The 138,362-nt window shown below is 41.3% G+C and overlaps 3 protein-coding genes, 1 non-coding gene and 1 pseudogene across 6 annotated transcripts; 3 read left to right on the top strand and 2 right to left on the bottom strand.

The window, feature by feature from the left end:
* The first annotated feature begins 1,001 nt into the window (after positions 1–1,001).
* On the top strand, positions 1,002–45,501 carry GSR (glutathione-disulfide reductase). 2 transcript variants are annotated; one of them, XM_048226261.2, is made up of 13 exons: positions 1,002–1,386; positions 16,734–16,760; positions 18,818–18,906; positions 20,176–20,245; positions 22,555–22,702; positions 25,617–25,671; positions 29,380–29,479; positions 32,728–32,814; positions 33,866–34,024; positions 36,021–36,132; positions 37,893–38,024; positions 39,915–40,048; positions 44,633–45,501. In XM_048226261.2, exons 1-13 carry the CDS (start codon positions 1,090–1,092, stop codon positions 44,780–44,782), a joined length of 1,560 nt encoding a protein of 519 aa, XP_048082218.1. In that variant the 5' UTR covers positions 1,002–1,089; the 3' UTR covers positions 44,783–45,501. The 2 variants fall into 2 exon arrangements, with proteins under 2 accessions (XP_048082218.1, XP_048082219.1); XM_048226262.2 differs by lacking the exon at positions 1,002–1,386 and adding an exon at positions 9,457–10,185.
* On the bottom strand, positions 36,533–36,605 carry TRNAG-CCC (transfer RNA glycine (anticodon CCC)). Its single transcript has one exon. It is a non-coding gene; the product is annotated as a tRNA-Gly (tRNA).
* Positions 45,502–64,938: 19,437 nt separating the features above from the next.
* Positions 64,939–128,063, top strand: GTF2E2 (general transcription factor IIE subunit 2). Of its 2 annotated transcripts, XM_026508375.4 has the most exons (8): positions 64,943–65,183; positions 72,615–72,784; positions 88,327–88,418; positions 91,961–92,068; positions 93,838–94,020; positions 104,082–104,175; positions 120,430–120,545; positions 121,807–128,063. In XM_026508375.4, the coding sequence occupies exons 2-8, from the start codon at positions 72,619–72,621 to the stop codon at positions 121,921–121,923; spliced, it is 876 nt and encodes a 291-aa protein (XP_026364160.1). In that variant the 5' UTR covers positions 64,943–65,183; positions 72,615–72,618; the 3' UTR covers positions 121,924–128,063. The 2 variants fall into 2 exon arrangements, with proteins under 2 accessions (XP_048082171.1, XP_026364160.1); XM_048226214.2 differs by lacking the exons at positions 120,430–120,545; positions 121,807–128,063 and adding an exon at positions 107,293–109,957 and having other exon boundaries at positions 64,939–65,183.
* On the bottom strand, positions 79,370–79,831 carry SMIM18 (small integral membrane protein 18). Its single transcript, XM_044387506.3, has one exon. The coding sequence runs from the start codon at positions 79,796–79,798 to the stop codon at positions 79,502–79,504; it is 297 nt and encodes a 98-aa protein (XP_044243441.1). The 5' UTR covers positions 79,799–79,831; the 3' UTR covers positions 79,370–79,501.
* On the top strand, positions 113,456–119,359 carry LOC113262213 (tetraspanin-17-like; annotated as a pseudogene).
* Positions 128,064–138,362: the final 10,299 nt, after the last annotated feature.

Genomic DNA, 138,362 nt, shown 5'->3' with positions numbered 1-138,362 from the left:
CACCCAAGTGGTTTTCACATTTACTGATGTTTAATGACACAAGAATTATCACTGATAGTTGCAAAATGTTGATTTTCCCAACTCTGTTGCTCCTCTACATTACATGGCCTTGTACTGGAAGAACTTCCTCTTCTTTGCTTATATTACTTTCTAACCAGGACAAAAGAAAAAGCTTTAAAAAAAAAAAAAAGAGAAGTGGATACCATTTTAACTGGAGTGTGGTTAGTTCCCATTCCCCTTTAGTGTGCTGGGTCCAGCTTCTCTGTGACCTGGACCTTCATTTCTGGGGCTACAGCGACGGCGGCCTATCACCACACAAATTCAAAGCCCACTTACTCCTTTGTTGTGCAGTTGGTAGTTGCAGATATTCTAAAATGACACTCCAGTCTCTCTTGTTTGGGAGTAAAATACTATTGTGTTTCCATCCCTACCCTACCTTTATGCTTAACTTGTGGATCACAAAAATATTTATTCTAATGTTTCCCAAACTAAATGTGCTTTAGATTCACCTGAAAGCTAGAGAATTGTTTAAAGCAGAGGTGGCTGGGGTCCGGCCCCCAGAGAATCCGATTTAGTATATCTGGATTAAAGCCCAGGAATCAGCAAATCCGCAATCCAGGTAGTCTGCGGATCAAACTTGGAGAAACATCACCCTCCAAAATAATGAAGGGCAAACCTCCCTTCCTCGAGAAGTTGGAGCCACTGGCAATTCCCAAGGCGCCCGCTCAGGAAAAGGCGGGTGAAACAAAAGAGGGCGTTCATCCTTCCTCGCCCCACCGGCCTTCGGAAACCTACTACATCCGGTTGATGCCACTCGGGTGCGGGGTCCCAGGTGCTGGGGTGAAGGCGAAGAGAGCCCCCTAACCCTGTCGCTTTGGGCGGAGCCGGCTGGCGGGCGCGCAGGGGGGCGGGTCCCCCTCGGCGCCCGCGGGGCTGCGGCCAGGGAGCCCCACCCCTCCTGGCACCCCCTCCCCCCGCGCCCAGGCCGGGTGCTTAGTCACGGTGAGGCTGCGCTTGCCCGGGGCCGGCCCCGCTCCTTCCCCGGGAGTGCCCGCGCCCCCCCTCCCTTTCGCGCGCACTTCCGCGTGCATGGCCCTGCTGCTCCGGGCCCTGAGCGCCAGCGCCGGGCCGAACTGGCGGCGAGCGGCGCGCGCCTTCCCCCGCTTCCCGCTGCCTCTGCCGCCGTCCGCCCGCGCCCTCTCCCGCGCCATGGAGTGCAGGCAGGAGCCGCAGCCGCAGCCCCCGCCGCCCGCCGCCGGCGTCGTGGCCTCTTACGACTACCTGGTGATCGGGGGCGGCTCGGGCGGGCTGGCCAGCGCGCGCAGGGCGGCCGAGCTAGGCGCTAGGGCCGCCGTGGTGGAGAGCCACAAGCTGGGCGGCACATGCGTGAGTACCGGGTCCCTGGCGGCGCGTCCCGCAGCGCGGCTTTCTCTTCGCTCTGCAGGGGCAGCCTGTCCTCGTCGCTAGGGCGGGCCGTCCGTCCGGGGAAGGGCCCCCAGCGCCGCGCTCTCCGCTTTCCCACCCGCGTCTGAGGTCAGGGTCCCAGCAGGTTTAGAGGAGACAAGTGTAAAGGGCTTCCCTGCGGCTCCCAAAGCTAAGCCTTCGCCTGTTCCAGCCCAGGTGCATGCGGTGTGAACCGTGGGTGGTGAAATCTAACAACTTGACTGCATCCTCCCTCCTCAAGGTGGAAGAGTATGGTATTCCATGGTTGATCTCATCTGCAGATCCGTGGAACAGAACTGCCCGTGGAAAAACTGCAGCTGGCGTCGGGGGTCGGGGAGCGGGTTTGGGTACAGGCCCTTGAGAAATGCGGATCCAGATCCTCTCCTTTCAGTTCCTGGGGCAGAATGATTTACCGCAGTGGTTCTCACCCTTGACGGCACATTCGAATCACCTGAGGAGTTGGAAAAATTCTGCTGTGGGTTCCACTCCCGTGGCTTCTGATGTCACTCGTCTGAGGTGCAGCCTGGGCTTTGGGAGGGTTTCGAAGCTCCACAGGTGATTCTAATCGCAGCTGATGTTGACAACCACTGACTACAGGTTACCTCGATGTAGGATTTACTCTTAATTGCATTCTCAGACCTTTTCCTTTTGTTTTGTCTCTTTTGGGGGGGGGGATTTTAAAACTGCCTCCAAAAAAGAGGGTCGTAAATCTTACGATTGAGAATCTTCATCATTAAAAAAAAATTGTTCCCATGTTATTGGTGTGGCCTTTTCTGTTACAAGACTTGGGTGAGATACTTGCTGTTAATATTAAAATTCTGTATCCAAGAGTAACCTGGGGTTGGGAAGGTTCTCCAAATTCTTTTGGAGACTTATTTAAATTATACCAAATTGGGAACTCCTTAAGGGCAGGGATGGGCTCATGTGTTTATGCGCCGCTTATCACTTTGACAAAATATCTTGCTCAGTAACCCTACGTGTGATGAATCAAATACAAAACTGACAGTTTGTGAAAGGGCTGACTCCAGGGTCCAGTACTCATTTTTCAAGTTCAAAATGAAAGTGGGAATGGAGGAAAGGAAGAAGCCCTGGTAATGATCAACTTGCACCTTGACATCTTAGTGCAGACTCCATTAGAAGTCTGTCTCTGCAGAAAGCAGATTGAGGGGTGCCACCAGGAGGCCCCCTGGACAGCTGGTGAGAGCACTTGATGATTTCTCATTTTTGTACCTCTTTTCTTTTTTTTTTTAAGATTTTGTTTTTAAGTAATCTCTACACCCAACGTGGGGCTCGAATTCACAACCCAGAGATCAAGAGTGTCACGCTCTACTGACTGAACCAGCCAGGCACTCATGTACCTCTTTACTTTTCTCAGTTTCTCAGTTTCCCTCCCGCGTTTCGTCATAATCAGTTTGTGGCATCCTTCATCCTTGCCTGGCTCCACTGATATTAATCAAGAAGGGGCTGGCCTCATTTTTAGGTTCTTGTTAGGAATATGAATACACTAAGAGGTAAATTACTTCTGAGATCGAGAGAAGAATAGCTCTGGACAGTCAGCCATTTACTGCTGCCTTATAGAATGCCTGGCCTTGCCTGTATCATTCTGCTATGGCAACATTTCTTTTCCAGTAAGCTTTGGTATCTTGGGGGAAATCCTCTATTTCACATTATCATGACATTAATTTGGGTTCTTCTCAAACTGACTTTTGGTTTTGAATTACAAGGAATGGTGTAATAAAATCTTTTTAAAAAGGCGGGGGGGAGCACCTGGGTGGCTCAGTCGTTAAGTGTCTGCCTTCGGCTCAGATCATGATCCCGGGGTCCTGGGATGAGCTCTGCATCGGGCTCCCTGCTCAGCGGGAAGCCTGCTTCTCCCTCTCCCACTCCCCCTGCTTGTGTTCCCTCTCTCGCTGTCTCTCTCTCTCTGTCAAATAAATAAATAAAATCTTAAAAAAAAAAAAACAGCAACAAGGAATGGTGTAGGTATGTGTTGGATATCAGATAATATATAACAATCGATAAGACAAGAGTTTAAATTGAAGAATTCTGGTTATCTAGCCTAGCCATAGTTGCAGTAATAAACTTCTGATGTCCAGTGATTTCCAAGCAGGTGCAGGGAAAAGGGAGGCCCTCTGAAGTAACACCATTTCATTTGTTCATGTCTTCATTTCCTGTATTCTTAGTGCTAAGTACTTGGATTGAGGCTGGCAGAGAGAATAGGGCAGATACAAATATTTGTAAAGCAGAGGTCCCTTCCCACAGGGAATTTGCAAATAGTGGGGAAGCAGCATGTAGACAGTCAACTCCAAAGTGAGTTGGTCTGTGTTAAATGCTGCCAATAGTAAAAAATTACAGGAGAGTTGGACTCATCACTTCTGCCTGGGTACCATGGGATGGATGGTTTTGTGAAGGGGTGAGTATCTCTCTGGACTTGAGCAAGATGAGTACCATTGTTTGATAGGGTAGGGTCAGAGATAAAAGCCGAGAGACAGGTTATGTTGGGTAATTGAGTTTGGAGCAGAGGGTGTCTCATAGACATGGGAAGCTGATGGGTAGGTTGTGGTGAAAAAAAAAAATACAGTTTCTGGGGGCTCTTGGCTGGCTCAGTCCATAGAACATGTGACTCTCAGTCTTGGGGTGGTGAGTTCAAGCCCCATATTGGGTGTAGAGCTTACTTGAATGAAGTGAACTGTGTGAAAGGGTTTTTGAGTGGGGAAGTGACTCAATAAAAGTGACTCAATAAAAGGCAGCCACTTAACCGACTGAGCCACCCAGGCTCCCCAGTGGAATTGTGTTTTGTTTTTAATTGTTTTATTCTTGTTTGCTCATTTATTAATTCATATGCCAGGTATACAGGTACTTTTTTAGATGCTGGGGTCATAGCAGCAAAGAAAGTAGATAAAAATCCCTGTCCTTGTGGAGCTTACATTGTAGTTGTTATCTGCAGTTTCTTAATTTTCCATGCAATATTTTTGTAATAATTGTTTTAAAGATTTTATTTATTTATTTGAGAGAGAGCAAAAGCTAGAGAGAGAGCACACACAGGGAGAGGGAGAGAGAGAAGCAGGGAGTCTGATGAGGGGCTCAATTACTCTGGGATCATGACCCAAGCCAAAGGCAGAGGCTTAATCAACTGAGCCACCCAGGCGCCCCAATACTTTTAGCTTTATGAAACACTATGTGGACCTTGTTATTTTCATTTCATTTAGGATTGGACTCACACAGATCCTTGTAGGAATTTGGGAAGCATTGTTCTGGTTTATTACCCTTACTTTACTGAAGAGCAGAGTGAGTGTCAGCTAGAATGTGGTTGGAAACAAACCAAGCATACTATAACCTATGGAACTGGCGGCCCGGCTGTCAGAAACTATAGCTTTGGTGTATTAGTATGGAGTAAACTGTGACTTGATGAACCTTTTAAGCATTATTCTTTACTACAGGGGAGGAACCTTCTTACCGCTCCTTCTTGGGAACCAGACATCATTTACTCCAAAAACAGTTAAGGGTCTACCACACTGGTCTTCACTCTGTAGGTCCTGATTTAGTAGGTGTGGTGTGAAGCAAAGCAGATGTATTTTTAATTTTTTTTTTTTTAAGATTTTATTTTATTTATTTATTCGACAGAGATAGAGACAGCCAGCGAGAGAGGGAACACAAGCAGGGGGAGTGGGAGAGGAAGAAGCAGGCTCATAGCAGAAGAGCCCGATGTGGGGTTCGATCCCACAATGCCGGGATCACGTCCTGAGCCGAAGGCAGACGCTTAACCACTGTGCCACCCAGGCACCCCAAAGCAGATGTGTTTTTAAAGAGCAGCATTCTGATTTTGGTGTAACATGAGCCGGACACAGTGGCAGGGTCTTATAGGAAGAAGGGACAGTACGAAGCATTAGGAGGCATCTGGTGAATTCTGCATAACTATGCAGGTCAGATGACAATGAATTTGGTCCTAGAGTCATTCATTTCCTAGTTTCATAATTTTATGCCTTCCAACGTTGTCTACATAGTATGACTCTTTGCCTTGATTTTCTGACTCTTCCTCAATCTTCCTTTTCTAGGAGGCTTTTTTTTTTTTTTAATTTCTGTGATCTGATAGAGTAGGCCCCTTTTAGGAAAACATGCATTTTTCTTTTTCTTTCTTTTTTTTAAAGATTTTATTTATTTATTGGTCAGAGAGACAGCACAAGCAGGAGGAGCGGGGGAGGGAGAAGCAGGCTCCCCACTAAGCAGGGAGCCCGACAACGACGCAGGGCTTGATCCCAGGACCCCGGGATCATGACCTGAGCCAAAGGCAGATGCTTAACCGACTGAGCCACGCAGGCACATGCATTTTCAAGATGAGTGACGCATATTGGTGTAGTTAAGAGCTCACCTTTTTTTCTGATAGAATTTTTTAAGCTGTTAAGTTCAGGTATGAGATGACTTTGCCCCATATTGTGTTCTGTAGAGGAGGAAAATCTTTTCCTCTACCCTGTTAGTTTCAGTAGCTGGAGCCTGCAAATTAGACCAATAGCAGATTTATAGGAGTTTATTTCACATGCACATGGACTGTCACAGAGAAGTTGGTGTTGGGGGGGAAGCACTTAGGACTGGGAGCTTAATACCAATATAACAAATGGTGATAAATTGTGGAGAAGTGACTAACAAAGGAAAGGGGGTTTGGGCTTTTAGTGGCAGTAAATTGTGGAAAGGTAAATATATGAGGGAAACTAATGGAAGATAAAGGTTACTTTTTTTTTTTTTTAAGATTTTATTTATTTATTTGAGAGAGCATGAGTGGGATGGGGGGTGCAGAGAGGAAGAACAAGAGGGAGAAGCAGACTCCCCACTTAGCAGGGACCCAGATGTGGGGTCGATCCCAGGACCCTGGGATCATGACCTGAGCTGAAGGCAGACGCTTAACCGACTGAGCCACCCAGGCGCCCCGATAAGGTTTTTTGGTGTAGATTCTGCTCAGTGCTCTCTTTCCCTTTTGAGTGATAAGGGTTGTTCTCCTCCTCCTGGTACAGGAGAGGGGTGAGGGATACCTTCACAAAGGGAAATTTATGCCCTGCTCTTAGGCAGAAAGGGGGAGGGCAGAGAGGTCCTCCTTTGCTCTTTCTTAATTATCTTTAGCTCAAAATAATCTATATGTCAAAGTAGAATAGTCTGGAGTGGCATATTCCGATTTCCTGTGGTTCAAAGTGAAAGAAGCAACAAGGGCCAGAATTGCTACTCAACTTCTAATGGATGAACCAGGTCAAGAGGCATGGGTAGCTCCCATAACACGATTCCACCCTTACACTGGTCTTTATTTTTCTCCATCGGGCAAAAAGTTATAGGGTAGGAAGTTGGACGCTTAAAGTGGGAAACTGAAAGAAATCATCTATTTTCCCCTAGAATTCAATGAAAGATAGTAAACTCTTGTTGCCTATTGCAATTAAGTCATTTCTGAGGGCAGAAAAAGAAATGAGATGATCTTTGAATTCAGTTTTTGGCATCTCCAAAACGCAAAGCCGAGGTGAATGAGAGCCTTCTGGGAGCTTTGTCTCTGTGGTTCGGTTCTCTACCTACGCACACGTGGGAAGAGTCAGCTTGAAGAACAGTTCTTTCTGATTTACTGCTCCCTTTGCCCCAGGGCCTGTGGGAGCACACGTTCCAGTGTTCTTGCTGAGCGTACTGATTCTGTGATAAAGAGCAACCGAGTTCTTGTGGTATCGCGTGCAGTTCTCACCGAGAGTTGGTACTAAGGGTTCATTACTGGGCCAAAAGCCTTCTCTTCTCTCCTCCCTTCTCCCTCTCTCCTCTCTCTTCTCTTTTCTCTTCTCCCCTCCCTTCTCCCTCTCCCTCTCTCCTCTCTTCTCTTCTCTTCTCTTCTCTTCTCTTCTCTTCTCCCCTCTCTTCTCCCTCTCTCCTCTCCTCTCCTCTCCTCTCTTCTCTTCTCTTCTCCCCTCCCTTCTCCCTCTCTCCTCTCTTCTCTTCTCTTCTCTTCTCCCCTCCCTTCTCCCTCTCTCCTCTCTTCTCCTCTCTTCTCTTCTCTTCTCTTCTCTTCTCCCCTCTCTTCTCCCTCTCTCCTCTCCTCTCTTCTCTTCTCTTCTCCCCTCCCTTCTCCCTCTCTCCTCTCTTCTCTTCTCTTCTCTTCTCTCCTCTTCTCTTCTCTTCTCTCCTCCCTTCTCCCTTCTCCCTCTCTCCTCTCCCTTCTCTCTTCTCTCTTCTTCTCCTTTCTTTTTTAATTGAGGTATAATGACATATAACATTGTGTTAGTTTAGGTGCACAGCATAATGACTCCATATTTGTATATACTGCGGAATGACCACCACCAGAAGTCGAGTTGAACTTGTCCCCATACATAGTTACAAATCTTTTTTTTTTCTTGTGGTAAAAACTTTTAAGATCGACTCTCTTAGCAACTTCCAAATATGCAATATAGTATTATTAACCATGCTGTACGTTACATCCCCATGACTTGCTGATTGCATAGCTGGAAGTTTGTACCTAGTAGAAGCCTTCTTGATTAGTAATGCCACTGTGAACGGTGCTGCACAGTGCCAGTGGGGGAGGCCAGCAGGATAGGCAAGGTTTTGTTTTTTTTTTTTTTTTAAGATTTTATTTATTTATTTGACAGAGAGACAGCCAGCGAGAGAGGGAACACAGCAGGGGGAGTGGGAGAGGAAGAAGCAGGCTCTTAGCAGAGGAGCCTGATGTGGGGCTCGATCCCAGAACGCTGGGATCACTCCCTGAGCCCAAGGCAGACGCTTAACGACTGCGCTACCCAGGCGCCCAGCAAGGGTTTTTAAAAGATGCCTGAGAAACAGGTTGTTCAGTAAGTAGACTGTTGTGTGTATGATTTATCCAGGCTGAAAACAATGACTTAGCAACATGTAAATCAGCCGACCTTGGAGGTGATAGCATGTACTTTGATACTATGATGCCTATATCTCCACATAAGGCTGAACATACTTTTTAAAAAATTTAATGGTAAGAACACTTAACATGAGATCTACCCTCTTAACAGATTTTTAAGCATCCAGTACAGTATTGTTGACGATAGGTACAATGTGGTACAGCAGGATACCTAGAACTTACTCATCCTGCTTAACTGAAATTTTGTGCCTGCTGATTAGTAACTTCCCATTCCTCTCCCACCCCTGCCCAGACCCTGGCAACCACCCTTCCATTCTTTGGTTCTATGAATTTGACTATTTTAGATATCTCATGTTAAGTGGAATCCTGCAGTATTTGACTTAGTTCCCTTATCTTAGTATAATGTTCCAAGGTTGAATATGCCTTTTTAAATGAGCTTTTACAAAAGGAGATCACACCTTCAGTATTTTTTTTTTAAGATTTTATTTATTTGAGAGAGAGAGAGTGTGTGTGCATGCACAAGCCTGGTGGGGGGAGGGGCAGAGGGAGAAGCAGACTCCCCACTGAGCAGGGAGCCCTACCCTGGGCTGGGATCATAACCTGGGCTAAGGCAGACGCTTAACCGACTGAGCCACCCCCAACATACCTTCAGTATTGACAGGTAGCCCTCAAAAGCAGAAAGTTACCCTAATTTGTTTTGCGGGTTTAGAGTTTCATGAAGTGTGGCACACAGAAATTCGTAAGTGTCAAAGGAGTGATCAGAAAGGGTGGGGTTAGTTGAATTAGGCAAATCCTAATGTTGAAATTGGTCTTTTGATTTACCCTGTGGATTGTTTAATTTTTTTGTAGTAGGATTGGTGTAATATTGCTTTGTCATCTGCCTGAGAACCCACTAAATCTGCAGGGCCAGAAAAGAAAGGCTGCCTCGGAACCCCTCAGAGGTCCTATTTCTTTGTAAAAGTACTTTGAACATGTCATAACAGAGAATGTTTCTTGTAGAGTGGGATTGAAGGAATTTTGTGGAAAGACTAATGACCTTATAATTTAATAACCATTTTATTCACTCAGTGTTACAACATTAGATATGGAATGAGGATGTAGGATCCTAGGTCCTTTTCTTGTGGGGGGGGGGAGCAGGAGATGTGGGGCCAGACATCACTGTTGTGGGCATCAGGGGGTAGAGAACTGACGGTCCAGAAGAAGTTTTGTCTCGTGTAGCTATTTGTGGGTTCCCCCTGGATGCCTCAGAGTAACAGGGCACTTGGGTGGCTCAGTTGGTTAAGCATACAACTCTTGATTTTGGCTCAAGCCCTTTGTCGGGCTCCATGCTCAAGGGGGAGTCTGCTTGAGATTCTTTTTCTCCCTCTCCTTCCACCCCTCCCCCAGCTTGTGCTCGCTCGCTCTCTCTAAAATAAATAAATAAGTCTTAAAAAATAAAATAAAATAAATTTGACACCTGGGATTGAGAGGTCCACATTAATCTCATGTTCTGCTTAGCTAAGTTTTGAGCCAAACGATTTTATTTTATTTTAAAGATTTTATTTATTTATTTGAGAGAGAAAGAGAACACAGAGGGAGAGTGAGAGGGAGAAGCAGACTCCCCGCTGAGCAGAGAATCCGATGCAGGGCTCGATCCCAGGACCCTGAGATCACCACCCGAGCCAAAGGCAGATGCTTAACCGACTGAGCCACCCAGGCACCCCAAGCCAAAATGATTTTAATTCCAGCCATTGTTGATATCTCTTGTATCATTTCATTTTCTTGCTTTATATTCTGCTTTACACGGAATACTTTTTTCTTTCTTTCTAAAGCTAGATGCCTCCCAGTCCTAATCTTTAATTGAAATCTGAAATTGGAAGGTAAAGACATGGATGGATATTGGATGTTTAATATGTGTCAAGGTATGATTATGATTTATGATTAAAAAATGTATATTTGGTCTTGGTCCCCATTCATGGCACAGAGCTCCTAAAACCCTTTGGTGGATGATAAGAGTAATAAAGGTATCTTGATATTTATAACAAATGAATATTTCATTTGTTTTTAACCACACCTGAGTTTATGTTAATGAGGTGACTTTTGGAAAGAACCTAAGGATGAGACCTGGTTGGCTAGAGAACCAACCTTGTGATTTGAGGGTTGGGATTTCATCCCCCTACCCCACCCTGGCCTCTAGGGAGGAGAGAAGGAAGAGAAGCTGGAGGTTGAATCAGTCACCAGTGGCCAATGACTTAATCTATCATGCCTATGTAAAAGAAGGTTCATTAAAAACCCAAAAGGGAGCGCCTGGGTGGCTCACTTGGTTGAGTGTCTGAGTCTTGGTTTCAGTTGGGGTCATGATCTCAGGCTCCACGTTCGGTGGGGAGTCTGCTTCAGATTCTCTCCCTCTCCCTCTGCCCCTCTTGCTCACACACACTGTCTCTCTAAAATGAATAAGCAAATCTTTGAAAAGAGAAAAAAACCCAAAAGGTTGGGGTTCAGAGAGCTTCTGGGTTTGGCAAACATGTGGAGGTTGGGGGAGAGTGGTGTATCCCTGGAAGCCCCTAGCCTTCCCACACACCTTTCCCTGTGCTTCTCTTCCACCTGCCTGTGCCTGGGTTACATCCTTTTATAGTAAGTTGGTAATCTAGTAGATAAAATGTTCCTCTGATTTCCGTGAGCCACTCTAGCAATTAATCCAACCCGAGAGGGGCGTTGTTGGAACCTCCGAGAGTTGGTTTGGGGCATAGGTGACAACTGGACTTGTGATTGGCATTGCCGTAGGGACGGCCAGCAGGCTTGAAGGACCAAACCCCCAGTCTGTGGGATCTGATGCTATCTCTAGGTAGATAGTGTCAGAATTGAGTTAATTGCATGATGGTGTGCAAAAAAATACAGACTTTGGAACTGGCATCAGAGTCGTAAAGGCACAGGGCCAAGTTGTCTCTTTCAATCACTGTTGGTGTGAAGCAGATGAAACTTGACAAAGACAGGGATCTTTCTTCTGGTCTCCTTACCTAATCCAACCGCCAGGACGGTCAGGCATGCACTAAGTAGGTGTTCAGGATACAGTTGCTGAAAGAATCTGTTGATGAGTTGATAGGGTTTTGCTTAGTGTTTGATGACTGGCCCAGCCTATTCTAAGTGCTCTGTCCTCATACCAGTTTTGAACTAGATGGTAGGTTGCAAAAAAAAGAAAACAGGAAACTGTCAAACTCTGATAGGAGACAAAAGCAGGGAACCCAAAAAGGAAGTTTGCTGTTAAGCTCAGGTGGCATTCTTGACAGGTGCAATTGTCAATGGACCAAATCCTCATTTTACCATCGACATGGGCAATGTGAAGTTTTTACCTATCTAGGCAGAACTGAAGGGGAGAGGGCCTGGCCTAGAAACATGGTGAAGCCCCTGAATTTTGCCACATGTATCATCAGACTCTCCCCATGTTCTGTCCTTCTTGGGAGAGGCCCCTGTCTTCCCTGTGAGCCAATGCTGGCAGGCCAACTGAACCAGGTCGGGACAGGGAGTTCTTAGAGATGGATTGTCAGATTGCAAAGGAGGCAAAGCTTCTGGAGTGTCTCTGGCGTGGGGTGTACTTAGGAATGGGAGAAACTTGTCTCTAAGGCTTATCATTGGTTAATGCCCCCCCCCCCCCGCCCCGGGGAATGAGGGCTCTGCAGGGAAATTTGCCAGGTGGAAAGTGTTGTATGTGTTAGGTCTTTTTTTTTTTTTTTTTAAGATTTTATTTATTTATTTGACAGAGAGAGACAGCCAGCGAGAGAGGGAACACAAGCAGGGGGAGTGGGAGAGGAAGAAGCAGGCTCATAGCAGAGCAGTGAGCCCAGTGCGCGGCTCGATCCCAGGATCCAGGGATCACGCCCTGAGCCGAAGGTAGACGCTTAACGACTGAGCCACCCAGGCGCCCCTGTGTGTGTTAGGTCTTATCGGTTACGTGGACCCCTGGGAAGTCAGAGCCGTCAGAACCCATTACGCTGGTGTCCCAGCCTGGGAGGCAGGCTTCCTGCCGTCAGTTGACTCATTCCTGAAAGGGAGCCAGCCACCAAGGGAGTGTGTCTCCTCCCTTTTCAGTAAGCCTTTTGTGAGCTTGGGGATCCAGCCGACTGCAGAAATAATTCAGGGGAGTCCATGTCATCATCAGGCCTATCATAAATTAGAAAAGAGGTGCTTTATTCACATTCTCTCTCACCTTCTCAAATCCTCTGTAGTACCATTCCCATTTTATGGAATAAGAAACTGAGCTCAGAGGTTTAGAAACTTACCCACCAACAGCCAGTAAGGGGGAGGGAAGGTTGGGATTCACACTCGTGTCTGTCTGACTCTATGCTTACGTTCTTTCTGACAACCTACTGCACTTGTCATCTAGAGAGGAAGAAGGGTTGAGCGTGACTGTGCAGAGCTTTCCACCCCTGGCTTCCCCAGCTCTGTTGATAATATGGCTGTTTTCTTCCCTTCCAAGTCAGAGGCATCTGGTCATCAGTTGTGTTGTGCTGAAGTGTAACCAGGCTTCTAAAATCAATGGAGGGGCGCCTGGGTGGCTCAGTCATTAAGCGTCTGCCTTCGGCTCAGGGCGTGATCCTGGCGTTCTGGGATCGAGCCCCACATCAGGCTCCTCTGCTGAGAGCCTGCTTCTTCCTCTCCCACTCCCCCTGCTTGTGTTCCCTCTCTCGCTGGCTGTCTCTCTGCCAAATAAATAAATAAAATCTTTAAAAAAAATAAAATAAAATAAAATCAATGGAAAGGCCTGGAGGCCTATTACTAGGATCTGTCAAAATAGGGCAAGCTGTATTTCCTTCTTTCTTTTATTTTATTTTTTTTTAAGATTAATTGAAAGAGAGAGAGAGAGACAGAGGGAGCAGGGGGAGAGGGAGAAAAGCATACGAGCGGGGAGCCTGACACAGGGCTGCATCCCAGGACCCCGAGATCATGACCTGAGCAGAAATCAAGTCAGCAGCTTAATCATCTGAGCCACCCAGGCGCCCCAGGGTGAGTTGTTTTTCAAGGTCATGGGCTTCTTTTCAGTTATAGCCCAATCCCAGACCCAAAGTGTACTGTGCTGGAATATAGACTCTTTGGCCCAAAAAGGTCACAGTTTTCCACCCTCCTCTTCCTCTGATTTCTAGCCCAAGGCTTCAGGGAATGGAGTGATTATGTTAGGGAATGGAGTGATTCTGCTGCCGACCCTTGAGTCCGCATCTTGGATAGGCTGAGACTCTGGTTGGAACTGGAAGCTCCATGAGAATAAGGACTAACTATAACTATTTAGGGCTTTGTTTTGCATAATGCCTGACACAAGTGAATGAATCCTTAATCAGTACTTCTGAATGAATGAATGGTTGCAAGTTAAAACACTTTGGAAGGGAAAAAAGGCAAAAACTTCTAAAAAGCAAACCAAAGTTAGTCATAACACTTGGCAGGAGTAAAAGGCCATCTTGGCCCTTAGAAGAAGCATGCCCCCAACTTTTTAAAAAATTGCCTTAAATAACTTTCAGATAACATCAAATGCACATGAGGAATAAATTGATGATGTCTGAGAGTGGTTCAGAACATTTAGTGCCTTATGACCATTTAAATTGCTTTTAAAGGTTCCTGGGAAGCTGGAGAAGGTTGACTGTAGGACAAATGGAGTGTATTTATTTAGTGTATTGAAATCATCTGTGCTTTTGGAGAAATTGGTTTTGGAGTCTGTCTTCATTGAAGCCTCTTGGTGAACTTAAGCTGCGAACTGCAGGGTATAGAGTTGTGCATAGAAGGGACCGGGAAGCCCTCTGCCAGCCGGATGAACTGGGAAAAGCAGGTCTGATGATAAAATCATTGCCACCAAGGGGCTGAGATTCAGCTGCCTTCCTCTCTTCTACCACATAGGAAACACCTGTCTTCCTCCTTCCTTAGAATTTGCTCATTCCTTCTATTTCCATAACTCCAATACTTGGGAGTTGAGAAATAGCATATCCTCTGCTTAGACAGATGGCAGGGCAGCGTAGGGAGAAAGCCATACATTATTCTAATTGCTAATATAAAGTGCTTTCTGAATAGCCTGCTTGTAATGCTAGTGTAGGTGATTCCTTTATTTTATGAGGCTTGAATTCTTCATCGTTCTCTCAATCCTATGAGTTCCCACTTCTGTTGCCTTCTGAATCCTTATTGTAGCAAAATCTCATAAAAGATCCAAGATACAACTAGATAGTATATGACCTGTCTCTTTCTAGGAGAAAAACCTCCAAATGACAGATAGCTTGAAACTGTAGAGAAACATAACTCACTCCTTTATAATTCCTGAGTGCAGAATAATGGGAAATAATAGGATTATAATGAAATTGCAGGAGGTATGCTGCAAGTAAAAGAATAGCAGGTGACTATTCCTAAGACCTTCTTTTTCAAATCTTGGAGATCTCAATGAGATTTGGGCAGGTTTCTTTTACTCTAGCATTTCATATAAAATCCCTTGGTAAGTGCATACGTATGTAGTTCAGATTTCTCTGCAGGATGCCCAGAAAGCATTCTGTAAGAAGTAGGCCTGTATTCTTTGGGCTTATGGGGAGCCAACCTAGTTCCGTATGGTCATGATCAGCAGAGCTATAAGCGCCTGATATAAATTATGTCCAGAAGCCACCAGTATTTAAATATTCAGTCTTTAGTCCATGCCAACAGGCATGAGTGAACATACTGATTTTTTTAAGGATACACATTTGAGACCTCATCTTGATTTCGGCTCAGGTCATGATCTCAGGTTCATGAGATCAAGCCCCACATCAGGCTCTGCTCTAGGCATGGAGCCTGCTTAAGATTCTCTCTCTCCCCCTGATCTTCACACCAGCCCTCCACCCCCACTCATGCTCTCTCTCTCTCCAAAAAAAATTTTTTTTAAATCTCATAACTTCATTGTAATGGCCAAGATGTCACCCAATACCTCCCAGTCAGCATTTATAAGATTAAAGGGTATCAGGAATACACATTACATGACAGGTTTCCAGAGCTGAGTGGGTCTCTAATTTGCCCTTCAAAAGAGTGAGGTCATTCTAGTTTTCCTTCTGCAGCCAGCTCCTCTGCTAAGGCACACTGAGGGTTTACCCAGTCAGCCAAGTACAAATTTCTTCACCCTCAGGGCAGTTTTAATCAGTCTTACTCTTTTAATTTTTTTATTGAATTCATTTGACATATGTGTCAACACTTGCATAAGTTTAGGGTGTACAGCGTGTTACCTTGATACATTTATATAACATGACTGTCCATGTAAGTATCACGTTACATAATTATAGTACAATATTATGGTCTATAGTCTAATTAATCTTACTCTTAACCCAACTTTTTTTTTAAGATTTTATTTATTTGACAGAGACACAGCGAGAGAGGGAACACAAGCAGAGGGAGAGGGAGAAGCAGGCTTCCTGCTGAGCAGGGAGCCCAACGTGGGGCTCGATCCCAGAACCCCAGGATCATGACCTGAGCCAAAGGCAGACGCTTAATGACTGAGCCACCCAGGCACCCCTTTTTTCCGTGTTACAAATTTTAGCATGTGATCAAAAGGAAATAAACAGATGGAAACAAAAATTTGCATGTAAATATATACCACAGCTTGTTTACGGGGACTGTTGGGAAGAATTTCTCTCTAGTCTGAGGGATATGAATAGTTGTTTTCTTAAACAACGGGTTAGTTTTTATGTGACATCTTACAATTGTTTGTGTTTTGACGGCTAGAAGGCTCAGAATCAAATTTGTAGTCTGTCTCTAGCAAGTATATAAGCACGGATATGTATAAGCATGTATATATATATACACATATATACACGTACACATATATGCACATACACATATATACACACATATACATAGATAAATATATGTGTGTGTATATACATATATATATGTGTGTGTGTGTATATATGTATAAAAACAGCACCGTTGAACCTTACTGCTTGATTCTTCATCGTCCTATGGTCCTGAAAAGTAATGTCGATTTCTGCCAGAGAATTTTTCAAAGGGGCATCCTGAGGGTTTTACCTAGCAGATGCCACAGTAAGTTTTCCAGAAATCCTCTACACCAGCTGCTCACATGTTTCAATTACCCTTATTCAGCTAGTGGGTCCTCTTACCTCATGCTGCTGTTTCTCTTCTGCTTCGGACTTCTGGGTTCTGGGCAAGTTCAGGCGTGGGCCACCTCCTGACCTATACCATCCCTGCATTGCGTAGCCCCCTGGACGTGGAATTATTTCCTCTGTCTTTCTCAGTGACTTTTTCTTGAGAAAATGCTGACAAATAAAATTCTCTGCCTCATCATATAAGGAAAAGAACATTCATATCTTTAACAACGCCATAATAGAAAAAAGGTAGTAACTGTAGAACGGGATGTAGAATTTATGGAAGTCTCCGGGGTTGATGCTTGGGGTTCGTTTCTTGCAGGTTTGTGTGATGATTGGAGTTTAATATTCCTAAAATTTGTCCTTTTTTTCCCTAGGTGAATGTTGGATGTGTACCCAAAAAGGTAGAATTTTTATTTCTTCTTCCTTCCACACTCCTTTTACATCTTTGATAAAGCAATGCATTGATTTATTAGCTTGGAGTGCGTGAGTGAGATTATATCTAGGTCCGGTACTTAGGACCGGTCCATCTGCACAGGATGGCTCTTTCTCAATCTAAATTACTGAATGGAATCTTCTTAAGGATTCCCATTTAATTCTGTAGCCTCATGGATTCTCTTAACAACTGCGGTGGTTTTCGTTCCTAGTATCTGTGGTGTAGGGTGCGTGGAATGAACTTGTCCTTCACCTGTGACAAAGAGGGAAAAACATGGCAGCTCTTTTTCCAAAGCTGCATCTTGCTTATACCGGCAAATAATTTTACTCCACATTTGAATGTGCTTTCAAACCATGTTATAATCCTAAACTTAAAGCCTTTTGTTCCTGAGATTACATTCTAAACTGGAATTTTTTTTGGTAACGAGTAAGCAAATATTCCTAATCTCTTCAGTGACACATATCTGAGTATAATGCCAGGAGGGTTTTTTTATAATCTGTTCCCTAGTATAGGTAGGTGGGTTTGGGTTTTGGGGTGTGTTTTGTTTTGTTAATCATAGGAAAATTTCTTTTATTCTGTGGGACACTTTTCCTCCATTATTTTCGTTCCCTTTGGTCTGATTTTGGAATCTGTGCTAATTGGAGTCGAGCAATTATGATGTATGAATTATGTGAATCAGTGATAAGGTGATTTTATGTACTTTAAACCAGTTATGGTAGTAAATCCTTTGATTGGTGCTACCTCATTATTTAAAAATATTATCTGGGCCCAGTAGCCTGAATTTGTAATATTTTGTTCCCATATATTATGTTTCATTTATTCCTTCTCTTCTAATCACACGTGCAAGACATTTACCTTATATTTTCATAGGGCTCTACTGACTTCAAAGAGCTTTTGCCTTCTTGAAGATCAGTTGGTAATTGGGTGAACAGACCGAAGCCTGGAGTAACTGCCCTCCAGAAGGGTGGAGTGGGGCAGCAGTAGAGAAGGAATCAGATGGATGGGGCTGCTACTACCTTAATTAGGATGAGCCTAGAAATCCAATGTGGTTCATATAGAGCTTCTCCAGAGGGTGTCTGATGCTATGGCATCATATATAATATGAATCGAAAGTCAATAAATATGGTACCTCATGATGGGATGACGTGTAGTGGTGTTTCTTAAAATAGCCTATTTTATTTTGTAGTATTGACAAACCTTTTAGATGCATTATTTAAGAAAAACAATCTAGCAGATAAAATGGTTAATTCCGTATTATATGAATTTCACCTCAATTTAAAAAAATGAGCAGAATCCAGCAGGGTCATCAGTGACTCATCTTTAGGCCTAAAGGGAGAGCGGTACAAGGAAGGAATCTAAGGCTTGTCAAGAATGGAGTCTCAGGCTTGTCTGATAAAGAAAAGTGATAGTTTGTCTGTCATCTAGAGTTCCGGATGCCGACTTGAATTCAGTCGTCTTGATGATCACTTGGCATAAAAGCCCTTTACGGGTTTTAGGCTGCATTCCACAGAGATGCAGCACACCTGTGAGTCCCCGATGTCTGATTACACACGTCCTTAACAGGGACATGTTCAGAGGTGCTGAGTTTGTAATAGGGACTGATTCTCTTAAGGTTTTCAGTCCTCGACTTGATCTCATAGCTTCTTCTAAATCACTTTACTTTGAAGGTACAGGTGCAGTAACATTCCCTAGAACGAATCACAGAAGACAGGGCTTCAACGAATCTGAACCTTAGAGGATGTAAGCAATACTAAATTTTACCGGAAGGACTGGGAGTCTTATAGCATCCTGCTTCTATAGTTTATAAAGTAAGGAATTTAATAGAAATAATTTCCCGCAACATTTCAGCAGCTTCCTTACAATATCTGTCTGGTCATATTGCCGAACTTTTAGAATGTTTAGTTTTATTTTTAGTTGAAAGTTCGTTATTTTTATCTGCTATTATGTAGATACCTTTCATGCGTGGTTTCTTTCTTTCCTCAGGACTTATGTATTACTGTTGTGGCTATTTTTACTTGTTTGCAGGTAATGTGGAACACAGCTGTCCACTCTGAATTCATGCACGATCACGCTGATTACGGCTTCCAGAGTTGTGAGAGTAAATTCAATTGGCGGTAAGCATTAATGCTCAGAGGGTTCTATTTACAAATGTAAATATTTCTTCTTTCATAATTAAATGAGCCATAAACTTTTTTGGGAGGGTGTTACTGTGGTAAAACATATGTAACATAAAGTTTGGGAGGTGATGGCTCTATCTGTGGCCTAATGATTGTGATGCTGTTTTTACAGGTGTATATGTCTCTCTAAACTCGGTTGTATACAGTAAATTTGTACAGTTTTTTGTATGTCAGTCTTACCTCAATAAAATGGCTTTCAAAGACACACAAAGGCCATATTAGCTATTTTTAAGTTGTCAATACAGGGCCATTAAGTATATTCACAGTGTTGTGCAACCATTGCCACCATCCATCTCGAGGACTTTTCCACCATCCAGAACAGAAACAAGCTGCTCATTAGACAGTAACTCATCTCCCCTCCTCCCAGCCCCTGGTATCACTATCCTATTTTCTGTCTCTATGAATTTGCCTATTTTAGGTGCTTCATATGATACTCGTCCTTTTAAGCCTGGCTTATTTCACTTATCATAATGTTTTCAGAATTCATCCATGTTGTGGCATCTGTCAGAATTTCATTCCTTTTTAAGGCTGAAAAGTATTCCCTCGTGTTCGTACCACATTTTGTTTATCCATTCATCCTTCAGTGGACTCCGAGGTTGTTTCCACCTTTTGTCCACTGTGAGTAATGCTGCTGTGGACATTGATCTACTAGTCCCTGCTTTCAGTTCTCTTGGGTCTATACCTACAAGTGAAATTGCTCGGTCAAATGGCAATTTTATTTATTAATTTATTTATTCATTTTTTAAAATTTTTATTTTTTTCCCCACTCTGCCCCCCTCAAATGGCCATTTTATGTTTAACTTTTTAAGGAACAGCCATAAACTTTTAGAAGCCATCAAATTTCCGAAATTTTCAAAATTTTCGGAAATTCATTCATTTATTCAACAAATAGTTATTGAGGGGCCACTAAGTACTAGGCACTATTGCCAAAGCAGCTCTCCCTGTCTTCTCTGCAGAGGGAAATTGACATACTATGGATGCCCCCTGAACATCCTCCCTGGAGTAGAATAAGGCTTCTTACGTATGGCAGAGCGGATGGACATGGGGGAGGGGGCAACTGCCTTCAGAGACACTCATGGGGTTCCTGTTGACTGTTCTGTGTGTGTGTGATTCTCTGCTGATAGGGGTGCTCAGGGACAGATGCCCCAATCGCTAACTGAAAGAAGAGAATCCTGTTTCTCAGTACTGACTCCAGTTTCATTACAGCGTAATAAAAGAAAAGCGTGATGCCTATGTGAGCCGCCTGAATACCATCTATCAAAATAATCTAACCAAGGTGAGTGTGCTGGGCTTGGAGCTTGGAGAAGGAGCTGTTCTCTGCTGGAGTGTGCTCCCACTCTGGCCAGACAAAAACATAGCCTTTGCACATATCTCTTGTTGTTTCTTTTATTTCTTTTGCAGTTAATGATTTTCAGGTTGACCTGCCGGAGCGAGTCTCTGACTCAGGAGGCCAGTCTTTTTTCTACAGAGTGGGCAGCACGTGCCATGATTGGTAGACCAGGTCTCCCATGATGGCCGTCCCCTGAGTAGGTCTGGCCCTCCAGTTAGTTCCAGAAACCAATAACATAAGTGACTGATTTATACGACAATGCACAAGCTTATTAATCCAAATCAGAAGTACTGCCTCGCTGGAAAGCTGCTATTGTTCATTTGCTCACAGCAGCCTCGTCCTTGGTGGCTAGATGTGCTCGGGAGAGCAAACGATGGTTCAGAAGGTTGTTTTTATGAAGGAAGTGTGATCAAGAGCATTGGGCAAAGTGTTTACCTTCAGCAAATATATATATATATTTGCTAGTCTGAGGCTTTTTCTGCCTTGGTGCTTAAATGTCATGCTTCTTCCCTGGGGGCTGCTGGAGACTGACAAATGGTGCACCATGCAGCTGTCCCTTTTCTTTTCTTTTTTTCTCTAAGAGAGGGAGAGAGAACGAGCTGGGGGAGGGGCAGAGGGAGAAGCAGACTCCCCGCCAAGCAGGGAGCCTGTCGTGAGGCTCAGTTCCAGGACCCTGGGATCATGACCTGAGCTGAAGGCAGGCACTTAACTGACTGAGCCACCCAGGCGTCCCCAGCTGTCCTTTTCTTGGCAGTATATATCCCACCACCTTTCATTTGCCTTTATGGTTTCACTTTGCAGTTTCTAAGATTTCTGCATAGCTTAGATTGTATTTAGATCAATAGATTGTTGGCGATCTTTGGGCCACCATAATCTCATTGGCAACATGTTTATAAGCCAAATCTTAGGGTTGAGTTACTTCTATAAATGGCTAACCTCATATATTTTTATAGTAATTCTTATTCATTGGGTTTATTTTTTTGGAGGGTGATATTTTCCGACTTTAATCCCCAATTCAAGGGGGAAGTATTTGGGGCCTTCAGGCCCCTCTACATTGATGACAAGAGATTTTAAGACCGTTAGACATAAGCATAGAGGTACCACTTGCTATACTAAAACACCCACGTCAATTTTTTTTTTTAAATGGAGTGAGCTAAAATACTTTTGCAGAAGAGCTAGGAAGATCACTCCGGGAACAGCTTTTTTTTTTTTTTTTTTTAAATATTCGCAAATCTAGGTGTGTAGTCGAACTTACTGTGTGTGACCTTATGGGAAAGGAATTACTTGAATTACCAGAAACTGCGAATAGGAAGGGAAACTTTCTGTCAAGTATCTTAGGAAATGAAAATAAAAATTATATCCGTTCCTCCCCGACATGATTATTATTGCCAGTTGACCCCTACCCCTCTTTGTCTGGCACCCTGTGGGAAACCATTCTCTCCTGAGGAAGGTTTTTCTTGCGGCTTCTGGCACTCATCTTGATTCAGCATGGTTAAGCAGGGCATCTGAAGAGCAGGCCTGGAGGGCTGTTTGGGAAGGAGGAAATAACTTAATTCAGAACCGAGCATGTTCTGAAATGTTGAAATACACCCTTTGGGATTAAGCTCCCACGATTCCATTGTCCTGGTAAGTTGCCCACATTTGCTTGCCGATACACGTATCATGACTTCAGAAGCCAGCCTGCTGGTCCCGAACAGAGGCCCCAGCACACAGGACATCAGAGTCTGAATTCTCAACATCTCCAGCGTAGAACTTCATTGTGGTGGCATTTTGTGGTATTCTTCCATTTTGTTTGAGGAAACAGAAGCATTGCATTTCCCTCTGTTTTTGCCTCTATTTCCTTCACCGTTATCCTTTTGTCTTTCTGAGCCTTCTGTCCCTCCTGCAGACACACCATTCTTCAGTGTGCTTTCATTGCAAGTGAGGAGGACTTCCTCGCTCAACTCCTGGGGACAGAGATGGAGGGTTTCTCCCTGTGGAGGTGACTGGCACATATTTTTTTGGTCCCTGGATTTTGGCCCAGATAGCATCTTTATTTCTTCTTACGGCACACTTCCAGCGTCACATGGCAAGCCCCTTACCTGAGTGTCAGTGAACGGATGTTCTGCAGAAACTCAGACATTATTAAGTTGTCTTGGCATCAGCCAACCTCAAATCCAGATATCCTCCGTGGAGAAATGGAAAGAGCTGATACGTTGCCCCAGGTGTTTTTCTTGTATCTTGAGCACAGGCTAATGTCACGGTCCCTTCTCCAGTCCCATATAGAAATCATCCATGGCCACGCAGCATTCACGTGCGATCCCGAGCCCACAATAGAGGTCAATGGGAAAAAATACACTGCTCCTCACATCCTGATTGCCACAGGTGGCGTGCCCTCACGTCCTCAGGAGAGCCAGATCCCCGGTGAGTCTTCTCAAGGCAAATACTTGTTGTTAACAGTCAAGCGGAGTATACTGTTGTCTTCAGCCTTATACACCGTGCCAGGGGATCTGCCAGTTCCAGGTCTTTCTCTTGGACAAGGCCACATGGCCATGAGAGAAGGTCTCTGCAGAACCTAAATGTAATTGGCTTCACTGGTGCCTAGTACTGGGGCAGAGAAAGATATTTCTTCCAGCTCCAAGCTCACACATCCTACAGGTAACACAGGGAGAAAGATCAGCAAAGGATCTCATCCTTTCCTTCTCAGCATGACAGAGATGGTGACCCACCTGGATTTGTCACATGGGTGGTTATTTATAAGATACGTTCTATAGTTACTGTTTTGTTCAAGGAAGTGAAATCTTGTACGGATGTAACTTAATGACCTGTTAAGCCTTCTTGGTATGTGTAGTTTTCTCTCTCACATAGAGAATTACAGAATTAAAGCAGTAAGGAATTTCAGATAGTCCTATTCACTCTTGTATTTTATACACCACAAGGATAAGCCATGAACATACTGCCTTATTCTCACATAAGAAACATGGTTCGTGTCTTTCTCCCCAGCTAGATTATAAGATCTTTTTGGGCGGTGATCATAGCTTATACGTATTTTGTATTCTCCCTGGATTGGCCTCCTAAGATCCATGACTAACCTGAATTTAGATGGGAAATTTTGAATATATATGCATTTATGTATTTTGTTCTCTCTGCGGAGAGGATCCAAAACTTTTCACCAATTTTTAAAGGGGGGTTCATGACCCCTCAAAGGTCAAGAGCAACTACTGTAAAAGATAGTAAGATACTGTTCTCAAGGACCTTAAAATTTAGTTGAAAGATTGGACAGAAGCATCCTAATATGAAATAGTCTCCAAGATTGATTGATAAATGAAAAAAAAGCAAGGTGTGGAACGGCGTGTATAGTATGCTGCAATTCGTGTCTTTTTCAAAAGGCAGGGAGACTGTCTGTATGCACTGGCATATCTCTGGGAAGATACTCAAAGCCGTGTCATGCTGACTCCCTCTAAGGAGAGGACTAGAGGCTGGGGGTGGGAAAGACTTCTGCTTTTCACTAGATGCTCTGCTGTGCTTTTTGAAAATTTAAAATATATACATTTATTAATTTAAAACATAATAAAAACAAGTGCAAAGAAATAGAATAAAAGGTCAGTGTTCCAAGATTATTTCTAGACAGTGAGGCTTGGGGTGCTCACAGGTGGGACAGATTACTGTGGGATGGCATCAACCAAAAAGACTTCCCAGGAAAGGTGGCTCACCAATTGAGTGGTACGTGCCGAGGAAGAGGAAGACCGAAAGAACCAGTGGGTGATAAAGATGTCTTCAAAAGATATTCAGCCAATTTTACCAGTTTTTCCAGTACTAAGTTCTGGGGGCACATTGATTAAGCTGGGGCCGGATGGTGGAGACTTAGAAAGTCAAATGAAGGAATTTCTACAATTCCCGACAACTGGGTCAGATAACTGTTAGCTTATAAATAGGGTTGTGACAAGATCTAGGCGATAATTTTAGAAAACTAATCTGACAGTGACTCACAGAGGAGGGAGATCAGTATAGAAAGCTGTCGCAGTAGAATGTATGGGAGGTGACAATATGGTTCTGAATGCCAGCATTAGCATCTGACCTGTAAAGGAGCAGCTCAGTTCTGCGATGGTTACTGAGCCGCTGCTGTGGGCCAGGCATGAGAGAGGAGGACAGGCCTAACAGCCTCAGAAGGAAAAATCAGCTACCGTATTTCATTGATTCCAGGACATATTTTTAAAAAGTATATTCATCACATCTGAAATCAGGATGTGTCCTTCATTTTTTTTTTAAGATTTATTTATTTTTTTTAAAGAATGAATTTATCAGAGAGAGCAAGAGTGCACAAGCAGGGGGAGCAGCAGGCAGAGGGAGAAGCAGACTCCCCGCTGAGCAAGGAGACCAATGCAGGACTTGATCCCAGGACCCTGGGATTATGACCTGAGCCAAAGGCAGACGCTTAACTGACTGAGCCACCCAGGCGTCCCTATTTATTTATTTTAGAGAGAGAGAGCATAAGCAGGAGGGGCTGGGAGAGGGAGAGAGAGAATCTCAAGCAGACTCCACGCTGAAGGTGGAGCCTGATGTGGGGCTTGATCTCACGACCCTGAGACCATGACCTGAGCTGAAATCAAGAGTTGGACACTTAATCAGTTGTGTCACCCAGGCACCCCTGGATGTGTCCTTTAATCATGGTACCTTGAATTTGGCAAAGTGCAATATTTTTATTAATTGATGAAATATTGTGTGGGGGGCATTGAGAGAAGGAATCCTAGATTGACAACTCAGGATTTCCTTTAGATTATTGGTGGAAGATGGTCCATTTAACTGAAGTGGTAAACTTGAGAGAGGGATACGGTTGGGACATCAAGTTAAGGTTCAGTTCTAAACATACTGAGTTTGAAGCAAAGTAGAATTATATAGCAGGGCAGTTAGAAATATGGGACTGGAACTTGGGGAGAAGGTCAAAACTGGCATATTTGGAAGGCCTCCACAGTGAGGGGTGAGTTGGTGGAAACCTTTGAAGAAAAACACAGAGCCAAGGCTGAGCCGAGGGGCTCAGGCCTGCATTTGGGGACAGGAGAATGAAACAGCCAGCAGAATCTCTTCACGAGAGCCGAGAAGATCTTCGTTCCTCAGAGAAATGTGATAGGTGGTCGTCACTGCTCTTATTTCTAGAGAGAAAACGAAAGTGTGCACTCAGGGAAGACTGGGTTGGCAGCTTCCCAAGTGGAGACTTTGACAAAACTTGTCAAAACAGTGCACGATGGCAGAGAAGGCATCTGGGTCCTCTACGAAATGTTGATATTGTTTTACGAGAGGAAGCTCAGTGTGTGTGATCTGCATGCATTTTTCTCCGTAGGTGCCAGCCTAGGAATAACCAGTGATGGATTTTTCCAACTGGAAGAATTGCCTGGGTAAGCTGTTCATTCTTCCTCAGTCTCTCCAGCTAACATTTCTTCTACCTCCCACTTCCAGCCGTTAAATGCAGGCATTGCTTGAATTTTCTTCACCTGCTTCTCTTTTTTATGATCTTGGGTATCTCACCCACTAATACCCCAGTGAACAACTCAGTTTTTTTGTTTTTTGTTTTTTAAGATTTATTTATTTATTCGAGTGAGAAAGAGAACAGGGAAGGGCAGGGGGAGAGGCAGAGAAGCAGGCTCCCCGCCAAGTGCAGAGCCGACGTGGGGCTCAGTCTCACAACCCTGAGATCACGACCTGAGCCGAGATCAAGAGCCAAATGCTTAACCCACTGAGCCACGCAGGCGCCCCCTGACTCAGATCTTTCTTGACAGTTTTTAGGACCAGAATCAAATACAGGGTGGTTTTGAAGTAGAAATAGTGGGGTCCTAAGACCATCATCTTTCTTCAGCTTTAATACAGCCTCAGCTGCCGATATGTCTCCGGTAACTGATTCTGGCTTCCAGAGCAGCGAGTGCAGAGGGAACCCCCATAAATAAAGGCTCTGTCACTGTCACAAAAGAGGTTTTCTGAGTTTGTCCTCGAGGTGTGTTTGGGCAAACACCCTTAGTAAACGTCCGTTACGGATTTAGATACGCAGAAAAAAAATCCACTGAGGAAGATTGCTTCTCTGATTGGAAGAAGCTGCCAGTGGCGGGCTTTCTAGGTTGGAGGGAGCCTCCGTGTGCTCACGAGATACCTCGGAGCTGGAGGAGGGACCGTTTGGTTCAGGACTGGCCTTTATCTCCGTCTGAGTAGCACTGACTCTGGAATCAGTATTGCTCAACGCTGCCGCTCCCTCGCAGCACTGCCAATCCTGTTTGGGGCCTTCATCCTCTGTTTTGGTAAAGGCCTTCATGGAGGGTGACGAATACTCCATGTCCGTACCTTAGTTCACCTGGAGCCGCAGACGGTGAAGCAGGAGCAAGAGGGCTTCTTTGAGTTTCGTAACTGCCGCGGAAACTTCCCGTGAAGACACTGGGAGCTGGCACTCTTCTGATTCCGAGGGACGCACAGTCTGTTTAGATTTGCCGTCTGCAGGGCACGCAGCTGCGTCCGAGAGCAGCCTTTCATTCCTCATGATCCACCATGTCCTGTTTGGTTTTTGGGTTGAATGATGACACATGGGAGAATGTTTCCAGAAATGTGGTCAGGACTTGTCATGTTTGGATGATACAAGTCAATCGAGACTCACCCTCGTAGAAGCTTCTTTATAGATACCTGTCCATTAAGTATTTTAAAATAAATGATTTAAAACTCAGATCATTTGTTTTAATATATTTAAAATGCTAGCCATACAAGTTTAGTAAGTGACTTTATGTATGTTAGGAACAAAAGACTCTGGGGACGTAGGAATGAACGAACAACTTTTTGCTTTCTTCTTTTTTTTTTAAGTCTCTATGTATTTTAGAGAGAGACGGGCACGCACATGTGCGTAAGCGGGGAAGGGCAGAGGGGGAGGGAGAGGGAAAAAGAATTCAAAGCAGATTCCACACTGAGGGTAGAGCCTGACGCTGGGCTCGATCTCACAACCACAAGATCATGACTTGAGCCAAAACCAAGAGTCAGATGCTTAACCGAATGAGCCACCCGGGCATCCCTTCTTCTTCCTTTAAGATTCCTTTATCATTGTTACGTTAGTAAATAAGTAAATAATTGGGGAATAGAGCAGATTCTGTAGTCAAGGTACCCTGTGCTGTGGGCTATAGGATTCAGTTTTTGACCTCACTGGGCTTATGGTTGGGTAGAGGGCAGAGTATCGACCCTGTGAAATGCTGGGGTCCAAATAGTTCCGAGGGCCCTAAACGATGAGAAGCGCTTTTGGGACTTGGAGGTGTAAGATCATGTCCAGTGAATGCTTCTGTAATAAGAAGTGGAAGAAAGGTGCCTCTGGGAGCTGAGAACAAACGCTGAGCTTACAGTTCTCTAAGAAGCCAACTTGTTTTACACCTCTTTCTTCTGTGTTCCCCTTTGCTTGGAAAGGATCCATCAATCCCTATGAGAGCTACTCATCTTTCAGGAACCCAGAGCCTTTTTTGAGCCCTCTGCCCTGCATGGACTGTTCATCTCTGTGTTTGGGCCCACCCCAGGGCAGGGACCGCCACCCACCCCGCGTAAGGTGATGCTTCACCAAAGTATTAACAGTAAATGTTTGCGGAAGAGAGAGAAGATGGATAAAGGAAAGAAGAAAAGGAGGGAAGACCCAAAGAAAGGAGAAGCGGTCAAATATAATAGGAAAGACGGAGGTCGAGATGGAAGAGCTATTTCATAGTTCTAGACTATGTAAACATTTCTCTTTTCAAATCCTGGGTTGTAAGAGAAGCTGACTTGCAGCTGTTTGGGTTCACACTTTGTCCTCTGTCTAGACCAGACCCCTCTGATGGCACAGACTCACCACATGGATACCTTACCTTTGGAAGGTAGTAAAGAAAGGTTTCCTTTGTTCTTCCCGGATTGCTTGCTTCTTGTCCAAGCACTGTAACGATGGTAGAGGACCCCAGCCCTGAACTGGGGGGCTCCGGCTAAGGGGCATTAATGCTCCAGGCTGCATGGAAGTAATCCTTATTGCCCTAGGGCCAGGCTTGGCTTCTCCATCACTGATCCAGACCTTCGTCAGCATTTATCTAGTGCTTAAGATGCCTTCTTAGACCAAAATTTATGCAGGGAGTCTACTTTTAATTCAGATCTATCCTATAACTCAAATGGCTTGTTTTCATTGGCCTTTAACCTACTGCAAAGGTTGGTAGAAAGCAATAGTGATCAAGGAGAAGTTCTGAGCAGGGAAGAGTCATGGTGAGTGTTGCCAGTTTTAGTTTTAGATGAAAAGATCACTCACAAGGAATCATCTCTAGGGGCGCTTGGGTGGCTCAGTCAGTTCCGTGTCTGCCTTTGGCTCAGGTAGGTCATGATCTCTGAGTCCTGGGATCGAGCCCCGCATCGGGCTTCCTGCTCAGCAGGGAGTCTGCTTCTCTCTGCCCCTCCCCGATGATCCTTCTCTCTCTTTCCCGCCTCAAATAAGTATAATCTTTAAAAAAAAAAATCATCTCTAGTTTCAAAGGTTTTTTTGTTTCCTCTCCAAAGAAATGAGGCTAAAGAACTTTTTTTTTTTTTTTTAAGATTTATTTATTTGAGAGAGTGAGTGTGGAGGAGGGGGCAGAAGGAGAGGGAGAGAGAATCATATAAGCAGACTGCGCTGAGCATGGAGCCCGACACAGGCTTCATCTCACGACCCCGAGATCACCACCCTGAGGTCACGCCTGAGCCGAAACCAAGAGTCAGACATTCAACCAACTGCACCACCCAGGCGCCCTGAGGCTGAAGAACTTTTAATGACTAAAAATGTATTTCTCTTCTACAAAGGAATATTTTCTACATAAAAGTGCAGTGTGGCATCCAGGATTGAACCTCGGAGCAGCTAAAGGAAATAAATGGAAAAGCTGGTGAAGTCTGAATAGAGTCTGGAATTTAGTCAGTAGCAATGTGCCAACGCCCATTTCTTAGTTTTGACCAGTGTGCCGTGGTTTTGCAAGATGTTAACTTGCAGAAAAGCTGGACAGAGTGGATACAGGACACCTCTGTACTGTCTTTTCAACCTTTCCATAAATCTAAACTTATTCCAAAAAAAGTGTATTTGAGCATATTAACCCTCTCTCTCATTTTAGCCGCAGTGTCATTGTTGGTGCAGGGTACATTGCTGTAGAGATAGCCGGGATTCTCTCCGCTCTGGGTTCAAAGACCTCACTGATGATACGGCACGATAAGGTAAATTCTTTCCTTTTCCCTTCCCTTTGCTTGATGTTAATCTTTTAAAAAATCTACCCTGAGACTATTCTCTTATGTGGTCATTAAAGACTAGGGTGTAAGGCCTGTAGAGGTCAGCTGGTCTGTTCTGCATGGAACTGCATAGAAGCTATGTGATTTGGGCTGTATGTCCTTACCAGCTGCCACTGGATAATGATTTTGATTTGATCGGACTGGCTGGTATTTTCATCATGAAGTGGTAGATGGTATCAGGTGCCTTAAAAGGAAACATGCAGGCTTAAATATAAATATTAATTAAATTGAAAAGGCGGTCAGGTTAATTTCTTGTTCTGGAAATCAATTTCACATGATCAGAAGGTGGTGTTGGATTAATAACACTCAGTCAAAAAAATTTACTAAGTTGTTTGCATTAAAAGAAAACGTATCAAAGATATTTGCACACCTATGTTCATGGCAGCATTATTCACAAAAGCCCAGAGAGTGAAGCAACCCAAGTGTCCGTTGACAGATGAATGAATAAACAAAATGTGTTTATCTGTGCAATGGGATATTATTCAACCTTAAAAGGAAGGACGTTCTGACACAGGCTACAACATGCATGAACTTTGAGGACATTATGCCAAATGAAATAAACCAGTCACAAAAAGAAAAATATTATGATTCCCCTAATATGTGGTATCTAGCGTAGTCAAACTTATAAAAACAGAAAGTAGAATGGTGGTTGCTAGGGTTGAGGGCAGAAGGAAGTGGGAGTTGTTTAATGATTATAGAGTTTCAGTTTTGCAAGAAGTAAAGTTCTGGAGATAGACGGCACAACAGTGTGAATAGACGGAACACTATGGAATTGTATCCTTAGAAATGGTTGAGTTGGTAAACTTAATGTTATGTATTTTTTATCACAAAAAAACAATAACAATAATAAAGGAAGCTTACAGATCATCTTACTGAATGTCATTTTATAGATGAAGAAATTAAGGCCAAGCAAAGTTCTACGGCTGCAAATTAGCATCATAACTGAGAGTCAGCTAAGGTCTTAGAAAGCCCAGGACAGTACAGTTGACCCTTGAACAACTTGGGGGTTGGGGTGGTGACCCCCTGTGTAGTGGAAAATCCAAGTGCAACTTGTAACTCCCTAAAAACTACTAATAACCTACTGTTGACCTTGACCCGAAGCCTTACCAATACCATAAACAGTTAACATGTATTTCGTATATGTGTTATATATAAAATTTTTACAGTAAAGTATGCTGGAGAAAAGAAAATGTTATTAAGAAAATCATAAGAGGGGCACCTGGGTGGCTCTGTTGGTTAAGCATCTGACTCTTGATTTTTTTTTTTTTTTAAGATTTTATTTATTTATTTATTCGACAGAGATAGAGACAGCCAGTCAGAGAGGGAACACAAGCAGGGGGAGTGGAAGAGGAAGAAGCAGGCTCATAGTGGAGGAGCCTGACGTGGGGCTCGATCCCATAACGCCGGGATCACGTCCTGAGCCGAAGGCAGACGCTTAACCGCTGTGCCACCCAGGCGCCCCCTGACTCTTGATTTTAGCTTACGTCATGATCTCAGGGTTGTGAGATCGAGCCCCACATCGGGCTCCATGCTGGGCATGGAGCCTGCTTAAGATTTTCTCTCCCTCTCTCAAAAAAAAAAAAATCATAGGAGAGGGGTGCCTGGCTGGCTCAATGAGTAGACCACGTGATTCTTGATCTCAGGGTTGTGAGTTCAAGTCCCACATTGAGTGTAGCGCTTACTTAAAGAAAAAGAAAATCGTAAGAGAAAACACAATTACGATATCGTACTGTAAAAAAAAAAAATCCATGTATAGTATAGTTGGACACATGCAGTTCAAATGTGTTCAAGGGTCAGCTGTTTCTTTCTGCTAAAATGCAGCCTCCATGTGATTACCTGGAGAAGTGTTACTTTATATGTTTTTTTTTAAGATTTTATTTATTTATTTGATAGAGAGCATGAGCAGGGGGAGCGGCAGGCAGAGGGAGAAGGAGAAGCAGGCTCCCCGCCAAACAGGGAGCCCGATGCAGGGCTCGATCCCAAGGACCCCAGGGTTATGACCTGAGCTGAAGGCAGATGCTTAACTGAATGAGCCACCCAGGCACCCCTGTTTTTTGTTTTGTTTTTTGTTTTGAATAATCATGATAGTACCACCGGGTTTTGGTACAATTTTGGCACTTTCAGGGACATGGTTCCAGGCAATAACAAGGGTGCTGGCCTAAGAATCTGGCTGACCTTAACAAGCATGTGGTTTGGTCAGTCATTTAATGCTTTAGGGACAGGATTTATCAGATCCCTGACCATTCAAATGCTATGGTTCCTAATTCTTGATTATTTGAGCAAATAGAGGGAGACAATGTAAATTGATAACCCCAGTCAACATGTAGTTGAAAGAGCTTTCTCTTTACTTGGAGATTTGTCAAATCATTCACCCGCAGGAGATTTATATCCTGAATAATGTTTCCCCTAGGTAAGTGGTGTGTTATTTTGCATTGCAGGAATATACTCAGCAAACAGGAAGGAAGGAGAGAGGCAGAGGGATAGGTAGCCTTAATTTAATGTGTAAATAAGTATATCAGCTGCAGCAGGTAATCAGTGGAGTGGGTAATTCCTGCATTTGGAAAATCAGCTCGTTCACACCCGTATTTGGGTTTCCTGCCCTCGCCAACGCCCCATGCATCAGGCTAATTCTCCTCCTCTTCCCTGTCCTGGTGTAAGTCCATTCTAGAACTGTCCTGTGAACTCATGACCTCCCATCTTCACCCTGCCTGGGGGTTTGTTGCATTTGGATTATCACAAAGAACTCTCCAAGGCCATGGTCTTGACTTTGTTGCGTAGATACGGAGATTTTGCTAGCGAGATCTTCCTTTGAATCATACCAGAGTGGAAGCTGCCTTGGAAATACTGAAAGGGGAAGGAGGATTTCTGGTCCCAAGACATAATTAAGGAAAAAAGAATCAAGCTTGGGAGGAGAGGGACGTGACGAAGAGAGTAGAAGCCTGGAGGTTGCCTGTCTGTTTAACTCTAAAATGGGAGTTGGTGAAATCAGACATAAGACAGACATCAGTGGTGATGTAGGAAAATAGATTAAAACTCCACTTACAATATGGCCGTGAATGAAGGAGGAGCTAGGAGAGAGGATGATGATACTTGGCTCCCAAGTTTGTAATGTATCTTTAATCAAGGTTTATTCCTTTCCTATCACCCATACCTCTGGTGCCTCTGTTTGTATACAGGTACTTAGAAATTTTGATTCGATTATCAGTTCAAACTGCACTGAAGAGCTGGAGAATTCCGGCATAGAGGTCCTGAAGTACTCACAGGTACGGCCGATCCCGGGGCACACTCACAGCCCTTCTTCCTCTGTGTGTCGTGAATCACACTTTCTGCTTTGGTTCCAACCGACTGTTTAAGAAACACAAACTCTATGTCTCCCCCAGTCAATGTATTCCTTTCTAGAGTACTACCAATTCTTTTCTTTTTCCTAAGAAGCTATATTTCTCAATGTGTGAGTAAAGTCAACGTATAAAAGATTAGAAATCTGCTAGTTGAATTTACTTAGAACTACCACTCATTTTTTTTGTGCTCAAATGCCTTATTGAACATGCTTATTTTTGAGGTTTATATTTATATTTCAGGAAATAATATTATGGAATCTTTTTAAAGCATACCCTTTTGAGTTCTGCAAGTGGACAGAATTACAGAGTACTTTACTTCTTGGAGAATCACTGAATTTCAGTTTTCCTGGAGCATTAGGCTTGCAAAGCAATTTTGTCCCTAGAGCTGTTCCCTCTCAGCAACGGCCCCATCAAGTAAAATAATAATTGTGAAGTTGCTTTGTGAATGTAAAAGTGATAACCTGGTAGTGGGGTCAGAACCCTTTGGGGTCTTCACTAAACCGTGTGCACCCAGCTCTTCTGACCCGATTCTCACCCCCTCCCTGTTCTGATTAAGACCATCCAGAAGAAGTATCAACTGTGAGGTGTGAGCAAGATTCTTAGCGATGCTGCTGCGGCCCGTTTCCTCCCCACCCTCTGATCGCCAATCACTGTGCTTAGATTTGTGACTTAAAATTTGATCAGGGTTTTTAAGAAGCACAGTTTAAAAACCTTGTGTTTAGGGTGAAGCATTAGGGTGTTGACACAAGCAGACATTTCTGGCCATTGGCTGGGTAATCCGGGCCAACCTAGGAAACAGTCTTGGCTCCCAGGAGTGGCGGTGTTGGCGTCGTTTGGGCAAAAGTGAATGTGTTAGCATGAAGGATCCACATGTGGGATTTGGTGGAAATTTTTTGAATGTTAAGAATTCTAATTTCCTCTTTGTTTTCCGTCTTCTCTCCCTCTCCCCAATTTTACACATTTTATTTGCCAATAGGTCAAGGAAGTTAAACAGACTTCCTCAGGCTTGGAACTGTGCATGATAACTTCAGTTCCTGGTAGGAAACCCACCTTGACCACAATTCCAGATGTTGACTGCCTGCTATGGGCCATTGGGCGGGACCCAAACTCCAGTGGCCTGAGTTTAAACAAAGTGGTAAGCTGACTGAGTCTAACCAAAACAGTCTTGGATCTGTTAGCAGTCCTGTGTTCCCCACCCCCTTGGCCCCCTAAACTTTGGTGGATTCCGTTTGGTTTTTTTCTCTTTATTCCATATATCCGTTTGTCATCAAATCCCACTGCTTCTTTGAAATTGAAAAAAAAATATTTTCCCTTTTTAGTGTGATCACCCTAGATCAGGTCTCTGCCACCTCAAATCACAGTTGTCCAGCAGTGCCCTGAGGAGCCTCTTCCTTACACATTTCCTTTTTACAATGATACTTGGCCCTTTTAAAGCCCTGTAATTAATCCTTATCATCTGCAGCCTCATCTCGATTGCCGGGTGCGTCAATCATCCTGGACATTTTGGGCGCTTGGGGATGGAAGTGGATGTGAAGCCAATCTGCCAGTGTTAAAATTAGCATTCTCAGTTGTTCTTTCCAATTTTGAAGGCGAGTCTACTGTAGTAGCTTGGGGTCTGAGTCCCAGAGTTTGACCCAATTTTGAATCTTAGTTCTGTTACTTACCAGTTGCATAGCCTTAAGCAAGCAGCTTAATTACTCTTAAGTTTCAATTGCTTCATATTAACGTAGGAATAAAAATAGTCCTGGTCTCCCTGGGTTATAGAGAAAAGTAGATGATGAGAAAGTGCATGCAAAGTATTTATTTATTTACAGATTTTATTTATTCGAGAGAGAGAAAGTGAGAGAGAGCACCAGCAGGGGGAAGGGAGAGAGGGAGCAGCAGACTCCACGCTGAGCAGAGAGCCCGATGCGGGACTCGATTCCAAGACCCTGGGAGCATGACTTGAGCCAAAGGCAGACGCTTAACCCACTGAGCCACCCAGACCACCACATAGTAATTAGTTTAGATGCTGGCTTGTAGTATGAACTCAGCCCGTGTTAACCAGCTGCTGTCGTTGATGATGATGATTTTCCTGATATGGACACTACAAGTAATAATAGGATTATTTTATATTTGTGGTTTTTATATTTGATGGAACCTCTTGAGCAGTGTGTAACATTTTGATTTATGTTCTAATAGTAATATACTTTATCATGTGGATTTTTTTTTTCATTTCATAAAAGGTGTTTTTCAGCATTTTAAAAAGTAAAATATGCAGGGGCGTCGGGGTGGCTCAGTGGGTTAAAGCATCTGCCTTTGGCTCAGGTCATGATCCCAGGACTCTGGGATCGAGCCCCACGTCCAGCTCCCTGCTCAGTAAGAGGCCTGCTTCTCCCTCTTCCTCTGCCTGCCACTCTCCCTGCTTGTGCTCTCTCTCTCTGTGTCAAATAAATAAAATCTTAAAAAAAAAAAAAAAAAAGTAAAATATCCAGAGTGAGGTTTATCTTGTTTTTAATCTTACTATTTGGTGAAATTTAGTAAAACTGTCTATTTTCATATTAAAAAACTAGTCATCCGGGGTGCCTGGGTGGCTCAGTCAGTCGGGTGTCTGCCTTTGGCTCGGGTCAGGGTCCTAAGGTCCTGGGATTGAGCCCCACATTGGGCTCCCTGCTTGGTGGGAAGTCTGCTTCTCCCTCTCCTTTGCCCCTCCCCCCTGCTCGTGCACTCACTCTCTCTCTCTCTCTCTCTCCCTCAAATAAATAAAAATCTTTAAAAAAAAAAAAGAAAAAGGATGTTTTTCACCTTGTGGTTGAGTGTTGTGGTTTTTTTAAAAATTCAGGCTGAAGAGGTGCTTGAAATGAAGATCCAGAGATTTGGTTTGCCTTTTTTTTTTTTTTAAAGATTATTTATTTATTTATTTGACAGAGAGAGAGACAGCCAGCGAGAGAGGGAACACAAGCAGGGGGAGTGGGAGAGGAAGAAGCAGGCTCCCAGCAGAGGAGCCCGATGTGGGGCTCGATCCCAGATCTCCGGGATCACGCCCTGAGCCGAAGGCAGACGCTTAACCGCTGTGCCACCCAGACGCCCCATGGTTTGCCTTTTTTGGTAGATAGACCAAAGAGTGACATGATTGCCTTTCACCTTTTTAGGGGATTCAAACTGATGACAAAGGCCATATCCTAGTAGATGAATTCCAGAATACCAACGTAAAAGGCATCTATGCAGTTGGGGACGTGTGTGGAAAAGCTCTTCTTACTCCAGGTACTGTTTCCTCGTTTTTTGGGTGAGGGAAGCTCTGTGGGTTGTATAAAACCGTTCAGCTCGTCGCAGTCCAGTCCAGGGTGTCTGAATGTTGTCAAAATAATAATGTATTGAAATAGTTTGGTACCTGATGTTTTCTGAATAATACTCATTTTTCCTTAGAAGACTTTAACAGGGCTTTAGTGAAGGCTGAAATGGTTATAGAGATGATATGGTTACCTTCTGAAGAAGCCCTAAGTTAGAATCCGAGTTACATGTGGTGACTTTGGAAGGAAGTGGCTTTGGGAAGAAGCAATTTAGAGAGGCATTCTTATATGATTATCTAGTCTTTTTTTTTTTTAAGGTTTTTATTTTTATTTGTGTATACCTATTTTTTAATGTATTTTTTAAGTAGGCTCCATGCCCAACGTGAGTCTTGAACTCATGATCCTGAGATTGGGAGTCGCATGCTCTACCCACTGAGCCAGCCAGGCGCCCTGATTATTTAGCCTTGGTAACGACCAAGAGTGACCCAACTCCCTTCCTCCCATACCTCAACCTGCTTTCTGAGTTAACTGGCACCATTTCAACCTCTTTGTCTCACTTTTATTAGCGACATCACTCACTCCATCTGCTTTCACTCTGTGCCTCACCAGCCTTTGTAAAATGGCCCTGGGTCTTTCCTCGGAATGGAAAGTTGCCCCAGTGAGACACCCAAAGCCTTTTACCTCCTTCAGGAAGTTCTTTTAACAAAAGCAAAATAATAAGCAAAATTTCAAAAACTTGACAATATAATCTAATCGTTGAAAATTATAACAACGAAAATTTCTAATGTATCCTTCTGATACCTTATTTTGGGAAAAAACTGTCACTTTGTAATCAACAAAATTAATAACTGATGTTTTTACTGAATGTAGGCATTTTTTCCAAATACGAGACAAAAACAGGCTAAGGAGAATAAACTGTAAAAAAATAAGAAGTAAAAATAATTTTAAAAATAAACTTAAAAAAAAAATCTTATGGGGGCGCCTGGATGGCTCAGTTGGTTAAGCATCCGACTCCTGATCTCAGCTCAGGTCATGATCTCAGGGTCATGAGTTCAAGCCCTGCGTTGGGCTCCAGCTTAAAAAAAAACTTTGTCAAGTCAGTAATGATACGACTAAGTGTGTAACTGCTGATTGTCTGAGACCATGGTCATCAGAACCAAATGGGCCCAGAAGTCCCCTTGGACAGCAGGGGAGAGTGTGGGGTCATTCACCATCCAGGATCGTGGTCTTTATCCTTGCCAACCAGAGCCCTAATGCATCAGGACCAGCCAGGGGGGAGGAGCCACTATGTATGTACCCGATAGAGAGGTGGAGGCTGGGAAGGCCTTCTAGGGAATTAAAGAAAAGAAAAACACCTTACTGTGAAATGAATAAGGTTATAAAGTAGGACTGAAGCTGCTCAAAACCAATATAGTTTGCTTCATTAATATTGTATGAAAAACCTAATATCCCAATTAAGTAGGTAACCGCCAGATTATTGGGAACTAGTAAATATGCCCCCCCTTTTTTTGCCCTAATAGAATGTACAGAATTCACATAAGCTGATAGTTTTGAATTGTTAACTAAGGCGTTGGTATGTCTTCATTATAGTGACCTAGATATTATAATGAGCATTGGCATAAAACTTTGTCAGAAGTAGTACATTAAGCCAGATGAGAAAATGGTTAGTAGAACAATTCTGCAGTTTTAAAGTGAACAATAAACTGAAACCTGACTTAAAAAATATCTTTGTAGTTGCCATAGCTGCTGGCCGAAAACTTGCCCATAGGCTTTTTGAATGCAAAGAAGATTCCAAATTAGACTATGACAACATCCCCACTGTCGTCTTCAGCCACCCCCCAATTGGGACAGTGGGACTCACGGAAGGTAGGTATTTAAAAACACAGGTGAGGGGCACCTGGGTGGCTCAGTCAGTTAAGTGTCTGCCTTTGGCCCAGGTCGTGATCCCAGGGTCCTGGGATCGAGCCCCACATAGCTGCTCAGCAGGGAGCCTACTTCTCCCTCTCCCTCTCTCTGCCACTCCTGCTTGTGCTCTCTCACTCTGTCAAATAAATAAATAAAATCTTAAAAAAAAAAAATCAAAATCTCTTTAAAGAATAAAAAAATAAAAACACGGGCGATTTATAGTTTCCCTCTTCCCCCTAATTCCAGGGGGAAATTGCCGACTAACTCTATCTTCACTCCCTAAGTTGCACTCCTTTCTGGTTGGCCTCTGCTCACAATCCCAGTTTCCTCCCTGACTACTAACACTGGGAGAGTAGAATTCCTTTTCCCCACGCCACTGTGTGTCTTTTTGCCATTTTTAGCTTTTTTATTTGAACTAATTTCAAATTTAAGGAAAAGTTGCAAAAATACAGTAGTTCTCCTTATCATCGGTTTCACTTTCCGTGGTTTGTTACCCGTGGCCAGCTGTGGTCTGGAAAGAGATGATCCTCCCGAGTTATTGTCAGAGGTCAGGAGTAGCCTCACGCTAGGTCACTGCCTATGTCACTCACCTCACTTCATTCCTCACAGAGGCATTTTATCACCTCACATCATCACAAGAAGAAGGGGAAACATAGTATGACAGGGCATTTTGAGAGGGACCACATTCGTGTAACTTTTATTACAAGTGTATTGTAGTTCTGTTTTTAATATCAGTTATTGTTAATCTACTGTGCCTAACTTATAAATTAAACTTTATCATAGGTATGCATGTGTAGGAAAAAAATAGTATACATAGGCTTTGGTCTTATCCAGAGTTTCAGGCATCCACTGGGGGTCTTGGAACGTTTTCCCTGTGGATAATAGGAGACTACTGTAGTACAAAGGATTCCTGTATACCTATAACGTTTTTGCTTTACCATAGTTTTTCTCTACACACACACATACACACACACACACACTTCAGTATCTATTTCCTAGAAACAAGTCCATTCCTTTATATAGGCAAGCTACAATTTTCAAATGACAGCATTTAAATTGATATAATATTGGGTTCAGGGTTAGGCAAAATAGGTAAAGGGGATTAAGAGGTACAGACCTCGAGTTATAAAATAAATAAGTCACGGGAATGAAAAGCACAACATAAGGAATACAGTTATTAATATTATAATAATTTTGTATGGTGACTACACTTAATCATGGTGAGCATTTTGTAATGTTTATAATTGTCAAATCAGTGTGTTGCATGCCTGAAACTAACAATATTATGTCAACTGTACATCAGTTTACAAAAAAGGTATTAAAAAAGAAATAAATTCATACAGTATTATCTAAATTTTGTCTTAACCACATTTTGCTAGTTATCTCAAATAATGTCTTCAAATATATATATATATATATATATATATATATATATATATATATATATTTTTTTTTTTTTTTTTTAAGTAATCTCTATGCCCAACTTGGAGCTCAAACTCAGAACCCCCAGATCAAGAGTCACATGCCCCACCAACTGAGCCAGCCAGGTGCCCCTCAAATAATGTCATTTTGAACACTTTTTCCCTCAAGGCCAGGATTCAGTCCAGGATGATGTGTTGTATTTCATTTTCATACCTCTTTGGTCTCCTTTATTTGAGAGACAAAATTCCTTATCTTTCCTTTGTCTTTCATGACATCGGCATTTATGTTACAGAATGTCCCTCATTGTAGTTTTGTTGATATTTTCTCATGATTTGACTCTGATTATATGTTTCTGGCCATCTCTCTCTTCAATAGCTCAGTGGAATTATTTGGGTTTTTGAGAGATTTTTTTTTCCCTGTGCATTATAGATGAGGCCATTTATAAATATGGAAAAGAAAATGTGAAGACCTATTCAACCACCTTTACCCCAATGTATCATGCGGTTACCAAAAGGAAAACAAAATGTGTGATGAAAATGGTTTGTGCCACCGCAGAAGAAAAGGTATGGGGAAAATGTAGTAAGCTAAAGAATGTTTTCAGACTTGGCAGGGATGGGGGTATTTTGGTGGAGTGGGGAGACCAAGTAAAGAGTTAATAAGCCTTTTCTGTTTCAGCTGGTGCAGTCCCACTTTTATCTGCCTACACGTACTGGGGTTCTTTGTAGTATTTCATTAAGAAAGAAGGTCCCAGGGGCACCTGGGTGGCTCAGTCGGTTAAGCATCTGAGCCTTTGGTTCAGGTCATGATCCCAGGGTCCTGGGATTGAAACCGAGCTCGGGCTCCTGGCTCAGCGGGGAGTCTGCTTCTCCGTCCCCCTCTGTCTCTTCCCCCCCACCCACTTGTGCACTCTCTCTCACTTCGTTTTCTCTCTCAAATAGATAAAATCTTTTTAAAAAGAAAGAAAGAGGGGCACCTGGGTGGCTCAGATGGTTAAGTGTCTGCTTTGGCTTGGGTTGTGATCTCCAGGTCCTGGGATCGAGCCCCACGTCGGGCTCCTGGCTCAGTGGGGAGTCTGCTTCTCCCTCCCCCTCTGCCTCTCCCCCTGCTTGTGCTTTGTCTCTCTGAAATGAATAAATAAAACAATCTTAAAAAAAAAAAAAAAGAAAGAAGGTTCCATATGTTTATGCTTTTAAAACATAAGAGGGAAAGGTAGAAAAGCTCACTGTCATTGACCCATAGGCAAGAATAGATAGGCTCCTCAGAAATATGGATATCTGTAAGACCTTAATGGAAGATAAATTTAGATTTAACATAACCAATCAGTGAAGAAGAGAGCGCTTATTCAATAAAATTTTCTGGGATATCACTTATCTACTTTGGTTTAATATTTTGAGGAACTGCCTGTTTTCCAGAGTGGCTGCATGCTTTTCACATGCCCCTCAGCCCTGCGTGAGGGTTCCAGTGCCCCCACCCCCTCGCCAACACTTGTTACTGTCTTTTATTATAATCGTCCCAGTGGATGTGAAGTGGTGTCTCCTTGCGATTTAAATTTTGAGCAGGTGTGAATTTGAACAGGTTTTTTAAAAAATAATTTTTTAAATAGATTTCTTTGGGTATTAGGTCAACCTATAGGGCTTTTCTACAAATTGAATTAAACGTTACAGTGGGACATAGCAATATGCTCTGGGAACGTGGCTCTGTGAAGGGACAGTGGATTAGTTGAAGATTCAGGAGTAGTTTCTAGTTTCTCTTGTCAAAAAGAGCCTAGTCTGTATCTGATTCAGTGACCTTGTAGACCAAAAGCCACAAGACATAGTCCCTGGATTACAGAAATCCACGTCACTGAGGATTGACAGAAGCAGAGAGTCAGAGCAAAGAAAGTAAGTGGGTTGGCAGCAGAACAAAAGTTGCTGTTTTTTGGCCCTCAATGTTCCTGATTAGTCTAAGATGTCCAGATACTGAATCGGTATGGTCTCTGCTTATCTCTTATCAGTTACTTCTTCATGCCCTTTGTCATTCATTCATTCATTCATTCATTCATTACCGGACAGACTCCCAAGGACTAAGAATGGGGATATGGAGAGGAATCCTATGAAGTTCCTACCATCCCCAAAAGCTCTTTGTAAATTCAGTTTGTTTGTTTGTTTGTTTGTTTATTTGTTTATTTTAAAAGATTTTATTTATTTATTTGACAGAGAGACAGCCAGCGAGAAAGGGAACACAAGCAGGGGGAGTGGGAGAGGAAGAAGCAGGCTCCCATGGAACAGGGAGCCCTACACGGGGCTGGATCCCAGGACCCTGGGATCATGCCCTGAGCCGGAGGCAGATGCTTAACGACTGAGCCACCCAGGCACCCCTGTAAATTTAGATCACAATATCTAAAAATCTGGCTGTGTTATATATGTATGGTTTGGGACTTTTTGGGTTGTAAATTGAGATATACTTTTTTAATTGTAAAAAAACAGAACATCAAATTGACCATCCTAATCATCGTAAGTGTAGAATTCAGTAATATATTCTTGTTTTTTTGTAAAATTTTTTATTTATTTATTTGAGAGACAGAGGGAGCGAGAGAGAGGGCTCAAGCTGGAGGAGGGGCAGAGGGAGAGGGAGACGCAGGCCTCCCACTGAGCAGGGAAACCAATGCAGGGCTCGATCCCAGAACCCTGGGATCATGACCTGAGCCAAAGGCAGTTGCCTAACTGACTGAGCCACTCAGGCACCCCGCTTGATTTATTTTTAAACAAAATATTTTTGTGGCTAAATTTTATACTTTCTTACTTTGCTAAGAATATTTGTTAGAGGTGAACATTAATACAGTTTTTTTTTTATTATTTTTTTAAATGATTTTTTATTATATTATGTTAGTCACCATACAGTACATCCCCGGTTTCCGATGTAAAGTTCGATGATTCATTAGTTGCGTACAGCACCCAGTGCACCATGCAATACGTGCCCTCCTTACCACCCATCACCAGTCTATCCCATTCCCCCACCCCCCTCCCCTCTGAGGCCCTCAGTTTGTTTCTCAGAGTCCATAATCTCTCATGTTTCATTCCCCCTTCTGATTACCCCCCCTTTCTCTATCCCTTTCTACCCCTACCAATCATCCTATTTCTTTGTTCCATAGATGAGAGAAATCATATGATATTTGTCTTTCTCTGCTTGACTTATTTCGCTTAGCATTATCTCCTCCAATGCCGTCCATGTTGCAGCAAATGTTGAGAACTCGTTCTTTCTGATAGCTGAGTAATATTCCATTGTATACATGGACGACAACTTCTTAATCCAGTCATCTGTTGAAGGGCATCTCGGCTCCTTCCACGATTTAGATATTGTGGACAATGCTGCTATGAACATTGGGGTGCATATGGCCCTTCTCTTCACTACGTCTGTATCTTTGGGGTAGATACCTAGTAGTGCAATGGCTGGGTCATAGGGTAGCTCAATTTTTAACTTTTTAAGGGACCTCCACACTGTTTTCCAGAGTGGTTGTACCAACTTGCATTCCCACCAACAATGTAGGAGGGATCCCCTTTCTCCACATCCTGTCCAACAATTGTTGTTTCTTGCCTTGTCTATTTTTGCCATTCTAACTGGCGTAAGGTGGTATCTCAGTGTGATTTTGATTTGAATTTCCCTGATGGCTAATGATTTTGAACACTTTTTCATGTGTCTGTTAGCCATTTGTATGTCTTCATTGGAAAAGTGTCTGTTCATATCTTCTGCCCATTTTTTGATTTGTTTGTTTCTCGTGTACTGAGTTTGAGAAGTTCTTTGTAGATCTTGGATACCAGTTATTTATCTGTAGTGTCATTTGCAAATATATTCTCCCATTCCATGGGCTGCCTCTTAGTTTTTTATTTTTTTTTATTTTTTTTAAGATTTTATTTATTTATTCTACAGAGATAGAGACAGTCAGCGAGAGAGGGAACACAAGCAGGGGGAGTGGGAGAGGAAGAAGCAGGCTCATAGCGGAGGAGCCTGATGTGGGGCTTGATCCCGTAACGCCGGGATCACGCCCTGAGCCGAAGGCAGACGCCTAACCGCTGTGCCACCCAGGTGCCCCTCTTAGTTTTTTTGACTGTTTCCTTGGCTGTGCAGAAGCCTTTTATCTTGATGAAGTCTCATAAGTTCATTTTATCTTTTGTTTCTCTTGCCTTTGGAGATGTGTCATGAAAAAGGTTGCTTTGGCCAATGTCGTAGAGGTTGCAGCCTATGTTCTCCTCTAGAATTTTGATGGATTCCTGTCTCACATCGAGGTCTTTCATCCATTTGGAGTTTATTTTTGTGTATGGTGTGAGAGAGTGGTCAAGTTTCATTCTTTTGCATGTAGCTGTCCAATTTTCCCAGCACCATTTATTGAAGAGGCTGTCTTTTTTCCACTGGATGTTTTTTCCTGCTTTGTCAAAGATTAGTTGCCCAAAGAGCCGAGGGTCCATTTCTGGGTTCTCTATTCTGTTCCATTAATACAGTTTTAAAATGATTGAGAAACAACTGGAAAATGTGATATGAAACAAATGTCTCTTAATGGTCCTTCGTGCGGTCATCCAGTGTGTATGGACTGAGGGCCTCCTGAGGACCATCTTTTGCTTGGTCATATGGAGACAGCAGGAAGCAAATGTAGGCAGGTCCCCTCTGTGTAGAGATTAAAATCTGCAAGGAAGGTGCACTGGAATTTTCTAGTCCCCAAATAAATAGAACACTGGAGTTGTGATAGAGTCATGAAAGAGAGGTACTGGTACTGAGAGATCACATGACAGACAATTTCGCTTGGTTGGGAAGCCAAGGGTAGCTATTGGAAGAACAAATGGGCTTTAACTCAAAAGGGGAGGAAAAATTGTCCACATAGAGGGAACAGCTTGTGCAAAGGAGAGAGCAGGTGAATACTCAGGCCCAGAAGAAATGCCAGAGGGGCCTGAGCGGGGAGCGCCTGAGCGGGGAGGGCTGCGTGGGGCTGGCTGGGGAGGAACGTGGACACAGGACTGTAGCAGCTTGTAGGCTGTGCTATTGCCATGTCCAGAGAAGAGACTCAAGTGTTTTAGAAGTTTTAAAATACCACGTATCTCCCATGACAAATACAAAATGTATTAGTCTACCTAATAAGAACTTTTACTTTAAGAATTTTTCTCCCCCCCCCCCCACAGGTTGTTGGAATCCACATGCAAGGAATCGGGTGTGACGAAATGTTGCAGGGTTTTGCTGTTGCAGTTAAAATGGGAGCAACGAAAGCTGACTTTGACAACACAGTTGCTATTCACCCTACCTCCTCAGAAGAACTGGTCACGCTTCGTTGAAAACCCAGAGACTCATATGGCGGGCAGCTGGACCAGTAGACCTGAAATGAACCAAATCGCCACGTTTACTTACTGTTCCTGTTTTACGTATTCCTTTATTGTAATCAGGATATTCCGACAGTGGAAATTTTCAGTGAAATAGGACTTATTTATGTAATTAGAGATTTGTTTTGTCGTCCAGGGTTAATTTTCATTTGATTGCATCTCACAGTAATCAATCGTTCAAAGTTGTGTGTTGTTGTTTTATTAACAGCTCTGTTCTGGTTTTTTTGTTCTGTTATGTTTTGTTTTTGTTTGAGCCTCATCCCGGCCATAAAACTATATGAAGTACAGTTAACCAAGGCACTTGAATGAATATAGCTTGCTAATTTTTATAGATGAAGAGGACAGCAGCATCAAAGCTGTGACCTTTCTCTAAAAGCATATAATACGAGAGACCCGCCCTCCCTATTTTATTACTTTTGCTTTAAATGATTAAAAATCATGTTCCTTTTATGAGGTGAAGTACGTCAAACTTGGGAAAGATTTACACGAGTGAGGGACATCTTGGAAGTGATTTCTGCTTCCAGAAGGAGAGAAATTCAAAGTCTCTTCTCTGCTAAGAGTTCATAGTTCAATGAATGATTTCAAGTTTTTTATGTGTTCTTGTCATTTTTTTTTTCCTGAAAATGATTTCCAAAAATCTGAAAATAAAATCATAGCCTTTTCTTCTTACAAAATTTGTTATTAGGAATTTATAGCTAACAGTTCATTTTCTAAGAATATTTCACATTGGATATTATGTGCTAACAGTGAGCTCCCTTAAGTAGGCTTAAGGCCTTATGGGGGGGATTTTTTATAGATTAAGAGCAGAGGTATAAAAGAAACATTTAGCAAAGTTAGTGGTTGAGTTGGAAGAACAGTCTAGAAATCACTTAGGTTTTTAGCATTTTATCTCCATTAGCTTTCACCAACTAGGTAAGTTAGTTAAATTTTGCCATGGTTTTCATTAGTGACATAGTGGTACTGACTTCTTTCTTGAAGCTTTTACTGAATGTCTTTCTGGTTAGCCATGACCAGGTTGCCACTCTGACTTACTGAGTAGGTCCAGTGTCAATAGAAGAAAAATACTACAGTAGTAACTAGGTTATGTGACTGTTGGAGCAAGAAAATAAGGTCTAAAAACCCGGACATGGACTGACATAACCACTCCCCACCTCTTTGTCAACTGCTTAAAGGTAGTGGCCCATGGTTCTGGGCTCTGCCGACGTGGTTTGTGTCTTACTCTGTAAAGGGCCCCGATTTCGGGTGTGACTTTGTAAGGAACAGGGGGGACTCTACTAGTTAGAGCCACTCTAACATCATGTATTTTTTATCTTGGGTGTCCTTTGCCCTGCTTTTTTTCTGGGTCTGTAGTAAAACAACATGCAAGTAACCTTTTCCAAGTTGCAGTCTTCGTCTCATCAGTTCCCAAATGGGTCTAGGCTGGGAGGTGATCTGGCCGCACAGCCTCTGTTACACAAAGCACGGGGCAATGTAAAGATATACAAGGCAGCACGTTGTGTACTATCTGGCACATTGTAGGTCCCCTCAGTAGAGTGGTGGTTGGAGGAAAGACATGGCACGGTTGACCCTTGAACAACACGGGTTTGAATTGTGTGGGTCCATTTATATGTGGATATTTTATGGTCCTATAAATGTATTTTCCTTTTTTTTTTTTTTAAAGATTATTTACTTATTTATTTGAGAAAGAGCGAGCGAGCACAAGGAGAGGGGGGTAGCAGAGGGAGAGGGAGAAGCAGACTGAGCAGGGAACCTGACACGGGGCTCGATCCCAGGACCCTGGGGTCATGACCTGAGCCGAAGGCAGACCCTTAACCAACTGATACCCAGGCGCCCCCCCTTCCAGATTTTCTTAATAACATTTTCTTTTCTCTAGATTATTTTATTGTGGTTTTTTTGTTTTTTAGTGAGCTCTATGCCCAGTGTGGGGCTTGAATTCATGACTCCCAAGATCAAGAGTCACAGGGTCTCCTACTGTACCGACTGAGCCAGTCAGGTGCCCCTCTAGCTTATTTTATTGTAATAAGGCAGAGTATAATACATATAACACACAAAATAATGTGCTAATTGACCGTTCATGTTACCAGTAAGGCTTCCAGCCAACCACAGGCTATTAGCTGTTAAGTTTTTGGGGAGTCAAAAGTTATACAGGTGTTTTACTGCATGAAGGGTTGGTGCCCGTAACTCCCACATTGTTCCCAGATCAACCATACTTGCTTTCAAGTAATCATGTAGTCTAGAGTAAGAGAGAAAATTCTATACAAATGACTCATTCAAAGCAGCGTGTTCATCACATGGTGACCATATGATTTGTTGCCTAGAATGGGACACTGTTGGGAGTGAAAGGGGCACTGTTAATTAATTGGGGACAATCAGCACTAATTTGTACTGTTGTAGGAAAATGGGACAGTGCCACCCTAAGTAAGCATTATTGGAAGAGGTGGAAGTATGCAAGTTAAGAGACAGAAAGTGCCATTTTGCTGGGAAAACTGAAGGGCATGAGAAAGAGATCACATAGGGTGTGGAATTTGGGGTTGTGGAGGAGGTCAGAACATGTGGAAGGTACAGTGAGGCAGAATCATCAAAGTACATATGAGAAATGATAGAGTTCAGTTGGACTGGAGCATTAGAGAGGATGTTGGTTTTGTGTAGAGTGTTCTTACCCACTTGTTTACCTGATGGTCTGGTTATGTGTTGCTGTGTTACAAACTTCCTAAAAGCTTAGTACCTTAAAATAGCAACTTTTTTTTTTTTTTAATGTGTCACAATTTTGTGGGTCAGGAATTGGAGCAAGACTCAGCTCGCAAGGATGACTCTTCTGTTGATATTGACAAAGATCATTTGTTGGTATTCAAATGGTAGATGTGCTGGTCTAGACACTCTGAAACCATCATTCATATGTCTGGGGCTTAGACAAGGATGACGGACTGGAAGGCTGGCCTCAGCTGGGACTGTGAACCCCAAACCGAGTGCGCACATGTAGATTTTCCAGCATCGCAGTCTAAGAGTTGATGGACTTATATGGAAACTCCGGGCTCTCAGAGATTGTTCCAAGATTCCCAGACAGATGCTGCAAGCCTTATGATCTAACCTTGGAAGTTCTAGAACATCCCTCTGCCACATGCTATTGGTCAAGCAAATCACTTAAGGCCAGCCCAGATTTATGAGGAAGTGGACTGGACTTCACCTGTCGGTGGGAGGAGAGGTAAAGAGTTTGTGTCCATCTTTAATTACACACCTGTCAGCCTGCTCAGTTGACAAGCTTGCCTTAACACATCTTCGTGAAGATTTCTTTAGTAGTGTAAAGTATTAATCGTTCCTATAACACCCTGCCTCATAGTAGGTCTGTGGTCACATAGTAGGTCAGCAGCATGTGTTCACCCGGGCATTTTACACTTAACATCAATCAGTTTTATATTCTCAGTGTTGAGTTTCACAGTACTGTTCCTGGTATATCATGTAGCAACTTTCGCTGCAAGAAGACAAAGCCTGTGTTACTGTGTGATTTTTGGTACTGAAGTAGTAGGAAAGGGCAACATTTTCATCCTTTTTGAAAAATTAGTAAGCAGGATGTTCAGGTCTTCAACAGATTTTTCCCTTACCATGAATCTGACCTCCTTGACGTAGACGAAGGGCTATTAGAGGTCGGTATGGAGGGTGGTTTCCATTGTGCCTGACTCTGAGAGATACTTCTATTGCCATTCCCTTTGGTACAATATTTTAGCATGTTGATTCTTAAATGAAGATCAGAATCAGTGTTTCAAAGGTAAGTGATTATATCCAATCATTTCTATATTCTGTGTAGTATGTTTTAAGGACTATTTAATGTGTCGGGGCAGTATTAAAAGGTAAAGTGTGAGACGCTAGGGCCGGGTTGTATCTAGACGTTAAATTTTTATGGAAACAGTTCCCCTTTCGAGTTCTTTTTTTGTTTGTTTGTTTTAAATATTTTATTGACAAAGAGAGGGAGAGTACGTGCACACCAGAGGGGGGCGGGCAGAGGGAGAAGGAAAAGCAGACTCTCCGCTGAGCAGGGAGCCCAACATGGGGCTCGATCCCAGGACCCCGGGATCATGACCTGAGCCGAAGGCAGGTGCTTAAGTGACTGAGCCACCCAGATGCTACGCCCCACCCCCGTCTTGAGTTCTTTATAAGTTGTAGTAGCAGACATTTGTCCTTTATGGCAGTTCAGCATCTAGATTCCTTAAGTCTGGGGAATCCCAACCTTAATTAGTCTCAGAGACAAAGCCCATCTCTCCACATAAACCTGGAAATGCCAGGTTTCTCAGGCTCCCTTGCCGCTAGGGAGAAGGCACATGCCACAGGCTTGACCAATCAGATGTACCCGCCCCTGACTACTCAGAAACCAGTGATGCAAAGAAATAGGGATAGGAGAATCCATTCTAGTAGTAGGTGATGGCGGCCGTGGCAGCAACATCAAGGGGCAGCCTGACAGCAGTACTGGTTCCTACCGTGTCCATTTCTAGCGATGGGGGCTGGAACCCCGTGGCAGCAATAGTGAGCTTCTTGGCCCAATTCCGAGTCATGATTCTGGCCACCGTGGCTCTAGCTGCCTGGCATCTGACCTGGATCACCAGCCCTCTTAAGATTCTGTGAGCTACCCTACATAGGACATATTTCATTCTACTTAAATTGGGCTGTATGAGTTTCCAGTGTTTAAAGACTGTGATGGTAGTTTTATTTCCTAAAACAATCTTGAATTACAAGAACACTTATCTATGAACTCCTATTGCATTGCCATTAAGTGTTGTCCATGTGTCTTTTCCTTTGCTCCTTTCAAAGACAAGGACCATGCTCCACACATCTTTGTATTTTCACTGCTTACTGCAATGCCCAATACTATTGAATGAATGAGAGTGGTGGGAGATGACAGTAGAAAATCAGAATGCACTGTTTGGAGAGGACCTTGATAAATGGATGAAAAGATTAGCAATAAGGAATCATTAAAGATTGTGAAAGGAAATGCTATCAAAGCGGGATTAGAAGATTAAAGTGGAAACAGGGAAAAAGTGGAGAGTAGGGGGGAGATCAGAAGGGAGGCTGAGACTGTCTGTGTGAGGTAACAAAGGGCCTGGATTGGGATGGTGGCAGTGGGAAAGGGAAGGGACACATACAAGAAAAGTTGCAACAGAAGAATCAACAGGATTCGTGAACTAATTGAATTTAGGCCTTGAGAGATAGGGAAGAATCAAAACTAGCCCTGAAGTTTACCGCATGAGGAACTGGAAGAAATATACCATCAATAGATCATTCATAAAATCTTTTTTTTTTTTAAGATTTTATTTATTTATTTGACAGAGACAGAGACAGCCAGTGAGAGAGGGAACACAAGCAGGGGGAGTGGGAGAGGAAGAAGCAGGCTCATAGCAGAGGAGCCTGATGTGGGGCTCGATCCCATAACACCGGGATCACACCCTGAGCTGAAGGCAGACGCTCAACCACTGTGCCACCCAGGCGCCCCAATCGTTCATAAAATCTTAACAGGTGGAGAAAGTTGTTTTAAGGGAGCAGATGCTATGTTTTGGACATGTTGAATTTGTGGTCCCAGTATTTATCTGGATATGAAAAAGATGGGCGTTTAGGAGAAACGTCAACGTCAGGACTAGAGAGACAGATTTGTGAATTCCAGACCTGGAGGTCGTAGTTAAAGCCGCCAGTGTGGATGGATGGATGGATGTACATATACGTATGGACACATACAAACCTTAGGGCAAGAAGGTGTGTTAGGAGAGAGCGGAGGCTAGAGTGTCAATAATGCCCGCACTAAGAGGCTAAGGAGCCAAGGCCTCAGAGGAAAGCTCAAAGGAGAGGGGAATGGTACACAGGCTGTTGAGCCTAAAGACTAAAGAAGCTACAGGAGTTCGCAGGAGCATCAATGTTCTTCAGCCAAGGACCAAAGGAACCCTTCGTTGAATAAGTTGGGTTTGTTACTTGTTGCAGTAACAGTAACATATGGGGATATAGGGTGACATGGTAAGAGTTCTTTCTTTTTTTCTCTTTTTTTAAAGATTTCATTTATTTGAGAGAGAGCGCACACAAATGAAAGAGCATGAGCCAGGGGAGGAGCAGAGGAACAAGCAGACTCCCCACGGAGAAGGGAGCCCAATGCGCGGCTCAATCCCAGGACCCTGGGATCATGACTTCAGCCAAAGTCAGATGCTTAACCAACTGAGCCACTTGGGCACCCCAGTAAGAGTTCTCTCTGACAAAGAACCCGTTATAGGTTATGGACTTTCATTGGGTAACTTTGGGGAAGGAAAAGGAAGCAGAGGTTGATTCTAGATTGAAATTGTCAGAAATCAGGGGGCAATCTTCTGATTTGATATTACAATAAATGTTTGTGGGGAGGCAGCTACACACACACACACTAATTACTAGTAATTGGTAAAGAAGAATAATTCATTCAGCAAGAGAGAGGTTGTGTGGTATTTTGTGCTGCTTAGTGATCTTGACTAAAGTAAGCATTCTATGGAATTTTATGTCCCAACAGGAGAAAGATGACTTAGAGTCATTCTCAGATGTCACAGGCTGTTCCTTTCTTTCTTAGGATGTTATTGGTGACTTTGAGATTCCAAGTTAAATAAAAATGTAGAATGAAAATAAAATAAAAATGGCTAAAAGGAGATTCCATAGTGAGGAAAACTTTAAACTCTTCCCTCACCGATTCCAAAGAATTCATTGTCTGCCTGTTAAGACTCAGCTCTGAAGATAAGGGGATTGCTGGGTAGGGCAGGAGGAAGCTAATCTGAACCTGGAAAAATATCTGCATATTTTTACCTGAGGGGATGGAGGCAGTAAGTAAGGGAAATGGGAGATTGATAATGCTGGCACAAGAGGTGATCACAGAAGGGATAGGTTCTTTCAGGGCAAACAAAGAACATCGTTTAGTGCTTTTAAAAATGTCTTTTGTTTTTCATTTTATGTGGGCAAAAACATGTTTGCTTCAAGATTAGGGATAATGACATGTTTATCCGCATCAGTGCCAAGCCAGTCTCCCAAAGAGATCCATGATTCCTCAGATTAGCAACCCCCAACTTGAAAACTGACCCCAGCCTACCTTTCCAACCTTATCTCTCTTCTCAGACTCCACATTCTGGCTAGACCGGAAGGACAGCTCTTCCGTTCCAGCCAACAGCCTCTGTCCCGCACCATCTCTGGCCATTTGCCTGTGGTATCCTGCACATCCTGTGAATTTGACCTCCCTTTCACAGAGCAGCACTCCTCTCCCCAGTCAAAGCGAGTTCTCTGCCCTTGTCCCACAGCCTTTGGTGATCTCTCCGAGAACACCTGGCAGAGTCTGACTTGCACTCTGGATCTTTGTTAAATTCTTGAAGACAGGAAGCAGGTATTAGTCACTCCGGAATTTGTGTATTCTTTCTCACACTCAGACATAATGATAAATGTTTACTTGTTTAAGCAAAGTTCACTGGGGGCAAGTGAGTCAAATTATCCCAAACATTAAAGTACTTCTTGTTTATAAAGTTAACACTTCTGGACAGGTCTATGTAGACCTGTCTGTCTGTCTATCTAACTAGAGATAACTTCAATATAATGGCATTCACTATAATATGTATTATATAGAGAGAGATAGAGATATATCTATATGGATACAGATAGATAAAGGTAGACATCTCTGTAGCTAGATCTCTGTATATATATCCTATAAATTAATGAGAAACAATTCATTTAAAATGGCAAACGATGGGGGGCCTGGCTGGCTCAGTCAATAGAACATGTGACTCTTGATCTTGGTGTAGTGAGTTAGAGCCCCATGTTGGGAGTAGAGTTTACTTAATTTTTTTTTTTTTTTAATTTAGAAAGGAAATGATGAGGGGCACCTGGGTGTCTCGGTTGAGTGTCTGCCTTCGACTTGGGTCATGATCCTGGGGTCCTGGGATCAAGTCCTGCATCGGGCTCTGCAGGGAGCCTGCTTCTCCCTCTCCCTCTGCCTGCCACTCCCCCTGCTTGTGCTTGCTCTCTCTCTCTCTCTGTCAAACAACTAAATAAAATCTTTAAAAAAATAAAGGAAATGATCAGACCATTCACATAAATGAAAACTTAATGACCAGCATGAGAAAACATTCAACATCACTAGCAATCAGGCAAATACAAATGGATACAGAGAAATACCCACTAGATTTAAAATATATAGATATTTGATGATCTATTCTACATACCCGGGGCAGACCATGATGGTTGTCTACTCAGTAATCACCCCTCTTCTCCACCTTTCTGTTTGCGAAGCCTCAATTTTGTTCTGATTTCACTCCATGTGCTCAGAGAAGGCTCCTCCTTTCCCACCCACAGAAAGGTGAGCCATGGTTGTCTGAGGTTATCACAGTGGTTTCTTTCCCTTTAATAGTGATTGATTGGTTTAGGCGGTGGCATGTGGCTTTATTCCGGCCAATAGCTACCTAGGAGGAAGTCTGTGTGTATAGGGTAGGGGATCAGAGCTCTGATAGAGGTTTTCTTTATCCTTTAAAAGTGATGCAGACCCCAATGTTCACAGCACCATTGTCCACAAAGCTAAATCATGGAAGGAGCCGAGATGCCCTTCAGCAGATGACTGGATTAAGAAGATGTGGTCCGTATATACAATGGAATATTAGCCATCAGAAAGAACAATTACCCAACATTTGCAGCAACATGGACGGCACTGGAGGAGATTATGCTAAGTGAAATAAGTCAATCAGAGAAGGACAATTATCATACGGTTTCACTCATTTATGGAACATAATAGGAAGATCGGTAGGAGAAGGAAGGGAAGAATGAAGGGGGGGTAAACAGAAGGGGGAATGAAGCATGAGAGACTATGGACTCTGGGAAACAAACCGAGGGCTTCAGAGGGGAGGGCGGTGGGGGAATGGGATAGGCCAGTGATGGGTATTAAGGAGGGCACGTATTGCATGGAGCACTGGGTGTTATACGCAAACAATGAATCATGGAACACTACATCAAAAACTAAGGATGTACTGTATGGTGACTAACATAATAAAAAATTTTTTAAAAAGCGATGCAGAGTACAAGAAACAACATCAACTATAGACAAATGGGGATACGTCAACCTTCAAAACTTCTATGTGTCAAAGGAAACAACAGTGAAAAGGCAACCTACAGAATGGGAGAAACTAATTGCTAGTCATATATCTGAGAAGGAACAAATGTCCAGAATATATAAGAAACTTCTAAAACTAATAACAAAAACCAACCTGATTTTAGAATGGGCAAAGGACTTGAATTGACATTTCTCCAAAGAAGATACCAAATGGCCAATAAGCACATGAAAGGATACTCAACATCAGGAATCATCAGAGAAATGCAAATCAAAACCACAATAAGGTATCACCTCATGCCCATCAGTATGGCTACTCTCAAAAGAACAGAAAACACGTGTTGGTGACAACATGGAGAAATGGAACCCTTGTGCACTATTGGTAGGAATGTAGCATGCTACAGCCACTGTGGAAAACGGCATGGCGGTTCCTCAAAAAATTAAACATGGAATTATATGATTCATCAATTCCACTTCTTGGTATACATCCAAAATAACTGAATGTAGGAACTCAGATACTTATACACCAATGTTCATAGCAGCATTATTCACAATAGCCCAAAGTAGGAAGCAACCTAAGTGTCCATTAATAGATGAATACATAAGGAAAATGTGGGTCTCCATGGAGTGGAATACTATGCAGCCTTAAAAAGAAGGAATTCCTGTCACACGCTGTAACAAGGATGAGTTTTGAGGACGTGATGCTAAGCCAGTCACATAAGGACAAATACTGTATGATTCCACTCATAGGAAGTATCTGAAGTGGTCAAAATCCTAGAAACAGAAACTAGGATAGTGTTTACCAAGAATAGGAAGGGAAAATTAGTGTTCAGTGGGCGCAGAGTTTTCGTATTAAGAGATAAAAAACTGCTAGAGATCTGTTGCCCAACATACACTTACAATAATATACTTAACACTTTTGAAATGTGCAATTAAAAATGGTTAAGATGGTAAATCTTATGTTTTTTTTATTACAATTAAAAAGTGACGAAGGAGAGTTTCCACAACTCAACAATAAAAAGACAATGGTGAAGTAGGTGAGGTGGTATCTCATTATAGAGTTCTATACTTACAATGGGATATTATTCTGCCTCAGAAAGGAAATGTTCTGACACATACTGCAATATGGATGAACCTTGGAGACATTATGCTGAGTAAAGTAAGTCCATCACAAAAAGCAAATATTGTATGACTCTACTTACATAAGATGCCTAGAATAGGCAAACTTATAGACACAAAGTAGAATAGAGATTGTTAGGGGCTAAGGGATGGAGGGCATGGGGAATTCATGTTCAGTGGGTACTGTTCTGGATGATGAAAAATTATGGAAGTGGATACTGGTGATGGTTACATAGCATTGTGAACGTACATCATTTTCTGTCACTGAAGTATAGACTTAAAAATTGTACATTTTATGTTACTTCTATTTTACCACAATTTAAAAATTTTTTTTAAATGATGCCGGTGAGAAAATGCCCTCTCTCCTTGTCTGCACCTAACAGCTGGAACTGCTGCAGCCGTCTTGTGGGCTGAGGGCAAACCATGCTGAGGTTAGTAGACTAGAAGATGGGTTTGTGATGACGCTGTTGTGTTCAATTTATGAGACCTAGAAATACCATCTCTGCATTTGTTCTGTGAGAAAAAAGAAAAAGAAACTACTTATTATTTAAGCTGTATTTACCCAGGACTATTCTTTTTGTCAGGCCAGGGAAATCTTCACGCATGAATGTCTCATTGGAACATGTCTTTGAAGGGTGAATGGGGTTATGCTAGAGACCAGAGAAAGGGGAAGTTAAGTGAACAGTGGGACAGGTTTAGCATTCTCAAAATATTTGCTGTGCTCCTTCTATAAGCCAGGCCCCAAAGCAGATAGAAGCGTTGCATCAGGAAAGAAGCAGAGACCTTGTACTCAAAGCAGGAAGCTCCAGCTGAGGGGTGGGAAGAAAGGGGAAGGAGGCACAAGGTGCTTTGAAGTTGACAGGTTCTGTGCCTTTGGCCTTTGGTCTCTGGCTCTGTGTCAGGCCATCTGATACCAGGGAGGCCCATCTGATATGGGGCAAAGGCCCTACTGTGTTAAGGGAAAGGAGGGAAAGGAAGAGGAAGAGCTTAAAATTAACTCAATTTTAAATTGTCATTTTAAAAGTGCACACATCCTCTTTGTAGCCCTCAGACAAATGTAGCCCTATCCAATCACCAAATTGTGTATTATGGGGAGGGAAAGCTGACAAGTGAACAAGTGTAGTGAGAGCTGTGTTGGGGAAACACCCAAGAGCTATGGAGCAAACCAGGGTCATGAACAACCCACACTGAGGGGTCTAAGGAGGCTTTGGACTTGAGGACTTTCCTTTTCTGTCTGCATCATAAATTTCTCTTTCTTTATTGGATCAGAACCATTAACATACATAATTTTGTAATTAGCTCCCATTGAACCCAAATCTTTCCTTGACCTTGTATCCTCTCTTGCTTCATTACTTTGCCATCTGTTTCTAGCAGAACCCTTAAAAGAATTGTCTAGACATTCTGTCTACTTCCTCAATTCTCAGGCATTCTTCCCCACCACATTATGCCCTAGTGAAGGTCATTAATGACTACATGATATGAAGTTGTTAATTCTCCTAATGGTTAATTCTCAAGCTTCATCTTGCATGACCTCCCATTGGTATTTATTTATCATTTGGTCAACCTTTTCTTTCTTCAAATTTCTTTATTTATCATTTGGTCAACCTTTTCTTTCTTCAAATTTCTTCACCTGCCTTCTGGGGTACCCCCGCCCTCCAACTTAGTTCTTTTTCTCCTTCAATGACACCTTCTTCTCAGTGTCCTTGGTGGTCTTCATTCCTTGGCCTCCTTTTCTTCTCTATCTGCATTTGCTTGGTAGATGAGCTGATCCAGTTCTGTGGCTTTAAACACTATCTCTAAGTTGACTCCTACAGCCAACTGCCTACCCAACAACTCCACCTAGATCTCTGATAGGCATTGTGAGCTTAATGTTGCCAAACAGAACACTATCCTCCTCCAAATTTCCTTCTTCCCCAGCACAGCCGTCTCATTAAATGGATCACCATTCACTGTTACTCAAAGCCAAGATTTGTAGTCATCCTTGACTTCACTCTTCATTTTATTTTTTATTTTTATTTTTTTGTTGACTTCACTCTTTAAGTCAAAGTCCTTATAATGGCTTGCAAAGCTTTATAAGATTTGCTCTGTACCACACTGGCCTCCTCTCAGTTCCTCAAGAAAAGTATCAGTTCCCTCTACCTAAAAAAGCTCTCCCAGCACCTCCCCCACCCCCTTGCATGGTTCACCTTTCCTCTTACCTCAGCTCTCTGCTCAGTTCTCACTTTATCAGAGGTCTCTTCTCTGATCCTGTCACTCCCTATCCTCTGGTACTACTATATTCTTCTTCATATTACTATCAAACATTATGTCATGTTTTTCATATATATGAATATATAAAGTAACAAATATATAGCTTATATATTTATATATACAAATACACATTTTATATGTCTACATATAGATACAGGTATATAGATATATCTGTGAGCGTGTGTGTGTCTATCATCCCCCCTAAAATAGATCCACTAGGATAGGAACTTTGTATCGTTCCTCTGTGTGTCCAAACAGCACAAGGGTAGAACCTAGATCATAGCATTTGTTGAATAAGGAGAACATGGTGTGGGGTGATGGGCATGATGATTGGAGCACTGCATTAAAGGGATTGGAGATGATATTGGAAAGCAGGCCAGGGACGCCTGGGTGGTTCAGTCGGTTGGATGTCTGCCTTCAGCTCAGGTCATGGTCCCGGGTTCCTGGGATCGAGCCCCGCATCGGGCTCCCTGCTCTGTGGGGAGCCTGCCTCTCCCTCTCCCTCTGCCTGCTGCTGCCCATACTTGCGCGTGCACTCTCTCTCTCTCTGTCAAATAAATAAATAAATAAAATCTTAAAAAAAAAAAAGAAAGAAAGAAAAGAAAAGGAAAGCAGGCCAGGTTGGGACCTGGGTCCTTCAAAGGAGACAGGATTCTATAATAGAGACGTATGCCTGGGCAAAGTGTGATTTTTGTGTAAGAAAGGTACCTGGAGAGAGTGGTGGCTCAACACCCAGCTTTGTGGATGGGTTTCAAGGACACTAGCCTGAATCTCAGGTGAAGAGGAAGGGACTGGATGAAAAGGGGCTGTAAGGGATCTGTGGATGGGATTTTTGGGTAGGGCTAAGCACCCTTGTAGGTAGGAAACTCCTTCCCAACGGCAGAAGTGGAAGGGGTTAATCGGACTCAGAGGTCAGTACCTTAACTCCAAAGGGATTAGACCCAACAGATTGTTCCAGAAGAAGGGGTTAATTCAAAGGATGAGAATGAGTCCAGAAGTCTACCTTGTCAAAAGCCAGGCAAAGGTTGGCATTGGATAGATCTGATGGAAGCACTGTTGTACATGTTCTTATCAGAAAGACAGTGAGGACACTGTCAGGTAAGGGGTTATTGGGATAGCTGACTTGCCTATTAAGAGGCCCTTGGTGAGAAAAGGATGGTGTTGAAAGTAGAGAGAGACTAACTATAGACGTTATATTAGGAGACCAGTTGACCACTTAGGAGGAGTCTTAATGAAGTCAGTAGGACACAGGTTGGTACTTAGCTTTAAAGGAGCAAAAACTAAACAGTGTCAGTGCACGCACACTGTATCAGGCTGGGATGAACTCAATGGCTATCAACCATGAAGTTTATTTCTCACACATGCTACATGGTTATTGTGGATGGGCCACACCTATGCTTCGTATCTTCTTCACTCCGGGATCAGGTTGACAAAGTGCCCCAATCTGAAATATGGCAGGGTCTTACGGCAGAGGGAAAAGCAAGACAGTGCTTTTTTAAAAATAGCTCTTAAGTGAAATATTCTTCTTGGAAGTCACACTTGTCATTCTGTTCACATTCCATTTGCCAAAGCAAGTCACATGCCACTCCTATGTTCAACAGGGTGGGCAGTATAATCCTTCTTCAGGAAGAGGACGTGAATAATTATGAACAATTATACAATCTAACACAGATGCCATTGGATTTGGCAATGGGGAAAGCATTGGTGACCTTTGAAAAGAATTTAACTGGAAAGTTGGGTAATAATAATAATAATAATGGCTCTAATTTACTGATTACTTGCTATAGTTTACATACTGTGGTGAGTGCTTTATATTTATTATCTCACTTTAATCCTTGTTAGGGGCTCCTCCTCAAATTTGTATGTTGAAATATAACCCCCAATGGGATGGTATTACGAGGTGGAGCTTTTGGGAGGTAATTAGGTTGAGAGGATGGAGCACTTAGGATGGGATTAGTGCTTTAAAGAAAGAAACAGGAGAGAGCTTGCTTGCTTCTTTCCTTTCTGTCTCTCTCTCTCACCCTCTCACCCCCCTCTCTCTGCCCTCTGCCATGGGAGGACATAGCAAGAAGACAGCCATCAGCAAACCAAGAAGCAGGCTCTCACCAGATACCAAATCTGCCAGTCCCTTGATCTCGGACTTTCCAGCCTCCAGAACTTTGAGAAATAAATGTTTGTTGCTTAAGCCAAGTCACCCCGTCTATGGTAATTTGTTATAGTGGCCCAAACTGACTAAGACAATCCTTTCCATTACAAATGAGGATTAGAGAGATCAAGTGCTGTCTCAAGGTCATAGGACTAGTAGGTGGTGGAGCAGAGATTCGGCCCAGTCCTACCTGGCTCCAAGGCCAGTATTTGAACCCCTGAAGAGTAAAAGTTACTAGATGGATGGCAATAGCAAATGTTTTCTTTTCGGAGAAAGTTTGTGAGAGTGAGCATTGTAGAGTAGTGGAATACGCCACCACAAAATATTCCACTTTGGCATAAAGATTATTTTGAACTGAAGATAATTGAGAAGCAGATATAAGAAAGCTTTCTGCCCTCCCCTCCCCTCTTTTTACCTAAAAGTAGGACAAAGATTGTAAAGGTGTTCTCCCTACTCTCTCTCTACCAGAAAGGACAAATTTAGTTACTGGAGCCATATCTATCATCTATCTATCTATCTATCTATCTATCTATCTATCTATCTATCTAAAATATTTCATTTTTAAGTAATCTCTATACCCAATATGGGGCTCAAACTCTACAACCCCAAGATCAAGGGACACGTGCTCTACCGACTGAGCCAGCCAGGCACCCCTTGTTGGTTTTTTTTTTTTTTTGGTTAAGATGCTAAATAATGGGGCACCTGGCAGGTTCAGTTCATGGAGCTTGGGACTCTTGATCTCTGGGTTGTAAGTTCAAGGTCCACGTTGGATGCAGCCACTACTTAAAAATCAAATCATAAAAAAACAAAAACAAAACAAACTAAACTAAACTAAACTAAATAAGCTCGAGTTCTACCCACCCCCTTGAATGACTCATCTCCAGGTACTCCCAAGTGTATGTGTGACGCTCACTAATAAATTTCTGCTTGTTTTTCTTTTGTTTTTGTTTTGTTTTTTTTTTTAAAAGATTTTCTTTATTTATCCGACAGAGATAGAGACAGTCAGCGAGAGAGGGAACACAAGCAGGGGGAGTGGGAGAGGAAGAAGCAGGCTCATAGCAGAGGAGCCTGATGTGGGGCTCGATCCCAGAAAGCCGGGATCACGCCCTGAGCCGAAGGCAGATGCTTAACCGCTTAACCGCTGTGCCACCCAGGCGCCCCTGTTTTTCTTTTGTTAATCTCTCTTTTGTTAGTCTAATGATGGGGCCCCTGCCTGAGAACTTCGATGGTAGAGGGGGGAGAAAAAGACTTTTCCTTCTTTATGGGATGAATGCTTGGGAAGGAAGCAGTGCCCTGGAAAGATATTTACAGGTTTGGGTAGGCTACCTAGGAAGGCTGGGGAAAGTCTTTAAGGGAGCAGAGACCATCAGTGCTAGGGAAATTCAGGACAGGTGATGAGGGAAATACTTACTTTCGCTCTTGATTTGTGAGTTAATTTGCTTTTTTGAGCCGATTTGCTAATTTGGCTATTTTGAGAATTTAGGTATCTATTTCATGTGTTCAGACAGATGAGCAGGTGAGGGGAGTTGAAAGGCAGTTATTATTCCTAAAAAAAAAAGGCAGTTATTATTTGATGGCAGAATGAAGTAAATTAATTTGCCTTACTGTAGTTTTCCTCTTCCAAGCAATTACATAGTATAAAAAATTAAAATGTAAAATTAAACTACTACATAAGAAAGAATGAAGTTCTGATACGTGCTACAACATGGACGTATCTTGAAAACATTGTATCAAGGGGCGCTAGATGGCTCAGTCAATTGAGTGAGCATCCAGCTCTGGATTTCCACTCAGGTCATGATCTCAGGGGCTCAGTGGGGAGTCTGCTTGTCTCCCTCTCCCTCTGCTCCTCCCCCACCATGTGTACGCTCTTCCTCTCTCAAATAAATAAATAAATCTTAAAAAAAAAAAAAAGGAATACATTTTATCAAGTGGAATAAGCCAGACACTAAAAGACAAATATTGTATTATTCTACTTAAATAAAATAGCTAGAATTAGGACAAATTCATAGAGATAGAAAGTAGATTAGAAATTACTGAGCTGGGGAGAGGAGGGTGTGGGGAGTTACTGCTTAATGAGAAAGAGTTTCTGTTTGGAGTGATGAAAATTTTTGGAAATAGTGATGATGGTTGTACTATATTGTGAGTGTAATTAATGCTACCAAGTTAGATGCTTTAAAATGGTTGAAATGGCAAATTTTATGTTATATACCACAAATAAAATCGTAAAATAAATCAACTCACTATATTGGAATCCTGTGGTTATATTGAGTTGGGGTAGGAGGGCTTGGGTAGGTCAGGACAGAGAGTGTTTCATAAAATATACAAATTATATTTCCCTTAAGAAGTCACCATACTTTTCACCAAAGAGTATCCAGGGTATTATAATCACTTATGAGATAAGACATAAATTGCTATTGTATTAGTGGCTTGGATCATTCTTCATATAATTTGACACTAGATTTACCCTTCTGATCTGGAAGGGCATATGTAGGTGGTTTGACTTATTATAAAGATTTATTTAAGCATCCATTGTGGAGACTTCAAGTATATTACACAAATAGCCATGTCTCTATAAATAGTCTCTCATTGCATTATGGGATACTTTTTCCATGTCTTCACGAAGCCCTGGCTAGAGGCTGCCTCAGAAGTAATCCAGATGGTGTCTACATAGTGTAACAAGGATGAGAAGGTAGAATAAAAATCCATATGTTTATCCCCAAATCTTGAATTCTCTGAACTCAAGCTAATTTGGGTAGATGCTGTTTGGAAACGGTTAAGTTGGTCATCGTCATAGTCAATATTACCAGCAAACAAATGGAATCCTTTTTTAGTTCATTTGTAGTGTGGTGTCCACGTGTAAGTACTTCCAACACAAAAACGGTGTAATTATGAGTCATATATGGAGCCGATTTTTGTCTTAAGGAATACTGTCAGAGTACAGTATATCAAGCAGAAGTGCCTTGAATGAACGCAGTCACTGTTCTCAGTGGTATGACCTAGTCACAGGCAACAGGCGGTACAAACAGTGGTAATACCGCGGGTTGACCAGATTCAACATTTATATATATTAACGATATCCTGGGATGTGTATGGGAGGGTTTCAAGTGGGGCAATGATAATAACAGGTAATATCTGGGTAAAGAAGGGGCAATTGAGACTTGAGCGTTTGGATTGTAAATAACATATTCTAATATTGGCGTTAGAAAGCTTACCTGTCCAGTATCTGTCTCAGTTGGCTGAAATGAGAGAAGACGTTGAAATAAAGTAATAATTGTGGGCATTTTGTTAAAGTAATTAAACAAGGAGGCTGTTAGACTAAGGAGGCTCTAATGCCTTGGTAACCTACATAAGCAAACTGAAACCTAAGGCAGAGTCAATGAACTTGAACCTGAGATAATGAAACTTAATAACTACTAATCACAAACCAAGTAGGCTTTCCCAAGTAGAGTGCTGATTCAAATACCTCTTTTGATAAGTGGAACATTCCTAATCATTTTCTGTTTGGGGCTGTCTGACTTGAATCAATGCTTGCTCAAATAAACTCTTCAAGATTTTAATGTACTTCAGTTTATCTTTTAACAGTTCACTGAGTGCTTTCCATGTGGTAGTTCTAGTTCTGTAAAAGCATGATTCTCTAATTTTAAACTCATAATTCTCAAGTGACCGGGAAGTGAGCAGGTATCAAAGTTTTATTTAACACAAGTGGAAATAAACACAGGCCACTTCAATGAGAAAGGCTACAGAGTGTACTATATAGCAAGGGAGTTAGCCATTATCACTTGTGTTTGGTAGAGATTCAAAGGCAGTTAGGGAGAGGGGAAGCTTCATAATGAGAAAAAGGGGGGATGCTTCTGGTTGGCTCTTGTTTTTTAAGATTTATTTATTTATTTAAGAGAGCACGTGAGAGAGCACATGCACATGCAGGAGAGGGCAGAAGGAGAGGGAGAGTCTCAAGCAGACTCCCTGCTGGGGGTGGAGCCTGACGTGGGGCTCCATCTCACCATCTCATGACCCCGAGATCATGATCTGAGCTGAAATCAAGAGTGGGATGCTTAACTGAGCCACCCAGTTGCCCCATGGTTCTGATGAAAGGTTGTCAGCAGGGGAAACTGGAGGTGGAACCACTAGAAGTGGGGCCATCAATGTGATTGATTTGGGGACCATATGTATTTGGTTTTCTGTAGTTGGTCCTGATACTTGCGAGTGTATTCATGTGTGCTGGGTGGGGGCAGTTGGCAGCCTCTGAGCAAATCTTGACCATCTTGAGCTGATTATTGCGGAGGTTGGTTTCTTATGTGGGTCAGAGTTTTATTATTACATATGGTCTAGCCATTGGCCTATTTGTATATTAAATCTCTCACTCATTAATAAAAGAGCCAGCAGAATGATGGACTGGTTCCAAGAGGATATGAGAAACTAGGCTTTATATAATAATCGGGGAAAGGAACGATGATATAAAAATTAATGAATTGATACAAAATGGGTTCATGTTTCTCAGGACAAGGTAATTTTAACTTTTGGGATATATTTTTTTTTTCACTTGCTGCCTGCTCCTTCTCTCCATTACACCTCAACAGTTTTTGCTTCTGTTTTTACCAAACTCTGAGTTACTGGGTTGTGATATTCCAGTAAAGTTACATTTCCTGAGGGTGTCAGGTGAACATCAAGTGAGTTTATTAGAAAATCCTCTGGAATGAAACTAATTTCAAAAAGCCACACCTTAACCATCTTTTGGCTTTATTTCCAAGTTTTGAATAAAAATTTATCTATTATTTAATCTTCACAACAGTTCTATGCAAGTACCCTATTTTGGTAGTACAATTATTATTCCCATTTCTCAGATGCGAAAACTGAGGCACGGGTTAAGTATCTTGACTAACCAGTACTAAGTAATTAAACAAAGGTACAGAATAGTTGAGCACTGGCTTTTGCTGCCACCTCAGGTTATAAGAGCGAGGAAAGGACAGCCACAGGAAATTGACACACTCCAATACCTTGAAGGCTGTGGGCAACGCCAATTATCTTTGTCGCCAATTATCCCTATGTCTTTATGTTGCTTCTGAATTCTAAATCCTTGTCTAAGGGAGGTCACAGATGTGGTGGTTGGGAATTTAAGCTGGGCTCCACGTCCGTATTTGCCTTTGCTAGCTGTGCTGTCTTGAGCAAGTCATTTAGCTGCACTGGGCCTGTTGTTTCCTGATTTGTAAAAGAGAAAGCTGGAACAATGTTCTTTGAAGTTCAGGTGCTAGTGAGTAGCATTTGAAGTAAAGTACCAAACACCTGGAGGAGGATCTGGTAGCTTTAAACTTCTGCAAAGGAAAGATTTTTTTCCATCTTAGCAACGGCTACTCTGTTCCTACCTAAGTCTCATTCTCCGCCCTTCCTCCCCCTCCCCCGCCCGCCGTTGTCATAGAAATCCCGGACGCCCCAGCAGGCTGATTCCCCTCCCGCGGTACTCCTGGCGGGGCACGTGACGACGCACGCGCGTTCTCGGCGGCGGAGGCGCCGCGGTGCCTGCCGGGACTGAGCTCCTAGTAGTCTGATCAGGAAGTGGCGGGCGGAGCCCCCGGCCGAGTCGCGCCGCCTTAGCCGCCGCCGCCGCCGCCGGTGCCGAGACCCCGACCTGGCGGGGCTGCGCTGGGCGTGCGTGCGGGCAGGCGGGGGCGCTGACGAGGAGCAGGAAGCGGTGGCCACGCGGGCGTGGGCGGCTGGTCGAGGTGGAGGCGCTGGGAGGCGGCGGCCGGTCGCGTGGGGCGGCCCTCCTCGCTCAGGTAGGGGCTGCGGCCGCCTGGTGAGGGGAGCGGAGCCCCGGCCTGTTGTTCCTCGGGACCGCCTCCTCCCGAGGGGCGAGCTTGTCTTCCAGCTCTCGGGAGGCTGGGGCTGCGGTTCTCTGCGCGAAACACTAAACACAGTAACAACTTCTTGGGAGCATTGTCTTTTAGGCCGGAGGTCCACTGAGCAAACTTTTGGGTTGGAAAGGGGAAATTCGCAGAGAGCCGATTGTGTCTCTTCCTAGCCCCCGACTTTACTTTAGCGGTAGGCGAGCGAAACGTGTGTGGAGTTTAGGGAATCACGGTGTTCAACTAAAGGCTGTGATTTAGATGCACCTTCACGGGCTGTTTTTTTAAGCTGCCTTTTGGAGACTGGGTTTGTAATGATTCCTAAAGTTTAGTTATAGTCGTTTCGTCTGCAAAGTCTAGAGACATGTTTCACATCAAAACACTACGGTACCTCTTCGTCCACCTCTCCATTCCTGTGATTTAAGGGGTAAGCAGTCTGGTTTCTTACCTTGCTGGCTGTTCTTGGTAGTGTTCTTAGGTGCTGGTGGCAGTTCTGAGGCTTACGCAGGGATAGAAGCGAAAGAGAAGAAAAGTAGAGAGGTTGAAAAAAGCCGTATGGTAGAGTGGAAAGAACGTGTGCTTTGGAGCCAGAAGATTTTGATTTAATTTTTGGCTTCTTAGTGACCATCCGTGGAGGAACACGTTAACTCCCTGAGTTGTGATTTTTTTTTTTTTAATGGAAAATGGGCATGGGAATGTATCCTGTCTACTACACTGGCCAGTATATGTAAAACTCTACAGATTTTTTGAGTGGTCTGAAAAAAGGGGAAAGTTTGGCGGAACATGTGATAGTGGGGGGGAGAGAGAGAGAGAGATTAAGTCTTCTCGAGGTGCCATTGAACGTTATCCGTAGCACACAGGTCGCCTTTGTTTCAGAGGCCTTGACCAGCATTTCAGGTCTGGAGTAGGGAAGCGTTTGATTTAGGAGGCAGGGTATTCGTGTCCCGGCCTAGGTACTTAAAATGTGTGACCTTAACTGTACCTCTTCAGATTTCACATATTAAAATAAGGAATAAAACTAATACCTATTGTCTCATAGAATTGTGAGGCTCAAGTGCTGTAAGCATTTAGGTTTTTGTAACCTCTAAGGCTTTTGTTTAAGTCTGTGTTAAAATCATGATTAAAAGCCTGGTTTAATTACCTGTCTTTACAAGGTGAAATAAATAGCTACATATGTTTCCTGTTTTTGGTTTGTTGCCCCCACTTTATCACTTGTGATCCCCCCAGACTCTCTCCTTCGTTCCTCACCCTAGCATAATCATTTTTTCTTTTCAGATCCAACTCAAAATAGTAGCAGTGAAATAACATATTTGTATAGCTTTATTATGTAAAAAAACTGCTTTTCACAAACATTGTCTCATTTTAAAGTTGGGCTAGATGTAGACAGCATTGGTAGTATTTTCATTTTGCTTATGATAAAACTGGATTTAGAGAGGTCTAGTGGATTGCGTAGGGTCATGCTGCAGTTAGAGATTAGTACTGAGGGTTCCAGAAGTCAGGTCTTTGATACCAGTGCCTCTTATTCAAGTAAAGTTTACTCTGATTATTTCTTATCAGTGCTTATATTTTTAACTTTTTGCACTCTAAGTCACATTTTATTCATTGCTTTTTAAGCACAGTGCTCAATTCTTTAATCTCAAATGTAAGCTGCTTGAAGGCAAGGGTTTATCTTCTAGAACTCTTCAGAGCTTGGAGTACATAAACTCGACAAGTACACAAGCTTTGAGTCACAAACACAAGACATTTAATAAAGGCTTGTGAAACCTATAACAAGGTTAAAGCAATTTAAAGATGTTTTTGTGTTCATTATTCATTTAAGAAATATTTATTGAGCTACACTGTGCGTGAAGGCTTTCACAGTTAAGATGGGGCACCTGGGTGGCTCCGTTGGTTAAGTGTCCGGCCCTTGAGCTCAGCTGAGGTCTTGATCTCAGGGTGGTGAGTTCCAGCCCCGCGTTGGGAACCTATTGGAAACAAAGCAAAATAAAATAAAGTTAAAAAAAAAAAAAAAGTTAGAGCCTTTTTCCTCCCAGACCTTCCTTCCCTACTGGTGAAAAATGCAAAAAATCATTTACATGATCAACTTGTTGCACTTCCTAGACTTTCCGTGGTATTCTAGGAGAGTTCCAACTTGAGAGGAATTGTTTTTTCTTTTTTAAAGATTTTATTTATTCATTTGGGGGGGGGAGAGAGCGCGTGCGAGGGAGTGCGAGCAGGAGGAGGGTGGGGAGAGGCAGAGGGAGAAGGAGAAACAGACTCCCTACTGAGCAGAGACCCCAACGTGGGGCTTGTGGAGCTTGATTGCGGGACCCTGGGATCATGACTGAGCCGAAGGCAGACGCTTAACGACTGAGCCACTCAGTTGCCTCCAAAATAGTGATTTTACAACTCTGTACCGTATGCTATACTTACCAGAAGTGTAGCTACCATTCGTCACCATACAACGCTATTACAGTACCATTGACTATATTCGCTGTGCTAAACCTTTCATCCCCATGACTTGTTCATTCCTTAACTGGAGGCCTGTATATCCCACTCCCTTTCACCCATTTTGCCCATCCCCCAAACCCTCTCATCCCCCTCTCCTCTGGCAACCATCAGTTTATTCTGTGCTTATGGGTCTCAAGGAAGGAACTTTTTACATTTTAATTCCAGTGTAGTTAACATACAGTGTTATATTAGTTTCACGTGTATAAAATAGTGACTTACCAGTTCCGTATATTACTCATTGCTCATCAAGATAAGTGTACTCTTAATCCCCATCACTTGTTTCACCCATCTCTCCCACCCGCCTCCCCTCTGGTAACCATTCGTTTATTCTCTATAGCTAAGAGTCTGTTTTTTGGTTTGTCTTTTTCCCCCCTCCCCTTTGTTTTGTTTCTTAAATTCCACATATGAGTGAAATTATATGGTATTTGTCTTTCTTTGACTGTCTTATTGTGCTTAGCATTATACTCTCTAGATTCAGCCATGTTGTTGCAAATGGCAAAATTTCGTTCTTTTTTATGGCTAAATAATATCCCATGTATATATATACACGACATCTTATTTATCCATTCATCTATTAGTGGACACTTGGGCTGTTTCCATAATTTGACTATTGTAAATAATGCTGCAGTAAACTTGGGGGTGAATATCTTTTTGAATTAAAGTTTTTGTATTCTTTGGGTGAATACCCAGTAGTGTGATTATTGGATCATAAGAGAGGAACACCTTAAGTACTTGTCGAAGGGCACTTGGGTGGCTCGGTAGGTTAAGTGTCTGACTCTTGATCTCAGCTCAAGTCTCAATATCATGGTCCTGAGTTCAAGCCCCTACTTAAAAACAAATAAAATAAAATACTTTTTGAATGATCTGTGGCTTCCCTGGTTGTACTGAAGTTGCTTAGAACTGTGGAGTTTTAGAACTGGGAAAAAACCGAAAAAGGTCTAGTCCCACCTCCTCCTAAATCAGGAATTTTCTGTAGATATTTCTAACAAATTTTAATCCAGCCTTTTTATTGCTTAAAGAGTTCACCAGTTTTATTTTTATTTTTAAAAAATATTTTATTTATTTATTTGAGATTGAGTAAGAGAGCACAAGCAGGGGGAAGTGGCAGAGGGAGAGGCAGGGAGCCTGTGTGGGACTCGATGCCAGGACTCCAGGATCATGACCCAAGCTGAAGGTGGACGCCTAACCAACTGAGCCATGCAGGTGCCCTGAGAGTTCACCTGTTTTAAAGCACAGCTTTTCATTTGTAAGTGATTCTGATGGTTCTCTCTCTCTCTCTTTTTACTTATTTTTTTTTTTTTTTTTGCAGCGAGCCTACATCTGCCTCCTAATTTCTGCCTAGTAGTTCTGATGTTATTTCTAGAGCAGCATTGTCCAATAGAAATACATTGTGAGCAGCAAATGTGAGCCACACATGGAATTCAAAGTTTTCTAGTAGCCATATTTTTTTAAAAACTAGAAAAAATTAGGGCAAATTAATTTTTAAATGTTTTAATATTTATTTATTTATTTATTTATTTATTTATTTAATTAAAAGATTTTATTTATTTATTTGACAGAGATAGAGCTAGCCAGCGAGAGAGGGAACACAAGCAAGGTGAGTGGGAGAGGAAGAAGCAGGCTGCCAGCGGAGGAGCCTGATGTGGGGCTCGATCCCACAACGCTGGGATCACGCCCTGAGCCGAAGGCAGACGCTTAACCGCTGTGCCACCCAGGTGCCCCAAAATGTTTTAATATTTAAAATTTTATTTTTAATTTTTCATTATTGAAGTATAATTGGCAGGGGTGCCTGGGTGGCTCAGTTGGTTAAGCGTCGGACTCGATCTCAGCTCAGGTCTTGATCTCAGGGTCATGGGTTCAAGCCCTGTTGGATTCCATGCTGGGTGTGGAGCCTACATTTAAAAAAAAGGAGAAAGAGAAAGTGTAATTGACATACAGTGTTATATTAATTTTAGGTGTACAACATATTGATTCAACAACTGTACATTACTCAGTGTTCACCATAAGTATAGTCCCCATTTGTCACCATGCAACTTTATATAATTATTATTGAGTATATTCTGTAATGCTGTATTTTTCGTCTCCATGACTTATGTATTTTATAACTGGAAGTTTATACCTCTTAATCCCCTTTTCCTATTTTTTCCCATCTCCCCATCAACCTCCCCCTTGGCAACTATGAGTATGTTCTCTGTATTTATGAATCTGTTCGTTTTTTTTTTTAAATTATACATATAAATGATAATAGTATTTGTATCTGCTTATTTCACTTAGCATGATATCCTCTGGGTTCACGAATGTTGTCTCAAACGGCAAGATCTCTTTTTTTTTATGGTTAATATTCCATTGTGTGTGTGTATATCACATTTTCTTTATTTGTTGATGGACACTTGGATTGCTTTCATAGCTTGGCTATTGTAAATAATGCTGCAGTAAACATAGGGCTGCGTATATCTCTTTGAATTAGTGTTTTTTGTTTTCTTTGGGTAAATGCCAGTAGTGGAATTATTGGATCATATGGTATTTCTATTTTTAATTTTTTGGAACCTGCATCGTGTTTTCACGGTGGCCGCACCAGTTTGCATTCCCATCAACAGTGCATGAGGGTTGCCTTTTCTCCACATCCTTGTCAACACTTGTTAGTTCTTGTCTTTTTGATACCAGCCATTCTAATGAGTTGATATCTTATTGTGGTTTTGATTTTCATTTCCCTAATGATTAGGAACGTTAAGCATCTTTTCATGTATCTGTTGGCCATTTGTACGTCTTGTTTGGAAAAATGTGTGTTCAGGTCCTCTACCCATTTTTTAATCTGAGTGGTTGTTTTTTTGGTACTAAATTATGTAAATTCTTTATATTTTGGATATTAACCCCTTATCAGGTATATCATTTACAAATATCTTTTCCCATTCAATAGGTTATTTTTTTGTTTTGTTGATGGTTTCCTTTGCTCTGCACAAGCTTTTTATTTTGATGAACTCCCAATAGTTTATTTTTGCTTTTGTTTCCTTGCCTGAGGAGACATATCTAGAAAAATGTTGCTAAGGCCAGTGTCCAAGAGCTAACTGTCTTATATTTTCTTTTAGGTGTTTCAAGGTTTCAGGTCTCATATTTCGTCTTGGATCCATTTTGAGTTTATATTTGTGTGTGGTGTAAGAAAGTGGTCAAGTTTCATTTGTTTTTTGTGTGTAGCTGTCTGGTTTTCCCAGCACCATTTGTTGAAGAGACTGTCTTTTCCCCCATTGTATATGTTCTTGCTTCCTTTGTCATGGATTCATTTTCCACTTAGGTGTGAGTTTATTTCTGGGCTCTCTGTTGTGTTGATCTATGTGTCTCTTTTTGTTCCAGAGCTATGCTGTTCTGTTACTATAGCTTTGTAGTGTGTCTTGAAATCTGGGATAGTGATACCTCTAGCTTTGTGCTGCTTTTTCAAGATTACTTTGGCTATTCAGAGTCTTGTGGTTTCATACAAATGTTAGGATTATGTGTTCTAGTTCTGTGAAAAATGCTGTTGGTATTTTGATTGGGATTGCATTGAATCTGAAGATTCTTTTGAGGGGTGAGGACATTTTAATGATATTCTTTTAATCCATGAGCATGGAATATCTTTCCATTTGTTTGTGTCATCTTCCATTTCTTTCATCAGTGTCTTACAGTTTTTAGAGTGTAGGTCTTTGACCTCCTTGGTTAAATTTATTCCCGGGTATTTTATTCTTTCTGGTGCAGTTGTAAATGGCGTTGTTTTCTTAACTCCTCTTTCTGCTACTTTGTTATTAGTGATTAGGAACAGGACGCATTCCTGTGTATTAATTTTGTATCCAGCAATTCAGTGATTTCATTTATTAATTTTTTTGGTGGAGTCTTTAGGGGTTTCTGTATGTATATCATGTCTTCTGCAAATAGTGACAGTTTCATGTGTTCATTACAAGTTTGGATGCTTATTTTTTTATAATCTTTTAAAAAAATCTTTATAATCTTCTTTGAGAGAGTGAGTGTGTGCATGAGCAGGGGGAGGGGCAGAGGGAGATGGACAGACTCCCTGCTAAGTGGGGAGCCCCATGTGGGGCTCAATCCCATGACCCTGAGATCATGACCTGAGCTGAAGTCAGACACTTAACCGACTGAGCCACCCAGGCACCCAACAAGTTTGGGTGCTTTTTTTTCTTGTCTGATTGCTGCATCTAGTACTTCCACTACTGTGGTGAATAAAAGTGGGGAGAGTGGATATCTTTGTCTTATTTCTGATCTTAGAGGACAAGTTTTCACATTTTAACCATTGTGTATGATGTTAGCTTTGAGTTTTTCATATTTGGTCTTTATTATGTTGAGGTATGTTCCCTCTAAACCCACTTTGTTGAGAGTTTTTATCCTGAACAGATTTTTGTCACATACTTTTTCTGTATTTCTTAAAATGCTCATATTGTTGGGGGAAATTAATTTTAGTATTTTATTTAACCTAGTGTATCCTAAAATATCATATCAACATGTAATCAATCTAAAACATCAGTAATTGTAAAAGTTCTTTATACTGTGTCTCTTAAATCTGGTGTGTAAAGTACATCTCAATTCTAGCCCCATTTCAGGTGTTCCATAGGCACATGTGATCAGTGACTATCATATTGGACAGTACAGTTCTAGGGCTTTAGAGAATAATTGTTTCTCTTTACTAGTGCCTAGCATGGTGCCTAGCACACGATAGGTACTAATTAAAGATTTTTAAGTGAATGACTAAGTGAATAAATACCAGTGCTGGAGAGCTAATAGTAAAAGGTAATTTTGTTTAGAAGTAATTCTCCTTGGGACCTATGGATTTGGCCTATAGGTTTGAATGATTAAAATCTGTATTAAAAATACTTACTTATATCTTTGCAGAATTATGGATCCAAGCCTGTTGAGAGAAAGGGAGTTGTTCAAAAAACGAGCTCTCTCCACTCCTGTAGTAGAAAAACGTTCAGTATCTTCTGAATCATCATCATCATCATCAAAGAAGAAGAAAGCAAAGCTAGAACATGGAGGATCATCAGGCTCTAAACAAAATTCTGGTTAGTAAAATTGACTTTAGGACTGTTCAGTTTTTATTTTTCAGGAAACCTTTTAGTTATGGCAAATTCATTTTTTATTTATTGTTAGACATTAAGTATAAGGGAATGTAATAAGAGAGAATAGATGGTTCTTAAGATGTTAATAGTCTTGTGTTATAGTTAGAATTTAGATTATCTTTTCAGAAAATACCTTTGTTGAAGCTTAATTTATATACCATGTATTTCAATCTTTTTAAGTGTACAGTTCAAAGATTTTTGGCAAATTTACAGAATTGTGCACCTTTTAATAGAACTGAATTTTAGAACATTTCCATTATCCCCAAAAGATCCTTTGTTCCCATTTACAGTCACTTCTTGTTCCCGCCCCAGCCCCAGATAACCAATAGTCTACTTTCTGTCTCTATATATTTGCTTTTTCCAGACATTTCGTATGAATGAAATTGTACAATATGTAGTGTGTGGCTTCTTTTACTTAGTATTTATTGAGAGGATCTTTTTGTTGATTATGCTTTTAACATGGTATATTACATTAGTTGATTTTTCAGATGTTAAACCAGCCCTTTCATTCTTGGAATAGGTCCTACTTGGTTGTGGGGTATAATTCTTTTTATTTGTTGTGGGATTCAGTTTGCTTTGTGTTTTGTCCAGGATTCATCTATGTGTAGCATGCGTCAGTACTTCATTGTGCTTTATTGCTGAAGAGTAATCCAGTGTATGGGTATATTACAATTTGTTTATCCATTCGTTGGTTAATGGACATTTAGATTATTTCTACCTTTTGCCTATTATGAATAGTGCTGCTTTGAGCATTAATGTACAGGCTTTTTGTGTGGACCAAAATGACTATAACATTTTACATTCTCAGTACATGAGGGTTCTATTTTTTTTTTCACTCTTGTTAAGACTTGTCATTTCTTGCATTTCTTGTGTTTTTGATTATAGCTATTCTAGTGGTTGTAAAGTGGTACCGTGTGTGTGTGTGTGTGTGTGTGTGTGTGTGTTGTTTTTTTTTAAGATATTTACTTGAGAAAGAGCATGCAGGAGCAGCGGGTGGGAAGGGGGGAGAGGGACAGAGGGAGAAGCCGACTCCCTGCTGAGCAGGGAGCCTGAGGTGGAGCTTGATTCCAGGACCCTGGGATCATGACCTGAGCCAAAGGCAGGCAGACGTTTAACTGACTGAGCCACTCAGGCGCCCCTCATTGTGGTTTTAACATGCAGTTCTGTAATGATTAATGATGTTGAGCATCATTTCATTTGCTTATTAGCTGTTCGTGTGCCGTCTTCGGTCAAATGTTTATTCAGATTTTTTTGCCCACTTAAAGTTTCATTGTTTTCTCCCTATTGATTTATAAGAGTTCTTTATATATTCTGGCTGCAATTTCTTTTCTTTTCTTTCTTTCTTTCTTTCTTTCTTTCTTTTTTTTTTTTTTTTTTTAAGATTTTATTTATTAGAGAGAATGGGCAGAGGTAGGAGCAGACTCCCCACTGAACGCAGAGCCCCACATGGGGCTTGATCCCAGGACCCGAGATCAAGACTGGAGCCAAAGTCCGACACTTAACTGACTGCGCCAACCAGGCACCCCAGATACAATTTATTGATCCAATATCACTTGCATTCTAGGTGTGTCGTATCTAAGAAATCTTTGCCTAACCCAGGGTCATGAAAATTTACTTCTACTTTTTTTTTGTTTTTTTTAGGTTTTTAATTTCTTTTGACAATGTTTTATTGTTTTAAATATACAAGTCTTTCATTAAATTTATTCCTAAGTATTTTATTCTTTTTGATATTGTGAATGAAATTGTTTTCTTAATTTGATTTTTGGATTGTTCATTGCTAGTATATAAAAATACAATAGATTTTTTTTTTTTTTTTTGAGGTAAATTGAGAGCGAGAGGGCACACATGGGGGGGGAGGGCAGAGGAGGAGGGAGAAGCAGACTCCCCGCTGAGCAGGGAGCCTGGTGGGGTTCAGTCCCAGGACCTTGGGATCATGACCTGAGCTGAAGGCAGACGCTTAACCAACTGAGTGCCCCAGGTGCCCCAGAAATACAATAGTTTTTGTACATTGATCTTGTATTCTACAACCTTGTGGAACTTGTTCATTCTTTCTAGTTGTGTGTGTGTGCATGTGTGTGAATTGCATAGGGTTTTTTCACATACAAGATTGTGTCATATGCGAGTAAGGACAGATTTACTTTGTCCTTTCCAATGTGAATGCCTTTCCTTCTTTCTTTCCTTTTTTTCTGCCCAGGACTGGCTAATAGAATGTTAGATACAGGTGATGAGGGTGAACGTCTTTGCCTTGTTCTTGATCTCAGGGGAAAGGCATTCCATCTTCCACGTGTATGTATGATCTTAGCTGCATGGATTTTGTAGATGCCCATTATCAGGGCAAACTGCTTCTAGTTTGTTGAGAGTTTTTAATCTTAAGTGGGTATTGGATGTTGTCAAATGCTTTTTCTGCATCTTTTGTGAAGATAATATTCTTGTTCTTTATTAATATTACATAAATTGATTTTTCAGATGTTAAACCAGTCTGGCATTCTTAGAATAAATTCTGCTTGGTCATGATGTATAATCCTTTTTATTTGTGGTGGAATTTCAGATTGCTGGTATTTAGTACAGGAGTTTTGTGTTTGTATTCATGAGGGTATGGTTTGTAGTTTTCTTGTGATGCCTGTCAGAATATTTCTGGCCTCATAAAATGATTGGTGAAGTGTTCTCTTTTCCACTGTTTTCTGGAAGAGTGTGAAGGCAGTTTTTAAATTTTTGGTAGAGTTTGCTAGTGAAGCCATGTGGGAAGCTCTTGTAGAAATTCTTACAGGTCTGTTCAGATAACTCGTTATCTTCTTGAGTTAATTTTGGTGCTTTGTATCTTTTTAGGAGTTTGTCCATTCCATTATCCACACTGTCTAAAGTTTTTCAGAGTATTTCCTTGGAATCCTTTGATATCTGTAAGGTCAGTAGTGATAACCCTCCTCCTTTCATTTCTAATTTTTAAGACTTTGTGTTTTATTTTGTTGATCTTTTCAAAAAATCAACTTTTGATTTCATTAATTTTTCTCTTATGTTTTTCTGTTTTTTTATTTGTTTCTATTTCACCATTATTTTTCCTTTCTTCTACTTATTTTGGGTTTAGTTTAGTCTTTGACTATTACCTTTTAAACAAGGTCAGTCCAGTGTAATTGACAACAAATTATTTACCTACCTAAAAATGTAGCGATAGTAATCTTCACGGATGTCATTTTGTTAGATGTTTTGCAAGCTGTTTTACTAATTGATGTTAAAGCAGAAGTAATCTTTTTATGAAGTAGGGCTGTCGGTCTTATTAGTACATACGTAAAGTTGATTTTTCCTCATTCCAATGAAATGTACATTGAATTAATTCGTAGTACACTGTTTTAAACATTAGCACAGACCCACTCTTAGACATAGTCACTTTGATCTGCTTAAGAATATCTTTGCTCCTGCTAAATAACAGAATTCAACCAAGTAATTGAAGATCTAATTGGCTTTATGAAATGATTTATGAATCAGGCAGCATCCCATCTAGCAAGTAGAGAGGCATTCCAAGGAATTGTACAAAATGGAAGCTTTTTATAGAAGGAGGGTGGATTCAGGAAAGTTATTGGCAAAAGAAAAGGACTGTTCTAGGCCAGGCCCTCTCTAGGGGGAAGAGCCCCCGGGTCTGATGCGGATGACCTCATCTTCCTTTGGGGAATGGAAAAGGGTCCATGTGGCATACTCAGGCATTGATTGAAAAATTCCTGACTGACCAGTTAAGACTACGTTTCTGAGGGAGTTTGAAACTGCGGTTAGATTATGTATTAAACACCAGTTTTGGAGCTTGGTTAAAGAGATGCTAATTTGGGCCTGTGGGTTTCTTTCTTTCTTTCTTTTATTTTTTAACAGTACAAAATCTCAGTGTCTTAAAAACAGCAAAGATTTGTTGTTTCTCTTTCATACCACATGTTTATCATGTGTTGGCAAAGGGTCTTAGCTCCTTATAATCACTCAGAGGACCCAGGCTGATAGAGGAGCTGATCTTTCAAGTGTTGGTCTCAGTGCCGGAGGGAGAAAGAACTCTGGAATATCTTGCCTGGTAGTTAAAATCCTCTTGCCTGGTGGTGAGACATCACTTTCTCTTACAATTTATTGTCTAGAGCTAGTCACAGGGCTGTACCCAGACGCAGGGGGTTCCAAGTGCTCTAAAAGGGGAAAGCAGGAAATACTGGGTGTAAACACTGAGGACTACCATACCACCCTCGATTGGGTCACTATAAGTGGATTGTCTGATTAGGTGCTTACAAGGTTTCCTGGCTTAACTTTTTTATGTCTACTCTGTACAGTAGTCAGTGATTTTTCTAATCATCAGTCTGATCAAGTCACTGTTTTTAGGCTGATCATCATTGCTTTTCAGATGAAGCCCATCTTTTCCTGATGTCTACATGCCCTACCTGACCTAGTCTCCGTTACCTTTTATACCAATATGTCACTGTTTTTCTTATACTTTGTCCTGTGATACTGTCCTGTAGCTCCTTTAACACGCTTTACTCGCTTTTGACTCTTGACCCTTGCCCACATTATGTCCTCTTCCTGGAATATTCTTTCTTAGGTCCTTCCCTCTTTCCTTTGGCTACCTCCTATTCCTCTTTTAGGTTGCAGCCTAAAAGTCATATTATTTCTACTTTCCTATTTGAATTCAGCGCTTAGCCTTTGATTCCCATAGCACTCATTATTTCTGACAAAGCTATTGTGTGTCCTTGTAATTGCGTGATTACTTGTTTGCCATTGTAACCTAATCTCTCACACATAGAGGCACTCAATACATGTTTGTTGAATGGTTAAATAAATTACAGTGTAAGGTAGGGAAAAGTTAGTATTGTCCATTATCAAGAAATTTAGTAATTAAATGATCTGTATGCTTCCCATTTATGGCAAGGACTCGAGAGTTTACCATTTATGAAAATGTGGTTTTATTAGTGCTCAGAATATCTCCTGGTACCAAAGTATTTTGTGTACAGGTTTCACAAGTCCTTTGAAAGTTGGTTACATTATTTGTGTTTATTTCTAATGTTAGAAAAAACATTTGTGGAGAAGTGATTCCAAACTGATGGTTAGGGTTCTCTAAGTTGAAAATGACAGATACGTATTTTTCTTTTTAAGATTTATTTATCTGAGAGAGAAAGGAGAGCTGGGGGAGGGGCAGAGGGAGAGAATCTTTCAAGCAGACTCCCCTCTGAGCCCCACTGGGGCTCCATCCCACAACCCATGAGATCACGACCTGAGCGGAAACAGAAGAGTCGGACACCTAACCGACTAAGCCACCCATGCGTGCCTAGATGTGTATTTTTCACTTCATATATCAAATATTTTCTATTGTGACTTAATTTTCAGTAGCTTCTAAATAAGCTAAGTTGATATGTCGTATTTAAAGGCTGCTACTTCCATTTTTTTGTTGTTATTTTGAGTAATGCTTTTAGAAATCTCTTTGTATCTTGAGGTTTTTTTCTTTTGAACTAATTTCTCAGGGTAAATTCCACGAATGATGTTTCTGGTTAAGGGCAGTTTTGGTGGTTAAGAGCAGGCTTATGTTTGTTCATGGGTGGTAGCAAAGTAGTATTAGGGTTATAAAATACAATATTTGTACAGCCCTTGTAATTCCAAAAGATAAAACTGCAGTATTTCTTTTTTTTTTTTTTTTAAAGATTTTATGTATTTATTCGACAGATAGAGACAGCCAGCGAGAGAGGGAACACAAGCAGGGGGAGTGGGAGAGGAAGAAGCAGGCTCATAGCGGAAGAGCCTGATGTGGGGCTCGATCCCATAACGCTGGGATCACGCCCTGAGCCGAAGGCAGACGCTTAACCGCTGTGCCACCCAGGCGCCCCAAAACTGCAGTATTTCTTAACAGGTGTTATGTGGTCCTATCTTTCACCTTTTTTTGGGGGGGGGGTAGTCTTTTCAGCATTGGGTATCTTAGTCCTTGAGAATATGAATATGAGCAGCAAAATGAAAGAATAAGCTCAGGAAATACAATTTAGGAGGTATACTAGTAAGTTTTAGTTTGAAAATAGTCTGGCCCTTCTTACACCATGTGTTTCTTATTAAACAGTAAATCAGTTTTATGAAAATTTTGTGCAGGTATACTTCTGATCATTCTATTTTGAGACTTTTTTCCACACTAATCCCTACATAAAACTTAAGTCTTTATAAAATGTATAAGTTGTCCTCAGTAACCTAGAATATACTTCTTTTTAATAAGTAGAGATTTTATATGTAAATGGATTATTTACTTTGGATTTAGGTAAGCATTTTAAATAGTGTTTTTATTACCAAAACACATGGAGGGTAGTTTATTTTTTAGTCCACATGGTTTGTTTAGGTCAGAGTTGCAAGTTGCAAGCAAGTTGATCTTGCTTATGTTTTCTGTCTTACGTTTTATTGCTTAATATTGAGATCTAGGAATCTTTTATCCAGTTTTTGAATTGTCATTTTAAGTAGATTTGTAACTTACATATGTGAAACTTTACTGTATATTTAATGAAAGGGATACACACACAAAAAGTGCATATTTGACTTGTTTTTCTCTTCTTTTAGAAATCTTTTAATCATTCAGAGTCAATTTTCATAATAACAGTTGGCCTCAGAAAATTATCCTTTTTTCTCAGTAGTTGAAGGCTGTTTTCAGAAATTTTGTTCATCTTAGGTAGAATGCTAGACCACTTCAATTTCACGTTTTCTGATGTTGTCCATCATACTTCTAAGAGGGTTAGGTTCACTTTTCAAGTCTTTAACAGTTTTGTTTTTTACACAGCAGCAACAGTCAAGCACTTCATAAAGGAAAGCCAGCACCACTAAAGATACCACTGTAAATATAAATAAAAGCAGAATGACAAAGCAGGCAGTGTTCCAGTTATCATGAAAAGGGTAAATTTTTTGAACTTGAAAACCAAGGTACTGATAAACAGATGTAGTGGTTTCATTCCAGAGGCTGGAGCTCAGGGAGGCCATTCTTAGGGATTGTACTTCTTGTATTGCTCTTGTGAATCTGTAAAAAGGTAGAAAATGAATATATGTAACCAAATTCTAAAGATTTGTCAATTCAAGTCTTAGTTCTAATATTTGTTAGTAAAATTTTTATAGGTAACACGAGTTGTCTTATTTTCTGCCAGAATTAATGCCCAAATGACATTTTTGAGTTTTTCTGTATTTTATGTACTATATATTTTTTATGTGTATCGTTTGCTAGACAAATATATAATATGTTTAAGATTTCTGTACAGAAGTTAACTGCTAATAGAAGTGGGAAAAGAGAAGCTGAATTGGTTTAAAATTTGACTAAAGTAGTGGTCAGTGATCTGTTAACTACAAAAAAAATTTTAGTGTTTTAAGGTGGTGGTCTTCAGTCTGCCTCCTGACCGCCCCCCCCCCCCCCCGCCCCGAAAGCTTTTCTCATTACCTTTGTGGATCCTTCTCACCTTTTGGCTCAGTGTATTTCTGTCTCCTATTTCCAGTCCTTTTAAACTTCGAGGACAGGTGACCTGAATCAGGAAATAGTGGCTGAGTGAAAAATACTAGAGAAAAGCAAAGCTAAATAATGACCATTTTCAGAATAAGGATAATAAAATTTTAGGTTCAAGTTGCCTATGAAGAGATCTTAATCCTAGGATTTTTTTTTTTTTATGTATATGATAGTATTAACTGTTTCATATAACTGTGGACATGAGTATTTCAAACAGACAATCAGCATCCCAGGTGTATTGATTATTAAATTATTATTCCATTTCACAAAATTAACCAGTGAATTAAAGTTTTAGTATTCTTTTTTTTTTTTTTTTAAAGATTTTATTTATTTATTTGACAGAAAGACAACCAGCGAGAGAGGGATCACAAGCAGGGGGTGTGGGAGAGGAAGAAGCAGGCTTCCAGCGGAGGAGCCCGATGTGGGGCTCGATCCCAGACCGCCAGGATCACTCCCTGAGCTGAAGGCAGACGCCCAATGACTGAGCCACCCAGGCGCCCCTGTATTGACTTTAAAACTGAGGAGAAGTGGGGTATCTGGGTGGCTCAGCCAGTTAAGCGTCTGCCTTTGGCTCTGGTCATGATGCCAGGGTCCTGGGATTGAGCCCCATGTCGGGCTCTCTGCTTAGCAGGTGCCTCCTTCTCCCTCCCTCTCTGCATGCTGCTCCCCCTGCTTGTGTGTTTGCTCTCTTTGTGTCAAATAAATAAAATCTTAAAAAAAAAAACCTTAAAAAAATAAAACTGAGGAGAAATTGTAAAGACTAATAATGTAAGTTTCTATTTCAAAATGAAATTTTAGAATTACTGGAAAGTTGGTATAAAGGAACTTTATAATCTGTTTATTTTTGAGGTACAAGTGAATTGCTTAAAATTTTAACTTTATAGTCTATTTTTTAAAGAAGATTTATTTAAGAGAGAGAAGGAGCACCTGCATGTGAATGAGCATCAGGTACGGGAGGTACAGAGGGAGTGGGGGGAGAATCCCAAGCAGACTCCCTACTGACCATGGAGCCAACTCTGGGCTCAATCCCATGACTCTGAGATCACCACCACCTGAGCTGAAACCAGGAGTAGATGTTCAACCCACCGAGCCACCTAAGTGTCCCAATATTCTGTTTATTTTTGAGGTACAAGTGAACTGTTTAAAATTTTTTCAAGCCCTCTCGTGCCCGCTCCCCCTAAATGGAGGGAGGGAAGGGAAGGGAGAAGGTGGGTCAGGCAGACAGACACAAACTAAATTCAGTTATTTGAAGTTAACTTGTACCCATCAATGAACTATTCTTGTTAAAATCAATATATCCGTACAATTGATTATTGTGTGTGGATGAGGTAACTGTGTGGTGAGAAATATTTTCAGGATCTGTAAAGTGAAAAGACCAAGATGCAGGACAGTATGTATAGGAAAGGGGGAAATAATATGCATTTTTATTTGCTTGTATCTGCACAAAAGTTTTGGAAGGAGTTATATAAGAAATTAATAACAATGATTACTTGTGTGGTTGGTTGGAGAGTAGAGCTGGGAAACAGGGATCTGTGTGAGATTGCTCAAGGTGTATCTCGTTATATTTAGTTTTTGAACCATTTGAATATAGTACTTACCTAAAACCCAAACTAATATATTTTAAAAGTATTTTTTGCCTTCGGTTTTATGTATCTATTGTGTTACATTGTGTTATATATCTATTTAATACATTTTTTGAGTTTTCTGGATTCTAAAAAAACTAGAATCAGTAAACACTGTCATTTTGATTAGAAGTGTCTAAGCAGTTTAAGGAAGAGTATACACATGTCGCAAATGATGACAGTTTATGTTGTAAATGATGACAGGTTGCCTCTTATGTGAGTGTATTGATAACTGATGAGCAATTCAAAACATTCACTCGTTAGTTAGCTTCTGGGCATATCTGAAAAAAGTAAACCGTGATATATGGAGTCATTTTGTACCTTAAATTTAATGTGGTTTATTCTTTTTAAGTACAGTAGAGCTCTAGCAATTTTTTGTGCTAAATTTAGGGTAAAATCTCAAACTTACTTTAATGGAGTAGACATAATTAGACATGCAGAAAGATGATACTAGAATTTTCTCATATTCTAAGACTGTTTTTGAAATTAAGATGTAAATTTGTATCAAATAGCTGCTATAAACATGCTTTATGAAAAAAAAGACTAAATGGTTAAAAAAAATTACTTTTTTGAATCCCCATCCCTTTAAAATTTCGTTACAGAGATGGGGAGTGTTAAAGTAAATACTATATATATATATATAAATTTTTTTTTTAGTTTATTTTTGATATATTCTCTTCACTTATTTTTCCTCCCATTTCAGAAGGGCTTATGGGGCTAGGATTTCAAACTGTTCTGGAACCTTGAATTGTCAGATCAGAATAAGATTATGCTTTTGCTCTAATTATGGTGAAAGCCCTTGAGTTGAACTCTCTAGTGTCTTTAAACATATCACTTTGAAACATGATCAGTTAATCATATTGGCCTTTAAATATAGAGAAGCTCACCCAGCCCTGGAACTCTCTGAGATAGGCCATGCGTCTAGTCAGTTTGGTGAAAGAGCAATAAACCTGCATCTGTGCTAACTATAAATATATCACCAGTAAGATGTAGGCTGATTATAGTGCTAATAATGGGGGTGGTAGGGCTTTTTCTGTTTACAGTTTACCTGAAATTTCAGTAACAAGTTAACTGTTTTATTTGACAAGGTTGTTTTTATTTATCTGAGCCTTTTTTTGGCTCCCATACTTTGTACAGCAAGCAGGAATATTTTCTAGGTAATTAACCCCATTGTTCTGAACCTGGGGAGATCTAGTATCCTCTTACAGCAACCTTTAGGCTTTGTGAAGGATGCTTTGCTTATGCTGGCTGAATGCTGAATAAGAAATAGAAGGAATAAAAATTACAAAAATAGTCTTTTACAATTTAAATAGATTTATCAGCAAAGAAAAAGTCAGAAGTTGGATCTTTAGGTCAGTATGTGTGGGTAATATCCTGGAACTTCGGCATCTACTAAATGATATTTTCATGCTCGACTATTATAAAATTAGAAATTTGGATAGTAGTTGATACTAATTTTTAGTAGACATGAATAGTTACTCTGAGCCATGAAAGTGATCTTATTACCTACCTTGAAAGGTACCATATCTTCCTCCTTTAACCAGTTCTTCTTAAAACATATTTTTATTTTAAAATGTAGTTTATCAAAAAGACTCGCTCTCTTTTTTTTTTTTGAGGAATCAGTTGAAGAATAATTTTAACATATTGAAATATGGTTATGAATATTTTGTGGCATATGAAAAATGAAAGGCTATTAAAGAGGGTTATCATTTAATAATAGAATGGCTTGTATATTATAGTAATATAGATTTTAAAATTTAACCATAAGGAATTATTTTAGTTAAAATGTTAGGAAAGTCTGAAGCTCTACTGATAACCTCTTTGGCTATAGTATAATGCAGCCTATTTAATGATACCTTTATGGTCTTATTTTTATGTAAAAATCACAGTTGTTACAATTTCTTGGCATTCTCTGCATCTATACTCAAAGTCAAACAGTTTTGAACTATTTTCTCATTTGTTAAAATATAACAAACTTTCCTGTAAGTAACTGCTTTTTACCAGCCAATATAATTTGCACATATAATCAGAAAGCTTTAGTCCAGGATTTGCTTTTAGTCTAGATTTTTCTTTAAGAAAAATCCTTTGTTAAGGCAGTCCAAACTGCTGAAATGAAATAGCTCGGAAAAAAATAAATTAGCAAATAACCACTTAATATTAAATGCTTATGGTTTACTCTAAGGTCTGGATATAGATCAGGTTCATAGAAAATCTCATGAATTTTCCATAAGGCACAGATGGTAAGGGTGCTTATCAAATAGCACAAGGCAGTCTTCACATTTTCATAATAAAATCCTACCAAGCAGTGAAATGAATACATTGTTTTTTTTTTTGGTCTTTCGTAGGAACAAAGCTTTCTGCTTTTTATGGTAAAATATTTTTATATTACATTATAAGGACATGTATTACTAAATGAAAGAGATCGTATAAACCTACCTCTTGTCTGAAGGCTGCTGTTGAAGCGATGGTATCGTCTGTTTGTAATGCAGTCCAGTGCACATCCAAGATGGAGCTGTGCTTCTATTGGTTGAACCACAATGCAGCTGACAGTTTCCTCTTCGTTCATTTGCATTAAGTCCTGCCACCCTTAAGTGTAAATCATTCATAAACTTGAATAGAGCTGTCTAGGATATCAACTGTCACCTCTTTTTCTTGCCTTATTTTTTTGTCCTTAAGCTAAATTTCTGCAAAGGAATTTGAATTAGTAACAAACTGATGATTCCTTAGTGTTTAACCATAAAATTTCAGATCCTTCAGTGAGTATTTCCCTGCTAGGGCTAAAAGGTAATGTCGAGAGATGTAGTAACCTAGGAAACAAACAGCCCAGGTTTACCAGCTTGATATTTCCTCTAGGAAGTGGGCATAAAATCTCACAGATGATATTTTCTTTCCATACTTGTGTTATATGTAAATCTTGTCCTCTGGTAGTGATTATTTCCATGTGGTGGTTTGATTTAGGAGAAATTCTAAGGGAGAAGAAAGGTTTTCAGCTCTACTAGTTGGGAGAGGGTTAGTTTTGGTAGGTATACCACTGACATTAAAAAGCAATCTGTGACATTTAAATGGTAACAAAGGAATCAAAGGTACAGCATAGAGAATATAGTTAATGGTATTGTAATAGTGTTGTATGGTGATAGATAGCAGCTACACTTGTGAGATAGCATAATGTATAGAGAAGTTGAATGACTGTTGTACACCTGAAACTAGTGTAACATTGTGTGTCAACTGTACTCAAAAGAAAATTTTTTAAAATTTCTTTCAAAATTTATTTTAGAGCACGAGTGGGAGGAATGGAGGGAGAGATGATGTCAGGTAGACTCCACATGGAGCCTGAGGCAGGGCTCGATCCCTGACCCCGAGATCATAATCTGAGCCCAAACCAAGAATCAGCACTCAACTGACTGTGCAACTCAGGTGCCCCTCAGAAATTTTTTTAAAAAATGGAAAAAGAATCCTCAACTGAATGTTTGAAGATAGAATATTTTTATTTATGGATTATTATTTAGAGTTGTGTGTGGTCCAAGCATAACAATCAAGGTTTTAAATTATGGAGCGGGAGGGGGGGGCGGGGCGGCGCCTGGGTGGCTCAGTTGTTAAGCGTCTGCCTTCGCCTCAGGGCGTGATCCCAGCATTCTGGGATCGAGCCCCACATCAGGCTCCTCTGCTGGGAGCCTGCTTCATCCTCTCCCACTCCCCCTGCTTGTGTTCCCTCTCTTGCGGGCTATCTCTCTGTCAAATAAATAAAATCTTAAAAAAAAAAAAATTATGGAGTGGCTATTACAGCAGCAGCAGACTGGGTAAATGCTTGCTGTGCAGACTTTATAGTTTACATTTTTTAAAAAAAGATTTTATTTATTAAAGGGAGAGAGAGTGCGAGTGGGTGGAGGAGCAGAGGGAGTAGGGAGAGGGAGGGGGAAAGAATCTCAAGCAGACTCTGCACTGAGAGCAGAGCCCAATGCAGGACTTGATCCCTTGACCCTGAGATCATGACCTGAGCCAAAATCAAGAGTCGGACACTCAACTGACTGAGCCACCCAGGTGCCACCACACTATTTTTAAAAATTATAGATAAACTAGCATATTAGTTTTTGGACCATAAAGGGGTACATAGAAATACTGTTACTATCTTTGTTCATTCAGCTAATACTTACTTAGTGTTTACTCTGCCTGGCATTGAGCTAAATGTTCAAGACTCCATGATAGATAAAACTGCATGTAGTTCATGATTGAGTGTTATATAGTGCCTATCCTTAACATAGTGTCATCTGCTTTTCATAATGTTCCCAGTTAGTTGTTTATATAGGCATATAGGATAAATTTAATATTTTACTAAAGTTAAACAAGAAAACATTATATCTGCATTTATGAATTTTTATACTCCGACAAAATAATAGCCAATTTCAGATGGAATAGTCTGTACTAAAGACTAGTTTATGATTCTTTTTTAAAAAGATTTTATTTATTTGACAGAAAGAGCACAGGCGGGGGAGCGGCAGGCAGAGGGGGAAGGAGAAGCAGGCTCTCTGCTGAGCAGGGAGCCTGATGTGGGGCTCGAACCCAGGACCCTGGGATTATGACCTGAGCCGAAAGGCAGACGCTTAACTGACTGAGCCACCCAGGCGCCCCTAGTTAATGATTCTTATACAAGGCCGTATCAGTGTTCACAACTGAATTTGAATCTGTATTCTTCTACTTAGTACTCTCACTTTTCTTATGTTTTAAAGGGGACAATGTTACCTCTTAAATAGGGTTTTTCAGAGGGAATAAATGAGAAAATATTTAGCATGGCACATGGCAAATAATAAGCATTCAGTAAATGTTACTTTTATTGTTAAAGTGTGCTGAACACCTTGGGAAAATGAACCACAGGTAGTGTTTCATAATTGAAATAATGTGAAAGCATACCTGTAAGGTATCCATGAGATTACTTTTGGAAACATAGTAGGCTATAATGTGCCGATTAGGTTGCTGTCAAAATTATAACTGATTCTTAAAGGAAAACTGCCTATTAAGTCTCATTTTATTTTTTCTGTAATTATTTTTTAAAGATTTTATCCATTTATTTGACAGAAAGAGACACAGCGAGAGAGGGAACACAAGCAAGGGAAGTGGGAGAGGGAGAAGCAGGCCCCCCGCTGAGCTCGATCCCAGGACTGTGGGATCACTACCGAGCTGAAGGCAGATACTTAATAACTGAGCCACCCAGGCACCCCTCAAGTCTCATTTTAGTCTCAAAACAACAAAACAGAAACAAAAACCAAAAAGCATATTTAGTAGTCTTTTCATAAACTAATCTGGAAGAAGTATTATGTTGCCATCTGAAAGCTATTCTTTTGGATCTCTGACAGTTGTTACATTTGACTTGCATTGTTCTAATGCATTCTTTTGTTTCAATTATTATTACCAAGCTAGTGCCAGAGATAACCTCCCCACCGTTTATTTTTAACCTCTTCCATTGTGGATCAGCAGCCACAGGGGAACTTAATATATCTGAGTTGATGATTTGTTAATAGAATGTGTACTTCTGGAATGTTTTTCTAGTATTTATGAATTGTTTTTTTTAACTGTTCCTCCTTATGACTAATGGAATGCACTTGTGATTCATGATAGCATTAGGATTTCTGCCTATAAAATGCAACAAAATGATACAAGTTCTGAAACAAATTGTCTTCTATACAGATTTCTCCTTGTTTCGAACTGTCATCCTTTTTTAAGCAGCCATGTTTATGCAGTGGCAGTGGCTATGAATTTTTTCCTTTTTTAAAATAATTTTTTTCCCTAATTAATCTCTAAAGTTTAACTAGTTATGGTATCATTTCTTTTATTAATTCCTATTCCCATTTAAGTTGAGAGGCAGAAATTGATGTAATAGGTGATAAATGGGACTTTTTATCTCTTGGAAATAATTGACTCCTTTCTCATGGTTTTAAGTCTGTTAGAAAAGCTCTATGGATCAGTTTGAGACTTGTATTGTCCTCTTGCTTAAAAAGCCATGCTTCTAATCTTGGGGATAAATCTAATAATAATTAAGGGAACAGTGAGACAAAGGTACTTACAGAAGAAATGTATTTTACTTTTTTTTTTAAGTAGGCTCCTGCCCAATGTGGGGCTTGAACTCACAACCCTGAGATCGAGTCAGATGCTTCACTGGCTGAGCCACCCAGGCGCCCCCAGAAGAAATGTATTTTAATGCTTTTGAATTATTTATACTTTGTTTCTATCCTTGGTGGGAAAATTGATAAGTTTATTATATACTCAAAGACTTGAAGTTTCACCAAAATTTTACAGGGTAGACTTAGTATTTTACTAGAGTTAAAAATCATCTTAGCTGCCTTAAAGTCATAATCAGATCTAATATGACAATGTTATAATTGTTTTTTGAACCTCATTTCCAGATCATAGCAATGGATCATTTAACTTGAAAGCTCTGTCAGGAAGCTCTGGATATAAGTTTGGCGTTCTTGCTAAGATTGTGAATTACATGAAGGTAAGTACTTTTCTTAAATAACACACATCCGATTTAGCTTTTTTTTTTTTTTTTAAGATTTTATTTATGTATTCATGAGAGACGGGCAGAGGCAGAGAGAGAAGCAGGCTCCCTGCGTGCAGAGCAGGGAGCCTGTTGCGGGACTTGATCCCAGGACCCTGGAATCACGACCCGAGCCAAAGGCAGACGCTTAACCCACTGAGCCACCCAGGCGCCCATCCTGTTTAACTTTTTGGCAGAGGAAAAGAGTTGGAGTTTCAGAAATAAATTTGTATATACAGATCACAGTTTATCAAATCGTATGTTTCAGTATGTGCAGTCTGTTGTATCCCTATTACATCTCAATAAAACTAAAAAAATACGTAATGCTTCAAGCCTTTTACATTATATCAAATTAGCACTGCAGTGAGTCACTTAAGTATATTTAATTTCCATTAATTCAAGTATACAATTTAAGCCCACCATTTTACTTATAAATTATGCCCAGGCAGTAGGTACAGTAACTTCTTAATGACTCAATACTTGCTGGCAAAACTAGTGGGAAGAGGTGAGTGATTTGCAGGTTGTTACTTCCGCTGATGTGAAAAGTAAAAACTACAGAGTTGAGGCATATGGTGGTGATAGTTTTTTTTGCATCTTTGGAGGAGAAAACTAGAGAATTACTGAAGGTCTTAGGAAAACATTGACTCACAAAAGACTTAGAATTTAAGATTTGATGGAAGATATATTATTTTTTGAAGTAAGTTTTGAAATTTTGATGATATGGCGTTTGGCTTTACTGAAGACTCTGAATCCTAACTTATTAAAGTGAAATTTCATTTATAGCTAAATGGCTAAATAATTTCAGATTTGCCCCCTTCTGCCAAACTCATTCCTGTTTAGTTACTAGTTGTATCTCTTGAAAAAAGTCAGAGTGCTGTATTTGTTATTTCAGATTTCAGCTACATACTGCTTAAAATGTAAATCAAGTTTTTATGTTAGGGCTTTTGTAATATAAGAGGCTTAGTGTCTGGCTGTTTCTCAAATCTTTAGTTTGTATTTGATTTGTAGTAGAAATCTGTTAGTTTATAATTTCCCATTATCAAGTAATACACTTTGACACATATTCCCTGTTCATTCATCCATCCACCCATTCCCCCATATGGTAAGCAATTATTAAACCCTACTATATGCTAGTTATAGCACTGTTGGTGGGACTGCCCAGAAAAAAGTATGCCTTCACGGCTGTTAGTCTCTTGAAGATTGACATTCAAATGTCATGTTTGTTTGTTTGTTTTGGCTTGTTTTTTTTTAAAGATTTTATTTATTTGACAGAGAAAGAGGCAGCGAGAGAAGGAACACAAGCAGGGGGAGTGGGAGACGGAGAAGCAGGCTTCCCGTTGAGCAGGGAGCCCAATGCGGGGCTCGATCCCAGGACCCTGGGATCATGACCTGAGCCGAAGGCAGATGCTTAATGACTGAGCCACCCAGGCGCTCCCAAATGCCATGTTTTTGCTACTCTGTTAATTCAGTCTTCACTAATCTAGATGATCCTTACTTTCAGAACTTTCTTTAGGCCTGTGATCTTCAAATTTGTGCTCAATTATTTCCTGGAACAGTTTTGAGAAATTGTGTATCACTTTGCACATATTTAAATTTGACAGTTTTTCAGCAAGAGTTGAGATAGTGACAAAGGTTGGAATTTCTGGCATATTGTAATATTTCAACAAAATACCTCTTTTGCATTTATCTAAGGGGATCTAAATCCCATTATTTATTAAAAATATAAAAACTGCTTCTGGGTGGCACAGGCGGTTGGGTGACTGACTCTTGGCATTGTTCAGGTCGTGATCTCAAGGTGTGAGATCGAGCTCCACATTGGGCTCTGTGCTCAGTGCGGAGCCTGCTTTAGACCCCCCCCCCACGTGTGTGCGCACTCTCTCTAGAACAAATAAATCTTAAAAAAAATTATAAAAAACATGATTGGAAATTTTAATTATTTTCCTTTTGAGTTTGTAAGTCTGTTCTGTTACTTCCACTGCATTTTAGCCTAATGTTATGTACTTTTATGTCCGAAAATATGTTTTTAAAGATTTTATTTATTTGAGAGAGAGAGAGCACAGTGTGGGAGGGCAGAGGAAGATCAGGACCCTGAGATCATGACCTGAGCCAAAGGCAGCCACTTAACCGACTGAACCACCCAGGCACCCCATGCTTGAAAATATTTTAATCATCATCTATCAGACATTTTTGCCACATTAATATATATATATGTTAGAAATGTTTTTCTTGGGGCGCCTGAGTGGCGCAGTCGTTAAGTGTCTGCCTTTGGCTCAGGGCGTGATCCGGGGGTCCTGGGATTGAGCCCCGCATTGGGCTCCCTGCTCAACGGGAAGCCTGTTTCTTCCTCTCCCACTCCCCCTGCTTCTGCTCCCTCTCTCGCTGGCTGTCTCTCTCTCTGTCAAATAAATAAAATCTTAAACATTTTTTCTTTTTTTTTTTTTTTCTTGTGACTCTAAAGTTCTAAGTACTATCACAATTATTAGCACACAGTTGATTAGAAAAACTCATGTATATTAAAATTTTGATAAAATTTACTTTGTATAATTACTCAACAGAGGTCCATTTTTCATTTTTTAAAAAAGAGTATTTTAAAGAGTGCATGAGCAGAGAGAGGGGCAGAGGTGGAGGATCTTCAAGCAGACTCCCTACTGAGCACAGAGCCCCACATGGGGCTGATCCCACGACCCATGAGATCATGACTTGAGCCGAAAGCAAGAGTTGAACACTTAAATTGACAGTGCCACTGAGGCGCCCCTCTGTGATTTTTTTTTTTTAAAGATTTATTCGTTTTAGAGAGTGCGTGCGCAGGGGGGAGGGGCAGAGAGGGAGAGAGAATCTCAGGCAGACTCCTGCTGAGTGCGGAGACTGATGTGGGGCTTGATCTCAAGACTTTGAGACCATGACCTGAACTGCAATCAAGAGTTGGAAGCTTAACTGACTGAGCCACCCAGGCACCTCTTCCTTTTCTATGACTTATGTGTTCCTGTCTTTAGGTCATTTTCCTCTTAGGTTTTTGGGGCTGTTAAAATATTAGGAAGAGGGGCGTCTGAGTGGCTCAGTTGGTTAAGCTTCTGCCTTCAGCTCAGGTCATGATCCCAGAGTCCTGGGATCGAGCCCCACATAGGGGCTCTTTGCTCAGTTGGGTGTCTGCTTCTCCCTGTGCCTGCCGCTCCCCCTTCTTGTACTTGCTCACTCTCTCTCTCAAATAAAGTCTTAGAAAAAAATTTATTAGGAAGATTAGCTGTTTGTGATATGAGTTGAAGATATTTTTTCTCTGTTTATCATTTGATTTTATAGAGCTACGAGTTTGAACTTGGTTCTGATTCTCTTCATCCATTCTCTTCATCACTATAATTGTATTGCCTCAAATAATACATGTTCTACATTCCTGAAAGATTCACTTGCTTGTATCTGTTACTTAATACTTGCTTGTATACTTATTACTTAATGCATCTAGCATTTTAAAACTGTCTCCTAATAACAACTTCTTCCCTCAATAGACACGGCATCAGCGAGGAGATACACATCCTCTCACTTTAGAAGAAATTTTGGATGAAACACAACATTTAGATATAGGACTTAAGCAGAAACAATGGCTAATGACAGAGGTAAGAATAGGTTTAAAATGGAGTTAAAAAACTAGTTACCATGAAATATTTGCTATAACTAAGGTTTTTAATATACTGAAATCTGGTAATTATTTTTTATTTTTTCTTAAAAGAATTGGTATAGGGTCTTTGTTTTTGTTTATTAAACATACACATTTTTTAAGGTGGTTTGATTTGTTGACTTTCTTAACTTATGTATCTATTTAAAATGTCAAAGACTTAGCATAAAAAACTATAAAGAAAATCAGTCATTGTACTAGTTCCATTTAAGAATAATTGATACTTTTTTAATTGCTTAATTTAGAGTTGTATTGTTTTTATTTTTAGAATATTTATTTATTTATTTATTAAAGATTTTATTTACTTATTTGACAGAGAGAGAGGCAGCCAGCGAGAGAGGGAACACAAGCAGGGGGAGTGGGAGAGGAAGAAGCAGGCTCCCAGCAGAGGAGCCTGATGTGGGGCTCGATCCCAGAATGCTAGGATCATGCCCTGAGCCGAAGGCAGACGCTTAACGACTGAGCCACCCAGGCGCCCCTGTTTTAGAACATTTAAACCATGAGGTAGTGTAGAGGTAGTGAGATATTTACTAGACTCCTACTGCTATTATGACTTGATGGTGATGTTACTGCTTCTGACAGATTACTTGGAAAACTTATCCTTACAGTGTGTGTGTACACACATCATTGGAAGAAAAGAAGCCCCACAATAATCACTGACTCTGCTAATTTGGAAATGAACAGCATTTTAAATTCACATATTTCCATCTTTTCTATTTAAATATGAAATGACGGTTAAGAAGTATATTTTCTGTGACCATTGTTGTAGTCTAAGATCAAATGTAAAACTCCTAAAATGTAATTCAATAATTTTACTGAGCAAAATATTGTTCTTGATTTTTGTAATACAAAATCAACAGTTAATATTATAGTTCATCGTATTAGTAATATACAAATAGTTGTAATCCACATTGAGATTCTGTTGCTTTACTTAATCCTCAAATTTCATAGACTACCAACATTAGTTAAAAATTATTTTTATTACTATTCTGTTCTCCCTCCTTTCTTCTATGTTTCTTCTCTTTCTCCTTTCCAGGGTCAGGCTGGCAGCTGCAGAAGAAAATAAATAGGGTAGCTCTTCCTTGAAGAGCTTTCCTTCTGGTAGTAGCTGTACAGCAGAACTGACTAGGAATAGATTTATATTCAGTAATTCCTGCATTCCTACTCAGTTTCATTCTCAAGCTGCCATTATAGGTAAATTTCTTATATGCACTAGTTTGGTGCTTTTCAGTTCCTTCCACACCTGTAGGTGCCATTTGTTACCAGGCGGGGCAGACTTGGTATATTTATCCCAGGGTTATGTTTCACACATAATGCCAGTATGTGATAAACTATACTCTGAGGGTGGGGTAGGCAATACCCAGTTCACTTTGTCTATTAATATTAATTGGCATTTATTCTTTTTTATCTTTTATTTTCAAAAGAATATGGGTACAGTTTCTTCAAATCAGTCGTGATAAAATGGTTTTTCTCATCTAAAGAATTTAATAATAAAAAGTTTCTTTTATAAAATGTGAGCAACATGCTGATCTCTACTTACTGATTTTTGGATCCTGATGTCCAGTATTTTAGTTCTGTTAGTTGGTATTCACGAAATACTTTTAATTTACAATTGTATTGGGTATCGATATTTTAAAAATAATTAGTAGAATTTAAGGTGTGTATGGGGTTTCCTTTTGTTAATATATCCAAATTGTGTCACTGTTACAGGCATTAGTCAATAACCCCAAAATTGAAGTAATAGATGGGAAGTATGCCTTCAAGCCCAAATACAACTTGAAAGATAAGAAAGCCCTGCTTAGGCTGTTAGATAAGCATGACCAGCGAGGCTTAGGAGGAATTCTTTTAGAAGACATAGAGGAAGGACTCCCCAATTCCCAGAAAGCGGTCAAGGTAACCTCTCTTTTCTTTCTATGCCTTAGTATAATTTGAATTAATAATGTCTTGTTTTAAGAAAACAGCAAGTGTTTTTAAATTTTTATTTTTAAAGTTTCCATTATATATACTTGGGGTTGTGGTGAGTCAGTTGAAGATTTCAAATTTGGGTCCTGTGCTACAGAGCAGGACAGAGCGCAGCCATTTTTGTGTAACTTCGACAGCTCCCTTTTGTGTTGTTTTTGGTAAGATCGCGTCTTCAGAATATTTCTGGAAAGTTTTTCTCAAAGTCATTAGTCTTTCTCAGAAGTTGTTAGGTTTGTATACAAGAGCTGCTTCAACAATGCTCGTAGACAGTGCTAACCTGAGGAGCCAGAGGTATTAAACATGAAAGCATTGACTGATAGATAATCTGGCTCTTTTAATTCCTAAAAGGCTATCAGAGAAGGCCATGCAGATTACATTTCCAGTTTAAAGTTGGAACTCAATTGGAAAGGCTGCTAGTCTCTATTCTTCACGGTTGATGTTAATTGTTGATGGTTCATTTGTCTTGTTACCTGTGGAGTAAAACTTGCTCCTTTCTCTCCTGTACTTCTTGGTAATTAGTGACACGTGTTATCCTACAAGTCATTGAGGCTCTGTTCATTTTTTTTCAGGTTTTTTTGTTCTGTTTTATTTTGATGTATTGTCAAGTTCATGGACTTTTCTTCTTTACCTCTAATTTGTTGTGAATTCCCACTGGTGAATTTTCTGTTTTAGAGGTAGTATTTTTCAGTTCTAGACTTTTCATTCCTTTTTATGTTTTGTTTCTTTGCTGAGATTTTTTTTTCCCATTCATTATAAGCCTGTTTTCCAGGTGGTCTCCACTTTGTCTCTTGAGAATGGGTCATGTTTTCCTGTTGCTTGGTGTGTCTAATTTCTGTTGAGTCTTAAATATTGCGAATTAATGTGTAATAAGGAGTCAGGCTTCTGTAATATTTCTCCAGAGTGTTTTTGATGGTTTTTATGTACAAATGGGCAGTTATCTTGGCTAGACTCAAACTCTAAACTTCGTCTTCTTTGCAGTGGGTGACATATAATACATCTTTTTTGTTCTTTGAACTCTTTTGAAAATATCCAGAGTTTATAGTAAGTTTTCTCTAAAAAACAAAACAAAACTTAGGAGGGACTTGGCCATTACCTGAAGCAGAATACTCTTCAGATTTGAAATAGGATTTATTTTTAAGGTATGTGTTGAATGAGCTACTCATCAGGGTTGGTTTTTAGTTAAAAATTTTTTAAAAAAATTGTAGTGAAAACTATCACATAAGGTAAAGTTTGACATATTAAGCATGCGTAAGAGTACAGTTCATTAGTGTTAAGTGTATTCACATTGTCGTGCAAGAGATAATCCAGAACTTTTACATTTTGTAAAACTGAAACTCTAAATCCACTAAACAGCTTTCCTTATCCCACTTGCCAGTCCCTAGCAAGCAACATTCTACTTTCTGTGATTTTGACTAATCTAAGTAACTCAGATAAGTAGAATTATACACTATTGTCTTGTGATTGGCCTATTTCACCCAGCACAGTATACTCAAGGTTCCTCCATGTTGCATCATTCATCAGCATTTCCTTCCTTTTTAAGGCTGGAAATACTGCATTGTATGCATACACCAGTTTGCTTATCTGTTTGGTTGCTCCCACTTTTGAACTATTGGGGATAACGCTGCTATTAACATGTTTGTAAAAATCTCTCTTCAAGACTCTGCTTTCAATTTTTTTTTAAATTTAGTTTTTAGAAGATTATTTATTTATTTCAGAGAGTGTACACAAGTGGGGGGTGGGAGAGGGACAGATAGACTTCATGCTGAGCATGGAGCCTGATGCGGGGCCAGATCTCATGACCCTGAGATCTTGACCTGAGTTGAAATCAAGAGTCAGATGCTTAACCAAGTCACCCAGGTGCCCCTCTGCTTTCCGTTTTTTAGGGTATGTAAACAGAAGTGGAATTGCTGAATAATATGGTAATTCTGTTTTTAATTTTTTGAGGAACCACCGTATTGTTTTCCACAGCGGCTTTACCATTTTATATTCTTGCCAACAGTGCACAAGGGTTCAGATTTTTCATGTCCTTGCCAACACTTTTTTTTTTTATAGTAGCCATTCTAATGGATGTGAGGTGTAATCTCATTGTAGTTTTGATTTGTATTTCCCTGATAATTAGTGATACTGAGGATATTTTCATGTACTTATTGCCTATTTGTATATATTCTTTGGAGAAATGTCTGTCAAATCTTTTGCCTATTTTCGAATTGAGTTGTTTAACTTGTCCTTGAGTCATAGGAGTTCTTTATGTATTCTGGATATTAATCACGTATTAGAAACATGATTTGCAAGTATTTTCTCCCATTCTGAGCTGCCTTTCTTTCTACTCCATTGATACTGTTAATGTACCAAATGCTAAAATTTTTGTGTAGTCATACTTGTCTTTTTTTTTCTTTTCTTCCCTTTTGTTGCCTTTAGTGGCATTTCCAGGAAATAATTGCCAAATCCAAGATTAGAAGCTTTTTGCCCTAAGTTTTCTTCTTAAGAGTTTTATAGTTTTAGATCTTACATTTAGGTCTCTTAATCCATTTCAAGTTAATTTTCATATATGATGTTAGGTAAGGGTCAAGTTTCATTCTTTTGTATGTGAATATCCAGTTTCCAGCACTTATTGTTGAAAAGATTGTCCTTTCCCTATTGAATGTCCTGGTACCTTTGTCAAAAGTCGTTTGACCATACATGTGACGATTTATTTCTGGGCTCTCTCTACCACAGTCTTTATGCCAATACTACGGTTTAAATTACTGTAGATTTGTAGGAAGGTTTGAAATTAGGAAGTAAATCCTCCATCTTTGTTCTTCCTTTTCAAGATTGTTTTGATTATTTGGAGTCCCTTGAGATTCCATATGAATTTTAGGATAGGTTTTTCTGTTTCTGCAAAAAACATCATTGGGATTTTGATAGGGATTGCGTTGAATCTGTAGATCGCTTTGGGTAGTATCTACATCTTTTTTTTTTTTTTTTTTTAAAGATTTTATTTATTTATTTGACAGACAGCCAGCGAGAGAGGGAACACAAGCAGGGGGAGTGGGAGAGGAAGAAGCAGGCTCATAGCGGAAGAGCCTGATGTGGGGCTCGATCCCATAATGCCAGGATCACGCCCTGAGCTGAAGGCAGATGCTTAACCGCTGTGCCACCCAGGAGCCCCTGGGTAGTATCTACATCTTAATCTGTAAACCTGGCATGTTTTGTCGTCTAATTTTTTTCAGCAGTGTTTTATTTTTATTTATTTTTTAAGATTTTATTTATTTGAGAAAGAGAGGGGGGTGCCTGGGTGGCTTAGTCGGTTGGGTGTCTTCCTTCTGCTCAGGTTTTGATCCCAGGGCCTGGGATCAAGCCCCACATTGCATCAGGCTCCCTGCTCAGTGGGGAGCCTGCTTCTGCTTCTCCCTCTGCAATTCCCCCAGCTTGTGCTCTCTGGTTCTCTCTGCCAAATAAATAAAATCTTTTAAATTAAAAAAAAAAAAAAAGAAAGCAAGCAAGCACCAGCAAAGGGAAGGGCAGAGGAAGAGGAGGAAACAGACTCCCTGCTGAGCAGGGAGCCCAATGCGGGGCTTAATCTCAGGACCCTGGGATCATGACCTGAGCCAAAGGCAGCCGCTTAACCGACTGAGCCATCCAGGCGCCCCCTTTCAGCAGTGTTTTATAGTTTTCATGGTGCAAGTCCTTCACCTCTTTAAGTTAATTCCTAAGTATCTTATTCTTTTTGATGCTTTTGTGAATAGGATTGTTTTCTGTAATTTCCATTCAGATCGTTCATTGTTAGTGTATAGAAATGCAACTGATTTTTGTGTGTTGACCTTGTATCCTGCTACTTTGATGAGTTCTTTTAGTCTAACAGTTCTGTTTTGAAACATATAACAGTATATTTCAGGTGTATAACATAATCGTTCAGTATTTGCATATATTGTGAAATGATCACCACAGTAAGTGTGATTAACATCTGTCACCATACATAGCACCAAATTTTTTTTAGTGATGAGAACTTTTCAAAATTTATTCTCTCAACAGCTTTTAAATATGCAGTACAGTATTAATTATAGTTACCATGCTGTACATTACATCCCCATGACTTGATAGTGTGCACCTTTTGACTACTTCATGCATTTCCCCCATCCCACACCCGCTGTGTCTGGCAACCACCAGGGCTTTTTTCTTTTTTTTTAGATTCCACGTAAAGATGAGATAATACCATATTTGTCTCCTTTATTTCACTTACCATAATGCCTTCAAGGTCTATCCATTTTATTACAGATGGCAAGATTTCTTCTTTTATGGCTAGATAATATTCCATTTGTGTGTGTGTGTGTGTGTATCATATTTTCTTTATCCGATTATCCATCAGTGGACACTGGGTTGTTTTTGTATCTTGGCTATTGTGAATAATGCTGTGTACAAGGGGATGCATACATCTTTTTGAGTTAAGTGTTTTCGGTTTCTTTGGATAAGTACTAGAACTGGATTACTGGAGCATATGGTTGTTCTATTTTTAATATTTTGAGGCACTTCTATATTGTTTTCCATAGTGGTTGCACCAATTTACATTCCCACCAACAGTACCTGAGATTGCCCTTTTCTCCACATTTTCTCCAACAGTTACATCTAATCTTTTTAATAATGGCTGTCCTGACAGGTGTGAGATGATACCTCATTGTGGTTTTGCATTTCCCAGATCATGACGTTGAGCATGTTTGTGGCCATGTGTAGGCATGTTCTTTGGAAACATGTCTATTGAGATCCTCTTCCAATTTTTAAATTGTTTGTTTTTTAATATTAAGTTCCATGAGTTCCTTATATATTTGGGATATTAACCCCTAATTAGATATATGATTTGTTTTTCTTTTTGCTGTTCTGATTGGGTGATTTCTACTACCCTGTCTTAATGGATCACTGATCCGTTCTTCTGTATCATCTGATCTGCAACTGATTCCGTTTACTGTGTTTTTCATACAGTTACTGTATTCTTTAGTTCTGATTTTTTCAGCTCTCTTTTTAAATTTTCTCTTTGTTGAAGTTCTCACTGTATACTTCTGTTTTTCTTCTGAGTTCGATGAACATATTTTTGGTCATGACATTGAGCTTCATATTTGGTAGATTGCTTACCTGCATTTCATTTAGGGTTTTTTGTTTTTTTGTTTTTGTTTTGTTTTCTTCTGGAATATATTCCTCTCTCTCCTTACTTTGCCTAGCTGTGTGAGTTTCTGTATATTAGATCAGTTATGTTTCCCTGTTTTTGTTTTTGTTTTTTTAAAGATTTTTTATATATTTGACAGAGAGAGTACAAGCAGAGGGAGCAGCAGGCAGAGGGAGAGGGAGAAGCAGGCTTCCTGCTGAGCAGGGAGCCCCATGTGGGGCTCGATCCCAGAACCCTGGGATCATGACCTGAACTGAAGGCAGATGCTTGACTGACTGAACCACCCAGGCACCTGTTTCCCTGTTTTGAAGGAGTCGTTTTATGTAAAAGGTGTCTTGTGGGCCTCAGCAGTGTAGACCCCCCTCATCACCTGAGGCAGGTACCCCAGGGGTATTCCCTTTGTGGGCTGTGTGCACTCTGTTTTGTCTGGGCCACAGTTGGTGTGAACTTGTTGATGTGCAGGACTGTCCTCCTTTGTGGCTGTGAGGCCAGGCGGCAGCTGCTAGTGGTACACTGGTGAATGGGGATGGCTTTGACCCATCTGGCTGAGAGGCCCGGCTGCAACGGCTGCAGGCACTCTAGTGTACATGGCTGGCCTCCCCAGAGTAGGGGCCATTTGGGGGTGGATTGCTGGTGCCGTTGGAAGCTGCCCACTGGGTGGTGGGGGGATGTGTTTTGGAGGGGCTCAGATGCTTGCTGTGAGGCTGCCTGGAATGTCTTTTGATTGCAGAGTTTTAATCTTCTTACTTTTTAATTACTTAGGAGGGGATGTCATTTTGCTATTAGTTTTCTGTATGCCTTCTTGCGTTTTTGTTCTTTTGCTGAGTTACTGTTTTGTATTTAGTAGAGCTTCTGTTTTTTTGTTTTTTGTTTTTTTTTTGAGAGAGACGGCGGGGTGGGGAAGGACAGAGGGAGAGGGAGAGAATCTTAAGCAGGCTCCACACCCAGCATGGAGCCGGAAAGGGGGCTCCATCTCACAACTCCAAGATCATGACCTGAGCCGAAATCAGGAGTTGGATACTTAACTGAGCCACCCAGTTGATTTTTTTAATATTGAAATGTTTAAATTCCTTTCTTATTTCCTTCATGTATATTCTCTAGCTGTTTTCCTTGTGGTTACCATGGGGATTATATTTAACATCCTAAAGTTACAACATTTGTATTGGTTTGTATTTCTATTAGCCTAACTTCAGTAGCATATTAAAACTCTACTCCTTTACAGCTCCATTCCCACCCCCTTTTTTGGTAAAGGTCATAAAATTACATCTTCACACATTGCTCCAAAACATACACTAATAAGTCTTTTAAATCTCTTAGTCTCTTAAATTATGTAGAAGACAAAATTTGGAGGTACAAAACAGTTACAGTGATACTAGTTATTATTAGACTGATAATTGCTTTTTAAAATTGTATTAGTCTCTTAAATCTGTAGAGAACAAAAAGTGTAGTTACAAACTTTTGCTGCAGTGATACTAGCTTTTATAATTGCACTTGTATTTAGTATTTACCTTTAGTGAGATCTTTATTTCTTCATATTAACTTTGACTTACTGATTCTTTCATGTTATCTTGCAGGACTCCCTTGTACATTTCTTGCCTGGTAGATCCAGTGGTAATGAACTCCCTCAGCTTTTTTATTTTTATCTGGGAATATCTTAATTTTTTTCTCACCTTTGAAGGATAGGTTTGCTGGATAGAAGATTCTGGGTTCACAGATTTTTCTTTCAGCATTTTGAATATATCAGCTGCTACTTTCTGGCTTCTAAAGTTTCTTTTCTTTTCCTTCCTCCCTCCCTCCCTCCCTCCCTCCCTCCCTCCCTCCCTCCTCCTCCTCCCCTCCCCTCCCCACCCCACGTGAGAGTGCGAGTTGGGAGGAAGAGTAGAGGGGAAGGGAGATGGAGGGGGAAAGAATCTTAAGCAGACTCTGTGCTGAGCATAGAGCCTGACACAGGGATTGATCTCATGACCCTTAGATCATGACCTGAGGTGAAACAAGAGTCAGATGCTTGACTGACTGAGCCACCAGGTGCCCTTGGCCTCTAAAGTTTCTGATGAGAAATGTTATCTTTTTGAGGATCCCTTCCTTGTGTGTGCTGGTTTGCTTCTTGCTGCTTTCAAGATTCTCTTCGTCTTTTGAAAGTTTATTTATAAAGTATCTCAGTGTGGGTCTCTGAGTTCATTGAGCTTCTTGGATGTTTATTTTATTCATATTTTTCCTCAGCTTAGGGAAGTTTTCAGTCATTATTTTTTGAAATATGCTCTCTGCCCTTTTCTCTCTCTCTTCTGCTGGGACTCCCACAATTTGTACTTTTTTCTGCTTGTTGATGTCCCAGAAGTCTCTTAGGATCTGTTCACTTTTCCTTCAATCCTTTTTGTCAGTTCCTTTTTTTTTTTTTTTTTTAAAGATTTTATTTATTAGAGAGAGAGATAGTGAGAGCACAAGCAGGGGAGAGAGGGAGAAGCAGGCTACCTGTAGGAGCCTGACTGTGGGGCTCAATCCCAGGACCCTGGGATCATGACCTGAGCCAAGGGCAGACACTTAACTGACTGAGCCATCCAGATGCCCCAATCCTTTTTGTCAATTCCTTGAACTTGATAATTTCCATTCTTTTATCTTCATGTTCACTAATTCTCTCTTCTCCCTACTGAAAAATGCCTTTGAATCCCTGTAGTGAAATTTTCAATTCATTTATTGTACTTATAACACCAGAATTTCTTTGTGATTTCTTTTTAGGTTTCTATCTCATTATCAGTATTTCCATTTTGTTAATATATTGTTTTGACTTTCTTCACATCTTCTTTCAGTTCTTTGATCATCTCTAGGACAGTTTTAAAGTCTTTGTGTAGTATATTGACCATCAGGTCTTTTTTAGGGACTGTTGATTTATTTTTTTCATTAAATGGGCCATGGTTTCCTGTTTCTTTGTATGCTTTGTGATTTTTTTTGTTGTTGAAAACTAGACATTTGAATCTAATAATATAGTAACTCTGGATATCAGATTCTCTTTCTCCAGGTTTTCCTGTTTTTTTATATTCTTTTTGCTTTGGGTTGTTGTCGCTTGTCTCTCTGCTAAGGATTAGCTGGAGGTGTAAACTTAAGATTTTTTTTAAGGACTTTTCTAAGTCTTTTCCAGGACATGCATCGTCACTCTAATTTTCTTCGTTTATGTAGTTGTTTTTGTATGTCTTTAACGTTGTCTGAGTCTTCCCCTGGAAGTTGCAAGGCAATGATAAACTCCAGAGTTTCAAAATAGTTACATGAGACTGATGCTGTCAGTGTAATTGTTGTCTAGGTTGGGAGACAGGTTCCTGGTGCTTCCTACTTTGCCTTCTTTGCAGAATCTTCTATAATATGTTTTGAAATCAGGAATTATCAGACTTCCAACTTTATTCTTTTTTAAGATTGTTTTGGCTAGTCAGAGTCTTTTGTGACTCTACATTAATTTCAGGAAGGATTTTTCCATTTCTTCAAAAAGTACCATTGGAATTTTGATAGGGATTGTGTTGAATCTGCATATTGCTTTAGTATTATTGATATGTTAACAATATTAAGTCTTCTAATTCATGAATATGGATATTTTTTCATTTATTTATGTTTTTAATTCCTTTCTGCACTGTCTTTTGAGTTCTTAGTTTATTTTACATATCTAATGATTACCATTAGATTTACCATATCTTCATACTATTTACCATATCTAATGATTACCACCTGGGCCCGTTGAAGTCTTTTAATTGTTTTTCAGAGTTTTTTGTGTCATGAATAATTTATATAAATAAGAATGAAGGGATGGTGAAAAACAGCTTTATTGGAAATTTTAAGATTTTAACGTAGCAAACTCCTGAATCAAGTATATTTTTGCAAACACTCATCGGAAAAGATGAAAGAATGCTATTGTATGGCTTTTTAGCAAAGTGAAATGGCAAGGGCTCTTATCACACAGTATTCTATGGTGAATTCTTTCCTGTTGAATAACTAACTGAATGAAAACACCTCATTTTGTTATGTTCGTAGAAATCTGGCATTCAGTCATTAATTCTTAAGCTTGAGATTATTCATCTGAGCAATTGTCATCTAAAGACTCATAGTTTTAGACTTTATTTCTGTGATGAATTTCACCGTCCATTAGAGTCTAGAGTGAGTGCTACTGTCAGGCTTTTTGCATTCTTGTTCTCATTTATTAATAATAGTGAAGTATTTTCTGTCAGTTTTCTTGTCATTGCCCTGAGGATCAGGAAATAAATTCTGAATTGTCCTCTATATTTAATGAAAGCCAAAAGACAACAAAGACCACTCTTTGGTCTTTTATATCTTCTTGAAAGGTGATGCAACAGTTTGGGCAATGCAGTAAAAAAATTGAAGGATGGCGGTTTCACTGTTGCATCACACTTCTAGGTGAATTAATTATTCTTTCATTTTTTACTATTGTAGCTTTTTAAAGCATAATTGGAAATACTTGCTGGGTAGTGATAAATAAATGGCAAAATATTTTAAGGTAGAGGAAAAGTAAGACCACTAAGATCCCACAGTTTTTCTTAGATGAATAAAAAGAATCCAGTAGACCCAAATCATAATTGAAACATAGATTGGGTTTTGTTTTTCAAAAATAAGTAACTTTTCTTTTTGTACTTTGGAAGCTCTCTAAGAATAAAAGTCTTGAAATATTAATCCATAAAAGTAGAACTGCTCATGAAAGAAACTTAACTAAAATTAGATGCATTAGACCCTAATGGTATACTGAAGGTTAAAAGAAATGGGAGAGTCCTTTGTCGTTTAAAAAAAGAACAAAAAATCTTTTGGGGTGAGGTAATTTGGAGTTAACTGAAAAAAACTTTTTTTTTTTTTTTTTCAATCTTTTAAGGCTTTAGGGGACCAGATACTATTTGTAAATCGTCCTGATAAGAAGAAAATTCTTTTCTTCAATGATAAGAGCTGTCAGTTTTCTGTGGATGAAGGTGAGCCTTTGTTTAATTTTTAAGTGTGTTACAAATATGGGGTGGCAAAATTTATATTTATAATCCAGTTATAACTTTAATTTTAAAGTAGTGATTTTTAGCTTTATCATCTTTTAGAACACAGCTAAAATCTTATCACTAACACTGTTTCTCAGAATGGAATTTGAAATATGTAATTTGAAAGATTTTAGGTTAATTGTACTTGTAATCATAGTATGGTAGGTTATGATATCTTATGCTTATAGCTCAGCTGTACCAATTTCTTTATTTCTATTATTTTACAAATATTACCTCATATCTTGATATGGGAGCTTGATGCAGGATGGGAAAAAACATTTTTGTTGGTGACTGATATTCTCTTAAATAACTTGTGAGTCTTTTGATTTTCTGATTGGATAGGCAAGATGACTTTTTTCCGACTATTGTAGAGTCAGATGCTAAGCTTCTGTTGAATCTGGTACTAAATGTGTGATGCCTGTGTTTTGAATTTTAGTTAAAATATATTTCAGGGGAACTGGGTGGCTCGGTTGAGTTTCTGACTCTTGATTTTGGCTCAGGTCATGATCTCAGGGTCGTGCAATTGAGCCCTGCATCGGGCTTCCCGCTCCGTGCGGAGTCTCCTTGAGATTGTCTCTCTTCCTCTCCCTTTTGCCTTCCCCCCCACCCCAGCTTGTGTGCAGGCTCTCTCTCTCAAGTAAATAAGACCTTTAAAAAAAATATTTCATCAATATGTGTCAGGTAAAAGAGTAGTTAAACAAGGGTTTAGTCATGGAAAATCTCTACTATACAAGTAGAAATTCTCATTTAGACAAATATATTGTACTGTAAATTTGTATTAATTTTGAACTAAAAAGGCAAGAGAAGAATTCATAAAGTAAAAAAGTAATATTAAATTCCAAACAGAAAAGAAAAATTCCAAATAGTAAAACTGTTGCTATGCCTGAGGTAGCCTAGTGACTCTGTTTAGTGTATTGAATAAAAGAGATTCTATTGAAGAAGTAATTTTGTATAAAAATGCACATATAATTCTTGTTCCTTTAGTATCCCATACATGTCTTGGTTATGATTTTGTAATTTGTACTATATAAGTTTTTCTTTCATATGTTATCTGGCTGTAGATATTCAGGCTTGTGGTGCAGATAGGAGTTCAGCCACCCTTAAGTTACTTAGATGACCATGATTTGTTTTAGGAAATAGAATGTTGTGTTTTGGTGGAGAATTGTGATTGAGGGTACCTTGTATGCAGTTGATACTCAGTAAATGTTTGTTATGTTAAAAAATTGTTTTCGAAGTATTCCAGTTATCTGTATTGTACTTTCTAATAAATAAGCTTTTGTGTGTAAATAAGGGAATAGTGAACTTCTTTTGTATGTTGTAGTGATAGATGCTCATTTAAGAAAGGCTTGGCTTAGCAATTTTTTTACTTACAGTTCTGCTTTTATGGAAACTTTTATAATTGTCAAATTTACTTGACACTTTGTAAAAACAGAGGGGTGGACTTGATCTTTAAGATACAGATTTTTTAAAAAATAGCTGATTCCTTCATTCTTTGGCATAATTCATTTGGAAAAAATGTGCAGTATTAAAAAACATCGTAAGTATCACATATTCAAATAGGAAGATCTTACAATGAAAAGTAGATAAATTTTTCTTTTACTAATTTGAGTCCCTTTCATTTGTGTCACTAAAGTGGCTTTATTTTAATTCTTTGGGTGGTTTTTCCCTTATTGTATTAAGTAATATGCTTATATTTTTATTTCTTGATTTTTCAGCTTGAAATATTGTAACGACTTATTCTTATGTTTTTGATTACACCTGCTGTCTCTCTTCTTCACTTTCTAATACAGTATAGCACTAGTTTTAGTTTCTCTGCCATTTCCGTTGGTACCTTTAACAATCAAAATGTTTGACTGTTCTCAGGGAATTTTTAGTATTAAGTCTGCTCTGCATATGGCAGCATTGTGCGGCCTATCTGTACATGTTCAAATTGGGGCATATGTTGAGGTTGCAGTAGCTCTATAAGAATAGGACGGAACTCTAGGATTTCTGATAATTCATTGGAGGAATTTCTTTCTTTTTCTTTTTTTTCATTCGAGAAATTTTAAGAGAATACTTTCTGTTCTGCTATAATCCTCACACTAACTATTATACCAAGTCATTAGTATTTTCTGTCTCCAGTGCGATTTTTCTGTGGATATCACTGTTTTAACTTTGCTCAACCTTTTCCTGTTTGTGTATCTTTTTCTATTTATTTCTATTTAATATTACCCCATTTTCATTTGCCATTGTATATGGCCTTTGTTGGCTTAAGCTCTTTCTGTCTCCTTATTACTTGGCTTATAAGGACAAGGTGAGGATTTTCTTTCTTTTCTTTTTTTTTTTAAAAGATTTATTTATTTGAGAGAGAGCGAGAGTGCACGGCAGGGCGGGGGGGGGGGCGGGTAGAAGAAGAGGAAGAGAGAGTCTTAAGCAGATGCCAGGCTGAGCACGGAGCCTGTCACAGGGCTCAGTCTCACAACCCTAAGATCATGACCTGAGCCAAAACCAAGAGTCAGACTGCTTAACCAACTGAGCCACCCAGGCACCCCAAGATGAGGATTTTCACTTTTTTCCACTCAGATTATAAAAGTAACCACATATGCTTGTTAGTAAAATCCCACATATCTGGAAATAAATTGTATAAATTGTTTGATGTTTATTTTTCTAGTTTACTTTTTCTCTATTAGAGATATTCTCTGGTGCTATATGTCTATTTAGTATTCCATTATGTAGGTGTACCTGATGGATGGGTTTTTTTAAGTACTTAATGCTGCAGCAAATATTCTTACACCTTTTACATGCTGGATATGTGTATGCATTTTTTATGTTAATGAAATAGCCATATATATCAGAAGGTATTTGGGAGGGGAAATTGATAAATTATTTTTGCATCTATTAAGTCTTTGTTGTTTTGGACTTATTTAATAGATGTTGAAGTATATTACTAGATTTCCTAATGTTGACTGTCCTTATACTCCTAGAATAACCTTTTTTTAACTATATATTTCTGGACTCTTTTTCTATGTTTAAAGGTTTTTGCTTTAGTATCCAGTTTCCTTTTTTTGCTTACTTTCTCAGGGTTTGGTTTGTGTGTGATGCTGGATACATCAAAAGAGAGGTAGTTTTCCTCTCTTCCTTCCCTTTTCATTCTTCCCTTACGAGAATATTCGATTCCTTGAAGATTTGAACACAAACGCCCATGAGTGTACCTGTCTTGTTGCTTCTTTGACTGTATTCTTCATATCTTCTTTGGTTATGTTCTTCATTAAGTTTCCCACCTTGTAAATTAATTTTGGCAATTTCTGCTTACCTAAAATCATCCTTTTTAAATTTTCAAATTGAATAGCATATAGTTTTTGCAGAGTATAGCCCCGAATTTAATTTTTTTCTGTAATTTTCCCTTTTTATTGCTAACTTTTTGTATTTGGACTTTCTCCCTTACTTCCTTGTTATGCTAACTGTTGGTTTATCAGTTTTACTTTTGTTGTTGTATTTTGTTTCAAAGGAAAATATCTGTCAGATCACCCTTTACATACTACTTTTTGACTACTTTATATGAGTGGTGACAGAGCAAACATTAAAATCTGCCATTGCTTTTTTTCTGTTAATTTTGTTATTACTTCCTGTATATGTTTCCCTCAAAATTTTTGGTTTATATACATTCTTGACAGTCATAGTTTAAGGATTGTATTATAATCATTGTAAAGCATTCTTCTTGGTTGTATTTAATGTTCTTTTACTTTGAAATCTGGCCTTATTTTCATATTATTCTTTTAATCCCCTCCCTTTTTTTCAACTCATATATTTTTGCCCATTCTTTTACTGTACATCCTTCTTTTGTTTAAATATTTCCTTTTGTAATTGGCATACAGTTTTAACATTTTTTAAAGTGTCATTTTATATTAATTACCTTTATTACATGATACAGTCTCCCATTATTTGTTTGGAAAGTATAATTCTGGGGGGTTCTCAAATATACAAAGTGATTTTCTATATCTCTAATTTGCTTAAACTTACAGGTATCATTTTATCAACTTCATTCTTTTGTTTTTATTTCCTAATTGACACTTTCTGGGATTTTGGTAACAATCTGTTATTGTGTATTCATGAATTATTCAACAAGAATTCACTTATTCAAATATTTACTGATGTTCTATTTTATGGCCCAGTCATTTTACCAAATGCAGGGGATACAGCAGTGAACAAGGTATAGACAAATCTCTGCCTTTGTGGAGTTTACATTCTAAAAGATAAAGTAGACAATATAAAAAATAAAACATGATTACAGATTGTATCAAATTCTAGGAAAGAGACAAATGAAGTATGTGCAAGCTGTTAAAGTAGTAGGAGGGGTGGAACTCGGAGAAGACCACGGTGGAAGAATGAGATGGTGCTAGGCTTCCAAAGTACCAGAGTGGTACTCATGTGGGTGCCGTTGTGGGGGAAGTGGGGTTCATGCAGAGAATAGTAAAGGCAAAGGCTGTAGTAAAGACTCTGATTTTTGTCATAGGCTAGTGGTTTTTGTTTTTGTTTTTTTAAGATTTTATTTATTTATTTGACAGAGACAGCCAGCGAGAGAGGAAACACAAGCAGGGGGAGTGGGAGAGGAAGAAGCAGGCTCCCAGTGGAGGAGCCTGATGCGGGGCTTGTCCCAGAACGCCGGGATCACGCCCTGAGCAGAAGGCAGACGCTTAACGACTGCGCCACCCAGGCGCCCCTAGGCTAGTGGTTTTTAATCCTTAAATCTGATTCAGTGGAGCCTGAGGAGCAAATATTTTGTAATGTATTCTTTGCTCTTGGAAAGTAGAATTTCTAGGCGATATAACCTGCATTGAGACATGATTTCTTAAAAGTTAGTATAATACAGGGATGCCTGCTTGGCTGGCTCAGGCAGTAGAGCATGTTGACTCTTGATTCCAGGGTGGTGAGTTCAAGCCCCACATTGGGTGCAGAGCTTACTTTAAAAAAAAAAAAAAGTAGGGGCACCCGGGTGGCTCAGCCGGTTAAGCATTCAACTCTTGATTTTGGCTCAGGTCATTATCTCAGAGTTGTGAGATGAAGCCCTGGATTGAGCTCTGCACTGGACGTGGAGCCTGCTTAAGATTCTCTCTCTCCTTCTCCCTCTCCCACCCTCCTTAAAAAAAAAAAAAAAGTATACCCTAACTGTAACAGAGAAAGGAGGAATAAATAAATAAAAGGAAATTGATTTATATTTTACAAATGTATTTTTTTTTTTTTAAAGATTTTATTTATTTATTCGACAGAGATAGAGACAGCCAGCGAGAGAGGGAACACAAGCAGGGGGAGTGGGAGAGGAAGAAGCAGGCTCATAGCAGAGGAGCCTGATGTGGGGCTCGATCCCATAACGCCAGGATCACGCCCTGAGCTGAAGGCAGACGCTTAACCGTTGTGCCACCCAGGCGCCCCTACAAATGTATTTCAATATTTAGAACTTTTCAAGCACATTTATATTAGAATATAAAAGGGATATAAATAGCACAGTTGTTTACATTTGAGTCACCATTGAATGTGATGGCTACAAATGGACCAGTACAGGTGTGATGCAGTAGCAACCTATGTACCGTAATTAGTGTTTCCCTTAAGTGATAAAGACTCTTGGAAAAGGTCTGCAAAATACAAAGTGAAGTTTTTCTGAGATTTTCAAAGGTTAATCGTACATTGTATGTTCCTAGAAAATCATATGTTTATTAAACCAGTATAAAAAGTACTTTATGTATGTAAACAATTTGGTTCTAGGCTCAGTTTCTTATTATCAACTGGTGTTTTCATTAATCTCTATATTTTCTAAGAAAGATGGCTGGGAGGAAGAAAGGTTTTTCAACAATGGTGGTATTGATTATTTGGAGCTGGATAATTTTTTTTGGCATTGGGGTTGTCACTGCATTAGCAGAATCCCTGGCTTCTTTAGATCCCAGTAGCATACCTTTCCCCACAGTGTGACAACCAAAAATGTATCCAGACATTATCAAATGTTCCCCAGGAAGTGAAACCGTCTGGGTTGAGAATTATATTAAAGGTATGGTTTATGTTTATAAAATATCTGTTGTCTTCAGACTTCTTTTCTTGAATTCTTTAATTTGGCGCAGTGATACAGGGATGTTAGAGTGAATAAGGTCTCTGTTGTTGAGCTTACCTACGGCTCTGAGGGAACACTGACAAGGGAACACAGATGGTGGTTCTTGCATACTGTCACTGTGGTGTTCGTACAGCGCTGTAGGCTCTGGGGGAATAATCACCATCCACAGGAACTTCAGGGTTGGGGCACTGTTCTTGGAGTTGAAATCATCAGTATGGCATAAATCACTAATTTTAAAAAAATGAGTTTTTTCTGTTGATATAAGTTGTGCATTTCCAGAGAAGATCCACTGAAAATTGATGCATATCTTAACATTTGTCTTCCTCTCTGTCTCTTTCTCTTTGTTCGTATTTTACTCAAAACGCTTTGTCCTGATTGTATTGGAGATTTTTGTGTTAGCCCAGTAGGTGGCAGTCTTAGCTAAAGAGGAAATAGAGATGAAGCTTTCAGACCTGTTGCAGACTCACCCTTCATTTTATCTGTAACAGAACCAGATATCCTAAAATGAGATATAACACAAGTAAGGAGAGAGCTTATTTGTAGTAATTTAGAAAGTCAAATACGTAAGTGAACACAGAGTAGTTGAACTTAGGTATATGTCTTATTCCACAGAGGCATTTATTTCCTTTTATCAGGATCTTATCCATTTAGAGCCAGTAAATAAATGCAGTGGTCAAGATGATGGTTTGAATAGTTAATCTGCAGGTTTATATCTTAGCTCTGCTCCTTACTAGCTTAGGCAAGATACTTCTGAGATTTCTCATCTATAAAATAGGAATAATGGTATTTGTCTCATGGTCCTTATGAGAATTAAATGAGTTAAAAATAAGGGTGCATAGAGCTTGAAACAGAGCCTGGCACATAGTAATAGTAACCATAATATTAGCTATTACCAGTAGAATTGGAAGTATCAAATAGTACTAAAATACTAGGTGTTTTTAATCTTATCTGGTTATTTATTCATGTTTCCTTAGCTATCTGGTTATTGACCAGGTGGATCTGTGGTGTTGTGTTTTATTAGACAGCGAAGAACCAGAGCCAGTATAGCAGTCTGAGGCGAATTTGCAATGATCTGTTGCAGTTATAGAATGTTTGTTGGCGTTCCTGGTGAGAAGTCCAATGGCAGTCTGACTTTTCTTTCATTTCTGCTAACTTGTTCTTTTCCACCTAGAAGCTTAAACAATTTCAACTTTATCAGAATACAAGGCTTCTTCCAGAAGCTCTTTTCCTGGGGCTCAGATGCTGTTTTAGTCCATTATTTTTTGATGGCTTTCCATTTTATGGATGTACTTTAAAACAATTTTTCTGATGCTCCACAGATAGAAATGTAGTTTTTGTGTTGTTATATGCTATTATAAATAATACTTGCACATAAATATATGTGCACTCGGCCCGATTATTTCCTCATTGTAGATTTAAGTAGAATTGCCAGCTCAGAAGATAAGGCATATTTAAAAAATTTTCAACATCTTGCCTGAAATGCCTTTTGTAAAGTTTGTACCAATTTTTTGGGATGCATTTACCCTTCACAGCAGTATATGAAAAAGTTTCCAATTCTTTGCCATCACCAGTACTAGATGTTTTTAGTTGACTTTGCCAGCCTCATAGAAAATAAGGTTTTTCTTGAATTTGTATTTTCTTGCAACGACTTTATAAAATTAGAGAAAAACATGATTTTTCTTTGTACCTCTGTCAACTGTACATTTTTTGTCCTTGGATACATTAAAATCTAATTCAATTTGGGATTCTGTGAGATCTTGCCTTTAAAATTAGGCTCTGTTTGCCTGAGTGGCTCAGTCAGTTGGCGTCTGCCTTCAGCTCAGGTCACGATCCCAGGGTCCTGGGATGGAGCCCTGAGGTGGGCTCCCTACTCAGTGGGGAGGCTGCTTCTCCCTCTCCCCCACTGTTTGTGCTCGCACTCTCTCTTGCTCTCTCAAATAAATAAAATCTAAAAAATAAAATTCTGGTTTGGTATTTTATTTATGTATTTCTGTTTAAAGATTTATTTATTTTGGAGAGAGTGAGCAAGGGGAGGGGCAGAGGAGTAGGAGAGAGAGAATCTCCAGCAGACTCCCCACTGGGCTGGATCTCACGACCCTGAATCATGACCTGAGCTGAAGTCAAATTGGATGCTTAACCAACCAAGCTACCCCTGCACCTGTGGTGTGTATTTTAAAACAATATTGTGGTCACCTGGGTGGCTCAGGCGGTTAAGCTTCTGCCTTCAGCTCAAGTCATGATCCTGGGGTCCTGGGATTGAGTCCCATATTGGGCTGTCTGTTCAGTGGGGAGTCTGCTTCTCCCTCTGCCCCTCTTGTGATTGTTCTCTCTCTCAGATAAATGAAATCTAAAAAAAAAAACCCACAACACAATATTGTGTGCTTTCTTGGAATTAGAGTGATGTTTTTATTGCTGACTTGGAAATTTGACCTGAAGCTATTTTGTCTCACATAAGCCCGTAGAGAGCAGAGCTAGTTGCATTAATCACATTGTTTTTTAGCCAAAAAAGTGGATAGTTGGGGACTTCTGGGTTCCACTTAAAATGGAGAACGCTGGTCAGAGCATTGTTCCACTCCTATAGCAATAATAATAAACCCTAAACAGCTGCAAATTTATAGTTCTCTTGAATCCATCAGAGAGCTGAGGTTGCAGGACAACCACCTAATCTGAAATCTAAGGAAAGACAGGCACCTCCAAGAAAAGATGGAATGCAAGTACTTATCTGGGACAGACAAAATGAACACCACTCAGAAGAATTCAGTTAAAAATTTTAATGAACTGCTAAAGGCTTAAATTGGACTAGCAAGAAGATACAGAATCCTTGGGGGCTGAGAACACAGGGAGTTCATACCTACTTACAGGCTTTCTTCCACAGACTTCACTGAATGCTTATAAAAAAGACGAGGATAGGGCTGAGTATTGCCATCATTGGGCAGGCCTGGAGGAGGGGAATGGTAGATGCTTCAGGAAAGACATGAAGCCCTGTCTGAGTCCTTCCTGCCTCTCTGCTGTGAGACGAAAGCCTTAAACTGCGGTGGGAATGGAACAGAAAGAAAACCTTTCACCCCTGGGGAAGGGGCAGGAATATGTGCTGGGCCCAGGACTTCAGCACGGGGGGATGGGCAGGAACATTGAGAAGGCTACATGTCGGATACCAAGAACATAGTATTTGGCTGTGACCAAGGCTTAATCAGAATTTCAGAGAACTCCCACTCCATACCAGGCTTAGAGATGTGGAGTAATAATGGGTAACAGTGGAATTCTGTGAGTTGCAGGAGCTTGGAGGCAGGGAGACAATATGAGATGCAGTCTAAATGGAAGACCTAAAACTGTAGTTTGAGTAGATACTGAGAGAAACTCTTTGGCAAACAAGCCTCTACCCTAAACATAAGGTATGGCTGGAGCAATTTGAAGCCTGTGCTGCATTTATAGGTCTCCATAGCAGCAACAGATTCCAAACCAAGCTCATGTTCTGACGATAGAATGACTCTACCTCCACACCCTAAAGGCCTAGCATAAGAAAGATAGGGTCATATCCAGACACAAAGACTGTTTATCTCAGTCTCAGCTGTCCTACAGAGGCTATCCTGCTTTCAGTATATACTTGTGTGTGTGTGTGTGTGTGTGTGTGTGTGTGTATATATATATATATATATGGCATAACAAGGAGAAAAGTGATACAGTATTGAGACAAGGGAATTGATAAAATTCTTGGGACACAGGTACTGGAAACTGTTAGACATGGAATTTAAGATAGCTGGTTTATGTGTTAAGGCCTCTGGTAGAAACGGCAGACAACATGCACAATCAGGTAGAATATTTCAAAGGTAGACATTAAAAGAAAATCAAATGAAAAATTTATTTTTAAAGATTTTTATTGAGAGAGAGAAGAGAGCACAGAGGGAGAGGGAGAAGCATACTCCTTGCTGAGCAGGGAGCCCGGTGTGGGGCTTCATCCCAGGACCCTGAGGCTGAGGCCATGACCTGAGCTGATTGCAGACGCTTAACCAACTGAGCCACCCAGGCGCCCCAAAATGAAAATTTTATTTTTATTTTTTAAAGATTTTATTTATTTGACAGAGACACAGCGACAGGGGGAGTGGAAGAGGCAGAAGCAGGCTTCCCACTGAGCAGGGAGCCTGAGGTGAGGCTTGGTCCCAGGACCCTGGGATCCTGACCTGAGCCGAAGGCAGATGCTTAGCCATCTTAGCCATCCAGGTGCCCCAAAAGGGAAAAACTTTGACCTAGAATTCTGTACCCAGCAAAACCAATCTTTTTTTTTTTTTTTTTTAAAGGATTTTATTTATTTGAGAGAGAGAACTAAAGGGTGGGGTGAGGGGCAGAGGGAGAGGGACAAGCAGACTCCCCACTGAGCAGGGAGTCGGGACGCTAGGCTCTATCCCAGGACCCTGGGATCATGACCTGAGCCAAAGGCAGATGCTTAACCAACTGAGCCACCCAGGCGCCCTAAAACTAATCTTTTAAAAATTAAGGAGAAATAGTCTTTTAGAGTAATATTCTCATGGTATCACAGAAACTGAGATAAGTCATTGTCATAAGACCTGTATTACCAGATTTACTAAGGAGATTCTTTCAGGCAAAAGAGATGTGATTCTAGGTAGTAACTTGGATCTATACAGATAAGTAGGTGTGCTGTAAATAGGTGAATATAAAATTCATGTTTTTCTAATTAAAACATTTAAAAATGTCTATTAAAATTTTTTTCTTATTGCTTTGAGCTCAAGGGGCACTTGGGTGGTTCAGTTGGTTAAGTCTCTGACTCTTGATCTCAGCTCAGGTCTTGATCTCAGGGTTGTCAGTTCAAGCCTCGTGTAGGGCTCCATGTATGGAGCCTACTTAAGAAAAAAGAAAAGGGGCACCTGAGTGGCTCAGTTGATTAAGCATCTGCCTTCAGCTCAGGTCATGATCCCAGGGTCCTGGGATTGAGCCCCACATCAGGCTCCCTGCTCAGCAGGGAGTCTGCTTCTCCCTCTGTGGGATACCCCCCCCCAACTTGTGCTCTTTCTCTCTGAAATAAAATCTTAAAAAAAAAAAGAAGAAAGATAACTGATTATAAAGGAAAAGTATTAGAAATATATTTTATGTTTACAGCAAATATAAAAGTAAAATTTGTGACAGCTCAAAGGTCAGAGGGAAGGATACTATTATAACATCTTTTAAAAAAATCTTAAAGATTTATTTATTTTAGAGAGAGAGCGCACGGTAGTGGGGCGGAGAATCTCAAGCAGATTCCCCACCCACCCCCTCAGCCCCCGCCCTGAGCATGGAGCCCAACATGGGGCTCAGTCTCATGACCCTGAGATCATGACCTGAGCCAAAATCAAGATTCAGACGCTTAACCAACTGAGCCACTGAGGTGCCCCACTATTATAGAATCTTTACATTATATGTAAACTGGTATAACTTACTTGCAGCTAGGCTCTGATTAATTAAATGTGTATTATAAACCCTAGGACAACCACTAAAACCATTGTTTTCAAAAAAGGAGTAACTATAGTTAAAAATACTGTATTACAGGGGCACCTGGGTGGCTCAGTCGTTAAGCATCTGCCTTCGGCTCAGGGCGTGATCCCGGCGTTCTGGGATCGAGCCCCACATCGGGCTTCTCTGCTGGGAGCCTGCTTCTTCCTATCCCACTCCCCCTGTTTGTGTTCCCTCTCTCGCTGGCTGTCTCTCTCTGTCAAATAAATAAATAAATAAAATCTTAAAAAAAAAAATGCCGTATTATACATTTGAAAGAGAGTAGATCTTAAAAGTTCTCATCACAAGGGAAAAAAATTGTGACTGTAGGGGTACCTGGGTGGCCCAGTCAGTTAAACATCTGCCTTTGGCATAGGTCATGATCTCGGGGGTCATGATCTCCTAGGATCGAGCCCCGCATCGGGCTCTCTGCTCAACAGGGAGTCTGCTTCTTCCTCTGTGCTCTTCCTTTCTCTCTCTCAAATAAATAAATAAAATCTCCTAAAAATCGTAATTGTGTGGTGATGAGTGTTAAAGTACTTTGGTAATCATTTTGTTATATATGCATATATCAAATGATTGTGTTCTACACCTAAACCTAATACAGTGTTGTCAGTTGTATCTCAGTAAAAAATGTATAATGTGCCAATAGCAGACATAAAATGTAATCAGAAAAATATATTCACTTAATCCAAATGAACACAGAAATGGAAAAAAACAAGGAGTATATGGAATAGAAATGGTAAGAGGATAGATTTTAGTCCAGCCATTATTATGTTAAATGTAAATCTTGTAAACATAGTAATAAAGACTTTCATCTGTTTAAACATCCAAAATCATCTAACACACTTTTCACTGTTAAATTGTTCAAACATAATAATTGAGACAGTTGTAAATTGTCTAACCATAATAATTAAGATACAGATTTTCAGATTAGATACAAAGCAAGACCTTGGTGTATGCTTTCTGTAAGAAACTCACTTTAAATATGGGTTAAAAGTAATGTACTGGTGCAGCCACTGTGGAAAGCAGTATGGCTGTTCCTCAAAAAGTTAAAAATAGAACTGTGCTAGCATCCAGCAGTGGCACTACTGGGTATTTGCCCAAAGGATACAGAAACACTAACTTAAAGGGATACACACACCCCTGTTTATTGTGGCATTATTTACAATACCCAAGATATGGAAGCAGCCCAAGTGTGCAGTGATTGATGAATGGATAACAAGGATGTGGTATAGCCTGGGCGGCTCTAGCCCAGGGTGGCCCGTGGAGGGCTGGCTCGACCCCAGCTCTGGTTTCTGGGCCAGCAGGTGGCTGCTAACCATGCTGGGCTAGCACCCCAGGCTTCCAGGAGCCTGAGGTCGGCTGCTGTAGGAAATACTGCTGTTTGGCTTCAACATTGTCTTGTGGGTGCTGGGAGCCCTGTTCCTGGCCATTGGCCTCGGGCCTGGGGTGAGAAGGGTGTTCTCTCCAACATCTCAGCACTGACAGATCTGGGAGGCCTCGATCCCATGTGGCTGTTGGTAGCGGTTGGAGGCGTTGTGTCGGTGCTGGGCTTTGACGGGGGCATTGGGGCTCTTTGGGAGAACACCTTCCTGCTCACGCTTTTCTGTGTTTCTCAGCGTCTTTTCTTCCTGGAGCTGGCAACAGGGATCCTGGCCTTCATATGCAAGGACTGGATTCGAGACCAGCTCAGTTTCTTCTGTCAGTAACAATGTCAGGGCCTGTCAGGACGACATTGACCTTCAGAATCTCTTTGCTCAGAAATATTAGCTTTGCTGTGGAGCCCGAGGGCCTAATGGTTGATACCTCAATCTGTATTTCAGCTGCACTGACTTGAACCTGAGCCAGGAGCGCTGTAGGGTCCCCTTCTCCTGCCGCATCAGGGACCCAGCAGAAGATGTCCTCAGCACCCAGTGTGGCTACAGTAGGCAGCTCCCACTGGCGCTGGAGCAGCGGGGCTCCATCCACACTAAAGACTGCATGGGCCAGTTTGAGAAGTGGCTGCAGGACACCCCCATTGTTGTGTTTGGGGTCTCTGGGGGCATCGCCCTCCTCCAGATCTTTGGTATCTGCCCGCCCAGAACCTTGTGAGTGCCATCAAGGCAGTGAAGGCCAGCTGGTGAGGCTGCCACACTGGTGCACAGGGAGCCACCATCTTGACTACTGTTGGGTCGTGGGCTCCCAAGGGGACCGGGAATGGTACAGCTATAAGAGGGTGCAGGCCAGATGGGGTGGGAGGGGTCTGCCATATCCCCACCCAGGCTGGGACACACTTCTCTGTGCATGACTGTGTGGGGCAGGCTTGGGGCCTGCTGTTGCCTGGGACGCAGCTTCAGAGCTGTTTTCTCCACTAGCTGTGATCTTGATCCTGCCCAGAGCCCACTTCAGCCTCACCGCCTTAGACTCTAAAATGGGCCCAAGAATTTTCTCTCCCTTGCTTGCCCCTTCGGATCAAACATGATGATGGCTAGAAACTGCTCAAACAAAACCTTAACCCTGTTCCCCCCCCCCCCAAAGATCTTATTTATGTCTGTCTGTCAGGCTCTGTGCTCAGCAGGGACTGTGCTTCTCTCCCTCTCCCTCTGTCCCATCCCCCACTTGTGCTCGTGTGCGTGCTCTCTCTCAAAGTAAATCTTTAAAAAGAGTTTTGTAGAATTTTAGTTTTTTCTATTTTACATAAATGAGATCACCCTATATCTGCTAGCCAGTCCTTTTCTTAGGTGTTTCATACCGCTTTCGTTAGAGGCATTAGCACCCAGAAATAAGATGATAGAGGTGAGATGATGATGATAACTATAACAGGTATAGATAGTGCTTCTTTCTTTGTGGACGATACATTAACTGATTTACTATCTACAGCTCTATGAGACAGGTATTATTATCCCTGTTCTGCAGATCAGGAAACTGAGGCAGAGGGGTTAAATGATTTGCCCCATGTTACATAGTAAATGGAGTGGCTGGATTCACACCCAGACCGTCTGGTTCCCAGGCTGTACTGTACTAGTCTGCTAATTTTGCATTTTATAGGAAAAATCTGGGCATAGCCAAAACATGAATGAGTTATTTAGGAATTTCCTTTCCTTATTTCCTTTCCTTCTCTGGCATACTTTGTTACAGAGTTTTCATTGTTAGCTTAAGTGGAACAGGGATCTCTTCAATTCAGAGGATCCAGTCTGAATTTGTAAATTCTAGCCTGTTCTTCCTGTTTTTCTCTGTTACAAGATTTCTAGATCAGTTCCTGTTTTATTTACCTTTATAGTTGAGAGCGTGCCTGACTTTCATGATACTTGGGAGATCTTCTGCCAAAATAAATCCGTCTGCTTTTAAATTCAGTATCCCCTAATCATTTACGATTTTCAGAAAACAAAACCAAAACCAAACTGACAGAAAAAGAAAATAGAGCGCCCAGATCTTGGTCTCTAGATAACATTCTCCAATAAAGTCAGTCAGGACTCCTTGACAAAATGGTTGATTGTTCCAAGTTTGGGGAAATATAAGATGAGCTCGGAACATTTTTTGGTACCAGAAAGTAGGTGCTCAGCAAAACAAAAGACAGAATAAAAAGGAAAGCAAGTAAAAAAGATACAGGAACAATCTGAAGGGCTCTCAATGACCAAAGCCAGGATGTTTGAATAACAAAATGATAGTAATCGATCGTAATCTGTAGAGTAAGTACCCATGAGTCCATACTACATCAAATAAACAACTGAATAAGTGGAGAAAGAATAGTCCTTCCTTATAGAATTCTAATTTACACATCTGGAAGGAATGATGGAAATAATTTGCCCTTAGGCAGGCCCACAAGTAATAATTATAGGCAGAAGCTGTCAGTGGATGCTAAAGTTAGCAAAAAGTGTGATGAGAAATGGAGTATTTGCTTAGTCTCAGTAGATTTCCCCATAAGGTCCTCATTAATTACAAAGGGAAAAATAATAGCTTTGTGGTGGAGAAATCTGACAGATACCAGCTTAAGCAGTGATCAGTTTATCAGCCTCAGTAAGACATTGACATCATGTACCCTTTGCACTGAGAAGGGTACAATGTCATTTCTGTGATATTCTTGCCAAAAATGTATAACCTCAATTTAACCATGAAGAAATACTAGAAAACCCCAAATTGAAGGCCATTCTATATATAAAATAACTGACCCAAACTCACAGTCTTTATGACCTCTTAGTCCCCCATCTCCAGATTATTTGGTTTCAAAAGTCTCTTGTTAATAAATTAACAGCTTCTTATCCCCACATAAAACTTTGGTTCCCTGTCTCCCTTCATGTTTCTTTTTACTGGTAGGGAGAGGAAATGGAGTATCCTGAGCTCAGAGGATGAACAGGAATTTTGAGCTATTTCACTGGAGAGAACTGCTTTTTGGACTAATAAGAGTGTCAACTGCAGGGAGTTCTCAGTGACATGGTCCTTCATTACCACACTGAGAACAGAACACTGCTGTCCCAGCCCCTTCTGCTGCTCACTGTCCAGCATTTGTGTGATCTTGTCTTACTTCCTTTGATTTTATGATGAAACCTTGATGTGCTACTTTAGACCAGAGGAGATAAAAGCAAGGCCTGGATTTCTATCACTAACGCTGTAGCTTGTAAACATCTGTTGTAAAATAACTACTATCTTGTTGGCAGAGTTTCAGAAACTCTGGAGGAGTGTCACTGTGGATTCAATGGATGAGGAGAAAATTGAAGAATATCTGAAGCGACAGGGTATTTCTTCCATGCAGGAATCTGGACCAAAGAAAGTGGTATGTAGTCTCTTGAAAAAAAAAAAAAAAAAGTAATCCTCTGTTCTTTGAACTGTGAGCCTGCTTCCTGTTCTCTCTGAAGAGTGGGTAGTCGGTCCTCTCTTCCAGTTTTTTCTCAGTGTCCTAATCAGTGATCTTGGTCAGATGCAAACCAGATCATGTCTGATTTATTGGTGGCCAGTAGATCTCTGCCGCCAGGTGCTGCGACCCAGGCATGTGAGAGCTTTCCTCATAACCCCTCCAGCCCGTTGTAGCAGGGACTACTCTTAAGGTCAAGTCATACCGAACGTTGTCTAGTGCCCACATGTTGCCCTCCAGTTTCTAAAAGGAGCTTGCTTTGTCATCTTGGCCTTTAAGACCTTAATTGTGCTCCCCTTCCCCTTGCTGCATGAGCCCCCGTGGTCTTGGTGCCTGGCTCTGCCTTAGCCCTGATCACATTGTTGTCCTTGTTGACTTTCAGATTCCTTAGGAAGCAGATACTATGTAGTCCCAAAGCCCAAGCAGAGGAGGGATTTGTAACGGAAAGATGGCTTGTGAATTGCCTTGTACCAGCTAATCAATTGTCTGTAGTCCAAGGACAAATCCAGCTTGGGGACTAATTCACCAACACCCTAACTGTAGCTGCTCTGCCCCTCTCCCTTTCCCTTGTCTACCATCAGTCTTTGTAGCTTGCCGCCTTTGTGATTTTGTGTGTGTTTTATTCAGTGAATTTGTAGGACTCCCTAAAAGGTAGGATTTATTGCCCAGTGATCTCCATGAATTAGTGTAGTTGCAGCACTTTATGAGCTTTTCTTTCCTATCATTGCTTAGTTTGTTGTTTTTTTAATCACATGATTTTAAATTTCAAGGACACAGAAAAGAATGGAGAATAATATCTAACAGATTTTTGCGTGCGTAGCCACTTCCCAGTTTTGCTGTATCTCTGTATTTTGCCACGTTTGCTTCAGATCTTTTTTTATTGGTAATGATGTATTTTTAAACCTAATGATAGAAATGAAAAACAAAGAGCTTTATTGCCTCTCTTTTTAATCCGCTTAGTGTCGAGAATAGCTCTGGGGGGTTTCTGTGCCAGCCCCGTTCTTCCCGGTGGAGGTGTGCACGTCACCGTATTGCTGGCGCTCGTCTGTGGTCGGGGAGCACCGTGGGGGTTGGCGGGGAAGCTGGGCCACCGAGTGGGAAGAAAGGTTTCTGCGTGTCGTTAGTAAATCCTTGCTGTTCTGCCCTTCTGAGTAGCTGTTTCTGTTTTTACCTTTTCTTGTAGGCCCCTATTCAGAGAAGGAAAAAGCCTGCTTCACAGAAGAAGCGACGGTTTAAGACCCACAACGAGCATCTGGCTGGCGTGCTGAAGGACTACTCTGACGTTGCTCCTGGCAAATAGCGAACAGTTTGTTCATGAGCAAAGAGTTAACAGATACAAAGTCAAGATCTTTCTTGTTGTTGCTGGGCCCTGCAGACTGTCTTCCCATTCTACTTCTTAGGACTGAGGAGAGAAGCAGTTCAGTTTACAGAACAAGAGCAAATTACCAAACTCAAAGCTTACTTTAATTGAATGGGCTAATGAGATATGTGATATTCCCTGTTAACCTTCTGTTACTTCTGGGGGAAAGGCGCTTAGCATGGCATGCAAGTGTCTTTGCTACTTATCTCGATTTCTAAGTGGTTCCTGGTTCCATTTCTCTTCCTTTATTACTTTAGAACAAGTTTGCAGATAGTCTTGAATGCAATATTTGTTTATTCCAAAAGAACATATTTATAATAAAATCATTGTAGAAGGAACTCTAAGACCTTAGTGAATTCAGTTTGTTTCTGTCCTTGGCAGTGGCAGATGGCAGCTCTGGGCTCTTAACTCCCACAGGACGCATGTTTGGACGTTGTCGAAGACTGGTTTGTGCCGTGGTGCCGAGCATATGGGTCTCACAATTGGAACACAGGATGTGCCTCTTGTTAGCAAATGTGACAATAAAGTTACACTACATGTGATTTTTAATGGTTTTTTTTTTTTTTTTTTTTTTAAGCATAATTCAGTATTGAGCTTCTTGGATTTTGCAAGTCATGGGCTCATGCCATCTCCAACAAAGACAGAGTCTTCTTTCCAGCCTAAACGTCATCTTTACCCTGTCCCAACCCTCATGGGATTTGACCCTGATTTTTTTCTGGGGGAGACTCCGTCTTCCCATCACTGGCTGAGCTCATGAGAGCCATTATCAAAGATGTGGGCTCTTAGCAGTCATGGTGATATATAGGAAGGAAACCTGTGTGGTTATTCCAGCCTTCTATGGCAAACTGCCTGCTTTCCTTACCTCTGCTTGTTAACTTGGTATGGTGGTCCTTTGGGTTGATTTTTACAGTCCTCATATCGCAAATTGAAATTGCAGTGGATTATAAAAATAAGGTTCAGTGTTCTCAAGAAAGGTGTGATGGTAACCCAGATCAGTAAGTACTTTGTGCAGATGGTGAGCTTTTTTGCTGTTTGAGTTCTTCTTATCCTTCTGATTTATTTCTCATCCATTTACGTAGACCTATTTTCGTTTCCTCTTTCTTACATCCCAGCCGCCAAAACATGGCCCCAGAAGATGTAAAACTGAGGCTCCCCGATGGTAATTTAGAACATGGGAAACTCAACATGTCTTTGTATCAGCGTTTTGCTTTTTGGGTTTTCTCTCTCTCTCTCTTTTTTTTTTTGCTGGTAAGGAGGAACTTTTAATGTCTTATGACATAAAACTAGTTTTCTTATAAAATTTCTGAAGCTAGCTTATATCCAAATATGCCTACTTTTGATGGTCCATATCCATCATTCTGTTTTATTTTCCAGTTATATTGAGGTGTAGTTGACACACAGCATGAGTTTAAGGTGTACAGCATAATGATTTGACTTCCATATATTAGGAAATGAAAACCACAGTAAATTTAGTTAACATCCATCATCTGTTACAGATACAAAAAGTAGAAAAATTTTTTTTCCATGAAAGAAAGTTTTTTTTCCAGGAACTCTTAGGATTTACTCTTATATATACCATATATGTGGTATATACACCTTTCATATATGCCGCAGAGCAGGGTTAACTGTCGTCATCTTGCTGTACACTACATCCCAGTCCTTACTTAGAACTGAAATTTGTACCATTTGACCACCTCCATCCAATTTCCCCTGCCCCACCCCTGCCTCTGGTAACCACAAATATGATGTCTTTTATGAGTTTTTATTTTTTGGTTTCGCATATAAGTGAGATCATGTAGTATTATCCTTTGTCATATTTCACTTAGTGTAATGCCCTCAAGGTCCATCTGTGTTGTTTCAAATGGCAGATGTCATCCTTACTACAGCTGAAGTATTCCATTATAGACTAATACTCTATTCCATCCACATCTTTATCCACTCATCTGTCGATAGACGCTTAGGTTGTTTCCATGCGGGTGCAGATGGCTCTTACACATACCGTTTTCATTTACTTCGGGTATATTCCCAGAAGTGGGATTGCTCGATCACTTGGTAATTCTATTTTTAGTTTTTTTGAGGAAACACCATATTTTCTGTAGTGGCTGTACCAGTTCACAATCCCACCATCCGTGCACAAGGGTTCCCTTTTTTCCACATCTTGCCAGGATTCGTTATTTCTTTTTGATGCTAGCCATTCTAATAGTATCAGAATACCTTATTGTGATTTTAATTTGTATTCCCCTAATGATTAGTGATGTTGAGCATCTTTTCATGTGCCTGTTGTCCATTCGTATATTTTCTTTAGAAGAATGCCTATTTCAGGGGCGCCTGGGTGGCACAGTGGTTGGGCGTCTGCCTTTGGCTCAGGGCGTGATCCCGGCGTTATGGGATTGAGCCCCACATCAGGCTCCTCCGCTATGAGCCTGCTTCTTCCTCTCCCACTCCCCTTGCTTGTGTTCCCTCTCTCGCTGGCTGTCTCTATCTCTGTCAAATAAATAAATAAAATCTTAAAAAAAAAAAAAAAAAAAAAGAATGCCTATTTCAGGTCCTTTGCCCAGTTTTTAGTTGCATTTCTTTTTTTTTTTTTTTTGCTATTATAGGAGTTTTTCCATATTTTTGAATGTTAAGCTCTTATCGGATGTATGGTTTGCAAATATTTTTTCCCAATTCATACATTGCTTTTTCATTTTGTTGGTTATTTCTTTGCTGTGCAGAAGCTTTTTAGTTTTATTTAGTCCCATTTGTTTATTTTTTATTTTGTTGCTTGTGCTTTAGGTGTGCTATCCAAAAAATCATTGCCAAGACCCATGTCAGAGAGCTTTTCTCCTGTCCTTTTTTCTAGGAGTTTTACGGTTTCTACTCTTACATTTAAGTCTTTAATCTGTTTTGAATTAATTTCTGAGAATGACGTAAGAGGTCTAGTTTCGTTCTTTCATGTATGAATACCCAATTTTTCCATTACCATTTATTGAAAAGACTCTTCTTTATTGAATGTTCTTGGATCCCTCATCAAATATTAGTTGATACTATTTGTTGATAACATTTGATACTGTTTCAGTTACTGTAGCATTATAATACAGCTTGAAACCAGAACGTGTGAGGCCTCCCACTTTTGTTGTTCTTAGGATTGCTCCAGCTACTTGGGGTCTTCTGTGGTTCCTTATAAATTTTGTGTTTTTTTCTACTTCAGTAGAAAATGCCATTGGAATCTTGATAGGGGTTTCGTCGAATCTGTATATTGCTTTGTGTAGTATGGACATTTTAACAATATTTTTCCAATCTGTGAACACAGGATACCTTTACGTTTATTTATCTTGATTTCTTTTATCAATGTCTTGTAGTTTTCAGTCTAGAGCTCTTTCACCCCCTTGGTTAACTTTATTCCTAAGTACTTTATGTTGTTTTTGATGCTTTTGAAAATGGGATTTTTTCTTTTTCAGATAATTCGTTGTTAGTTTATAGGAAAGTTGCTGATTTTTGCACATTAATTTTGTTCCCTGAAACTTTACTGAATTTGTTGATTAGATCCAGTAGTTTTTTCATGGAGTCTTTAGGATTTTCTTTCTATAAAATCATGTCATCTGCAAAGAGAGACAGTTTTACGTCCTTTCTAGTTCTGATGCTTTTTATTTTTTTTGCTTGATTGCTCTAGCTAGCACTTCCAGTACTATTTGAATAAAATTGGTGAGATTGGGCACCCTTGTCTTGTTCCTGATCTTTGAGGAAAAGCTTTTAACCTTTCACCATTAAATATGATGTTAGCTGTGGGCTTGTCATATATGGCCTTTACTATGTTGAGGTATGTTCCCTTCTGTATCCGATTTGTTAAGTTCTTATAAATGGATGTTGAATTTTGTTAAATGCATTTTCTGTGTTTATTGAAATGACAATGATTGTCTTTCATTTTATTAATGTGATGTATCACACTGATTGATTTGCATACATTAAACCATCCTTGCATCCTAAAGATAAATCCCACTTGATCATTATGAAAGATCTTTTTAATGTGTTGCCAAATATGGTTTGCCAGTATTTTACTGAGAATTTTTGCATCTGTGTCCTTCAGAGATGTAGTTTTTTCTCATAATGCTCTGTTTTGGCTTTGGTACTATTGTAATGCTGGCCTTATAAATTTGGGAGTGTTCTCTCCTCTTTGAGTTTTTGGAAAAGTTTGAGAAGGATTGGAATTCTTTAAATATTTGGTAAAATTCGTCTTTGAGGCCATCTGGTCCTGGGCTTTTCTTTGTTGGCGGATTTTTGAGTGCTGATTCAGTTTCCTCCTGGTAATTAGTCTTATTTAGATCTACTTATTCTTGATTGAGACATGGTAGGTTGTATTTTCTATTTCAGGGAGCCTGGCTGCCTTGGTCAGAGCACAAAAGTCTTGATACTGGGGTCATGACTTAAGCCTCATGTTGAGCTTGGAGCTTACTTAGAAAAATAAAAACAAAACAATGTTTTTTTCCATTCTAGGCTGTCCAGTTTGGTGTACGGTTGTTCATAGTAGCCTCTTAGGATCCTTTGTATTTCTGTGATATCAGTTGTAATGTTTCCTTTTTCATATGTAATTTTGTTGATTTGGAATCTTTCTTGGTTAGTCTAGCTTAATGTTTGTCAGTTTTATCTTTTCAAAGAACCATCTCTTTGGTTAATCTTTATTGTTTTTCTGTTCTCTATCATATTTACTTTTGCTTTAATCTTTATTATTTCTTTCCTCCTGTTCACTTTTGGCTCACTTTGTTCTTTAATTCTTTAATGCTTAGAGTTCGGTTATTTGAAGTCTTTCTTGTTTCTAACTGTAGGTGTTTATTGCTGTGAATTTCCCTTTAAGAACTGCTTTTGCTGGCACCTGGGTGGCTCAGTCAGTTCGGCTCAGGTCATGATCCCAGGGTCCTGGGATCGAGTCCCACATCGGGCTCTCTGCTCAGCGTGGAGTCTGCTTCTCCCTCTCCTTCCGCCTGCCACTCACCCTGTTTATGCGCTCGCTCTCTCTTAAATTAAAACAAAACAAAACTAAACTGCTTTTGCTGCATCCCATAAGTTTTGGTAGATTGTGTTTCCATTTTTGTTTGTCTCAAGATACTTTCTTACTTCTCATTTAATTTCTTCTTTGATCCACTGGTTGTCCAGGAGAGTGTTCAGTTCCTATGTATTCATGAATTTTTCCATTTCCCTTCTTTTGTTGATTACTAGTTTCATACCATTGAGGTCAGAGACAATACCTGGCATGATTTCAGCCTTCTTAAATAGTAAGACTTGGGGCACCTGGGTAGCTCAGTTGGTTAAATGTCTGCCTTTGGCTCGGGTCATGATCTTGGGGTCCTGGGATTGAGCCCTGCATCAGGCTCCCTGCTCAGCAGGGAGTCAGCTTCTCCCTCTCCCTCTGCAACTCCCCCTGCTTGTGCTCTTTTGCCCTCTCTCTCTCTAAAATAAAAATCTTTAAAAAAAATTACTAAGAGTTATTTTTTGGCCTAGCATATGGTTTATCCTAGAAAATGTTCCTGTGTGCCTGAGAAGAATATATAGCTTGCTCTTGTCAGGCAGAATGTTCTGTATATGGTTGTTAGGTCCATTTGTTCTATAAGAATTGTTCAAATCTGTTGTTTCCTATTGGTTCTCTGTCTGGATGATCCGTCCATTGTTGAGAGTGGGGTATTAAAGCCCCCAGGTATTAATGTATTGCTGTTTATTTTTCCATTTGGCTCTGTTAGTTTTGTCTTTGTCTGTGTGTGTCTTTAAGGCTAAAGTGAGTATCTTGTAGGCAGCAATTCATTGGATCTTGTTTTTTAATAACAGTCAAGGTGTTCTGTGTATTTCAGTTGCAGAATTTAATCCATTTATGCTTAATTATTGATAGAGACTTATTGCTATTTTGTTAAATTTTTTAGATCCATTTTTGTAGATCCATTGTTCCTTGTTTTGAATTTTGTCTTTTTAAAAGTGTTTTGATGTCCTTTGGTATCAGTATGCTTTGACTTCTTTATCATGTTCTTTTTTTAATTGCTGTACGTTTCTCCCTTGTGGTTACCATGAAGCTTATGTAAAATATCTTAAAATTATAACACCTTATTTTAACCTGATAACTTCAGTAGGATTTCTTTCTTTTTTTTTTTTTTAAAGATTTTATTTATTTATTTGACAGAGAGACAGCCAGCGAGAGAGGGAACACAAGCAGGGGGAGTGGGAGAGGAAGAAGCAGGCTCCCAGCGGAGCAGGGGGCCTGATGCGGGGCTTGATCCCAGGACCCTGGGATCACGCCCTGAGCCGAAGGCAGACGCTTAACGACTGAGCCACCCAGGCGCCCCTTCAGTAGGATTTCTAAGCTTGACGCTTTTACTTATCCTACTGCTCACACTTTAGGTTGTTGATATTGTTTACATATTTTTAATACTGTGTAAGTAATAACAGATTATTATTGTTATGGTTCTTTTTTCTGTGTTTTTAAACTAGAGTTGTAAGTGAATTATGCACTGCTATTACCATGTTACAGCGTCTAATTTTGACTATATATTTACCATTGCCAGTGAGTTTTATGCTTTCTGTGTTTTTTCAGTGTTAATTCGCATCTTTTTTACTTCCCTTCTGAGAACTCCCTTTAGCATTTGTTAGGTCTAGTGGCGCTGAAGTACCTCAGCTTTTGTTTGTTTGGGAAAGTATTTCTCCTCATTTCTAAAGGCCAGCTTTTCCAAGTGTAGAGTTCTTGGTTGACGGGTGTGTTCTTTCTTTTCTTTCTCTTTCTTTGTTTCTTTGTTTGTTCCTTCCTTCCTTCCTGCCTTCCTCCCTTCCCTTCCCTTTCCTCCTTCCTTCCTTCCTTCCTTCCTTCCTTTCTTTTTCTTTCTTTCTTTCTTTCTTTCTTTCTTTCTTTCTTTCTTTCTTTCTTTCTTTCTTTCTTTCTTTCTTTTCTTCCTTTCCTTCCCTTTTCTTTTCCTTCCTTTTCTTTTCCTTTCCTTCCTTTCCTTTTCCTTCCTTTCCTTCCTTTTCTTTCTTTCAGCATTTTGCATATGTCATCCTTTTCTTCCCTGGCCTAAGACGTTTGTTTAGAAATCCTCTGATGGGGCACCTGGGTGGCACAGTGGGTTAAACTGTTAAAGTGTGTTAACTGACTCTTGGTTTTGTCTCAGGTTGTGAGATTGAGCTCTCTGTACTCAGTGTGGAGTCTGCTTGGGATTCTGTCCCTCTGCCCCCCTCCCCCATGCCCGCTCACTGTCAAATAAATAAATACGGAGAGAGAGTGAGCACGAGGGAGGTAGGGCCAGAGGGAGAAGCAGACTCCCCGCTGAGCAAGAGCCCTCAAGAACCCTGAGATCATGACCTGAGCTGAAGGCAGATGCTTAACCGACTGAGCCACCTGGGCACCCCATAAATAAATAAATCTTAAAAAATATTCCGATATTCTTACGTGGGTTCCTTCGTATATAATTTCCTTTACTCTTGCTGCTTTCAAAATTCTTTGTCTTTGACTTTTGACAATTTTTTAAAAATGTGTCTTGGTGTATCCTTACTTGGGTTCAGTCTAATTGGGTTCCTTTGGGCCTCAGGGATCTAGATGTCCATTTCTCTCCTGGGTTTGGAAAGTCTTTTGGCATTATTGCTTTAAATATACTTTCTCTCTTTCTCTTATTCTGAAATTCCTATTACATGAATATTGTTTCTTTTAATTGTGTCCAGTAAATCCAGTAGATATTCTTAATTCTTTTTGCTCCTCTGACTGGATAATTTCTAATGCTCTTTCCCCCAGGTTGCTGATTCTTCTGTTTCGAAACTCTTTATTAAATTCCTCAGGGCAGTCATTGTATTTTCAGCTCTGGGATTTTTTTAAATGGTTTCTATGTCTTTGTTGAACTTCTCGTTTTGTTCATTTATTGTTTTTTGACTTTGTGTAATTCACTAAAGTTTAAGAGGATTATTTTGAATTCTTGGACGGTTTGTAAATCTCCATTTCTTTTGGACTGTACATGTTTACTTGAGCAGAGACAGTTTTTTACCAGTCAGCGTAGTTTGGGTTTCTGGATGTGTCTGCTAGTAACATCACTGGGCAGGTAGGGCTTGCTATCAGCTCTATTTTTTGATGAAGCCACTGCCCAAGCTCTGAGTCACGGGGGCTGGGGGTGTTACTGGCTGAGAACAGTTGTATAGGACTGCTGGCTTGGTTCCCTGCCAAAGCGAGTCTATAGGATGGACTCTGCAGTTGCCTGGGTTCTCCGGTCAGGCTTTCTAGATGGTCAGGAGTGGGTCCTATATTCAGTAGGTGGGGCTGCGAATTAGCCTCTCTGACCTGGTCTGCCATCAGGACAGGCCCCAGGGCCTGCATGGCTCAGTGTTTGGTACCCAAATTGGGCATGACTGTACCCTGAATTCCCTGGTTAGTCGAGGCCCATGGTTTTGCCCTGTGGATGGGGAGTGCACTGTGTTCTCTATTCAGGTGCGGTGGTCCACGCAGCTCCCTGTGTGCCCTGGTGAGGTTCCCTGGTCAGTGGGCTGAAAGCTGTATTCAGCAATAGGTGAGGCTACGAATTCGTTTCCCCGCCCAGGCTCAGCAGAACCAGCTTCAAGGTTGGTAAGACTGTTGTCTTGACTCAAGCCAACCCGCCTCCCAGGTTCTCTGGCCGAACAGGGCCACAGGCTTTGCTCTGCAGACAGTTGAGGCCTGCCTGCCGGACTCCCTGCTTGAGCGTTGTGGGCTGTGTGGCCTCCCAGGCGTTCTGGCCAGGCAGGGTCGAGAGCTGCACACAGCTTTGGGCAGTCTTATGACTCCACTCCCTCCAGCGCTGGAAAATCGCTTCATTTGAGGACCTAGATCTGGCAGCCGTGCTCCCCACGGAGTTCCCTGGTCAGACCACATCACTGACCTCCTTCTGCAGATGAGCAAAGCCTCTGGTCGGGACTGCTGCTTGGGCACTGCAGGTAGGAACTTGGGCTGCTGAGATCTGAGGGGTGGTTGTTGCCAGCCCTTCCTCCCTTCTCTGTCACGGTTGGATTCCCAGGGGTTAAGCTCCGCAGATCCCCCTGAAATCCTGGTGCAGCCAGACCCAAGTCGGGGCTCCTAAGAAGTGACCCACATGTTGGGAAGCTTGATGGCCGCCCTGGCTGTTTCTCCCACCAGAGGAACCGTAGGCCAAGGGGCCGGGAGGGGCAGTCAGGGGCAGTAGCTGCTCCTGTTCTTCTGATAGGGTCTGTCTTGGTCTCCACAGTGTAGGAGGGTGCTTCAGCCTCCCCCTTGTGTTCCAGAATTTTCTGTGGTCTTGTCCTTGTATAGTAGTTGTGATGAGGAGCAAAATCAGGAATGACCTATGTCACCATCTTGGTGATTATCACCTGTCACCATCCTGTTTTATTGGTTAGGTCTGGAAATGCATTTTGGACATCTCAAACACCTCGTGTTTTGCAAGGAGACATACCTGAAGGCCACCATCACAGAATCTAAGGTAAGACACTTTGCTGCCAGGTGTGTGTCGTTAGTAGTTTCTAGCTAAGCCTGTGCTCATCAGCATTGTCAGCTGGCTTGTTGACTTCTTTTATCTTGTCTAAACTCCCTTCAGAAAGGAGGAAATTGCGATGTAGAGAAATGCAGTATTTTGCTAAATTGTGAATTGCTAAGTCACACTGGCAAATTCTGCAGCTTTACCTCATTCACGTGCCTTGATCCCCTCTGCCTGCTACATGGAAGAGAAATTTCTCCATCTACCCCTTCTGGTGGTCTGGGGATTAGGGCGCCTGGTGACACGCGGGGAGAGATGTAATCTTTGTGGGAAATCACGAGAGGGTCTCAGTTGTGTCGCAATAAAAGGAAGGACGTCTTTTACCAGTTCTTCTGGGTGTCTAAAAACATACCCGCCCAAAATTCAGGTTAAGTTGAAGTCCCGTTCTTGCCTCTGCCCATCTCTGTTGGACCTGCTGGCCATCTAGAAGCAAGTGGGAGTGGGTGTGGCTGGCTGGTTTAGGAAGTGAAGACAGTCTGCGGTGCGTTTCAATCTATAATTGACGACAATCATCCGAGGCTTTTAGGGGATAGCTAAGAGAAATGCAGCTGTGCCTGGACCAAATGTAAACATGGATATCCGGCTGCTGCTGTCACCCCCTAGCAGTGTGGTGAGGTGGCAGTGGGACCTGGGGGCGGATGTGCCCTCGGTAGCCGGGGAGCAGAGTCCCGGTGAGAAGGCTGAGTGGGGATACCCACTGCTTCCGGTCCATGCTTGCGGGGAGGGCCCTGCGAGTACACAGTCCTCGATTTGTTTGGGGAGCTGAGGTCATGAGCAGACAAAACATGTTCTGAATGTGGGGGTATGGCATCTGGATTTATAAATCCCCCAATTCCTACCAGCTAATGATTTTCCGAGGAGACTCGGTGTCCCTTCTTCCCTATAGCTGCTGTTTTTATACGTTTCACTTGCCAGGAAGATTTTGGGTTTTCTGAGGCTTTTTTGGGTTGTTCTTAACAAGCCAAGACCAGCACAGTCACTGTGCGGCAAGGCTGGAGTGATGTTGTGTGGACAGCAGTGATTGGCCCATCATCAATGCATTGTCATCCTTGGGGCTTCACGTAGGATGTGTCGTGCTTTCCCGGTGTGTATATTGTGAGCTTGTCCTGGGCTTGTCCTGGTAGGTGTTCTGTGGGAGGTAGAGGGCGGGTGAGTCCTAGGGCTTCTAGGACCTTGGAACATGTGCTTCTGTCCTGTCCCTGGAGTGTTCTGTTGAGTGAGTCCACATTTTTTTAAGTGATCTGTATGCCCTACCTGGGGCTCGAACTCATGACCCCAAGGTTATCAGTGTGTCTTGGTGTAGGCGTCCTGAGGACGGTTTCAGATAACGCCTCACCATTAACAAGTGTTCTTGTGCCTTCTGAGGATGTTGGAAACGTATGGTATCGAGAGAGGGTGCAGAGCTGGAGTTGAAGGTTAGGGGCAACCACGTGCTGTCGCTCTTCAAACCGGGTAGGAACGCTCTTTTTACTCAACATTCGGACGCCCCAGTGGTGCGGAACACGGGGAAATCCGAACACACTCTTCGCACTAAGCGTGCCCTGCCCAGAGCCCTCAGGAGTAGCTAGTCGCCCCGAAACCTGTGTAGAGATTCGGAATTCAGGGAGATCAGTCACACCCCCTCCATTCTCGAGAATGTTCCTTACGCCACACAAGTCAGGACCCGAAGATGCCATGGGGTCCTGGGCTTTGGGCGAAACTCACAGGGCGGTTGGTGGTTGCCAGTTGGTACAACGTCTATGCAAGCACTGGGTCCAGTGAATCTGGATGATTCATTTTGTAAGTTTTAAGGTTCTCTTCCAAATTTGCAGAGGTAGAAGACATAGTATTTAATTTCAGGTGTCATTTTTATAGCTTTATAGCTAGTCTGGTGCTCACAAGAGGTACAAGTGAACAAGAAGGGTCACTTGGTAACCAGTTGGCTTGGTGGCCACGTTCCAGGGGTCTGCACACTGGGACATTCTGCATGGAAGCAGAGGGAACACAGGCCTGCCTTTTTCTTATCCCAAGTTCCCAATTCCAACAGACAGTATTCCTGCTCCACAGAATGACAGTAAAGACCTTTTTCATACTGTCAGGAAGCTGGTGTTTCACTGGTCAGTGGGAATCTATCTGGCGTTCACACTAGACTGGTAAATACCATCCAGTCTTGCCACTTGCATGTCACCTATGGCCATCAGCATAGTGCCGACTGGGGCACTGGTTCGCCCAGCCCGAGGCCGCTTGTGAGCAAGCATGTGGACGTGGTGCTGAGCTGCCCGGCCCGGATGGTGCCCCAGCGGTGGACGGTCACACATGGGCTGAGGCAAGCTGCAGATGGGTCTTCTGTGGTCCCACTGACGCTCCAGGGCACAGGAGGGCGTCACTGGGACCTGCTCCAGGCGGATGGTCCCTCTGCAAAAGGGATATAAATGGCAGTGCCTGCCAAGACTAGTTAGTAGTTACTGTTGGTTGGTGCTGTTACTCTGAATGGAGCACTGTGGATTTTTTCCAAACTCTCCCTGTATTGACAATCACTATCCTCATGGCTGTCAACGCCTGGCTCACCCTGTAAGTTGGCAGAAAACCATGAACGACCCTTCATAGACGCAGATCTTGAGCTGGAGCACTGCGGGCTGACGTGGGTGCGGAGTCTGGCAGGTGCAGTAAAAGGCATCAGGAAGGGTGTGAGCCTACCTTGAGATCCTCCTGCCAGGTCAGTAAGGGCCAGGGGCCTAAGGTGTCCATGTGTCACCAAGTGCCCCCAGTCGAGCATTTGTAGAGGTGGCTCTCTGGCTGTCCCGTCCCTATTCCTTAGTCCCCTGCTTCTCAGCTTTGTCCGCGCCGAGCACGGGAAAGAAACCTGCTGGGCTGCGGGGGGGATGCTCTTGCTTGATCTTGCAGACAAGAACATGTCAAGCAATGGTGTGACAGCTGAAAATAGTTTATTTTTAAAAATGACAAAAAAGAAAAGTACCTTTACACAGTTTATAAAAGTATAGTAGACTGTGTGGAAGTTGCGGTTTTCCTTAGAAACAAGAGTAGAGTACAGAAGTCTCCCCAAGAGCCAGGGGGCGCTGCAGGCGGCACCCCCACGCTGCTGGCCGTGCTCCCTCCGTCAACCCTGGCTCTTCTTGTCCCCCTTTTTTTGTAACAACTTTTAAAAGCTTCTTGATATCTTTATTTCTAATGGGGACTAATCAGCTCCCCGCCCTAGAACACTGCCGTCTTCAGCACAGTGTGAGAATAAGCAGCAAGCTAATCCGGTTTAGCTCTCTCAGCAGCTGAAAATTCTTAGGTCAATTTATCTTTACAATGTGGCTCTTCTACCACAAGGGGGCGAGACTGAGCTGCCAGGCTCTGGAAAGGGGTCCCCTTCTCCCACTAGACTTGGGTTTTGAGTAAGCCGAGCAGCCTTCACTGCAAACGCTCACGGGCAGCACCCCGGCTTCGGGGGCTGTTTCAAGGGCTTCGTCTGGCACGGTGCTGCCCAGCTCAGGAACACCCGCTCTGTTCACCAGCGGTTGTGCAAGTCACGGGGGAGACAGGAGCGGCCCGTGGCAGCAGCCAGCTCCCTGGTGAGGTGGGCCGGCCTCCCCTTCCCCCCTGTGCCGCCAGGGGAGGTGGGCGTCAGTGGGTCTCCCACTCAGGGTGATCCGGGAGCAGGATAAGGGCAGAACCCACCCTTGGGACACACGTATGCGCAGGCTCTCCGGGAGCTGCACCCTGGTCAGGAACGTGAGCCCGCGCGAGGCTGCTTAGTCTCGCCATCAGCGGGCCACCGCAGTCGCAGCTGCTGGGGGCTTCAGACTGTCCTGCAGGAGCGTCCAGCTGGAACTGGGCGCGTGCACCTAGCAGGGCTGCAGCTCGCTGTTTTGTTCCTACCTTACGCTGCACTCAGGCCAGGCCGGCGGACGGCTATACATTCGCAATATAATTCCGGAAAGTCTGTAGTATTTAAAAACATGCTTCAAACATGCAGCTTGGAGGAAAAAAATAGATATTTTTAATTACAAGCATTCAAAAGTCAAGCACAAAAACTGTGATCCAGCCCAGTGTAAGATCATCCATGCGCTCATACTTAAAATGTTTGTTTAGTATAAAAATACTCACTCTCTTGGTTTTATTGTTGACATCTTTTATGTTTCGTTTGAAAATATCTCCAAACTGTACAGAAATGTCAGACCATGCGTTCACAAATAACACACTATTTCTTAAAATTATACAGTGTAAAAGAGTAAAACATTTTTATTATATTTGTTTCTTCGAGAAAAACAGATGTGTGATAGAGGCTGTGGCAAAGTCTTGAAGGGACCAAAACTGGGCAGGTGTTTTCAAGCCTGAAACAGAAAGAACAGGGGTGAGGGGAGAGCTCACCTTCCCCCGAGCTGCGGGGCTTCCCTTCAACCGTGTGTGGGTACGTACACACCACACGTGTCCGGACCCTCCGAAGACCCCTCACCAGAGTAGCAGTGTTCTCACTGTAGACACAGGCAGTACATACATCTCTCTTACCAGAAACTTTTCAAGACCGACCTTCCCTGCACTTGCACTCACGCGTGTTTTGCTTTGTGGCAAAAAAGAAAAAGCCTTCGAATCATCCCTGAGACTTTGTGACTCGCAGAGTCCCAGCGTGGCCCCACGGTTTCCTTCCCTTCTGTAAAGGCTGGCTGTGAAACCTCTACTATCTGTTCCTATTTTCTGGCCATCTTACCAACATGTCAGACCCAAATTTGTGGTTGTAGAAAAGGTATACGAAGGTCTAGGCAGAAGTCAGTCCGCGGACACTAGAATTTTGTACAGAGAAGTGCTCGTGTGTGGGAGGGCGCTATAACGAAAACAGCAGTACTAGTAACCACCCATCTGAGCGTCCTGAGTTAGACTTCTTTGGGAAGATGTGTATTTAGCAGTAACTCCCAGAGAAACCGTGCATGAACACTCGCAAACAGCACGAACTGGACAATTCTGGTAAATCCTATCTATGCCAGGCCTGCACTGAGCTGGGACACCCGTGCTGTGATCCCAGTATACCTTGGCACAGCCTGTTTGCAGGTGACGGCAGAAATAAGGGGCCACAAGTCAGAAGATCCAACATCATGACCACACAGCTGTGGTTCACGGAACAGTCTCCCAGGGAGAGACGGGGGTGCTGCTTCCAAGGGCAGGGATCTGGACATTCAGAGCCTCACCTGTCACGTTCGAGTAACACTTACCCCTCTCGAGCTTGCTGCCACTATCCGGCTAGTGCTAGTCCATCAGTTGAACTAGGCTTCTCACAGAGGCTAGAAAGGCCTGGGGGGCCCGCAGTGCGCACGCCACCTCAGTGACCCCCCCCCCCCACCCCTGCCGCCTCTCTCGGCAGAGCTGACAGGCCAGGAGTGCAGGAGGAGAGAGACGCCGTCTGGACATCTCCTTCTGCCTGCTTTGCCTCCCCTGGTGCCCAGCACAGGAAGGGTGTCGCCGGTCCCTCGGCAGGTGCTCGGTGAGGGAGAAACCTGAGTGGGCTGGGACGCTGCACACCCCGTCTTGGGCACATGTCACCGGACCCGTGACGCTCCGTGAGCAGGGCCAGGAGACGGGCCCACTTTTGAGCGCTTCATCTTTTTGCTGCACCCTGACTTGTACCCAGTGGGGACACCAGCAGCCCTGGGTGGGTGGCAGGGACCAGGGCGCCAGGCATTACCACCAAAGCTGGAGCAGCGGACCTTCCCAGTGAACTCAGGACCTAACGGGCCCTCAAATGCCTGAGCTGCCCTCGAACTGCCAAAGGAGCCTCCCCTACGGAGTGGGAAGAGGCAGAGCCCCCTTGCGCCCCCAGCTCTGGACGGCCACTGCCCAGTCAAAGTGGATACAAGACACTTTCCCCCACTCTTGAGGCTCGTCAGGCTTGGAACGACAAGTCCCACGTCATCCCAAACTTGACCACGGGCCAGCAGCCCAAGCTGTGTATTGGTTCCAGGAAACGGTTTCTGAGGAACAGCAGTCCCCCTACGGCTGTTCCTACTTTGGAACAATTCACAGGGGACGGCGCTGGGCAGCCCTCGGACTCTGGGAACCTTAAGGGGCCTGCGCGCTGCCAAAGGAGAGCGCCATCTCGGGAAAGCAGCCCAAACTCCCATGTGGGGACACCGCTTCGACACCAACATCTGAAAGCAAAGCTGCCACACTGCCTTCAGGGACAGAGACTCAATGAACAGGCAAAGGAACACTGGCCACCTGTGATGGCGCCTGCCCGTGCGCACAGGACAGACCAGGTACCTGTGGTCTCCCCCAGCCCCGGGCCGGGGCCTGGTTGGTCGGCTTTCTCCTCCGGAGAGCTCAATGACCATCTCTGGCCAAGTACATGTTGCTACTCCTGGCCTTTCTGGGTCCACAGCCAGTTCTGGACAACTGTCCCCGTTCCTATCAGCTTTGCCCTGGACATTTCTGCCATGACCTCAAAGGCACTCTGTCTACACCCAGACTCCCCACCCTACCTTCTTCATATCGCTCCCGCTCCCGACCCCTCCGCCTGTGTCTCCATCCCTCCACCCAGCCCCTGGTGACACGGCCACAGCCTGTCTCTCGGATGACTGTGACTTCCCGACACCGCCATCACCATCACGGGCTCACCTCTCCTGGTACATGTTTCTAATTTGACTCTTCATTTTGCTGTGGACAGCCAGGTGACAAGGATACTGAAAACCCCTTCCCCTGTCTCCACGGGACCCCAGATCCCTAACACATCCATCCAGGCCCTCAAAAGCTGGGCCATAATCCACTTTGGACCAGAACTGTGGTGCAGATCTTCCTCCCTCCTCCTGTTCTTAGGAGCCCTGCTCGCTCTCAGAACTCGGTGTGAGTGCCCCCCGCCGGGCTGTCTCTTCTGGGCTCTCACTACGAGTCCTCACTGTCCAGGCCATTTGTTTGGCTTCCTCAAGG

Source organism: Ursus arctos, unplaced genomic scaffold, assembly GCF_023065955.2.
Source record: "Ursus arctos isolate Adak ecotype North America unplaced genomic scaffold, UrsArc2.0 scaffold_27, whole genome shotgun sequence".
Taxonomy (NCBI): domain Eukaryota; kingdom Metazoa; phylum Chordata; class Mammalia; order Carnivora; family Ursidae; genus Ursus; species Ursus arctos.
This window is presented reverse-complemented; position numbering and strand designations above follow the sequence as displayed.

What these genes read in the sequence shown, in the direction of transcription:
- SMIM18 (XM_044387506.3), bottom strand. Translation starts at nt 79,798, where the DNA reads ATGGCCTCCCTGAGCTCCAGCCTCTGGAATGAAACCACTACATCTGTT.
- GSR (XM_048226261.2), top strand. Translation starts at nt 1,090, where the DNA reads ATGGCCCTGCTGCTCCGGGCCCTGAGCGCCAGCGCCGGGCCGAACTGG. An exon ending in GACAGTGGGACTCACGGAAG is followed by an intron (nt 38,025 to 39,914) that starts GTAGGTATTTAA and finishes TGTGCATTATAG; the next exon opens with ATGAGGCCATTTATAAATAT. An exon ending in GTGCCACCGCAGAAGAAAAG is followed by an intron (nt 40,049 to 44,632) that starts GTATGGGGAAAA and finishes CCCCCCCCACAG; the next exon opens with GTTGTTGGAATCCACATGCA.
- GTF2E2 (XM_026508375.4), top strand. Translation starts at nt 72,619, where the DNA reads ATGGATCCAAGCCTGTTGAGAGAAAGGGAGTTGTTCAAAAAACGAGCT. An exon ending in AGGCTCTAAACAAAATTCTG is followed by an intron (nt 72,785 to 88,326) that starts GTTAGTAAAATT and finishes CCTCATTTCCAG; the next exon opens with ATCATAGCAATGGATCATTT. An exon ending in ATTCCCAGAAAGCGGTCAAG is followed by an intron (nt 94,021 to 104,081) that starts GTAACCTCTCTT and finishes CAATCTTTTAAG; the next exon opens with GCTTTAGGGGACCAGATACT.